Below are 128,613 nucleotides of genomic sequence, written 5' to 3'. Positions count from 1 at the left end.
TGCAGGGGGGGGCGGAAGCAGGTGGGAAATTCCAAAAAATAAAAGAAACATGACATACACATTGTAATTTGTTAGGATTACATTACTGTGTGAAACCATTTAACCTCAGTTTTGTCCCTAGTGCTTTGTCCAGTGCCCTGCCTGCACTTTTACTGTTCTTTCTGCCTGGAAACTTGAGAACGTCCATGGCGTCCAAAAAGCGTTCCTTTAGGTCAAAAGCAGTATTAGACCAGCATAGAAAACAGCTATAGTGAATTAGAATTACTTGAAGAATTGAGTGATAGTGATTCTTGGGGAAATTCCTCATCAGACACTGAAAACGACGACAGCGACGATCCTGAGACTGAGCTCAGCGATGTGCGAACTTGGTGCTCTATTGACAGCGGTACGGATAAGGCAGTATCCCCAAGATTCCCATTTACTGGAGCACCTAGTATTAAAGTAGACATTGAACACGACAACCCCTTGGCATACTTACAAATATTTCTGACCAATGAGGTTATTGAAAAAATATTTACTGAGATAAACCGGTACAAAGATCAACAATGAGCTACTCTGAATCGGAAGATTTCAAGAAGCAGAAAGTGGGAACCAGTGACCAAAGATGACATCTGTAAATTTCTGGGCCTAATAATACTTCAGGGAGTGGTGGGGAAACCCCTGCAGAAGTGGTATTGGACAAATAATACATTACTTGCCACTCCATTCTTTGGCACGGTCATGTCAAGAGTACAGATTTTCCCTGATCATGAAATATTTACACTTCGAAAACAAAGAATTTGATGAAACTACTCATCCTGCACAAAAGCTAAAGCAAATTTGGGAAGTATCTCAAATGATTCCAAAGGATTGCTCCAACGGAGCTATGTGCCAGAAAGAGATATCAACATAGATGACAGTCTAATGTCCTACAAGGGAAGGCTCAGCTGGTTACAATACATTGCATCAAAGAGGGCACGATTTCGCGTAAAATCCTACATGCTATGCGAATCGTCAGCTGGCTATATTTGGAATTCAGTCATATACACTGGAAAAGGAACAAAATTAAATCCAAAATACAGCAACTATGGAATGGCAACACATTCTTTCACTTATTCACCCATTGGGGGGCGTGGCCGTACCGGGCATGTGAGAGGAATCAACTCACGGAGCTCCCGCACTTGATCCTATACTTTGATCCTTTCCCCCGGCCGGATTACACTACATTGCGGACTATTCACCCTCCGGGGGTCCCCGTGATTTTAGTGGTGCCTCTTGCTCCCCGCGGCGTGCCTGGATACCAGAGATCCCAGAGGAGATCCCAGGGCGAGCTCCGCTTCCACGGCTGACAATCTCCTGCCATCCTCCTTGTGCATCCCATCAGCTGGCTCCATCCCACCTTCACTTATTCACCCATTGCCTAATCATGGCTATTGCATAACAACTGACAACTTTTATACGTCTCCTGAACTTTATGAGTTTCTTTTGCAAAACAAAACAGATGCCTATGGAACCGTTAGGGCTAACCGGCATGACATGCCGCCAATGTTTGGGAAAAGGAAGCTGAAGACTGGAGACATGGTTGCCTGGCAGAAAGGCAAAATGATGGCACTGCGATGGCATGACAAAAAAAATGTTTGCCTGAGTACAGTTCATAATACCTCCACTGTTATGGTACGCACGAAAGGTAGGAAAGAAATCATGAAGCCACAAGTAGTGATAGACTACAACACCACCATGGGAGGTGTCGACAGAGCTGACCAAGCAATGACATCCTACCCAGCTATGAGGAAACAGCAAAATAAGTACTATAAGAAGCTCTTCAGACATCTTCTTGAGCAATGCTTGTGGAATGCCTACAATTTGCGCAAAAAAAAGTGACAAGCCTGTGATTCATTCTGGCTTCATTTGGAAAGTTGCCGAACAAATCTTTCTGAATCACCAAACACCATGGCTGTGAATAGAGCTGGACATAGTGCTGTTGGCATTGTCAACCCAGAACGCCTGACTGGTCGTCGCTTCGTGGACTACATCCCACCAACCGAGAAAAAGTCAGCACCTACAAGGATGTGCGTGGTTTGTTGCTCAAAGCAAGATGACAGTGGAAGAAAAATCTGAACAGAAACCAGGTACCATTGTCCCGATTGTGACGTCGGACTTTGTGCAGTCCCATGTTTCAAAAGTTTTCATACCCGGGATGTTTACTAAACCAATATGCAGTGTCGAGTATTACAGTGATAAGTAATATTTCACCCTTGTTTGAACAGATTTCAGTGTTTTTGGTTTGATTCCATTATGAAATAAAATGTATTATTATTATTATATTATAATTTAGGATTTCGTGTTTCAAACTTTATCATACCAGGGATGTCTACTAAACTCTTGTTTGGACAGATTTAAGTGAGTTATTCCTAAGAATTACAGGCCTACAATAAAAAAAAAAAAAAAAAAAACAGATTTCCATGCAAAACAATGTACCAATTCAACATTCAAAAATACTGACATAATTCAGACCCCCAGGGTCGGTTAATGTATTTAACATAACTGGATGCTAATATTTATAGGCAAAGTTGATCCAGGAATCATCCGATTGCCTCTCGGGGGATCAGGAAGGAATTTTTTCCCCTGCTGTAGCAAATTGGATCATGCTTTATTGTTTTTTTTTTTTTGCCTTCCTCTGGATCAACTGTGGATATGGGATTGTGTATATAGGAATGTAAAACATTTTGTTTGTTTTGTTTTTCTCTTTTTATTGGTTGAACTAAATAGACTTTGTGTCTTTTTTTCAATCAGACTAACTATATAATCACTGTGACCCACGGTTTATTAGTGTGCCGCTCAGGCTCGATCACTGTGGGGAGTAGTGTGGGTAATGCCGCGTCTGCTGCAGGAGTGCCAGCAAGGGATAGAGCTCGTCCTGGCTCCTGTAGTCACTGGAAGGAAGAGAGGAAAGATCCCTGGTTCCGCACATCCATGGAGTCCTATGGTGGTAATAAAAAAGGATATAGATACTCTAGAGAGAGTTCAGAGAAGAGCTACTAAACTAGTACATGGATTGCAGGAAAAAACTTACCAGGAAAGGTTAAAGGACCTTAACATGTATAGCTTGGAAGAAAGAAAAGACAGAGGGGATATGATAGAAACTTTTAAATACATAAAGGGAATCAACTCGGTAAAGGAGGAGAGCATATTTAAAAGAAGAAAAACTACCACAAGAGGACACAGTTTTAAATTAGAGGGGCAAAGGTTTAAAAGTAATATGAGGAAGTATTACTTTACTGAGAGAGTAGTGGATGCATGGAATAACCTTCCTGCAGAAGTGGTAGCTGCAAATACAGTGAAGGAGTTTAAGCATGCATGGGATAGGCATAAGGCTATCCTTCATATAAGATAGGGCCAGGGACTATTCATAGGATTCAGATATATTGGGCAGACTAGATGGGCCAAATGGTTCTTATCTGCCGACACATTCTATGTTTCTATGTTTCTATGTTTCTTGACCCTCCCTCCTAGATTGTAAGCTCTAACGAGCAGGGCCCTCTAGTTGACAATGAAAGGAGAAGTTATCATTATGGGAGATTTCAATCTTCCAGATATAAACTGGAAAACCAAAATAGCAAGTTCTACCAGGAGTACAGATATTCTAAATTCCCTACTGGGGTTGTCTCTGCAACAAGTGGTTGAGGAGCCAACCCGGAGGGAGGCCATTTTGGATTTGGTATTCACAAATGGGGATTCGGTATATGATGTCATTGTAGGCGAAACCTTGGGATCTAGTGATCACCAGTCAGTGTGGTTTTATATAAGAACTGTGAAAGAGTCACACCACACAAAAACAAAAGTTTTAGATTTTAGAAAAACAGACTTTTCAAAAATGAAATTAGTTATAAATGAGTCCTTATCAGACTGGAATGGACTACATGGAGTCCAGGAGAAATGGGACTACTTAAAAGGTGCATTATTGAAGGCAACAGAAAATTGCATTAGACTTGTCAGTAAAAGCAAAAAAAGGAAGGAGACCACTGTGGTACTCAGCAGAAGTGGCCCAAATCATTAAAAATAAAAAGCTAGCATTTTGTAATTATAAAAAAACCCAGAGCAATGAAGATAAGGAAATCTACAAGATTAGGCAGAAAGAGGCCAAGCAAGTTATAAGAACTTCTACAGCGCAGGCAGAAGAAAAACTAGCTCAGTCTATGAAAAAGGGGGATAAGACATTCTTCAGATATATAAATGAAAAAAGGAAATTAAAACAAGGAATAACTAAATTAAAAACAAAGGACGGAAGGTATGTAGAAGAGAATAAAGGGCTAGCCGACTGCCTTAATGAATACTTCTGTTCAGTTTTTACAGAAGAAAAAGAAGGAGAAGGACCTCCACTTGAAAGGATGACTAATGAATCGTTTGATGCATGTGTCTTTACAGAGGAAGATGTTCTAAGAATGCTGTCTAAAGTGAAGACCAATAAGTCACAGGGTCCTGATGAGATACACCCAAAATTATTAAAAGAGCTTAGTGGTAAGCTGGCAAAACCATTAACAGATTTATTTAACCAATCATTAGTAACAGGAGTCGTCCCGGAAGATTGGAAATTGGCAAATGTCGTGCCCATTCACGAAAGGTAGTAGGGAGGAATCGAGCAACTATAGACCAGTGAGTCTGACATCAATAGTAGGCAAATTAATGGAAACCCTATTAAAGGATAGGATTGTGGAACATCTTAAATCCCATGGATTGCAAGATGAAAAACAACATGGGTTTACTTCAGGGAGATCATGTCAAACAAATCTTATAGATTTTTTTGACTGGGTGACTAAAATAATAGACAGTGGAGGTGCAGTAGACATTGCATATCTAGATTTTAGTAAGGCTTTTGACACTGTCCCACATAGAAGAGTTATCAATAAACTGCAGTCATTGAGCATGGACTCCCATATTGTTGAGTGGATTAGGCAGTGGCTGAGTGACAGACAACAGAGGGTTGTAGTCAATGGAGAACATTTAGAACAAGGTCATGTTACCAGTGGGGTACCTCAGGGATCTGTACTGGGACCAATTTTGTTTAATATCTTCATAAGTGATATTGCAAAAAGCCTCGATTGGTAAGGTTTGTCTTTTTGCTGATGACACAAAGATATGTAACAGGGTTGATGTTCCTGGAGGGAAACGCCAAATGGAAAAGGATTTAGGAAAACTAGAAGAATGGTCAGAACTCTGGCAACTGAAATTTAATGTGGATAAGTGCAAGATAATGCACCTGGGGCGTAAAAACCCAAGGGCAGAATATAGAATATTTGACACAGTCCTGACCTCAGTATCTGAGGAAAGGGAGTAATTATTTCAGAAGACTTAAAGGTGGTAAAACAATGTAAAAGAGCAGCACGAAATGCCAGCAGAATGCTTGGATGTATAGGAAGAGGTATAAGCACTAGAAAGAGAGAAGTGCTTATGCCGCTGTACAGAACACTGGTGAGACCTCACTTGGAGTATTGTGCGCAGTACTGGAGGCCATATCTCCAGAAGGATATAGATACTCTAGAGAGAGTTCAGAGAAGAGCTACTAAACTAGTACATGGATTGCAGGAAAAAACTTACCAGGAAAGGTTAAAGGACCTTAACATGTATAGCTTGGAAGAAAGAAGAGACAGAGGGGATATGATAGAAACTTTTAAATACATAAAGGGAATCAACTCGGTAAAGGAGGAGAGCATATTTAAAAGAAGAAAAACTACCACAAGAGGACACAGTTTTAAATTAGAGGGGCAAAGGTTTAAAAGTAATATGAGGAAGTATTACTTTACTGAGAGAGTAGTGGATGCATGGAATAATCTTCCTGCAGAAGTGGTAGCTGCACATACAGTGAAGGAGTTTAAGCATGCATGGGATAGGCATAAGGCTATCCTTCATATAAGATAGGGCCAGGGACTATTCATAGGATTCAGATATATTGGGCAGACTAGATGGGCCAAATGGTTCTTATCTGCCGACACATTCTATGTTTCTATGTTCCTCCTGTATTGAATTGTATTGTAACTGTATTGTCTTCCCTCACATTGTAAAGCGCTGCCCAAACTGTTGGCGCTATATAAATCCTGTATAATAATAATAAATAACCTCAGCCTGGTCTCCCATCAGGCCACACCCCCAATGCGTTTCGCTCACCCCCCCCCCCCCCTCCCCCAGAGCTTCTTTATGGGGATCCCATGGCTCTTCCTTCCAGTATGTAACGTATTTTGTTAAAATCTTTGTCATTTTCAAACGATCACTGCGTCCCTTCATTTTTGTATTTGTTAAATGCCATTTTCTTTATAGCTTGTGTTTTTTTTTTTTTAGCCTTTTAAACTTCTCACCCATGGAAATATATTTTGCAGTGTGTTTGCATAAATTCAATTTGAAACATTCCCATTTCTGTTCTGTGATCATCAATGACAATTTTCCTTCCCAGTGTAAATTTTGGAGAGCAGCCCTCAGCTTTGGAAACTGTGCTTCTCTATTAAGTGGTTTGTCTTTCCTTTATGTGTTTGTTGTTTACAGCCTACATTAAATGAAATCATGCTGTCAGGTAGGGCTGTGTAAATTTCAGAACTGGGCGAACAGACTTATATATGCAATTCCCATTTATTTCATTGGTGGATTTAGTTGCCCTTTCCACACTGAAGCGGCAAACATCTCTCTTCCTCAACTACACTTAGGTGGAGAACTACATCTGTGGATGTCCGGTGGAGCCCAACTGAAAAAAGGTTACCTATAAATAATGCAACCCTCCCATCAAGGGTGTAAAGGGGTTGTTCTGGGGCAGAGCTAGGTGTCACAAGGCTGTAGAGCAGTGGTTCTCAACTAGGGTTCCTCCAGAGGTTGCTAGAGCAATTTCTGCCTCTCAGATAAGTTCCCCTGACATCATTGATCTTCTTAGCCATCTGGTAATTCTTCCCAATGACCACAAGTGTAAGGAGCATTCATCTCATTGACCATCACACTAATGTATCATGATGAGTTGTAAATATAGTCATTTTTAAAATTAATATTCCAAATGTAAACCACAGTCCTTAGTAGTGGGAAATCCAATAAAGTGCTCAGGTGCAGAAAAGGTTATCCAAATGGTGCTCAGGTGATTATCAAACCCTCTAGGTTCCCTACTGACCACAATGATGAGTCTCAAAGGCTTGTAAAATCAGTTGGACTATTACACCCTGGCCCTTGTTGGGGATGATCCAAGATCGGAATGTCTTGTAGGGGATCGCTCCAAGAAAGACCTCTGTAAGCCCCAAATGCAAAACAAAAGGACCGCAGATAGTGTAGTATGTTTGGATGATTTAAATAGCCCCAAAGCAATAAAAACATACTTACAGAACAAAGATGTAAAAACCGCAGAGTATGTGACAAGTAATGGTGGATGCCGCTGTTAGCGTGCGCTCCACTGACTAACCAGGAAGTATGCCGGATGTGACGATGGGTTACAGCCGTACCGGAAGTGCGTCAACGCGTTTCGCCCACCTATTGGGCGTTTTCATTCGTGAGGACAGGTCATGTAGACCCCGTAAAAAATTTGGTGACATGCAGATCTCGGTTTAGAAATTTTAAATCCAAAAATGGGACAAATGCCTCCATTCGGTTTTGATACTGTAAAAAGGTTTGAGTAAAACCTTTTGAAAGTTTCCTCTGCAGGAACTAGACTTGCCACTCCTTTTGCCTGTCTGAGGTGAAGCTGTCAGAATGGAAAGTAGAAATTGAGGAGGAGAAGGGACAGAGATTCTATTTTGTAGCTCATGAAAACCATTGATTGGACCCAAAGATCTGGGCATCTCCAATGCAAACTGGTGCAAAGGTCAACAGATGCCTCCGCCCCACGCACTAGAATAAGGGTGCACCATCATTAAGAAGAGGGCTTCTGGGTAGACTTGGAGGGTTTTGGGGTCCAACACTTGTAACAAAAGGATTGACTTACCTTTGACTTACATGAGATGCCTGCGGAAGCAAATGATCCCTTTTGTGAGTAGGGGTACTAACTGTAGTAATGGTAGGCTTAGGTTGTTTTTTGTGGGGTAGAAGTACTTTCTACCCAATAACTTCCTTGATACGTTTATCAAGAGATTCACCAAACAGGTGTTCACCAATAAAAAGTATACGTAAAAGATGCCTTTCACAAGCAGGCTCAGCAGACCAAACCATTAAATTCTGTGCAAGTGCACAGAGAGCAGTGTCATCCTAAAGACCTGGCATATAACATTCTCCAGAGCATCAACACAAAGTAGCAGCAATTGTTCCATGAGAATAGCGAACAGACTCGTGTTCCTTATTCATTTGTCCAGTTAGCTACAGTCTGACAAATTAACATAGCCACAGGAGCAAATTATGCTTTCAATATGGTTTCAAAGTGCCCGTTGACTGAATCCCTAAAGGAAGAAACATCTTCAGCAGGAACAGTGAGATATGTGTTGAGAGCCAAGATGGCAGGATCCACTACAGGAACAAAACATTTTTTTCATAAATACCTTTTCTATAGGATATACATTGTAACTGAGCAAAGAGCTTTGGAGGAATAAATGCCTTGCCAGGATTTGACCAATCCTCACGCAAAGCACAGTAAACTTCACTTGTGATGTTAGGCATACCAGCAAAAGGGGTCTTCAAAATCGGGGGTGCCTAAAGAATGGTCTACAGCCCTGGACCTGTATAGCAATCATGCACCTTGTACATTTTTTGTACCACACACCAAGGTGAGCGCCGAAAATGAGACTAATTGCCGACAGAAAACATCCGCAGGCCCTGCTAATGCAGGGTTCAAGTACAGTTCTCAAGATGTACATTGAGGACAACTGATCTGGAAACTACTAGTGAGCCCTGAGGCTATAAACAGTTGAAGGGGAAGGAGGTGTTATCAGGTGATAGGGTATTATCAGGTGGAGGGGTTATAAGTGGGGTACACACTAATAGAAAATCTGCCGAAAATTCCCGTCCGAGCTAAAAACGTCCGATTTTCGGCTAGTGTGTACACAACTTTCAGCAGCCGATGCCGACATTTTCAACGAAAAAAAACGGAGGGACAAACACCAAAATTTTTATCGTCCGTCCCCAGACGACCAATTTTTGTTTAATGTGTATGCAGTATGTCCATGAAAAATCGGATACGAAAGACCGCGCATGATCTGAAGTTGCTGACAACCCGGAAGTCTAGGAACAAATGTCCCAAAAAAAAAAAAATCGGACGAGAAATTTCGTGAACATTTATGCACTGTCAACTAAAAACGGTTATGAATGCTGAGCAAGAGAGATAAAAATCGGAGTATTATTCGTCCGATTTCCATCAAGTGTTTACAGGCCTATAGGGTTTTAAAAGGTGGTAGGGTGCATCTGGCCTGTTGGTGAGGTGAAAAGTGATGGGGTAAGGGGGTGATATAAGATGAAGGGGTGGGGAGCTTTATCAGGTGGAGGTGTGATGGGAGTGTTATCAGGTGATGGGGCATTGTCAGTTATTGAGGTGCATCTGGCCTGTTGGTGAGGTGAAAAGTGATGGGGTAAGGGGGTGATATAAGATGAAGGGGTGGGGAGCTTTATCAGGTGGAGGTGTGATGGGAGTGTTATCAGGTGATGTGGCATTGACAGTTATTGAGGTGCATCTGGCCTGTTGGCAGAGGGATGAAATGTCAGGTGATGGGTTTTTAGGTAATGGGTGTTGTCAGGTGGAGGGCTGAGGGGGGGGGGGGGGTGTTGTCAAGTTATAGGGTGAAGGAGGTGTTATCAGGTGAATGGGATGTTTTTTTTATTATCATTATTATAATACATGGTTTATATAGGTGGAGGTACAACCCCTGGTAAAAAGTAGAATCACCACTCTTGGAAAAGGTTCACTAAATTGTTTAATTCTGTAGAAAAAAAAAACAACTTATCACAGACATGCCTTTTCATTTAACATTCCAGCCTTCTAGCTTTAGGAAACACATTAAAAAAAAAAAAAAAAAAAAAGAAGAAAACTGTAATCAATTGCAACTGTCTGCAAATCAAGCAGAGGGGAAAAAACATGAAATCACTCAATTCTGAGTTAAATATAGAATCATGAAAAAAAAATACACTACAGTACACCACTAGGACCTTGTTGCACCACTTCTGGCTTTTAGAACCGCTTGAATTCTCTGAGGCATAGATTTAACTATTGACAAACAGTATTCTTCATCAATCCGGCTCCAACTTTCTCTTATTGCAGTTGCCAGATCAGTTTTGCAGGTTGGAGCCTTGTCATAGTCATTTCCACCCTAGATTTTCAGTTGGATTGAGGTCCGGACTTTTTTTTTTTGCATGCCATGCCATTGACATTATATGTCTTTCTTGAAGGAACGTTGTCACAGATTTTGCCTCATGGCAAGATGCATTCTCATCCTGAAATATGATGTCATCGTCACCAAACATCCTTTCAATTGATGGAATAAGAAAAGTGTCCAAAATCTCAAAATAAACGTGCATTTTTTGAAGATTTAATGACGGTCACCTCCCCGTACCTTTACCTGACATGCAACCCCATATCATCAATGATTGTGAACGTTTTCTTCTGGGCAGTGGTCTTCATACATTTCATTGGAACGCCACCAAACAAAAACATTTCAGCATCAAAAGTTTAAGCATCATCATCCTGCCCAATGCAGATTGGTGATTCATTACTGAATATCACTTTCATCCAGTCATCCACAGTCCATGATTGCTTTTCTTTAGCCCACTGTAAACTTTATTTCTGTTTAGGTGTTAATAATTGGTTTTCATTTGGTTTTTCTGTACGTAAATCCCTTTCCTTTAACCACTTTACCACTAGAGCATTTTGCTGTCTTACGTCTGGGCCACTTTTTGCGATTTCAGCGCTGTGCGACTTTAACTGACAATTGCGCGGTCATGCAACGCTGTACCCAAACAAAATTTACGTCCTTTTTTTCCCACAAACAGAGCTTTCTTTTGGTGTTATTTGATCACCTGTGCGATTTTTACTTTTTGCGCTATAAACAAAAAAAGAGCGTTTATTTTGAAAAAATAACAATATTTTTTAAATTTTTTTATATGAAATTCCCCCCAAAAAAGATGTAAAAACCAATTTTTTTTAAATTTTTGGCCAATTTGTTTTCTGCTACCCATGTTTGGTAAAAAAAATCGCAATAAGTGTATTTTGATTGGTTTGCGCAAAAGTTATTGCGTTTACTAACTATGGGAAAGATTTCTGTAATTTTTGGTGTTTTTTTTTTTAACGCGTAATGGCGGCGATCTGCGATTTTTTTTTGCGGGACTGCGACATTGCGGCGGACAGATCGGACCCTTGACTGACATTTTTGACACTTTTGGGGGTACCAGTGACATTACTGCAGTAATCAGTGCTATAAATATGCACGGTTACTGTAAAAATGACACTGGCAGGGAAGGGGTTAATTTTATTGGAGAGGGAGGGGTTAATGTATGCCTGGTGCTTACTAACGTGTGGGGGGGGGGGAGGTGACTGAGTGAGTGAGGGACAGATCGGATGTCCAGCTATGCTGAACATCCGATCTGTCACTCCCTGTCACTTAGGAGATCCGCCCGCTCTGTTTACACAGGCGGGCGGATCTCCAAACTGGATTCCCCGACGATCGGGGCAGAGCAGCGGCTGCTCCTCCCCTGGCCCGACTCCCGCTGTGAATGAAAACAGCGGGAGCGCGCCTCCGGCGGCCTACAGGGGGAGGAGTCTGGCGACTTAGGTCTACGTCGTCAGACGATAACGAGCCACTTTGCCGCAGTAGTACTACGGTACTCAGTGGTAAAGTGGTTAAGCAATGTCTTACAGTTCCGTCACAGACATTGGCTCCAGCTTCTGACCATTTGTTCCTCATTTGTTTTGTTGTACGTTTTCAAGGCATATTGCTTTAAGTTTTCTATCTTGAAGCTTTGATGTCTTCCTTGGTCTACCAGTACGCTTTCCTTTTAACAACCTTCCTATTTGATTTGTACTTGGTCCAGATTTTAGACACAGCTGACAGGGAACAACCAATATCTTTTGCAACATTTCGTGATGATTTACCTTCTTGAAGAAGTTTTATAATCCTCTCCTTTGTTTCAACTGACATCTCTCGTGTTGGAGCCATGATTCATGTCAATCAGGTCGGTGCAACAGCTCACGAATGTGTGCAAGCGCTCTTTTCTTAACTGCAGACCAATTAGCAGATGTGATCTGATGCAGCTGTTTTGGAACTGCAAAGTACATGTTGATTACATAATATTTTCCCCAGAATTGAGCGATTCCATATTCTTTTTCTCTCTTTGATCTGCAAAAACAGTTGCAATTGACTACAGTTTACGTTTTCTTTTTAAAGCCAGAAGGTTGGAATTTCAGATTAAAACCGTTTTGAGGCATGTCTGGGATTCGGTTTTTTTCCAACGCAAACAATTGAATGAACATTTTCCGAGAGTGGTGATTCCATACTTTTTGCCGGTTTTTGTAGGTATTGTCAGGTAATTCGGAGTGTCATTATATGATGGGGTGAGGATGATGTTAGGTGTTGGGTTGTTATTACATGATGGGGTGAGGGGGTGTTATCAAGTGGAAGGGTTTGAGGCGATGGGGCATCATTTTCTGCAATAGAGCCTTGGTCTCTTGAAATGCGGATTACGAATGAGCTTCAGCAGAATTAGGGCGGATTGGCAGCAGCAGAAAGTCTCTCATTTACATAACCCGTAATTCCTCCTAATCAGCCATTATTAGAAATTATTTTCACTTTTAATTTATTTGCAGAACATCAGGGGCAAATTTGGCCATCTGGTCAGTTAATTGAACGGTTGTAATTTATGTAAATAAGGTGGTAGAGGAGGGGTTTGTGTCCGGTGATTATGGGATGAATTAGGTCAAAGTAGGCACCATTCATAGATAATCAGATATCAGCATTGGCTCCATACAGTCCAGCGTCATTATGGAGTGTCTAATGCCAAGCTGTTATTCCCTCTGTGCCCCCCAATAGTGTTGAATGCGCTAATTATAACAATCTGAATACCAAATCCCTGAATCATTCACATTGGCGGCTGTCCTGATAAGCAGCACCAATCCCACATCTGTTCCAACACAGTACAACATGAAAAACTGAACATTTTTATTAAAGAAAAAAAAAACAGTACAAAAAGTTCCCTCGGCTGCATTAAGGCTGCTGGAGGGAGGAATACTAATCATGTCTGCGATTACATCAGCGAAGCAATGACATCATTGCGTAAAACAGCAAACAAAAACAATGCGGAATCAGGGGGAATTTTCTGAGGATCTTTTAATCACCCAAAGTCTGTAACATCACTGGAAATCTGGAGCAGGAAATTCTTTGCATGCAGAACAATCCTCAGTGTATAAAAATTAAAGTAGAACTGACAATGGACAGTTTGAACCGAACATATGATAAAAACAGATCAGAAAGAGATACGGGCAGCAAATCCCTACACCCGTTGAGCTTGGCCACATCATACCTGTTGAGCCACCTAATGGTTTTTGTTTGTGATGGATGGCCTTACTGGGACTTGAATTGACCATGTTGGTCCTGTGTCTTTGGGTGCCAGTGACAAATAGTATCCAATTACTCATTTCTTCCCAATCCTACAGATTTTTATTTGAATCTGAGCTACCTTGCAATGGCAACACAGTGCACAGTCCCTTGAATGTCAGAATGCACACACTGCACCTGCTTCTTTAGCTACACTTACCAAAAGGAATTAGGGGCAAGTGAAGAATGTGCATTCAAGGCACTATGGACAGTGCTGCTATGGGACAATGGGATCTTGGATTTTGTTACTGGTTCCATGAAAATAACTTTGTGATTTGAAAAGATGGGCAATAGCAGACGACAGGAATGAAAATGGAGGAGAGTACCGTATTTTCCGGCGTATAAGACGACCCCCCTAATTTTCAAGTTAAAACATAGGTTTTGGGCTATACTCGCCGTATAAGACTACCCCTCTTCCGAAGCAAGGCAACACCATTGAAAAACATCAGATTTCTCATAGATCTCCAAGGTACCCCAAGTACTGTAATACATGAAATCTCTCATAATATCTCCAAGGTACCCTAAGTATAAGTATTACCGGTAGATGTAATCTCAAGGCGCTGGCTGTGCGGGAATCCTGTACCGGTATACCAAATGTACCGTAGCTTCGGCTACATACAGTATACTGCGCTGCGCCAATCACAGTGAGCGATGTATTCTATTATTGAATGCAAAGCCTGCTCAGATTGGCAGAGTCAGAGAGGTGGGCCGATGTTACTCTGCTCAGCACGGTACACTGTTTGTAGCCGATGCTACGGTACATACGGTATACCGGTACAGGATTCCCACACAGCCAGTGTCTTGAGATTACATCTACTGGTAATACTTATACTTAGGGTAGCTTGGAGATATTATACTCAGCGCATAAGACGACCCCCCATTTTTGGGGGATTTTTTTGAGGTTCAAAATTAGTCTTATACGCCAGAAAATACAGTATGTATCCTCCACCAGTGGCCTACCTCCAGCTGTGTGTACTTGTCTATCACGGTGTGTCCGTCTTTCTGCGTCATACTAAGACCTTAATGATGAAATCACCCATTACCTGAAACCAAGCTAAGCCAAGAATGAAAGGGATATGGAGCGGCACTATATTGATAATAGCAAAATAATATAATAATGAAATTGTGAAACAATGTTAAAATGACATAATATAAATCTCAAGCTTCAATGTATAAGATCATGCATCTAAGAATGATTCTATGATGAAAAAGTGTGCTAACAACCAAATCAACAAGGGTTAACACATTAAGCAATAAAGAGATATATACAGTATCTCACAAAAGTGAGTACACCCCTCACATTTTTGTAAATATTTTATTGTATCTTTTCATGTCACAACACTGAAGAAATGACACTTTGCTACAATGTAAAGTAGTGAGTGTACAGCTTGCAATATTCTGTCCCCTCAAAATAACAAAACACACAGCCATTAATATCTAAACCACAGGCAACAAAAGTGAGTACACCCCTAAGTCAAAATGTCCAAATTTGGCCTAATTAGCCATTTTCCCTCCCTGGTGTCATGCGACTTGTCAGTATTACAAGGTCTCAGGTGTGAATGGGGAGCAGGTGTGTTAAATTTGGTGTTATCGCTCTCATTCGCTCATACTGGTCACTGGTAGTTCAACATGACACCTCATGGCAAAGAACTCTGAGGATCTGAAAAAAATAATTTTTGCTCTACATAAAGATGGTCTAGACTATAAAAAAAAAGATTGCCAAGACCCTGAAGCTGAGCTGCAGCAGGATGGCCAAGACCATACAGCGGTTTAGCAGGACTGGTTTCACTCAGAACAGGCCTTGAGAAGTTGAGTGCATGTGCTCAGTGTCATATCCAGAGGTTGTCTTTGGGAAATAGATGTGAGTGTTGCCAGCATTGCTGCAGAGGTTGAAGGGGTGGGGGATCAGCCTGACAGTGCACAGCCCATAGGCCGCGTACTGCATGAAATTGTTCTGCATGGCTGTAATCTCCGAAGGAAGCCTCTTCTAAAGATCTAAAGAGCACAAGAAAGCCCGCAAACAGTTTGCTGAAGACAAGCAGACTAAGGACATGGATTACTGGAACCATGTCCTGTGGTCTGATGAGACCAAGATACATTTATTTGGTTCAAATGGTGTCAATCCTGTGTGGCAACAACCAGGTGAGGAGTACAAAGACAAGTGTGTCTTGCCTACAGTCAAGCATGGTGGTGGGAGTAGTCTGGGGCTGCATGAATGCTGCCAGCCCTGGGGAGCTACAGTACATTAAGAGAACCATGAATGCCAACATGTACTGTGACATACTGAAGCAGAGCATGATCTCCTCCCTTCGGAGACTGGGCCGCAGGGCAGTATGCCAACATAACGATCCCAACCACACATTCAAGACGACCACTGCCTTGCTAAAGAAGCTGAGGGTAAAGGTGATGGACTGGCCAAGCTTGTCTCCAGACCTAAGCCCCACTGAGCATCTGTTGAGCATCCTCAAACAAAAGGTGAAGGAGCGCAAGGTCTCTAACATCCACCAGCTCTGGGATGTCATCATGGAGGAGTGGAAGAGGACTACAGTGGCAACCTAGGAAGCTCTGGTGATCTCCAAGCCCAAAAAGGTTAAGGCAGTGCTGGAAAATAATGGCGGCCACACAAAATATTGACATTTCGGGCCCAATTTGGACATTTTCACTTAGGGGTGTACTCACTTTTGTTGCCAGCGGTTTGGATATTAATGGCTGTGTGTTGAGTTATTTTGAGGGGGACAGCAAATTTACACTGTTACACAAGCTGTACACTCACTACTTTACATTGTAGCAAAGTGTCAATTCTTCAGTGTTGTCACATGAAAAGATATAATAAAATACTTACAAAAATGTGAGGGGTGTACTCACTTTTGTGAGATACTGTATATATAAAAGTCCCAAAAGGTATATACATTCTGTGAAATGCTCAAAAAACACAAAAATGTGTCCAAGATAACACTGTGCAATGGTGAGGAGTGAAAAAACGAAAAGTCTGTTGATTCAAAAATAATGTGATCCAAACCGTGATAAAGTGTGACCTTTTCCCCACAATCGCTATCCAACAATGATTGCAATGGCTGCTCACCTTAGGAGGAATGGTATTGCATTCTTTTATGGGGGTCCACCGTTGGCTGAAGAGGATCACTCCATAATAGTCAAACGCAGCTCGTATAAAATAGAATGAGGATCCCCATAGTGTAGTAAGTAAAAGAAGGCTTTATTGTAAACAGCAGTCACCTACAGTTAAGTAGGAGACAACAGATGTAATCTAAGCCCAGCATTGCCACAGCACCCATCCTGGCTTGGCCTTAAAGTGGTTGTAAAGACTCAAATTTTTTTACCTTCATGCATTCTTTGCATGAAGGTAAAAAAACCTTCTGTGTACAGCAGCCCCCCCTAGAACGTACCTGAGCCCCATCTTGATCCAGGGATGTGTACAAAAACCTTGGCTCTCCCTCCTCATTGGCTGAGACAACAGCAGTAGTCATGGGCTCCTGCTACTGTCATTAACAGCCAGTGAGCCAATGAGGAGCCAATGAGTAAAGAGCAGGGGGGGGGGGGGGTAGACGAGCCAATCTCTGTGTGTATAATGCGAGACTGCTTGGGTGCCCCCATTCCAAGCTGCTTGCTATAGGGGCACTTGGCAGGAAGGGGGGGCAGGATCTCTGACGGGGTCCCCAAGAAGAGAAGGATCAGGGATACTCTGTGCAAAACCACTGCACAGAGCAGGTATGACATTTGTTACTTTAAAAAAAACAAAATAAAAACTGAACCTTAAGAGCCGGTTCACATTAGCGCAACATGACTCCTTACTACTTCGGGAGGGACTTCACATAATGGAAGTCTATGCAAGTCGCTCCGAGGTCGCCCCGAAATAGTACAGGACCCTTTTTCTAAGTCGGAGCGCTCCTATTAGAACGGGTCCTGTAGCGGTCAATGGACCGCGAGGGAGCGCGACTTGTCAGGCTGACAAGTCGCGCTAATGTGAACCGAGTCTTAATGTCACTTTAAAGCTAAGGTTTTTTTCTGCTTATACTTTGCCTTCCCTGCCCTCTCCCTCCCCCTCATCAACAGGTTAATGACATATACATGAAAGAAATAAACTGATATAAACTAAATATACATTATATACCTTGTTTGAGACCCAGTGACATCACTAGGTCCTCCCTGCTTCTCTATGCAATGCAAGTAGGAGGGGTTGGCAGGGTACTGCACAGTTTCATGAAAGCTGTGGTAATATGCTCACATGTGAAACTGAGCCCCCATGACCGAAAGAACTGAAATTCGATGAACGAGAGGTGGGCCAGGGACAGTAACAGAGAGAAAAAGGCTAGGTATTGCTGGATGTTCACTGCACAATGCAATAAGCTCACAGTGTGCAGTGAAATCGGAGTAAGCAGTTTCAGTCCAAGAGAGGAGCCTGTACAGACTGATGGGAAGGCCGGAGTTTAGCTTATGGTGGTTGGAATCAGCCAGCCTGTCCAATTGACCTGAGAGATATACGAGGTGTGTCTAAAAAGTTTGGTGAATGGTCCAATCTCTCAAGGACAACATGGGCCAGGTGCGTGGGCATGCACATGGCTATTTAGAGATTCACTGGAAAACGCCACCTAGTGTGGATCACAGGTGACCGTCAGGGTAAGCCCGCTGAGGGCAGTCGAACGTAGTCAGTGGTAGGGTCACAGTGCAATGGAGCAATGAATGACCATCAAGTTCTGCTACAAATTGGTGAAAATGGAAACACATGAAATGTTGGCGCAAGTGTAGAGGACGGGAGCCGTGAGCAGAAAATGGGTTTACGACTGGTTCAGACGCTTTCGCTATAGGGAGGAAACGACTGGGGGTGAGCCACGGTTGGGTCGGCTGTCAACAAGCAGAATCTCAGACATCTCAGAATCTCAGACATGATCGAGCGAGTAATATTAAAAAATAGTAAAAAAACGACTGGGGATGAGCCACGATTGGGTCGGCTGTCAACAAGCAGAATCTCAGACATGATCGAGCGAGTAATATTAAAAAAAATAGTAAAAAAAAAAAAAAGGTGCTGCGCTAGGAATATAATAATAAATTGGAAATAAATATAAATCAGTGCAATAGAATACAGTCCTTCCACCAGGGTCAATTGTTTAGGTAAGAGTGTGCCACCATCACCAGATGACCTCCAACCACACTGACTCTTACCGTCCTGTTGTCAATAATAGGGCGTTCATAACCTACTATAAGCTCATCCAGAATTCAAGGTCAGCACTCAATAAGGTCAGATGATGAATCCGGATCAGACTCCCAGGGAAAGGACACAGGAATCCCAGGTTCAGAAATCGAGTCAAGAGAGGGATTAACAGGTACCCAAAAAGTGGAAAGGCCCTCATAGCATGGTATATTTGTGATAAAAGGACAAATTTATTGAAATTTAATGCACATTATACTGCAGAGCAGCATCAGCAAATATATGCACTCCGGTTTCCAACCGATAAAATGGCCGCTGCGTCCCCGACGCAATGACATCACACCTTCCTGTCCCGCCCATGAGCGAGCGAGTGCAACAAATGCTGGCAAGAGATCGAGGACTGACTCTACGATGGCGGAGGAATTGGGCACTAGCAAAGACACAGTGCGCACCATCGTCCGCAAAGATTTAGATAAGCGGAAGATCTGTTCTCAATTTGTGCCGCACAAGCTGACAGAAGAACAGAAAGCAAAACAGATGGAAACCTTTGGAGATTTCATTACCATGTGTGACCAGGATCCATCCTTTGGAGGAGCATCGTCACAGGAGAGGAGACCTGGCGCTACCAGTTTGATCCAGAATCCAAGCAGCAATCAATGTAATGGCGTTCACAGTCTTCCCCCGTGACCCAAGAGTCCAAGGTCAAGAAATCATGAAAGGCGCACATTTTGTGGACACGGCGGTAATCCTAGAATGTGTGACAGCAGTTCTGATTCCTAGCAGACTAATTCCTAAGAGCCGGTTCACATAGGGGCGACCCGACTTGCTGGGGCGACCTGTGAAGTCGTGGTGCACATCGCGCACCGCGACCTCGGAGCGACATGCACGGACTTCATATCATTGAAGTCAATGCAGGTCGCTCCAGGTCGCCCCAAAGTAGTACAGGACCCTTTTTCTAAGTCGGAGCGACTTGTGTCGCTCCTATTAGAACGGGTCCTGTGCTAATCTATGGCAGGCGACCCATGGCGACTTGTCAGGCGACCCAGTCGCCTGACAAGTCGCCCCAGTGTGAACCGGCTCTAAAAAGGCCTTTGCTGACGTTTCCAGAAGCTTTATGAACGTTGCCAAAAGTGTGTGTTTGAAGGCTTGCGATTATTTTGAAGGCCAATAAAGGTAATTTGTTTGTATCTTCTATTTTCGATTACCATTCACCAAAAACTTTTTTGACACAACTCGGACATCCAGCTCTGTTCGGAAAGGTGCTGAACCGAACTCAATTTTTACAGGAAAAGTGGAGATTTGCACAGAACAAAATCCACCTACAGTATAACCGAATCTATCAACTGCGACTGTTGCAACCTCAGATCACCGATTCCTCATATCCCTAACCTGAAATGCCCAGTTTTGTGACAGGTTCACTTTAAACCATTTACAAATCATTTGGGGATTGGCTTCCTTCAGGCTGGAACTCTCTGCAATGGGCATAATTGATATACATCAGGAAACGGGCTTGTGTGATTTCCCCTTGTAAGGCGGATTTAATGAGGAGATTTGTGTAGATTGTGCTCGATCACAGTGCAGATTAAAGGGAACAGCTGGTGGTGAGTGTGGGCCCCTGGCAGAGCTGCGGGGGGCGAAACATCTTTATGTGCATCATCGGAGTCACATCTGAGCCGATTAACAGGAGCTGCAATTAACAAAGATGTAATACTGCATTGTGGGTAACATGGAGATATGGATGTACAATCCCCATCCAAAGATCAGTAATGCCTCCTTTTAGATGACATGTCTGGGATCACGATATAGTCCACCGGAGGGGTTTGCCATCATCATTATACCATGTATAACACTTGACTAGTAGTAGGAGGGATTCACTATCATGATCATGCAATGCATATTCTATTATTAATAGTAGGGCCTCCTATCTCTATTATATAGTGCATATGCTGTATAATATAGTGTGGGGTCCCCTATCATTATTATACAATGTACACTCAATTATTAAAAAGGAGCGCCCCCTATTACTAGAATACAATGTATTATATACAGTAAAACCTTGGTTTGAGAGTAACTTGGTTTGAGAGCGCTTTGCAAGACAAGCAAATTTTTAAAATAAATTTTGACTTGATTTACAAGCGATGTCTTGATATACAAGTAGCGTCATGTCACAACTGGGTATAGAAGAGAAGAGAGGAGCCTCTAAGTGTAGCAAAATGGTTACATTTAATGAAGGTTGAATATTTAGCAGCTCACAAGGTTGATGATTAAAACAGGCACATCCAAGTATGCAGGCATCCGGGGTAAAGCTGTCCACATAGACCATCCTCCGCACTGCCATCTTCATCACACCCTTCCACGCTGCGCTCCACGAGCGATTCAAAGTCTCGCTTTCAGATCACTCTACTGCAGGGTAGTCTTCCCAATCACAATTGCAGACTAACATCGGTGAGAGCCAGTGGTTCAGAAGATGGTCTATGTGGACAGCTTTACGCCGGATGCCTGCATATTTAGATGTGCCTCTTTAATCATCAACCATGTGAGTTGCTAAATGTTGAACCTTCATTAAATGTCCCCATACTGCTACACTTAGAGGCGCCTCTCTTCTCTTTTATACTCTGTAGCTCCTGCTGGATTTTGCTTCTAATCCCCTTGTGGAGGCGCCATTTGTGGATGGACATTTTATGATGACACAACCTATCACATTGCTATAATCTTTGTATATAGACTATAAACTGAAAGACTTATGAATAAATGGTTGTGGAACGAATCATCTGAGTTTCTATTATTTCTTATGGGAAAATGCGCTTTGATATAAGAGTGCTTTGGATTACAAGCATGTTTCCGGAACGAATTATGCTCGCAATCCAAGGTTTTACTGTAGTATGAATAAGTAGGGTTCCCCCATCACGATTAGACATTGTATGCTTCATTATTAATAGGAGGGGTATACCATCACCATTATACATAGTATATACTCTTATTAGGAGAGGTTTGTTATCATAAATATACAATGCGTCCTCCATTATTAATCATAGAAAAGGTCTGCAATCACCATAATACAATATATACTTTATTGCTAATAGGAAGGGCACCCCATCACTATCGTACATAGTGTTATTCATAGTTGGGGTCCCCCATCACTGTTATTTTATATAAAATCTATTATTAGCAGGGATCCCCTATCACTTATTTAAATATCTACTCTTTTACAAATAGGGGGGGGGGGGAGTCTGCTATAACCATTAATTAATGTACCTCTTATTAACAGGAGGGGTCCCTTATCACCATTATACAATGAAACTATTAATAATAGGAAGGGTCAATGTGAACCAGGCTGGGGAAGAGCATATCTCGGCTCAATTTATAAGCACATAGGAAGAAAAGATCCCAAGTGCTGCACATCCAGGAAAGCCCAACAGTATCTATAGTAAAAGCAGCCTCAGGCCAAGCTCAGTTCAGGCCACACTCCGACGCATTTCACCCTGCCCACAAGGCTTAGTCATGGAGGTCAAGGCTAAGCCCAGTGGGTGGGGTGAAATGCGTTGGGCATGGCCCGAGGCTGCTTTTACTACTGGCACTGTTGGGCTTTGGTGGATGTGGGGCATTTGGGATCTTCTCTTCTTACAGTAGGGGTCAACTGTCACCATCATACAATGTATACTTTGTTATCAATAAAAAAAGGAGCCATTATTGTTGAATATACACTGTGTACTCTACTGCCAATATATAACTAAATATGGTCAGCAAACCACTCACAATTCTAACAAATCATTAGCTTTTATTTGCTTAAACAAGTTTTGTAGCAGATTGACTGCATAGGCGCTGACTTCTAAATGAAGGACAGGTGATCACATACAGGAGCCCATATTGTAACTTCAGTACCGCCCATTGCTGAAGACAAAAGTCTCAAAAATTAGGAATGACTGCCAAACAGCCACACTGTATTAATGTGGGCAGCGCAAACTCGCAATCCGTCCCAGAAATCTACTTCTTGGCCTTCTCCAGAATATTCAGAAACTTCCCTCTGGTCATTTCACGGGCTGGAAGAGATAGAAGAAAATGTCAGTGATGGAAGTCGGCTGCTGGGAGGGTATTGGATACACTGCTACATACAAGAGGGCCTGGCTGTGGGTCTGCATTTACTTTTAAAAAGGGAGTCAATGAAGAAAGGGACAATCTTAAAATGTCCGGGACTTCAATCTTAGACTGTTATAACAATGTTGCCTCACCTTTTAGTGATCAGTGTATGTAGTTATTAACCTGTATTCTCTCCTCGGGCAGCCATATTGGCCCTGTGTCAGGCTATAAGACCACCATCTCCTACCTGAACAGGGCTGATTTTGAGGACAGTATCCAAGCTGACGGAGGGTAAAATTGTCAAAAGTATTTTTTTTTCTCATGTAATTCAGGAGTCACCTTTGTTATGAAAGGTTTTTTTGAGTGTCGGCACTGACCTCAGTCAGGAATTAGGACAGGGAGAGAATTGAAGCAAATAATACAACATCGAGTAATCTCTACCAAATTATTCACAGTTCAAAGATATCACATACATGTGTAAATTATCCAGGTGGCATAAAATATATATCAATGTATGACTGACAGAGGAGATGGAGGAGAGAAGAATACATTTGGGAAGGGTGGAGGAGATCTGAAGAGAAAAAGGGCAGAGTTGGGTGGAGAGCGACAGGGTAGGTAAGGAAAGAGCAGAGTAGACCCGTTTGACCCACTGTAGGGTCATATTTGGAGGCCTGCCTGCTTCAGACTGTATGGGCAATTCGGAGCTGTTGATGTCAAAGTAGATTGTTTTCTGTCAAGAGGTGAGCACTGAAACACCATGCAGTGTTTATATTTTGTACAATGCTAGATATATGCACTTTAGACCTATTTAGGTGAGTTTTATGGAAAGAAAAAATGTTCTTATTTGTTTATGTATATTTCTCCTACATGTTATAAAGGACACCAACTAATCATAATGGTTCCTGATGAAGCCATTTTTCACCTACATGGCGAAACGCGCCGAACCTTATGAAATACTGTGATTGTCCTTGTGTGGTTTCCTTGATGTACTGTCTCAAGATGTAATGTATACTACATGTCCATTTATTATGTTTTTATCCATTTATAATAAAGACTTTTGAATGTTTTACATCCCACGTGTGCTCCCTGACTGCCAGACCTTACCAATTAAAGTCCAATCCTTTTAAATCCACTGTAAACCTCCTGGTCCTATACACACCTATACAGTGTGATTTTTTTATTCTTTTTTATAGTGGAGTAGAGAAGAAAAGAAGGAGAGTAGAGGAGAGAAGAGGGCAGAGGAGAGAAGAGGGCAGAGGAGAGAAGAGGGCAGAGGAGAGAAGAGGGCAGAGGAGAGAAGAGGGCAGAGGAGAGAAGAGGGCAGAGGAGAGAAGAGGGCAGAGGAGAGAAGAGGGCAGAGGAGAGAAGAGGGCAGAGGAGAGAAGAGGGCAGGGGCAGAGGAGAGCAGAGCAGAAAAAGGGAAAATCAAAGGGGGAGAGGGTGGGGGCTATGTCGTTAAAAAGGAAATGAAAGGGCAAAGTAGAGTGGGTGGAGCGGGGGGGGGGGGGGTAAAGTAAAGCAGTGAGTAAAGCAGTGAGAAAAGCAGAGGGGAATGGAGTGGAGCAGGAGTAGAGTAGGGTGGAGTGGAGCTAAGCAGGAGAGGATAGAAAGGAATAGTAGGGTGGAGTGAAGCAGTAAAGGAGAGAACAGAGAAGGGCGGAGTAGAGCAAGAAAGTAGAGGGCAGAAAAGGATGGAGTGGATCAGAGCAGCAAAGGAGAGTGCAAGGTAGGGTAAAGTGGGGCAGATCAAGAATGGAGAAGGTAGAAAAGGTTGGAGCAGGAGAGGGCATAGCAGGGTGGAGTGGAGCAGAGTAGGACAGAAGGGGAAGAGTAAGGTGGAGTAGACCAGAGTAGGAAAGGAGAGAGTAGAGTATCTTTAAAGAGCACAGGAGAGGGCATAGCAGAGTGCAGTGGAGCTGAGTAGGACAGGAGAAGAGGAAGAGTAAAGTGGAGTAAACAGAGTAAGGTAAAGTAGAGTGGAGAGAGCTAAGTAGAGTTAAAGAGTGCAGGAGAGGAGAAGAGACGGCAAAGCAGGGTGGAATGGAGCAGAGCAAATTAGAGTGGAGTGGAGCAGGGCAGAAGGGCAGAGAGGAGAGAGCAGGGTAAGGTGAATTGCAGCAATAGGAGAGGAGAGAGCAGAAAAAAGTAGAGGACAAGCAGGCAGAATTGGGAGGAGTGTAGCAAAGCAAGAAGAGAGCAAATTGTTGTGGAACAGTAAAAAAAAAAAAAAAAAAAAAAAAGAGGGAAGAGAAGAGTGCAGATGAGCAGAGCGGAAGAGAAGGGGGGCAATGTAAGGTGAAGTGGGGTAAGATAGAATAAAGCAGAGAGGAGATAGAAGAGAGGGGGCAGCCACAAAGTGCATGTGTGAAAGCACACACTGATCCCCCCCCCACCCCCCGTTTGTGTTTTTGAGGTTGGGTTGATTTACTTCTCACCATATACAACCCTTTCCTCTCTGCACTGTTCTTCCCGCAGATTGTTTAGTAATGCCGAGCGTGCTTTTAATTTGCAAGACGTCAGACACAGTGGTAATTTATACCAACATCTGTTCATTTCTGAGTGGTAAAACAAATTCACACATGCTGCTCCCCAAATCCCATCAGACTAGGGAGGAGCGTGGTGTATGGTGAGAGATGAAATATGGCTATGCGTCCTACACCCTCATTCCCACCTCATCACATCTTACATTCAACAACCTAAACCAGCAACATCCACAAGAATGACAGGAAGTACACTCAGGACAGGGATCACACGCTACACTCAGGACAGGGATCACACACGCTACACTCAGGATAGATTCACATGCTACACTCAGGACAGGGATCACACACGCTACACTCAGGATAGATTCACATGCTACACTCAGGACAGGGATCACACGCTACACTCAGGACAGGGATCACACACGCTACACTCAGGACAGGGATCACACACGCTACACTCAGGACAGGGATCACACACGCTACACTCAGGACAGGGATCACACACGCTACACTCAGGACAGGGATCACACACGCTACACTCAGGACAGGGATCACACGCTACACTCAGGACAGGGATCACACACGCACAGATTACACTCAGGATTAGTGTCACATATAACAATATCACAAACAATATCACACACACAGAAATGTCACACATTACAATATCACACACACAGAAATTACGATTGGGATCGTATCACACACACACACTACACTGGGGATAGGGATACATTCTATACTTGGGATGGGGTCACAGAGATTACATTTAGGGTTAGCGTGTCACACACACGCAGTACACTCAGTCTCACACATGCACATACAGGTTTACACATAGGTTAATATAACGCACAAACAATACACTCGGCATAGTGTCTCACATATACACATACAGGATACTCTCAAGTTAGCGGTAACACACACACACGACTTGGTATAGTATCTCAGACACACACACGCTACAATTGGCATAGTGTCTCCTATATAGTGTTACATTTTGCACTTGGGTTAGTGTAACACACACACACACACTAAATAAGTTTAGCATAGTGGCACACAGTATACTTCGGATAGTGTCTCACATATACACATACAGGTTACTATCATCAGGTTAGTCTAACACACGCTATACTCGGCATAGTGTGACACACACACACACACACACACACTACCCTCTGCATAGTGTGACACACACACACACACACACTACACTGGGCATAGTGTCTCACACACACTACACTCGGCATAGTAACACACACACACTACACTTGGCATAGTGACAAAAAAACTACATTAGACGTAGTGAGACACACACTACACTCGGCATACAATACACTCAGCATAGTGTCACACACAAAATACACTCGGCATAGTGACACACAAAAACTACATTTGACGTAGTGAAACACACACACTCGGCATAGTGAGACACACACAAACTACACTCGGCATAATGTCACACACACACAATACACTCGGCATAGTGAGACACACACACACACACACACACACTACACTGGGCATAGTGTCACACACACAGAACACATGGAATAGTGTTAGGACAGAGGTAAGCTCCAGCACAGTAAATTATGGATATATAAAAGAAAAAAAAAAAGAAAAGGAAAAAGCTGGTTTGAATGTAATTCAGGATGGGGCGAGTGATGTGAATGCTAATAAGAAGGCGGCGCTGGTGGCCTCACCTTGAGATGTCCATCACTGGGTTAACATGATGCTAATTGCATTTAGATTGATTAATTCTACTTAGTCCTGTCTCTTCCAATAACAAAATAATCAGAGCAGCCAGCACGCTGGAGGATAATTACTGAATTAACAGCCAGGGGGGCTACGGCAAGGATGATATAGGAGGGGGGGGGGGGGGAGGAAGCCGCTCCATTGTACAAATGTGCACTGAGAAAACCGTGTTCTACACATGTGCGCTGAAACAGCCGCGTTGTACACACATGCTGAGTAAACCGTGTACCACAAGACCGCCATGTTCTATACGTGGGAGACAAGGCATCTGTGTGCTACATGTGTGAACTGAGATACCTGTGTGCTACATGTGTACACTGAGATACCTGTGTGCTACATGTGTACACTGAGATACCTGTGTGCTACATGTGTACACTGAGATACCTGTGTGCTACATGTGTACACTGAGATACCTGTGTGCTACATGTGTACACTGAGATACCCGTGTGCTACATGTGTACACTGAGATACCCGTGTGCTACATGTGTACACTGAGATACCTGTGTGCTACACAACATACAAGTCCCAGGTATGCACAGTGAGATGGCCGGACGCAGGACAGTATAGCAGAGCCTCCATTGAGATCAGTGGGATGATTCGATTTTCTCATCACTCCAATACAAAGAAAGCAAAGGTTGGGACTCTGAAGTGTCGATAGTTTAGGGACGGTCGTTCCCTTTGTATATGCTGTATACACACCTATAGGATTAGAGACTAAAAGAGCCATGTACCCCTACAGCAACCAATCAGCAACCTCCTTTCATTTGCCAAAATTAACTTTATACATTAAAAGGAAGAACCTGATTGCTATGGGCAACATACTACTTATTTCAGGGACTCAGAAATAAATCTTAAAGAAAATGCTGATGGGGCAGATTAACAGCGCAGAAATTTTACGCCTTCCGAAAAAAATAAAAAAAAGAAGGAAAGGGGGTGACCCGGTCTCCTTCCAAATCAGAATTCCCCCATACATGTCCCAGGAACCTTACATGACATGCTGTGCTGTCTGCAGGTCAGCCTGTACGGAGGAGCGAGGGGACAGAGGGGAGGCATGCGGAGGCTCCCTCCTCGCAGCCTAATCTCTATTTCATGGATTAAGCATCTATCTTCCATGAAGAGCCCTGGTGGGGGAGAAGGAGGAGGGGGGTAAATGGTCCCGCAGAGACCCCTCCCCTCCTCTCTGTCATCCATCGGGCATCATGTTTGTGCTCAAAATTCAATTACCTCCTTATTGATAGTTGAGCGAGATATTTAAGCTGCAGACATGAGGAAGTGATTTCCCAGGGGGACGAGACCCTCTCTATTTCACTGCTCCGCGTCCCCCGGGTGAATTCCTGAGGCGTCCATATTAATAGGTAATCAGTCACAATTCATTTATTAAACAGCCACAAGACGCCAATGAATTCTTCATTTACTTATGGAAATGTTTGTTTTACTAAAGCTGCTGAAGATCCACTTTTATCATCAAGTGGCCCTATTAATAGATTTCTAAAAACAGGACCCGTGCCACTGACCAAACCGCGAGAAAAACAGCGTGAAAAATACGCTTTACACGAGTGGGAATGATGCCCAAACTACAATATCACTATACTGTGTGTACCCATCAACAACAATACCACCATACTGTGTGTACCCATCAACCACAATATCACTATACTGTGTGTACCCATCAACTACAATATCACCATACTGTGTGTACCCATCAACTACAATATCACCATACTGTGTGTACCCATCAACCACAATATCACCATACTGTGTGTACCCGTCAACCACAATACCACCATACCGTGTGTACCCATCAACCACAATATCACCATACTGTGTGTACCCATCAACCACAATATCACCATAATGCGTGTACCCATCAACCACAATATCACCATAATGCGTGTACCCATCAACCACAATATCACCATGCTGTGTGTACCCATCAACCACAATATCACCATACTGCTACACCATCATCATACCAGATGTGTACCCACCAGCTTTCATGCTAACCTACACCATCACCATACTGCAGGTCTACCCACCAGCTGCCATATGGACCTCTACCACTATCATACTCTGTGTGCACCCATCAGCTGCCATACTGAACTATACCACTACCATTCTTCATGTGTACCCATCATCTACCATGCTGATATATACATCATCATACTATATGTGCATACCCATCCTCTACCATGCTGACCTATACCATCTCCATACTGTGTTTGCGACCCTCAGCTACCCATACTGACCGATACATATCCATCAGCTACTGTACTCACCTATACCATCATACTGTGCGTGTACCCATCATCCACCATGCTGACCCATACCATCATACTGCATGTGTACCCATCATCTACCAAGCTGACCCATACCATCATCATACTGTGTGTGCCCATCATCTACCATGCTGACCCATACCATCTTCATACGGTGTGTTTACACATCTACCATGCTGACCTACCTATACCTTCATCATACTGAGTGTGTACCCATACTATACTCCCCTATACCATCACCATACTGTGTGTGTACCCATCAGCTACTATGCTGACCTATGCCATCATACTGGGTTTGTACCCATACTATACTCCCCTATATCATTACCATACTGCGTGTGTACCCATCATCTACCATGCTGACCTATAACATCATTATACTGAGTGTATACCCATGAGCCACTTTGTGCACATTCAGTATGGAGATGAATCATTATGGCGGTGTATATCATGTAGGAGTCAGTACACACTAGCCAGACCAACACCGCCATATTGTTTCTATACCATCACAAACACTGATTTTGCTATATTATTATTATATCCTCCAGGAAGCAAACCATCCCAATAGTTATCAGCAGTGAATAGAGAGAGGTGACACCTGTTGTAGAGGAAGAGAAGCGGCTGGTGGACACATACTGACACAGGGATCTGTGCTGGTAAGAGACCTGCTGGTTGGTCATTATCAGCCATCGTTAAACAGCCAGATAACGAGGCAGCTGCAGACAATGTGCGGCACGCGTCATGACACATCAGTCTTCCCAGCTGACATTGGCTGTCCCCAAGGGGATATAGCACTTGTTCAATTCATTAGGTCAAGAAGAGCAGCTGAGCCAGCCACGTGCCAGAGGGTCCCATCCCCTCCCACCGCAGACCCCTTGCCCTCATTTCCTCCACCCCACATATGACAGCTGGAGGCCCCCCCACCCAGGAGAGCTTCAGCAAAGCATGCAGCAGGTGAAAACATGACAGGACCCCAAACATCCACTTGATGCAGAGAAGCAGCCTCATCAGCATATAAATGGCCTCCAAATTTCTCATCAGACATTAGAGGAGCGACATTCAGCCTCACAATGAAGGTCTGCCACTATAGATTCTCCAAGCATCCCTCCTACTAAATAAGACCACAGCGAGATCTTTCACTCTGGCCTGTAGTATACTGTATATAGATCTACTTCCCCAGGACCTTCCTGTATTATATGAGATATGACAGTGGGGTGATCTTTATTACGGTTAGCCCAAACCCCTAAAATGTGTATAACTAATAGGCAGCTTGATTAACTCTGATAAAAAAGGGCCAGAAATAAGATTTAACCGACCATGGAAAGTCAAAAACTGTAAAATGCCATTCAGACAAAGGGAAACATTCTGGAAATTGCTAAAGTATTGAAGCTTGACCATCAGACAATAGAACAGTTTGTTGTGAATATTCAGCGGGGTTGCAAAAAATATGAAACACTTGTTAATAAAATTTAAGAATTCTGTTTTATGTCTTTTTCTATATGGATTTCCTAGAAAATAAAATAATTTTTGTATAACAATTCTGCCAAAAACCTAATCATGCCGTCTTTTTCTGGGTTCCCTACCAGGGGTCTTGCCTCCTCCCCGCTGTCGAGAGCCCCCAATAGCGCATGCCTCTTGCTATGGGGGGACTGTAGCAGCCGTGCCCTGTGTCCATTCACAAAACAGAATGCGGCTCGACCCCACCCCTGCTCTCTACTCATTGGCTGTGACTGAAAGCAGCAGGAGCTAATGGTTCCCGTTTCTGTGTGAGCCAATGAGGAGAGGGAGGCCCAGGAGAGTCGCTGCTCTCATGTACATCACCGGATCGAAATTGGGCTCAGATAAGTATAAGGGGGGTCTCCAGGAGGGATAGGAAAGCTGCAACCAGGGTTTTTTTTTTTTTTTACCTTAAAGCAGCGGTTCCCAACCTTTTTGGCACCGGGACCAGCTGCATGGAAGAAAATTATGCCAAGGCGGTCGATGGCGATGCAGTTTTTCGCAGGCAATTTTTCAGGGCAATGGCTGGTGTTGGCGCTTCAATCATCACAGCACCATGGTTGATATGCGGTCAGGATGATTGAAGCGCATTATTTCTATTATTACATTGTAATGTAAAATTAAATAATCGTTCAACTCGCCATAATGCAGAATTCAGTAGAAGCTCTGAGCGTGTCACTTGCCACCGTCCCCTGCCACCAGACACAGCTTGTCACTGGCCACCAGATGCAGCCTGTCACTTGCCAAATCGCCTTCCACCAGGCGCAGCTTGTCCCTTGCCACGTTGCCTGCCACCAGACGCAGCTTGTCCCTTGCCCCCTGATGCAGTCTGTCACGGCAGTTTGCCATGTCGCCTGCCACGAGATGCAGCTTGTCACTTCCTACGCCGCCTGCCACCAGATACAGCTTGTTACATCACCCACCACCAGATGCAGCTTGTCACATCACCTGCCACCAGATGCAGCTTGTCACTTGCAACGTCCCCTGCCACCAGATAAAGCTTGTCACTTGCCACATCCCCTGCCACCAGATGCAGCTTGTCACTTGCAACGTCCCCTGCCACCAGATAAAGCTTGTCACTTGCCACATCACCTGCCACCAGATGAGGATTGTCAACAGTCACGTCACCTGCCTTCGGATGCAGCTTGTAATTTGCAATGTCACCTGCCACCAGAAGCAGCTGGTCACGTCACCTGCCACCAGATGCATGTTGTCATGTGCCACGTCGCTTGCCACCAGATGCCAAAGGTCACCAAGTCTCCTGCCACCAGATGTGGATTGTCTCTTGCCACATCGCTTGCCACCAGATGCAGATTGTCACTATCCTGCCACCAGCTTAAGCTTCCCACTGTTGCCTGCCACCAAAAAATACCAGACGCAGCTTGTCACTTTTTAAATATAAAAAGGCAATTTGATGGCAGGCAACAGTGACAGCAGAGAAAGAGGCTTCTCTCCCAAACTTTTCAGCACATGTGCATTGTCTGGGTACCAGAGTGAGGGCGGTCAAGGAGAGATGATGTCTTCTCTCAGCTGTCCAGTGAGGGCAGAACTGCGGTGATGAAAGGTGGGCGGTGAGATGTGTAGACGTCATCTCTCTGCCCGCCCACCCCGGCACGCTCTCTTGTCAGCCTGCCACACTCGCAGCCCGTCTCCAGGCGGTACCGGACACCACAGCCTTGTGGTTGGGGACCACCGCCTTAATGCATAGAATATGTTAAGATAAAAAAAAAAATAAAAAACCTAGAGCCTTTAGAACCACTAAGGTTTTGCTTTACCCTTGCTAAAATTACACAAAAAACAAAAATATTTCTCTATAAATCCAATGATACTCTTCAGACTACTGTGCTGCAGGGGAGGTGCGTTTTAAAAAGTCATGCATTCAGCATCTTTGGTGTTCTTTTCTAAACTGCACCAAAAAAGCAGCTCCCCCGTGTTTTTTTCACATGTCCATGTATCACAGGTGTGTGCTGGGAGTCTCACACCCATAAAACGCAGCAAAAACGCATACGCATTTAAAGGATTTTATCAATGGAGCAGTGGGAAGGCACCCTAAGTAATGATAAACTTATCGCCAAATAAACAGGTTTTCTGCAGAAAGGAAAAAAAAATTTGCTCTGGCCCATAAAGGGGTATACTAGTGCGAAAGCTTTAAGTAGTTAAGGATGAGCTAGTTCTACATTTGTGGGCTGGAGAAAGACCGTAAAAATACCAAACCTAATTCAATTTTGTAAAACTACTTTCCTCATGTATTGGTTCAGGAAGAAATTAGCAGCATTTAAGAAGGCCATGTGAATTCAGTTCAATGCTCCAGCGCTGCATCCAGGTACCTCACTGCTTGGTTAGCAAGCAAAGACCTAAAGGATAATTGAATGACCTTCCATTAAATTGAGGACTTGTGGGACGATCTCAAATGCAATATTCATAGCGAGGGAAGACAATACACCGCTTTCCACAGCATTAGGGAGGCTTTGGCTGCTGCTGGAGCAAAAGTTTATTGTGAACAGATCCAAAAAAACAGACAAAATGCTATTAAAGGCAGTTTTTTTTTTTCTTTAAATAAAAGAACGGTGTACTATATTGGTATCTAAATATTTTTAAAAGGCCAAAAATGTTTCATGGAGTAAAGTTTGTGTTACTTGTTACCCTAACTGTAAAACATGAGCATAAGGATCATTGAAGCGACCATTGATGACAGGTCTTTATTCTTTGTTTTAGTCCCGGTTCACACTGCCACGACTTGTCAGGCGACTTGGTCGCCTGACAAGTCACGCTCCATTCTGTGCAATGGAACCGTTTTAATCAGAGCGACTCAAGTCGCTCCGACTTAGAAAATGGTTCCTGCACTACTTGGGGGTGACTTCGGAGCGGCTTGCATTGACTTCGATGAAGTCGTGCTACACGGGGCAGCTTCAAAGTCGGGCGACTGAGTCGCCCCAGTGTGAACCGGCTGTATTGTAACATGTTGCAAACTTGTTCTTGTCCTTGCATGGGAAAAAAATACGCACAAGTTAGTTGCTTAATATTGTGCACACTTAGTGTTGCACCAAAATTAAAATTCTGGACCGAAAATTCAGGATGCACTTGGCGATTTACCAAAACAGACAGTTCATTTTAAATGTAACCCCTTCGCACCTAAGGGTACAAAATCTTAATGCCAAAGCACAATTTTGCAACATGTGTTGGTAAAACCGTACATTTCACAACCAATTTGTGCATCCAGGTGGATTATACCACATTTTTTTCCAGGACATATTGGTCTTTCATTTGGTGGTAAATGGTAATGGATATCTCCTGATTTTTTCTTTAAATATTAAAAAGGAAACTGGCACAAAATAGTAAAAAAAAATAAAAAATTATTATTTTTTTTAAATTTTGCTGCATATTTCTTTCTTGTACCTTAACCTTCCACCAAAGAACAGCCTAGATTAAATTATCTCGCTCTTGACGATTGTAGTGATACCAGATATATGTATGTTATTTGTTCGAATCCGTAGTACAGCCCAGAAATTGTGCGTATTTTGCTTTTTTTTTTTTTCCTACCGAAAACACACTGACATGAATATATATATATATATATATATATATATATATATACATATATACACACACACACACACACACACACACACACACACATACATATACTGACCCACCCAAACACTAACCCTGGCACTGACCTAGTTCAAGGTAATTTTTTTTTTTTTTAAAAACACTTTTTTATTCTCTCTCCTAAAGGAGGAGAGGGAGAGGAAGAGGCATGGCATTCTGCTGTTAAGCCAATATTTTATTTTTCCACTCAGGACCTTATATGCTTGGGAGCATGGAAAAATTCCTTTCAGAATTTCAGTTACTTTGCATAGAGAAAATTCTGGTAATTTCAGGAAGAAAAATCGCACATAGCTTAACTGCTACTTTCCTCACTGTGTCAAGGGTTTCCGGATACAGAATACTTATTTTTTCAATTCAATAGGAAACAGAAGTCCTTGGTGATAGACAAGAGAGGAGAATATGCTAAGCTGCCATTCCCTCCTACCCATCTAATTGATTGCAATTAAAAATGGATGGCTGGAGAGTCCCTTGTCTGGGGGAGTCAAGAGGGGGGGGGGTCTTACCCTCGAAGAAAGTGGTGTCCTGGAGCGAAGGGCAGCCCAACAATGAATTCTTCTTCAATAATGGGGCAACGTGGTACTTTTGAAAATGGGCAGCAATACGGCGGTGGCATATATCAAGAAGCGCCCACAGCCAAATGCTTCTATGGAGGGTGCCCAATAAGGTTGTAGGCTGAGGGCAATCTCCTCAAGCAATGTACATTACAGGCCTGAAACCAAGCTGATTATCTCTTTAGAGCCATTAGACAAGAAGTTGTCCTTGTCACTGAAAAGATTTCAGAAAAAAAAGGACGATGGGCCTTCCTTCCAGAGGTGCATCTTTTTACAACCCCAGTAAATGCCAAGCTAGCAACATTTTCCTTGAGCTTTCCATGCTTGCAAGCACTGGGAACAGATGCCCTAACGATGGACTGGTAATTTTAGTTGGTATATGAATTTCCTCCCATTTCTCAGTTATTCAAAATTCCTGAAACCTCCTTTGTATACAGTTCTGTTGGTGCCAATGTTGGGTTTCACGTCTAAAGTAACCACTTCCATCTGAAACGCAAAAATATGCTTCCTACATTTTTTTGCCTGCAAACATTCAGGAAACTTGGTTGGATGTTGGCTGAGCTCTTCAGCCTTATGTGGGGTACACACTAGTAGAAAATCTGCCGAAAATTCCCGTCCGAGGTAAAATCGTACAATTTTTGGCTAGTGCGTACACAACTTTCAGCAGCCGATGCCGACATTGAAAAGAAAAACGGAGGGACAAACACCAAAATTTTTATCGTCCATCCCCAGACGACCAATTTTCGTTTAATGTGCATGCAGTACGTCCGTGAAAAATCGGATACGAAAGACCGCGCATGATCTGAAGTTGCTGACGACCCGGAAGTCTAGGAACAAATGTCCCAAAAAAACGGACGAGAAATTTCGTGAACATTTATGCACTGTCAACTAAAAACAGTTATGAACGCTGAGCAAGAGAGCGAAAAATCAGAGGATATTTTGGCCGATTTCCATCAAGTATGTACGGGCCATTATATAGAGGCAACTAATATCTTCAGATCACCTGTTCATTGTTCCTTCAAGTGCAAGCAAAGTACAATAGTATCTAGCCAGGTTATCACAAAATGGATGGTAAAGACTAAATTGTTGGCTTACAAGGCAAATTAGATAGAGGATGTCAGAGGGGCTTACAGCACATTCCACTCAAGGTGATTCAGCCTCCTGGGCAGTAGCAGAACCTCCTTTACTTCTTACTGTTTCAAAGGCTACTTTATACATGGACATATCTCCTTCTAACCAGTCTGTCCAGACAGTATGGTCACGTGCTGACCTGGCACAATCCACAGGCAGCTTACAGTATAACTAAAGGCAAAACCTTTTTTCTTTCGTTTTGGATAGAGTGGAGAGGGATTAGAACACGTCAGTTTTCATTGCCATTGTTCTAAAATTTTGTCGGACCCATGAAAATTCCAGATCTCGTCACTTCCGGCTGGTGCGAGCCCCGGTGCGAATGCGCACAAGACATTTTCAAGGTCCGATGAAATTCTAAGACTTAGCGAACAGCTGATTGAGAGGAGGAGGGGCTGAGGTGGGACGCACACACCGCCGCGGGAAAATTGCTGTCATGGGCGACCAAAGGTGCTGGAGACCCCAAAATTGTATCGCAGGTAGCCAAGATGCTCCCCTACAGCTGATAAAAATGTGGGGTCTCGGGGATGAAAGGGCACAGAGCAGTGACCCCGAGAACCGGGCCTTGGGGTCACTGCTCCGCGCCCTTTCATCCCAGAGACCCCAAATTTTTATCAGCTGTAGGGGAGCGTCTTGGCTACCTACAATAATTTTTTGGGGTCTCCAGCACATATGGTTCACCCGTGAAAGCTGCCCAAAGTGACCGGGAAAACCAGAAACTCTACCCGGAGACACTCGGGTTTAACATTGGCGTCTATGGGGAAAGTAGGTCCACTTTGGCACATCGCTGCTCCGAGCCCAAAGGTTCCCGAGACACCAAATTTTTTCCAGATGTACCTGAGGGTCTTGGCTACCTACCATATTTTTTTCATGTCTGATGCGACTTATGGCTCGGCCGTGACAGCTCCCCAAAGGGACCATGACCTAACCGCGAGGTGACCAGTTTTAACATTGGAGTCTATGGCGGGGGGAGGCCCAGTTCTCGGGATCACTGCTCCGCGCCCTTTCATCCCCAAAACTTCAAATTTTTATCAGCCATAGGGAAGCGTCTTGGCCACCTATGATGAAATGTTGGGGTCTTCAGCACCTTTGGTTCGCCCGTGACAGCAATTTTCCCGCGGCGGTGTGTGCGTCCCACCTCAGCCCCTCCTCCTCTCAATCAGCTGTTCGCTAAGTCTTAGAATTTCATCGGACCTTGAAAATGTTTTGTGCGCATGCGCACCAGCCGGAAGTGACGAGGTCCGGAATTTTCATGGGTCAGACAAAATTTTAGAACACCGTCTGTGTTCCTGTTAAGGAGATCCAACCCTTCCTATTTACGATCATCGCTGAAAGTGAAAGTAAAAGTAAATCCCACAATTTGGGCTGTCCCCCGAAAAGGAATCAAGGGGAAATCTGCCAATGAGGACATTAGTTCTGGTGCAGGTGGGGGTTCCAAATGAATTCCCCTAATTTGCAGGGATTTCCTCTCAACTGCCTGTTTGTGCAGATTTCCCTTCCCTCCCTGTCCCAAAGCCAATGGGACACCGATGGTGAAAAAAAAAAAAAAAAATCTGACAGGGGTTATACCCTCCCTTACTCTATCCAAAATGAAAGAAGAAAAAAAAAGTTTTGCCTATAGTTCTTCTTTAACTCATCAATAAGACACATAATGAATCCAACAAAATCTCAGTTCATCTAATTGCAGCGCAGACGATGTTTTTCCAGTCTTTTAAAGTGCAATAAGACAATGACTACCCTGTGCCCTGCCTCCGAAAATAACGAACACTGACTGAGGGAACATAGAAGAAGTGAAAAGGTTCTAGATACGACCAAACCAATAAATACTAAATAGAAGGGGAGGATAGAGAAAGATATCAAGTTGAAGTGGCCCAAAACACCACTAGATGTCAGAAAGCTACAGAAAACCTATAACGTATGCAATACAACCAGGGCTTTTTTTCAGCTGGAACTTGTTGGAACTCTATTCCACCACCTTTGGCTCTGGCCCTCTGTTCACTGCTCAACACTATCACTTGTAAACACAGAAGTCCGGCTTCTGTGTTTACAAGTGACAGCTTGTCTCTCAACGTCTCCCACAGATCTGATCTCCTGAGTGCCTCCCACTGAGTGCAGGATGGGGACAAGGGAGATGGAGATGCCCGGGGTGCAGTGCAGATGCCGATAACCCCAGTGGATAACTACTGTAGCCGCAGGAGTGTTTTTACAAGCAGCGCAAGGGGACGTCCTGCTGCCTTCATCAGGGTTTCCCATCTCCCCTAATCGACCAGCCAGAGGTGAACAAAGACTGGAACCAATCTCGCCGCCTCTATGATATAGGAAACCGGAAGCGATGAGCATGGTTTACTTCAAGCTTCCCAGGAAGTAAACAGCGCCATTTTTAAAAATGAAAAGCATTTGATCACACTGATCTTGGTGTGATCAAATGCTTTTAAAGGGCAGAGGAGGGATTCTTTAGACCCATCCCAGATCTCTCCATTAAAAAATACCTGTCACATGTCTATTGCTTTCACAAGGCAACTTTACATTCCTTAGGACAGAAAAAAAAAAAAAAAAAAAAAAAAAGAAAGAAAGAAAGAAAAAGAAAGAAAAAGAAAGAAAGAAAAAGAAAGAAAAAGAAAGAAAGAAAAAGAAAGAAAAAGAAAGAAAGAAAAAGAAAGAAAGAAAGAAAAAGAAAGAAAGAAAGAAAAAGAAAGAAAGAAAGAAAAAGAAAGAAAGAAAGAAAGAAAGAAAGAAAGAAAAAGAAAGAAAGAAAAAGAAAAAGAAAGAAAGAAAAAGAAAGAAAGAAAGAAAAAGAAAGAAAGAAAGAAAAAGAAAGAAAGAAAGAAAGAAAAAGAAAGAAAGAAAAAGAAAGAAAGAAAGAAAGAAAAAGAAAGAAAGAAAAAGAAAGAAAGAAAAAGAAAGAAAGAAAGAAAGAAAGAAAGAAAGAAAGAAAGAAAGAAAAAGAAAGAAAGAAAAAGAAAGAAAGAAAGAAAGAAAAAGAAAGAAAGAAAAAGAAAGAAAGAAAGAAAGAAAAAGAAAGAAAGAAAAAGAAAGAAAGAAAAAGAAAGAAAGAAAAAGAAAGAAAGAAAAAGAAAGAAAGAAAAAGAAAGAAAGAAAGAAAAAGAAAGAAAGAAAGAAAGAAAAAGAAAGAAAGAAAAAGAAAGAAAGAAAAAAAGAAAGAAAGAAAAAGAAAGAAAGAAAGAAAGAAAGAAGTGCTTACATTTTTTTGAAGAATATAAAAATAAAATAAACTGATGCTCATGCGCAAAGAGAAATTCATGTGCGCAAACAGCGACCATCCCTCACATGTGAGGTATCACTGCAATCGTCTGATCATGGGCAGTAATTCTAGTACCAGATCTCCTGTGTAAATCTAAAGTGATAACCTGTAAAGGCTTTTAAAGCGTGCCTCATGGGTTGTAAAATTTACGTTATTTGTTGCCGCTGCACAGGCGTGCAAAATGTTTGGTATCCATTTACTTGGCATAACGTCATCTTTTATATTTTACAAAAAAAAATGCGTTATGTATTGTGTTTTCAAAAACATTTTTTTTTTTTTTTTTTTAAAAGAATGCATTTTTAAAAAAAAATAAAAAAAATTGCCGCACAAATACCGTGTGACATATAAAATTGCCACACCCACTAATTTATACTCTAGGGCAGTGATGGCAAACCTTGGCACCCCAGATGTTTTGGAACTACGTTTCCCATGATGCTCAACTACACTGCAGAGTATGAGCACCATGGGAAATGTAGTTCCAAAACATCTGGGGTGCCAAGGTTTGCCACCACTGCTCTAGGGGCTCTGCTTTAAAAATATAGGATATCATTTTTGAAATTTCCAAGACATTTTCTAGTAAAATAATTACATTACATGAAAGAAATATTAAACCTTTTTTTTTTTTTTTTTTTACTTAAAATGGCAAAAATGTTATACTTGCCTGCTCTGTGCAATGCTTTTGCACAGAGCTGCCCCGATCCTCTTCGGCAGGTTTCCCCATGCAAAGCCACTTTCCATGGAGGCACCCGTGTGGGCTTGTTCTTGACTCGGCCCCACCCCCATGTCACAGCATTTGATTGACAGCAGTGGGAGCCAATGGGAAGCTGCAGCACAGAATGTTTTTCACCTTATTGCAAAGAATGCATTAAAGGTAAAAAACCTTGAAGAGACCAGCATTCACTACATCTGGTCTCTCACAGTAGGCAGAAATGCAATTATTGTAGTAAATATAAACTGCTAACTACCTTTTGAGGCGTTTTCATTCTCCCCTGATCCTCTGGACAGTGCTGATTGGCCCTGTGCTGATCACATGCACTCTCCCAAGAAAAGAAGAAAAACTCTCTAGCAATACACACAGCATGTGCAGCTTGACTCCCAATGTTCTGTTCTATAACGAGATGGGTTGGAGTCAGTTGAAGAAGAGGATCAGAGAGCCAGGATCGCACAGCCTTTACACACAATGCAGAGGATTAAAGTGGTTATAAAGTAAGGTTTTCTTTTATCTTAATGCATTCAAGAAAAAACCTATGGGTTACAGCCCCCCTAATACTTACCTGAGCCCATCTCTAGCCAGCGATATCCACGAATGCCTTTGCCCTCCAGGGACTCTTCTTCCTGATTGGCTGAGACACAACAGCAGCACCAGTGGCTCCTGCTGCTGTCAATCAATGTCAGCCAATGAGGAGAGACAGGGGCGGGGCCAGGCCATAGCTTCGTATATGAATAGATGCAGGGAGCTGTGACTCAGCTCGGGTGCCCCCATAGCAAACTACTTGCTGTGGAGGCACTCACAAGAAGGGAGGGGCCAGGAGCACAGAAGAGGAGGATCCAGGCTGTCCTGTGCAAAAGAGAAAGAGAGGGAGGGGAGGAAGAGAAGAGAGGGAGGGGAGGAAGAGAAGAGAGGGAGGGGAGGAAGAGAAGAGAGGGAGGGGAGGAAGAGAAGAGAGGGAGGGGAGGAAGAGAAGAGAGGGAAGAGAAGAGAGGGAGAGAAGAGAGGGAGAGTGCATTTGCCCGCACCAGATGGCATGGTACAGTAAGTTTCCATGCATGCATTATTTTTAGTGTGATGCAATGAAAAATAAATGGGCTGAAATTGCACCACACAGAACTACATGTGAATTACACAGGAATGCAGAGTGTGTCTCCTGGTGTGAACCAGTCCTTCGTGTTTATTTGTATGATTAAAACCATATACATAAAAAAAAAAAAAAAAAAAACTATAAAAAAACGACAATTCGAATTTCCAGTACCTATGGGAAGTGAGCAGATAACCAGCTGCTTCATATATCTTGGCCATCTGCTTATTACCATCTATAATAAACAGGCCAAACCCAGCTAAACCCATGATAATCGCAATCCCCGATCTGCTACTACATTACCTTCAGTGTACCACTCTCCTTACACAGTTCTGTGTAAGTCACACATGGAGAAGAGAAGCAGAGCAAAAATGAATGGCACATGTACATGTGTCACACACAGCAGAAAAGAAAGTCACACATATGTCCCCCATATGATGCACATATAGAGGAAAGGAACATCGCAGAAGATAATGACCCACGTACGGCATGTACACAGGAGAGAATGACACACGTAAGGCATGTACACAGGAGAGAATGACACACGTATGGCATGTACACAGGAGGGAGGCGCATAGCAGAAGATAATGACACACGTACGGCATGTACACAGGAGAGAATGACACACGTATGGCATGTACACAGGAGGGAGGCGCATAGCAGAAGAGAATGACACACTTACGGCATGTACACAGGAGAGAGGGGCATAGCAGAAGAGAATGACACACGTACGGAATGTACACAGGAGAGAATGACACACGTAGGGAATGTACACATGTACGGCATGTACACAGGAGAGAGGCACATAGCAGAAGAGAATGAAACATGCATGTCACACCCGGCATGTACACACAGCACAGACAACGCGGCAGGAATAGTAATTGCGCACCGAACGAGTCTGCTGACAGGCGTACAATCGGTAACACGCTTTATAGACTTGATGTTTATTTGTGCTGTAAATCCTGTTCTCCACAGTCCCATCCAGTGCAGAATAATGAAAAGTTCAGGAAATTTACAATGTGTCGGAGAGCTGAGAGAGCAGACAAAATTAAAGAACTGCTGAGATATAAATCACAGGAGGACAGGTCCTCTTCTCTCGGCAGATGAAGAGTGGAGGTCACACACACTCATGAAAGGGAAATTGGCAATTATTCGGATAAGGGGGTTGGGGGGGGCGATTGGTAGGTCCTCTTCTTTTAGTCAATGAAGAACAGGAAAGCCGCACACACATGAAAAGTTAATTGGTTAATAACAGAAGAGGACAGGTCCTCTGCCATTATTGGGGTAAGAGATGACCGGTCCTCTGCCATTATTGGGGTAAGAGATGACCGGTCCTCTGCCATTATTGGGGTAAGAGATGACCGGTCCTCTGCCATTTTAGGGGTAAGAGATGACCGGTCCTCTGCCATTATTGGGGTAAGAGATGACCGGTCCTCTGCCATTATTGGGGTAAGAGATGACCAGTCCTCTGCCATTATTGGGGTAAGAGATGACCGGTCCTCTGCCATTATTGGGGTAAGAGATGACCGGTCCTCTGCCATTATTGGGGTAAGAGATGACCGGTCCTCTGCCATTATTGGGGTAAGAGATGACCGATCCTCTGCCATTATTGGGGTAAGAGATGACCGGTCCTCTGCCATTATTGGGGTAAGAGATGGCAGGTCCTCTGCCATTATTGGGGTAAGAGATGGCAGGTCCTCTGCCATTATTGGGGTAAGAGATGACCGGTCCTCTTCTTTAAATACTACTGTATGAAGCAGGAACGCTATAACTCATGAAATGTCAGCTGGGAGGTGTAGTCCAAAAGCCTCACAGACAGTTCAATGTGCAGGGAGTAGACCATCCATGACAAAAACATTTAAACATATACATGGTCATACAGAAATGTATGAGAATCACTGAGAGTTTACTTGCCAATCTCAAGCGTACCTACCTGGATGGCACATCTACCTATTGGTGTACTCAAATGTCACAAATAGCTACCTTCCCACCTGTGTACCAGCTGGCCCACCTACCTACGTACCAAACGATGCACCCAAAAACCTATCCATGTATCAGACAGCACACCCTCCTACCGTTCAGTGTATTAGATAGCATACTTACCCCATCTTCCTTTCCGTGTACCCAGAAATTACCTACTTTTCTGTGTATTAGATAGCACACTTACTCTATCTACATTTTTGTGTACCAGAGAGACACCTACCAATCCATCAGTATAACGAGACTGCACACCTTCTCCGTGTACCAGACATGTCTACCTATCCATGTGTAGCACCCTACAAGGTAGGTGCTAAGTAAAGTATAGTGGGCCTTGGCTGCCTAACAGCAGGGCCATGATTTTCAGCTTGGTTGTCATGTCTCCCAGGTGTGGCTGTTGAGACTGGGGAGTCTCCCCACTGTGCTCCATAAGAGGGTTCTCATTGGGCAGTGGAGGGTACCCAGCCAATGGCACACTCAGGCCTGTATTTACCCCAGTAAGGCAAATTCTGCCGCACAGCATTCTGGGAGTGGGTATAAGTTTGAGGGGAGCACATGACGCAGCGTCTTTGGTGGGAAGCAGAGTCCCAGGAGGGAGAGTGCAGCTGTCTCTCCTCCTGTCAGAGGAAATTGGGTGTCCCAGGCAGCTTGCCTAGTGAGAGGGGACAGAAGGCTGAGCTGAGCTGCGAGGATCCGGTGCGGAGGACCAGCGGAGAGAGAAGGGTCCAGTTTCAGCATTCCCAGTTCATGAGTACTGCAAACTGCCCCTGGGGGGTCTGCCTAGAGAGAGAGGGGACCACTCCGGTGAAGGTCGTACGGATCCGGGAGCTAGCTAGCCAGTGCAGGAGCAAGTGTAAAGGGGGTGCCAGTGTGGACGCTGAAGAAAAGTGTAAAGGGGGTGTACCCTGAAGTGTAGAGGGGGTGCCTAGTGAGAGGACCCTGAAGTGTAGAGGGGGTGCCTAGTGAGAGGACCCTGAAGTACAGAGGGAGCGCCAGCGGTTGGGCCCTGAAGTGTTAAAGTGTACAGCGTGCAGTGTTGAGAGTTGTAGAAGCAGTATACAGAGGCTACCTCAGTCAGCAAGGGCTGGAGGGAGCAGTGTTTGGGACTTTTGAGCTAACCAGAGTGTCAGAAGTCAAGTTCAAGTACAGTTCAGAGTTTTTCAAGCACCAGCAAATGTTGGTCGGTATCCAGCCGGGGTCAAGACAGCGCTGAAAGGCATTTTTCTTCAAAGTGTCCCATATGTACCTAGTTGAGCCAGAGGAGTATCCCACTCATTCCCTTCTCCCATCCAAAATATCAAATAAACAAAACAAACCAAAGATGCCGGACTGGTCTTTGACTCCAATCTCACACTTGGTTATTCAGCTAAAAAGGGACTGCTGGTGTTTCCGGTAACAATGGCAGACCCTAATCAGGCTCAATGCCTGGAAATCCTGCTACATTTGGGGGCTCGTCCGGGATTTTGCCATTGGTTACTGGGCCGGTTGCCCCTGGCAACAGCTTAAGAAAAAGTTGGAAAAGCAAATTTTTGTGCCCAGAACTGTTATTCAAGTATCAAGCCAAGTGTGAGGCCGGATCTGCGGGAGGCAGGGAGAGTGGGATGAAGATAGAAGTGCACATGGAAGGTTGCCCATGGCAATGCAAGTGTCCAAGTAAAGTCTGCAAAATGATGGGAAACTTCCACATGGACTATGATATGTACTCTGCTGTCAGATATTGGAGAGCAGAGGGAAAAAGAGTAAAAGGTGTATAAGTGCTGCAACTGCTTAACAGGAAGAGGTCCCGGTGGGGACAGAGAAGATGGCGTCGGGGGTCTCCGTGGGGACGGAGAAGAGGACGCCGATAGTCCCAGTGGGACCTCTCCGATGGAGACAGCGGGAACATCCAGCCAGCCTTCGGGTGTGGCTGTGAGGGAGACACCGGTAGGAGAGAAACATGGCATTTATGGGAGAGCAAGAGAGTGTGACCACTGTTGCTGCCGCTATAGGCGAAGACTCTGCTAGGCAGACACCGGAGCAGATCCGCCAGCCCAATCCATCCCTAGTATGGGACACAGGCATCCGGATGGTGCCTGAAGGCGGACTCGCGCTGTGCACGGGAGGTGGCCGGGAGTACCTAGGAGCTGTATGTCCTCAATGTGCTGCTGTTACGTTGAAAGTGCAGGCGTGGATCCAGTGTGGCTATCTGCTGCTCTGGGCAGAGAGGAACGAGGGCCAGCCCAAGAAGTTGTATGTCACTTAGGAGAGACACCAGTATTAACATAAAAACAAAACCAATTTATTGGTTAAAAAGAAAAGTATTTATGCCCCTGAAGATCAACACTTGTTGGAAACGCGTTGGGAGTGGTGGCTATTCCTGGTTGCGCCCCTGTGTTGCTTGCAGCAGCGACACATGCGAGTTACCATGTTTTATACTTTCTTTTTAACCAATAAATTGTCTTTGTTTTTAGGTTAATACTTGTGTCTCTTCTACTGTATACATGTGTGAATATTCATTTGGAGTGTCCGAATATAGGAGATGGAGCCATGATGGCGGGGACTGTGATACACTGGATATTCCCTTTTAGATGTAATATCTGGGGAGTTTGCACTGCATGTGGGGAAGGAGATATGCACATGGTGTTACTCTAGGAGTTCCATCACGGGTGTGACCTGGTTCCCTGCTCCTTACATTTGCTCATCGCAATATCCCACTATTGTGGACTTTCTTTTTTTCACATGTGACACCGGAATTACCTGTGAATATCTATTTCGACAGTCGTGTGTTTCTTTGGACCCTGTGCGGAACTTCTTTGGATTAGGGCATGAGTGCTGCCCAGCTGAGACTTTCACATACAATTGCAGCACTGATAAATGTTATTTTTATTATCTAGTACATGATCCTGCATCTCCGGATCTGGGGTGTGCATTCGATCCGCTGGCGACCCGCTCCCACTGTGGCACAGTAAGAGCAGATCTGCAGGTACCGCGGGCTTGATGTCTGCTGGCACCCGCCGATCATTAGGCAGAGAGCCAGAACAGCCATTTGCCTATGTAAACAAGGCAAATTGCTGATCTGTCAGTAGGGAAGGCATGGATCCTGTGTTTTTGCAAAGCAGGAACATGAATCAATGTCTTTCCCTAGTAAAAGCACCTCACACACAGTGCACAAGCACTAGCTAGGCACACACAGTTAACCCTTTGATCGCCCCCGATAACCCCTTCCGTGCCAGTGTCGTGTCATTAGTACAGTGACCGTGCATATTTTTTAGCACTGATCACTGTATTAGGGTCACCGGTCCCCAAAAAAGCAGGTGTCCAATTTGTCCGCCGCAATACCGCAGCCCCGCTATAAGTCGCTGATCGCCGCCATTGCCAGAAAAAAAAAAAAAAAAAACACAAATTTCAAAAAATATATCCCATAGTTTGGAGAAGCTATAACGTTTGTGCAAACCAATCAATATACGCTTATTGGGATTTTTTTACCAAAAATATGTAGCAGAATACAAATTGGCCTAAATTCATGAAGAAATTAGATTTTTTACATTTATTTATTTATTGGACGTTTTTTATGGCAGAAAGTAAAAGACATTTTTTTTTTTCAAAAATTGTCGGTCTTTTTTAGTTCAAAAGCGCGCGCAAAAAAAACAAACACAAAAAAAAACCAAAAAAAAAACAAAAAACACCGCAGATCAAATTACCACCAAAAGAAAGCTCCATTTGCGGGGGGGGGGGGGGGGGGGGTTGAAGGACATCAATTTTATTTGGGTACAGCGTTGGATGACCGCACAGTTGTCAGTTAAAGCAACGCAGTGCCGCATTGCAAACAGTTGACTGGTCATGAAGGAGAGTAAATTTTCCGGAATCCAAGTGGTTAAACAAGGCACTCTGGTGAGTTTACAATTTACCTAGTTTACACAGAGGGAGGATTTTGAGTCATCTGTGGACTTATTCCACTTCTTTAGGATAGAATGTTGGGATAATTTAGTTTTAGCTTTCATATATATATATATATATATATATATATATATACACACACACACACACACACACAGTTGTATTCAAAGTTATTCAACCCCCCAATGCTGTAAAGGGTTTAGGGAATTTAGTGTATATTTGTAATTGTATTCAGAATGAAATCCTACAAGGACTTCTTAAGGAACCACATGCAACTAAAATTACATCAATTGGTTTTGTAATACAGTAGTAAATGTTTCTTTTGTGAATTCTTCATTGACACAATTATTCAACCCCTTAAAGACTAACACTCTGAAGAACAGAGGTTCATTGAAGTGTTTTCAATCAGGTATTGAAAACACGTGTGGATGTCAGGGAGCAGCAATAAAGCCTAATAAGCACCAATTAGGCAGCTTTAAAATGACTGTGATACTCGGCTCCTTCTAGACATTTACTGGTGTGGTTACAAACATGGTGAAGTCAAGAGAATGGTCCAGGAAGACAAGAGAAGAGGTGATTACTCTTCACAGGAAGGGCAATGGCTATAAGAAGATTGCAAAGATGGTAAACATACCTAGAGACACCATAGGAAGCATCATTCGCGAATTCAAGGCAAAGGGCACTGTTGAAACGCTGTCTGGTCATGGCAGAAAGAAGATGCTGACTTTGACTGCTGTGCGCTACCTGAAGCGTAGAGTGGAGAAAAGTCCCCGTGTGACTGCTGAGGAACTGAGAAAAGATTTGTCAGATGTGGGTACTGAAGTTTCTGCTCAGACAATACGGCGCACACTGCGTAATGAAGGCCTCCATGCCAGAACTCCCAGGCGCACCCCCTTGCTGTCTCCAAAGAATAAGAAGAGTCGACTGCAGTATGCCAAAAGTCATGTGGACAAACCACAGAAGTTTTGGGATAGTGTTCTGTGGACTGATGAAACAAAATTAGAACTGTTTGGGCCCATGGATCAACGCTATGTTTGGAGGAGGAAGAACAAGGCCTATGAAGAAAAGAAACACCTTGCCTACTGTGAAGCATGGCGGGGGGTCAATCATGCTTTGGGGCTGTTTTGCTTCTGCAGGTACAGGGAAGCTTCAGAGTGTGCAAGGTACCATGAATTCTCTTCAGTACCAGGAGATATTGGATGACAATGTGATGCAGTCCGTCACAAACCTGAGGCTTGGGAGACGTTGGACCTTTCAACAGGACAATGATCCCAAGCATTCCTCCAAGTCCACTAGAGCATGGTTGCAGATTAAAGGCTGGAACATTTTGGAGTGGCCATCACAGTCACCAGACTTAAATCCGATTGAGAACCTCTGGTGGGACTTAAAGAAAGAAGTTGCAGTGCACAAGCCTAAGAATGTGACTGAACTGGAGGCTTTTGCCCATGACGAATGGGCGAAGATACCCGTAGATCGCTGCAAGACACTTGTGTCAAGCTATGCTTCACGTTTAAAAGCTGTTATAACTGTAAAAGGATGTTGTACTAAGTACTAAGATTGAATGTCACTTGGGGGTTGAATAAAACTGATAATGATGTGAGCACAGAAAAGACATTTGTGGTTATTTCACTATAAATGTTATGTTATATTTGTCTGACCTACACGTGCCTCTTTGATTTAATTGTAAGCAGGATGACTGAATGATCAAAATCAATGTCAAACTGGCCAAAACAATCAATTGTTGAATAATTTTGAATACAACTGTATATACAGGGTTCATACACATTTTCACCAATGAAATTCCATGACTTTTCCATGACTTCACGTAAATATTCATGACCTAATGTTTCATGAAATGTCTATGTATACGTGTTAAATAAGAAGAAAATCTATGTCACACCCAGCATGTGTCACACCCAGCACACCCAAAATGCAGCACAGTAATCTTTTAAGGCCCAAGCGCCAGTCATGAGGTGCAGGCGGACTGGTATGGATGGCACAGACAGTGAGATGCACAAAATGCAGCACAGTAATCTTTTAAGGCCCAAGCGACAGTCATGAGGTGCAGGCAGACTGGTATGGATGGCAAAGACAGTCAGATGCACAAAATGCAGCACAGCAATCTTTTAGGCCCAAGCAACAGTCATGAGGTGCAGGCAGACTGGTATGGATGGCACAGATCTGATGGTGCACAAATGCGGCACTTACTTTTGGGAGAAAGAACAGTGGTGCTCCTGCTTGCCCAAATAAAACTGTTCAGGTGGCAGTGAGTCATGAAGGTGCAGCTGGAAAAAATGCGGCGCTTACTATTCTTAGGCCGAACCTAACAGTCCCATGAGGCAGAAAAGAGTTCTCACAGAAACTAAGGCGACTCAGGATTGGATGTTTAATTATTTATTTACATTTATTTTTAACATTCCCGTAGGACTGGTACAGTAGGTGCTCGCAGTTTGCCCTACGGTCGGTCACTGGCCAGCAGAAACCGAGGAAATGATCGTGCACCAATGACAGGCAGCGGGGAGGGCCGGGCCGCGGTTTGCCTGTATGTGACTGGCCAGCAGCAGCAAACCAATCACAGGCAGCGGAAGCGTCACTGGAGAGCGGGCCGGCCGCATGAACGTGATGACGCGGGGGTGCAGTAACTGAAACGGTTACCGCCCCCTTCCGCGTCATCATCACGTTCATGCGGCCCGCCCTCCAGTGACGCTTCCGCCGCCTGTGATTGGTTTGCTGCTGCTGGCCAGTCACATCCAGGCAAACCGCGGCCCGGCCCTCCCTGCTGCCAGCGATTGGTGCTTGGTGTATGATCTACTCCTCGGCTGCTGCGGACCCGGAAATGTGCACAAGCATAAAATAAAATAATTATACATTAATTTGCAATAAAAAAGTTTTAAGCATCCGCTCCCCCCGCTGCTGCCCGCCGCTCCCCCCCGCTCCTCCCCAGATTTCCATGACTTTTCCAAAACATTTGTAAAATCGTACTTTTCCATGACCTTTCCAGGCCTGGAAAGTGTCATCTCAGAATTCCATAACTTTTCCAGGTTTTTAATGACCGTACGAACCCTGTATATATATATTTATATTAAGCTGCTGGTACCTCCTGGAGTCCCACGGACATCAAGGTGTAGAGTCCTCCAGAGTCTTGCAACTGTGCATAAACCTTCTATTTGGCCACCACTAACCAATGCTCACAAGCAGAAACAGCTGCATGGGGATGATTTTATTTATAAGCATAGTTCTTCCTTCTGTACCAGGGAAGAAAGTGGTCAGTCAGAAACTCCACATACTTTGCAGAGGTCATCTTTACACCTTCAGGGACCGACCAGCTCTCTTCCCGTGTGACCCTGGATAGTCCAGATGGATGGAGTAGTGGATGGTTGGTGGACGGCCACCCTGTTCCAACAAGGCTGCGATGTCAGCAAGGCGGTGGTGGAGTCATGTTTTGGGCCGGAATCATGGGAAGAGAGTATGTGGAGTTTCTGACTGACCACTTTCTTCCCTGATACAAGGAAGAACTTTGCTTTCCGTAATAAAATCTTCTTCATGCATGACAATGCACCATCTCATGCTGCAAAGAATACCTCTGCATCAATGGCTGCTATGGGGATAAAAGGAGAGAAAGTCATGGTGTGGCCTCCATCCTCCCCTGACCTCAATCCTATTGAGAACCTTTGGAGCATCCTCAAGCAAAAGATCTATGAGGGTGGGAGGCAGTTTACATCCAAACAGCAGCTCTGGGAGGCTATTCTGACATCTTGCAAACAAATTCAAGCAGAAACTGCCCAAAAACTCACAAGTTCAATGGATGCAAGACTTGTGAAGCTGCTATCAAATAAGGGGTCCTATGTTAAAATGTAACGTGACCTGTTAAAATGTTTAAAAAGTTAAAATGTTATAAGTTTGATTGAAATAGCTTTTGATTTCAGTAAATATGCTGCAAACACAACCAATGACAATTTTCAGTTCTTTACAACCTTCAAAATGTTTTAAAATTTACTGTGCGTAATAATTTGGAACAGTGCATTGTAAGTTTTTTTATGTTAAAAAAAAAATACTGGTTATCATTAGGAGGTTTGTTCAATAAAATGTGAATTGTACTCTTAATAGTTGATAACATGTGAATTATGCTGACTGTTATTTACATCAATTATTTAGGTAAATGAGAAAAATGTAATTTGCATAATAATTTGGAACAGGGTGTATATAGCAACAACAGTGGATATAAGGCATACGACATTACAAAATATAAAATTTCTATTTATAGATATTGCAATGACCGCTGACATAGCGCTGTATGCGGTGAGGACACAAGGGTCTATCACACTGACACGAATACACACATGTATGTTCATGTGGCAGCCAGAACAAGAGCTAAATCAAGTTGGCAGCACCCAATCTGCTTTTATCACAGCACACAATTTGTGGTTTTGCATTTCATATCCGCAATCTATCATTGGCTACTAGAGAATGCACTATATCTCTTCCGGGATGTGCGGGGCTAGTCGCAACTGGCTCTTTTACGATGCACGGGGCTTGTCACAAATGGCTCCCGGGCTAAGAGGGTGACACACTGGCTCTTCTCGGTTGTGCAGGTCACACATCCTGGCTCCTCATGGATGCATGGGGTGAATATTGGCTGTTCTGTTCTGGGCTGTGTGGAGCTCATTGTGGCTCTTCTGTAAGGCTGGTGTCAACTAATTCTTTGATATGCCAATGCCTTTTCATCTGGTTTAGGATTTGAGTTGTACACAAAATATTTTCTGCACCTTTACTGGAGTTATATCTGTGCAAATTTAAGAAATGCAACAATACTATTTAAATTTTTTTTTTTCTTTTAAGTATTTTTGCAAATATAGAGAGAGTGCTGTGATAAATAAGTTGTGCGCTTGCATTCAAGAGGCTTGTATTGAAGCAATGGGTGTCTGGTGCCCCCTGAGGTCAAAATAAGAACTGCCGCCTGTTGCATCTCAAGGATAAGGGAGAAAAAAATATCTTTAGTTGGGGAGAAAAAAAAAAAAAAAAAAAAAGAAGATACACACATATTGTGGTTTGAGTCACTGAGAAATGGTAAAGTGCTGGAACCCCTATAAGAGGACCATCAGGAATGGGGAAAAAAAAAGGGTCACGCTTTCTAATGGAAGCATTGACTGCACTAACCTAAAGTACAACTAAAGGCAAAAAGTTTTTTTAAGTGTTGGATAGAGTGGAGAGACATCCGTCAATTTTTATTGCGGTCTGTGCCCCCCGCTAGAGAGATTCTCCCTCTCTAATTGTCCGGTTTACCATTATTACTGAAAGTAACAGAAAATCCTAAATTTTGGGTTGTTCCCAGAAAACTAATAAAGAGGAACTCTTCCAATGGGGACCTGGGTGTCCCCAAGGGATTCCCCCTAATTTGCAGGGATTTTCTCCTTCACTTCCTGTTTGGCTATGGGACAGGAAGTAAAAGGAAATCTCCCCAATGTTACAGGGGTTATAACCTTCCCTTACTCTATCCAACATGAAAATAAAAAAGTTTTGCCTATAGTTCCACTTGAATTTAGGCAGTGAAGAGAAATTAACTGCTGGTCTACTGGAGCCGGCAGACATAAGAAGAAGGTCCTGGTTGAGGTGACTGCTCAAAACCACCTTAGGAAGGAGGGAGGCTGCAGGGCTCAAGACCACCTTATACCTGCAAAAGACCAGAAAGGGATCTTTACAGGACAAGGCTGCCAGCTCATACACACGGCTCTCAGAGGTGATGGCTACAATGAACGTAACCTTGGGCACGAGAGCAAAAAGAGGAAATATCCTCAATTAGTTCAAAAGCCAGTTTTTGAAGTGTCGCAGAACCAGATTCAAATTCCATGGAGCCACATGAGAAAGCCTGAACAAAGGTATTAACCACCTCAATACTGGGCACTTTCACCCCCTTCCTTCCCAGACCAATTTTCAGCTTTCGGTACTCTCGCACTTTGAATGACAATTACTCAGTCATGCTACACTGTACCCAAATGACATTTTTATCATTTTGTTTGCACAAATAGAGCTTTCTTTTGGTGGTATTTATTCACCGCTGGGTTTTTTATTTTTTGCGATATAAGCGAAAAATAAACATTTTGAATAAAAAAACAATATTTTCTACTTTCTGTTATAAAAGAAATCCAATAAAATCAAATTTTGTCATAAAATTAGACCAGAATGTATTCTGCTACATGTCTTTGGTAAAAAAAAATCCCAATAAGTGTATGATAATAGGTTTGTGTGAAAGGTATAGAGCCTACAAGCTAGGCTATATATCATTAAGGCCCCATGCACACGGGGCGTTAGAAAAAATGTACGTCAAGGTTAGTTCTGACGCCGGAAAAAGCAGCTGTTAAACGTGCTTTCAGTAGATTTTTCCATTGGCGTTATTGCACGTTTTGCCACGTTGCTTTTAGCAGCGTTTTTTTCTGCCTCCATTCAAAATCAATGGTTCCCTATGGGAGCCTATTGATTTGAATGGAGGTCGCACCGCAACACCGCAAGTCGGATCCGACTTGCGGGCGCTGTGAGAATCTTGAGGGGGAACTCCACGCCAAAATGGGAAAAAAACGGCTTGGGGGACCCCCAAGGTTCCAAACCAGGCCCTTCGAGTCTGGTATGGAATTTGAGGGTAGCCCCATGCCGAAAAAAACGGCGTGGGGATCCCCCCAAAATCCATACCAGACCCTTATCCGAGCATGCAGCCCAGCAGGCCAGGAAAGGGGAGGGGACGAGCGAGCTGCCCCACCCCCCCTGGACCACACCAGACCACATGCCCTCAACATGGGGGGTGTTGGTGCTTTGGGGCAGGGGGGCTCTGCACCCCTCACCTCAAAGCACCTTGCCCCCATGTTGATGAGGACAAGGGCCTCATCCCCACAACCCTGGCCGGTGGTTGTGGGGGTCTGCGGGCAGGGGGCTCATCGGAATCTGGAAGCCCCCTTTAACAAGGGGGCCCCCCAGATCCCGGACCCCCTCCCTATGTGAATGGGTATGGGGTACACTGTACCCCTACTCATTCACCACATAAAAGGCAGTGTATGGAAATAACGACAGGAGACGTTTTGGAAAGTTTATTAAAAATCTTCATGCGGCTCTTCTTGTCTTCTCCTCTCCGGGGTCTTCTGCTCTTTTGCTGTCCGCTCTTCTTGTCTTCTCCTCTCCGGGGTCTTCTGCTCTTTTGCTGTCCCCTTCTTTTCTTCTCCTCTCCGGTCTTCTGCTCTTTTGCTGTCGGCTGTCGGCTCTTCTTCCTCCGGTCCTCCTCCGACGACGTCTCCGCTGATTATGCCGATCTCCGGTCTCTGCAGCTTATTATATAGCCATATAGCCATTGCGGGCGTGGCCCCGATGACGTCATCAGGAGGCCCCGCCCCCTCATGTCACAGATGACGTCTTCTGTGACATGAGGGGGCGGGGCCTCCCGATGACGTCATCAGGGCCACGCCCCTAATGGCTATATAATAAGCTGCAGAGACCGGCATAATCAGCGGAGACATCGTCGGAGGAGGACCGGAGGAAGAAGAGCCGACAGCCGACAGCAAAAGAGCAGAAGACCGGAGAGGAGAAGAAAAGAAGGACAGCAGAAGAGGGGACAGCAAAAGAGCAGAGGACCCCGGAGAGAAGAACACAAGAAGAGCGGACAGCAGAAGACCCCGGAGAGGAGAAGACAAGAAGAGCGGACAGCAAAAGAGCAGAAGACCCCGGAGAGGAGAAGACAAGAAGAGCCGCATGAAGATTTTTAATAAACTTTCCAAAACGTCTCCGGTCGTTATTTCCATACACTGCCTTTTATGTGGTGAATGAGTAGTGGTACAGTGTACCCCATACCCATTCACATAGGGAGGGGTCTGGGATCTGGGGGGCCCCCTTGTTAAAGGGGGCTTCCAGATTCCGATGAGCCCCCTGCCCGCAGACCCTCACAACCACCGGCCAGGGTTGTGGGGAATGAGGCCCTTGTCCTCATCAACATGGGGGCAAGGTGCTTTGAGGTGGGGGGTGCAGAGCCCCCCCTGCCCCAAAGCACCAACACCCCCCCATGTTGAGGGCATGTGGCCTGGTGTGGTCCAGGGGGGGTGGGGCCGCTCGCTCGTCCCCTCCCCTTTCCTGGCCTGCCGGGCTGCATGCTCGGATAAGGGTTTGGTATGGATTTTGGGGGGGACCCCACGCTGTTTTTTCAGCGTGGGGCTACCCTCAAATTCCATACCAGACCCGAAGGGCCTGGTTTGGAACCTGGGGGGGGACCCCACGCCGTTTTTTTCCCATTTTGGCGTGGAGTTCCCCCTCAAGATTCTCACAGCACACCGCAAGTCGGATCCGACTTGCGGTGTTGCGGTGCGACCTCCATTCAAATCAATAGGCTCCCATAGGGAACCATTGATTTTGAATGGAAGAAAAAAAAACGTATAACGTGGCTTAACGCACGTTAAGCCACGTTATAGCAACGTTATTCAGCCTTTAGCAGCGTCAGGCGTTTTTAACGCTCTAACGCTGGTCCTCAGAACGCGCAGGTCATGGGTTCTTGTTGCAGCTTAAAAACGCCTAGGCCACTTACAGCTCAAAAACGTCTGAGTGTGCATGAGGCCATAGAATAACATGGAGGGGCGTTTTTAGGCTGCAAAAAGAAAACGCCTGACGCTGCTTACAGCGGCGTTAAAAACGTCCCATGTGCATGGGGTCTAAAAATCAATCCTGATGTACTGACTACCTATCTAAATTCTTGAGGCCCTAAAATGTCAGGACAGTACAAATACCCCCCAAATGACCCCTTTTTGGAAAGATGACAGTCCAAGGTATTTAGTAAGAGGCATAGTGAGTTTTTTGAAGCTGCAATTTTTTTTTTTCGCCCACAATAGTTTGGGTAATGAAAACATTTTTTTTCCCTACAAAATTGTCATATTATCAAGTTATTTCTTTCAAATGGCATAAATAAACTTTTTTTTTTTTTTTTTTTAGATTAAACAATTACACCCCAAAATATATTCTGCTACTTCTCCTGAGTATGGCGATACCACATGTGTGGGACTTTTTCACAGCCTGGCCACATACAGAGGCCCAAAATGCAGGGAGCACCGTCAGGTGTTCTAGGAGCATAAATTACACATTTCATTTCCCGAGTACCTATCACATTTTTGACGGCCCTGGAGCACCAGAACAATGGAATTACCCAAAAAATGACCCCATTTTGGAAAGAAAACACCCCAACGTATATTCTACAGGGCATACTGAGTCTTTTAAACATGTCATTATTTGCCACAAGTTTATGGAAAACGTTGAAAGAAAATGAAAAAAACTGTTTTTTTTTTTTTTTTTTTTTTTTTTTTTTTACACAAAGTTGTCAATTTATAAGATATTTATAACATCTAGCATGTACATAGAAAAAAATGACACCCCAAATGCATTCTGCTACTCCTCCTGAGTATGGCGATACCACATGTGTGAGACTTTTACATAGCCCGGCCAAATACAGAGGTCCAACATGCAGGGAGCACCGTCAGACGTTCTAGGAGCATAAATTACACATTTCATTTCCTGAGTACCTATCACATTTTTGAAGGCCCTGGATCATTTTTTAGCCACGTAGACAGATGTGTGCAAACGATTCCTGGGACAGATGTGTGACAGATGTTGATCACTGGGATGACAGATGTGGCAGATGTGCACCAGATTACAGACAGATGTGCGCCAGATGTGGCAGATAATGTGACAGATGATCACTGAAAAATGTGTCAGATGATCATATACAGATGTGCCAGATGTTGATCACTGGGATGAAAGATATGGCAGATGTGCGCCGGATGATCACGACAGAAGTGGCAGATTGATCACTGGGATGAAAGATGTGGTAGATGTGCGCCGGATGATCACGGACAGAAGTGGCAGATGTGCGCCAGATGTGGCAGATGATCACGGCCAGATGTGCACCAGATGTGGCAGATGTAGGCCAGATGATCACGGACAAATGTTCCAGATGTGCACCATATGATCACAGACAGATGTGGCAGATGTGCGCCAGATGTGGTAAATGATGTGTACCAGATCAAGGACTGATGTGCGACAGAGAATCACGGACAGATTTGTCAGATGATGTGCGCCAGGTGTGCACCAGTTGATCAGACAGATGTGGAAGATGTTTACTGGGATAGAATATTTTATTGGGACAGGTGTGGGACAGGTGTTTTTACTGCAGGACACTGGAGACAGCAATCCGAGACACTTCTCCTCTGACAGAGGCTGTCAGTGAGGAGGAGAGCAGATCTAAGCTGGCAGCCAGGGATCAGTTTGTATACAGCACTTTTTCTGCTTTTTTACTCACTGCTTACCCAGATAAGTGAGTAAAAAGCAGTAAAAATGCTGTATACTCACTGATCCCTGGCTGGCAGCTGAGATCTGCTCTCCTTCTCCTCACTGACAGCCTCTGTCAGAGGAGAAGCAAAGCCGATCACCGTTAGAACGGCTTTGTTGACATCACATGACGGCTGTGATTGGACACAGCCGTCATGTGATTGGACACAGCTGTCATGTGATTGGACACAGCCGTCATGTGATTGGACACAGCCGTCATGTGATTGGACACAGCCGTCATGTGATTAGGAGGGCCAATCAGAGAGCCCTCCTGCCGAGCGGAGATGCTCTGTGTCCTAGGGACACAGACACATCGGGATCGCGCCGCTGTGCGTGCATGCAGCGGCGCGATCGCCCTCCTTCTGAAGGACGTTCCGGAACGTCCACTCAGAAGGAGGAAGCTCCCACCCGGCCGTATATGTACAGTGGCCGGGTGGGAGGTGGTTAAAAGTGGTTGTACAGGCTGAAGGTTTTTTACCTTCTATGCTTCTCCCCCCACAGCCCCCCCTATACTCACCTGAGCCCCCTGTCGATTTAGCGATGTGCATGAGAGCCTCGGCTGTCCCAGGACTCCCTCTCCTCATTGGTTGACACCGTAGTGGGAGCTATTGGCTCCCACTGCTGTCAATCACAGCCAGGAGAGAGCGGGGGGCAGGCCCTAGCCATGGCTCTATGTGTCTTATGGACACATAGAGCAGGGCTCGGGGGCAAGCAGGCAGCAGTGCCCCCATAGAAAATAGCTAGCTTTTGGGGGGCACTAGTCAAGGGGGAGCAGTCGGGAGCTGTAGGACTCAAGACCACCAGGAGCGCCGGCGGGGGGACCCGAGAAGAGAAGGATTCCACCTGCTCTGTGCAACATTTTTTTACACAGAGCACGCAAGTATGACATGTTTATTTATTTTTGTTAAAGCTGAACCCTTAATACCACGTTAATAAACAGGAAGCTAGCAATCTTTGGAATAAGATGGCAAGTGATAAGATTTGTACTCGGGGCCAAGGGCTGATCCAAGCCTGATTGCAGAAAGGTTAGAATTCTTCAAACAGTATTTTCTGGACTGAGCATTTTCTTCTCACTAACCAGGTTGAAGGGAAACTCCATTTTTGTGGGGGAAATAAATAAAAATATAGCATATACAACTGAGAAACAACTCATAATGTAGTTGAATGTTTCTAAAAATGACTTTTCCTTTTCAATCTGCAGCGCTGTAATTCTCTGTAAAATGCAATATGGCCACCTGGAGGCGTTCTGTACACAGATGGAGAACAGAACGCCCCCAGACATGTAATTTCCTGCTTGTGTGATTGGCTCACAGATTTCAACACTGCACTATGAAACAAGTCAGATTTGGGGCAACCCCTGCAACAGAAATGTGATTTTGAGGAGATACTTCCAAAGGGAAAAATTGCATCTATAGTGATGTAGAGCTTGCCACTTTCCTCAGAGCCCTGCAAGTGCAGCAGCTAATTAAAAATTATGAAATCCCCCCCATTCACATTCACTCTGCACATGTACACAGATAAACATCTATTTCTTCAGATTAAAAAGGTAGGAATCTGCAATAAAGTTTGGTAAAATCCCTGCAATGTACATTGATCACCCAGATGGGAAAGTTTTTCTCTCAACAAAAGTGGAGTTACTTGTCAAATATGCCTCCCATGCACCATGGCGCAGTTTGCAGGAGGTAGGCTTCCTAGTTTTTGACAGTGTGGGTCATATCAGACCACTCAAGACCTGGGCCTCAACAGCAATACCATTAAAGCCAGTGATTATGAAGCAGGGTATAAAACTGGTTCATGGGTTAGTAGATATAATTGATATGGGAGAGCCCCATGGTAATTAAATCATCACTTCCTGCTTTGGCTATGGGATTGGAAGTGAATCTCCCAAACTGGACAAAGCTGGCATAAAAAAAAAAAAAAAGACACCAACACAACAGGGGTTATAACCCTTGCTCTATCCAAAATGAAAAAAAGGAAGTATTGCCTTTAGTTATACTTTAAAAATGTGTGAAAGATTTAAAGTGTTACTAAACCCACAACAGTAAAATCAGTCTCTATCTGCGGTAAAGCATGCTAGTTATACTCACTGTAGAACCTAAGGGGTTAATCCTGTCTTCTCTGTTCCTCCATATCTTCCACTGTCTCCAATCCACCTCATTATAGAATAGAGGATAGGGGACAAGCTGCACATGCTCAGTTTGGTGTGTATTGCTAGAGAGTTTTTTTTCCCCTTAGGAGGGTGCATGTGAGCAGCACAGGGCCAATCTACACTGTCCAGATAGAGGGTCAGGGGATCCTGCAGCCTGATAGAACAGTCAAAGCAGTACAAGCTTTAACCAGACACTGATAGAAGTCACAAGACTGCTATATACATACTGCTGATGAGAAAAGGTATTTAGTAGTTTATATTTACTAAAATAATTGCATTTCCATGTTCTGTGTACTGTGGGAGACCAGATATAGTGACTGCAGGCTCCTGGGGAGAGCAGATATAGTGACTGCAGGCTCCTGAGGAGACCAAATATAGTGACTGTAGGCTCCTGGGGAGACCAGATATAGTGACTGCAGGCTGAGTTTAGTAACACTTTAATCCTAACTCTGTCTTTCATTCCCCCCGGTTTACAATTGAAACACCATTGAACTTTTGACAGGTACTTACACTCTTCTAGTCCCAGCTGATAGGCCAAATTCTGAAGCCCACGAACCTTCTCCATGAGATTAGTGATGGTTAGACTACCCAATTCTGGAGAAAAAAAAAAAAAACTAAGTTATTACCATATAACTCCTTTTCCAGGAATCCTCCAAGACTGTTAACCACTTGCCGACCACCGTACGACTATTTACTGCGGCGGTCAGCCCCTCACAGGCAGAGTGACGTAGGTCTACGTTGCTAGCCTGTGAGGGTCTAGGGAGCGAACGCACGCCGCCGGAGGCGCGCTCCCGCTCCCGAATGGTCACGGACCCGTGAGCGGGCGGCGCACTCTCGCTCCCTAGAGCCTCACAGGCTAGTGACTTAGCACTTAGTCACTTTGCCTGTGAGGAGCTGACCGCCGCAGTAAATAGTCATGCGACAGTCGGCAAGTGGTAAATTCCTGGCCAGATTCATCCACACTCTCCAAATCTGAATCAATGGGACTTAAAATTTCTGGGAATTTACCTCTTAGCATTTCAATGTCATCATTTTCCAACTCAGCCATCCACTTGGGAGGAGAACTTGCAATTGGCTGGAAAGAAAGAAACACTAGTTAAAAGACAAGGAGGAACATAAAATATGTATGTAAATGTGAAATATAATATTGCCTATCTTACAACTGGCCATTTAAAGTAAACAGTGGGTAGGGACACCTTTTCTTCTGAAAGGAGGTTTATAAAAACAACCTTGCTTTTCCTGAGCAGGCACATCACGCACTTACAGTGTGACTGTGCTGTCGTCAGATATTAAGTACATCTCTACAATACATTGCATATTTTACCATGTGTTGTATTTCTACAAAAAAAAAAAAAATATATATATATATATATCTATACGCACTACTTCTGGTAGTGGCGCCATCTTGAAAACGTCACTTAAGACACGACCTATCGGAAGGCAGCATGCTGGCGTGATCCCCAGCTCCCTGGAGTCCCTCACACAGGCCTGAACAGGATGGGTGGTGGGCAGCCTAACACAGGATCATGGTAAACAAATGGCGTTAAGCGCCAAAAGTACCTGCGCTTGTTGGATAAAGTGCAAAACGTGCTATATAAATAATTTATATGTGCTAGTGAGTATGTGAACTATTTTGTATTAAAGTATAAAAATCAATAAATGTGTATAAATGTGCACAGTATGATGGTGTGAACCAATAATCGAGGGAGCTGCAACTCAATCGTAAAAACGTGTAATAGGTATATGATACACACAAGGTGTACTAAGCTGCGCTCACCTTTAAACGTGCAAATATGTGGTAAGTGATACCATAAAAATTATCATATAAAGTGCATAGTGGCAAATCATCAGCTATTTGAATAATTAAAATAAAGTATAATATATATATATATATATATATATATATATATATATATATATATAAATAATACTAAAAATTCCAAATTAAAGTGCATCAAAAAGTTCAAGGGTCATGACCCTTGAAAACGACGGCCATACGAGCAGACGAAACCGGTCGGGAATATTGGGATACGATCACCCTGCTATCATTGCCATTTTTGAGACCGTCTGGAGAGGACCAGTGAACGCGGAAGCAGTACCGTCCTGTGTCCAATCTTGGATCTCAAGTCCTATATGCCTGTTTTTTATGAACCTGATGTAAGTGTGTCCACCTTATTTTACATTAAACTGTTAAAAACGTACTTCACTATCCTGGTCATTCCTTTTGTTTGCATATCGCTGAGGAGCATAAGGAGGAGGAGTGTGGAGTTCTGTGGTTTACAGGAGGTTGTGAAGTGGACCATTCTAGAGGGCTTGGTCTTACATACTTGGATTCTGGTCGCGTTGATTGATCCTGCTTGCACTGACCCCCTGTAATTAAGGGGTCTGTGCTTTCTGGTAAGCACACTCACACAGTGGTGCCTATATGGTGAAGGGATTAAGGATTTACCATGTGAAGAGTTTATTCCTTGGAGATATATCTTTATTCATATATCCGCTTATTGGGACTTATCACCTTGAACTTTTTGATGCACTTTAATTTGGAATTTTTAGTATTATTTATATATATATTTTTTAATTATTCAAATAGCTGATGATTTGCCACTATGCACTTTATATGATAATTTTTATGGTATCATTTACCACATATTTGCACGTTTAAAGGTGAGCGCAGCTTAGTACACCTTGTGTGTATCATATACCTAACACAGGATCACCTGGCTGGCGAGTGACCTCTGGGCTCTTCACCCTCCCCACACTTGGCCTGAAGCAGGGTTGAGTGGAGAAGAAAAAAAAAAAAAATGACCAAGCACCCCCTTCCCCCGCCACTGCTACTATATCCCCTGGTGCAGAAATGGCAAGGAGAATATAAGCAGAAGCGTGGAGAAACCCTGTGGAAACCACTGAGCTCTGCCCTGTGCATCCTCCATCCCTCCCCTAAGGGTGCCTGAAACTGCCTGCCTCACCAGCTAGATACAGGCAGAGGGAGGAGGTGTCCACGGACACCTGCCTTGGTCAAGGTAAAAAAAAAAAAAACAACAAACTGGGTATGAATGTCATCTTCAATGATCATGCTTGCAGGACAGAAAACACAAGAATGGAGGGGCAGCCAGTGGGTGGCCTTTTTAAAACTCCATGTGCTTGTGTTTCCTGCAGGAGGAGCCCATCTCTCATGTGACCGTCCTGGAGGATGACTTGGGAAAAATACCTGCTGATCTGCCAGAAATCCAGCGAGCTTCTAAATTCCACTAGTGCTTCTGCTGCATTGAAATCTTAACCGCTTGCCGACCGCCGCAAGTACATATACTGCAGCGGTCAGCCCCGTGCAGGCAAAGTGATGTATGGGTACGTCACTCGCCTGCGAGCCAATAGGGGGCGAGCGCGTGCCGCCAGTGGCACGCTCCCGCCCCCGCTCGCTTACTCTGATCCCCGTGCGTGTGACCGGCGGACCCGATGTCCACCGGTCACTCGCAATCGTCAGTTACAGAGGGAGAAAGGCAGGCGGCTAATGTAAACAAAGCCGCCTGTCACTCTCCCTTGTGTAACAGCAGAGATCATACGGTCCTGCTATGTAGGATCGTATATCTCTGCTGTTACATGAAAAGCCACATCCCTGCACAGTTAAAAGCACGCCCCTAGGGACACACTTAACCCCTCCTTCTCCAATAAGTTAACCCCTTCCCTGCCAGTGTAATTTTTACAGTACCAGTGCATATGTATAGCACTGATTACTGTAGTAATGTCACTGGTACCCCCAAAAGTGTCAAAAATGTCAGTTAAGGGTCCGATCTGTTCGCCGCAATCCCGGGAAAAAAAAAAAAAAAAAAAAAAATCGCAGATCGCCGCCATTACTCGTTAAAAAAAAAAAAAAAACAACAAAAGTGACAAAAATCTTTCCCTAAGTTAGTAAACGCAAAAACTTTTGCACAAACCAATCAAAATACGCTTTTTCCGATTTTTTTTTTTTTTACCAAACATATGTAGCAGAAAACAAATTGGCCTAAAATGTTAAAAAAAATTTTGATTTTTACATTTTTTTGGGGAATTTCATATAAAAAAAAAAAATGTGAAAAATATTGTTATTTTTGCAAAATTGTCGCTGTTTTTTTGTTTATAGCGCATGATAAAAAAAAAAAAAAAAAAAAACCACGCACAGGTGATCAAATACCACCAAAAGAAAGCTCCGTTTGTGGGAAAAAAAAGGACATCAATTTCATTTGGGTACAGCGTCGCACGACCCGGCAATTATCCGTTAAAGTCACGCAGTGCCGAATCGCAAAATACCCCCTGGTCAGGAAGGGGGTAAAATCTCCCGGGGCTTAAGTGGTTAAGAAGTGTTGTCAGCCCTGCCCAGTTCTCTTTTGCCAGATTACTGAACCCCTCTCTTCCTTATGTTATGGGGGGGAGAGAGGGTGACCAATTCTGTAGACGAGCGTTTAAAAATAAGCAGAACTTATATTTATAAGCAGAAGTCTATATTCTAGGTTTAAATTTAGCATTGATAGCTAAAACAGAAGTTATATCTCAATGGATTTCTAGCAGGATCAAAAAAGGTATCTTTCGTGCTTAAAGGGATTATAAAAGTTTAATTTTTTTTTTTTCCTATAAAAATAACAAACATGTTATACTTCCCTCCTCTGTGCAGTTGGTTTTGCACAGAGCAGCCTGGATCCTCCTTTTCTCGATTCCCTCTTCGGTGCTCCTGGCCCCTCCCTCCTGTTGAGTTCCCCCACAGCAAGCAGCTTGCTATGGGGGCACCCAAGCCGTGTCACAGCTCCCTGTGTCCATTCAGACATGGAGCCCCAACCCGCACCGCTTCCTCTCTCTTCTGATTGGCAAGCTGACTTTGATTGACAGCAGCGGCAGCCAATTAGGAGGGAGAAGTAGGAAAAAAAAAAAAAGTAGAAAAAAGGGGATGTGCTGCAAAGATGTACTGAATAAGTTTTGTTTTACTTTGTTGAGCCACACACTTTATAAATTCCAACAGTGATTTTATCACCCACCAGTTTTAAATGGCCAGTCTGCACAAACCTGGCTCTTTAAACCTCCAGAGGACATAGGTTTTGAGACTACACTGAAAAACGGTAAGGCTCCTTTCACACGGTCCGCCTCCGTCTGCGGACTCCATGCTGCTCAGCGGGGGTTTGATACACTGATCCCCGCTGAGCAAGAAGGTGACAGCTCCATCTCTGCTCTGTGTGCGGAGAGGGAGGTGTCAGAGCCCCGCCGCTCTCTATGGGGAATCGGATGAGAACGGACCGCTTGTCCGCTCTCATCCGATCCCCTGGACGGATGGAAAATAGGGTTTCCATCCGTCCGGATTTCACGAACAGGATCGGATGCGGATGGCAGCGGACATGTCTCTGCTGACATCCGCTGCCCCATAGGGATGCATGGAGGATCCGATCAGATCCACCTAAAAAACTGACAGGCGGATCTGATCGGATCGTTCCTGTGAAAGGACCCTAACAGAGTTAACACCAGATCTCTTGACCCTTGATGACGACAGCCTTACGTGCTGACGAAACGCGTCGGGAAGTTGATCGCAACCACGCTACTACGTCACTTCCGGGATCGGGTGGTACGCAACTGGAACGCAGAAGCGGCGTCCACTGTGCAGTCCACGATCCGTGACTTCTGATATGCGCTTTATGATTACGAGAATGTAAGTGTACTTGCTTTTATTGAAATAAACCTGTGTTGATGTACTTCACCATGTGAGCCCCTTGTTGAGGAGTACAGAGTCTATGCTGTGAGGTTCATGTCCGCTGGATATCATATGTGAGCCCCATCTGTCCTGCTTTGTATGCACTGAGGAGCACGGAGTGTTTGGCTGCAAGATCTTGTTTGGTGGATATCATAATGGGCCACAGTCACTTACCTGTTTCTGAATACCAGCCCTGTACATAATCTGATCTGCCTTCATTGACCCCCTATAATTAAGGGGTCTATGAAATCTGGTAAGCATTTGTGCACACCGGGTGGTCCTGTGTCTTGGTGGAGGGACTGAAGAGCTTGAGTGCATCTGGAAAGATTCCCCTTAAGAGACTCCTTTATCCATTTACTTGGATTGTTTTTTGGGACTTTCTTTTGTTCGCCAATTGAATTATTCATTGCACTCCACCTTTTCAGGATTAATTTTATGACCACTGTATTTATTTATTTAGTTTAGGGATGCACCGAAATGAAAATTTTGGGCCGAAACCGAAAATGCAGGATGCCCTTGGCCGAAAAACCGAAACCCAAAATGACTTTTTCCTCCAAATAAATTTAAATTAGATAGAAGAGGGGCATACACCAAAAACAGGCAGCGACGTACACCTGTCGCTGCCACCCTGTCACAGTATATGTATTGTGACAGGTTGGCAAGTGGTTAATTTAATTACCAATGGTATTTGTATTATGCAGCATGAGGGGGTTAATGTATTGTCACTGCTGATCACTGATGCATTAGTGACCAACCAGTGGCAGTTAATTAACCCCTTTGTGCTGCATTAGTGCAACCAGTATCAGTGTTAATTAACACTGGTTGCACTAATGCAGCACAATACATTAACCCCCTCATGCTGCATATTACTAATACCAATGGTAAGCTCGCTTCAGCTACCCCCCCCCCCCCCAGCCTCAGTGTCCCTCTTCTACTCACTCAGCTCCTCCGGTGTCCATTATTCAAAAGTCCCGCCTCTGGCCGGCCGCCCGCCTCCCGGTGATGTCACTATTACCATGATCTGTGCATGAATGAAGTGGCACACCGGGCGGGAGGGCGGGCGAGCGGCCGCTAATAGCTGTAACTATGTGAGCCTTCACTTCACTTCCCTGTCAGCGGCACGATGTACATGAATGAACTGACACTCCGGGCGGGAGGGCGGGGGGAGCGGCCGCTAATAACTATAACTGTGAGCCTTCACTTCCCTGTCAGAGGAGATACCCGCATGACAGGGAAGTAAAGCACTCACATAGTTACAGCTATTAGCGGCCGCTCCGCCACCCTCCCGCCTGGTCTGTTAGTTCATTAATGCACAGATCGCAGTAGTAGGGACATCATTGAGAGGCGGGACTTTTCAAACCTGCGCTGCGCCCTCCTCCTTTCTCACGGCGGCCATTAATTTTGGCATTTTTAACCCATTTTCGGCCGAAATGGGATAGGCTAATTTTCGGTGGCCGAAATTGCGGTGCATTCCTAATTTAGTTTTTCACTGATTAGTATTCATTTTAGTATATTTATTATATATATTCATCTGGTTTACTGATTGCACAACCTAGTTTGAAGTATATATTCATTGCACTTAACAGGTTGAGCGCAGCTGTGTTATACTTCACTGTATAATATATTTTGCATTCATCACGTTTATGCTGCGGCTCCCATATAGGTTTTCATTAACCTTCTTCCTTTTTCTGTTTGCATTTGAGTTTTATTGGGGGTTTGATTATCACTTATCCTTTGCGCGGGTACTATTGGCGCCTAACGTCAATCATTTTACTAACACCAGATCTCAGCTGTCAATATTTACCTCCCTGTGTGACAATTCTTATATTTATTTTGCTTAACCATCTGTAGACTGTGCTCATTGAAATGCTTTATTCTCTCCCTATGTCTTACCTTTAATCCCCCTCCAACTCAAGAAAGCAATTTTTGGGCACAAGTTCACCAATGTGGTAGTTGGAAGCTGAACATATCACACAGCAAAATAAAAGACACCACTGATTAAAACAGTTGTACTTACACTCTTAAAAGAGGCAGCAAATTCTGCAACTCCTGGGACTGTAAGACAAAGAAATCTCCAATCAGATCCTGTAAACATTATCACTTTAATGTTAGACCAACAATGTAGTGAATAAGATGGATTTGGGATACATAATACAAACAAACAGTCATTATAGACTGAACAACAAAATACTTTGGATGGGCAATTGGAGAGAGGATGATCACAATTATCACACCATATAATTAATTAAAATTGCTCTCTTTATTGGACATATATATATATATATATATAAATATAAAAAGACAAAAAACAAAAAACAAAAATATACTATAACTATATAGAAAGACTGGATAAAAGAAAAACACATATGTAGAAATATATTCCCATGGGGAATGCTGATACCGTGTATCTCATTAGATGTTACGGTCTCTAGATAGCATGGTCTAGGGTCCCCAGCAAGCCGACGTGTTTCGCAACAGGGTTTCCTCAGGGCCAGAGAGACCAAGGCAGACCGATTATTTCCAGCTGCGATCGAGACCTTGGCAGACATGCGTTGAGGGGCAGATCAGTGCAGATATATGCAAGAGGTTACATGCAATAGAATAACTGCAAATATGTCGATTTTGGGGGAGAATTCACAGTCAGTATCCTCTCAAAATTATCACGGGAACCCCAAAATTACAGGCACCAGACATGTTCCTCGTTTAATATTACATCAACGTAAATGGGGTCTCTGTTAGAACCACTGTATACATGGAGGCAGATGCTTCACAGTACACTTTATATATCCATATGTATTGGCCATATCATAGACCTTGCCATCAAAGTGAGGGACTCCTTACATCCATCGATCCTGCTTGACCCTCAATACAGAGCCTCGTCTCCTACTTGGGGGAGTGGAGTGTCCGGTAGCTGCCTTTGTGTTTGGGAACGAAATGTCCTAAATGACTGTAACCCTTTTCAGATCCGGGGTGTCATTACAGTAGTGATCCGCACTGTGTCCATCTGCATCCCTCGAGGTAAATTTGCGGGCTGAGCCACCACTGGAGCGCTCTTTTGATTGAATGAGGATTCAAAAATATTAGTCTCTAGAGATGATGGGTTGCCATCCCATCGGGCCAGAATGTGATTTTGGAGAGGTCTCGTATGGAGCTGTGCCCAGGTGATGGCCGGGATTGAGGACGTCATTAGTTCCAACACTGCCATGCCCCATCCTATAGTCATGAATTTGGCCCCTATCAGGGATACTATTGCTTCCTTATTTTTTTTTTTACTTTTTCCTCTGTCAAGAAAATCTTGGCTATTTTGGCATCTAGTAAGTATAGGACTCTCTGGCTTGGGGTTAATTGCGATTTTTCTTTGTTCACAATCCATTCTGAGATTTGTAAGAGATGCTCTTGTGCAGATTGGCTTCCAGTCTGTCTGCTGATTTGGTGAAGAACAGTAGATCGTCTATGTATGACACCATGCATATGCCTTGCGGTTTTAGGTATTTTAGGGCTTCTGCCATTATTTTTGAGAAGATCCTGGGTGCAGAAGAGATACCAAAAGTTAGAGCTGTGTACTGCAAATGTAGAGTGGTAGCCAGACCCTGGACTTTAGGTATCTGATGACTCTTTAATCGGCACATGCATATATGCATCCTGCAGATCTACTGTGACCATATATACTCCTGCTGGAAGAATATTCCTGACCGAGTAGATGGACTCCATCCTGAATCTCTTGTATCTTATCTTTCTGCCAAGTGATTTGAGGTTCAGTATGAGCTTTAGCAAAATGTGCAAATAAACTCCTGTCTTTTCTTCTTACGGCGGTACATGACGAATCACTTTTTGTTTTATTAGATTTTCTAATGCAGATAGGAAGGCCTCTGCTTGATCTGTGCCCTTCAGAGTGTCGTCACCAGATACTTGGTAACCTACTGCCATCGTACGCAGAACAAATCAGGTTTTTTGTGATTTTCTTCCATTGATGAGCAAAGGATGCCAATCTGCCCCCACCTGGAGACCGTCATTGCTTTCGGTTTCTTGGAATGGAAGGCTTGAGGATAAAATCTCCCTTGCCTTTGTTCTGTTGTGTCCAGCACTTCTTTGGTCCCGTTTCTTTATTAAATCTCCTGGCCTGACAAAAGGGTGCTTCCTCCGCTTCCTTTTTGGTTTAAGGAAACCCATTATTTTTAGCTGCAGTTCTTTGCAGAACAGTTTCCAAGTAGGGTCCAAACAATAAATCGCCTGTGAAAGGGATGCCGCATCATTTTTGAAAGCAATGTCCCCTCCCAAACAACTTCAACCACAGGGCTCTTCTGGCCGAATTAATTAGGTCAGTGGTCCTGACCGATACCCTCACAGATTCAGCCAAAGCATCTGCAAGAAATGCTACTGCTCTGGTTAGTGTGGGTACGATTTACTAATTCTTCTCTTGGGTATCTCCTAGCAGCTCTTGCAGCTGCGTCAGCCAGACTAACAAGGTCCTGGCCATGCAGGTGGAAGCTATAGCTGGATTTAGAGTCGCTGCTCCTGCTTTCTAGCTCTTTTAAGAAGTGCTTCTATCTTTTTATCCATGGGATCACTGAGGGTCCCAGAGCCGTCAAAGGCTAAACGGACTTGTTTACGACTCTGGCGAGGGAAGCATCTACTTTAGGGCGTTTTGCCCAGGATTTCGTATTCCTCCTCGTCAAAAGGATATCTGCGCTTAACCGCAGCTGGAGTGAAGACCTTCTTTTCCCATTCTTTCTTGACTAAGTTTTTTTTGGAGTCTCATATACCGGAAATGTTCTTGGATTTATCGGTTGTAAGCCTTTGTACATCCTATCGTGTAAGGATAGCTCTTTTTGCTCTTTAAAGCAGAACTTCACTGCATTTGAGCACCAAAAATCAAAAACACTACTTCATTCATTTTTAATATTCAAAGCAAACTCCCCGTGTCTCCATACTTTATTTTTGGGAGAAATCACTTTGAAAAACACCCCCTAGCATTTCTGGCTGTGGCCATCTTGAGTAAGGGCAGATGATTCATGTAACATTTCCTGTCCTTAGCTCAAGTATGCATGCAGGAGAGTGTGCTGAGCTGTGAAAACCCCTCCTCCCCGACTGAAGAGACTCCTTGGATGTATGACATAATTTGCTTAGGCATGAAACCAGGAGGTAACTGAAGAAATGTAAGAAAAAGTTTAACACAAGTAAAAAGGGTATACTTTCCTATCTATTTACTAATGCTAGCAGCATGATGATTAAAAATAAATTAATATTGATTGGGAGAGTGAAGTTCCACTTTAATACCCATCGTATCTGCTATGGCTCTCAGTAAATGGTCAGTGTCTTCTGGAGGGAAAAAGCGTGCCTTCTGATGCTGGGTCTTCATCATCTGAGTCCGAGCATAGGCCGTTTTCTGATTCTGATCTATCTGAATTTGGTTCCTGCTCCGCTGGGTCCACCTCTTCCCCAATGCACAAGGGGGGTGGATGGCTTGCTGGTGATTGGGGTGCTGGTCTGTCTGGAACCTCCAGCTTTTCTATGGCCAGTTGTAGTGGCCCAATCATGCTCTCAATTTCCTTCTTGAAGGAGTTGAGCATGTCTTTAATCACCCGTTTAATTCCTTGGCCACCATTTTGTTGATGTATTTCCAGCATTGTTTTTTCCATTCTGTGACCGTAAGAGGCACCCTTTTTTTTTCTGGGGTCTTTGTCTGCAAATAAGGACAAAGGACCCAGTGAGACAGGCGGTAGCAATACACAAACATAAATAACCGTTTGTAGTGAGGTAAAGACAGAAGGAACTCCAGAGTGCCCTGGCTTACCTTGGAGCTGTCCTGACAGGCAGAATCTGCAGGGCAGGGTGGAGGAAGCATCCAACATGGTCAGCCTCAGAAAAAAACACCTGCATAGGGGCCATTTAACTGCTTCCTGCACAGCTCCAGCCCCCTCCCCATGCAGGTTGGTGGACATACCTGCACTGTCATCTGCTCCCCTGGTATCCTTATAGTCTGCTACTTCCTTGGGGAAGAGAGAGCATCCATCTTTCTCTTCATTTTTCTTTTCTTTTTGAAATCCGCACCGCCGCCCGGAAGGGACGTCAGCGCAAGATGGCTGCGGACTGAACATGCGTCACTGGAAGTACCACGAGGCTCCGGAAATTGCGCGCCTGCTGCCATCTTGCTCCTGCAGCAGCAGGGGACACCTCTTTGCTCTGTCAGCTGGGAGGTATGGCCCCTGGACAGCTGGTACTGGTGCCGGAGGATGCAGTAACAGGATAGCTGGCTCAATCCAGGTGCAGACTTTTGGGGGGAGATGCCATAACATCCTTTCCAGCTGGGGGGGGGGGGGGTGGTTGCATACACCTCAGTAGGGGTGAAACCTCAGGCGGAGGCCAGCTTGCCCCAATATGCTGCCCCTGACCTGCACTACCCAAAGCCCGCTGAGCTGGATGGGGGGCTAGCCAGGGAGTCCCCTGTAGTTAGCACAGAGTGGGAAAATAAACAGTTGCAGCTCCTGAGGATCTGGAGGAAACAATCAAACTGATGCAGAAGGTATGACTGACGTTTTTAGAATGGTGGACTATTGTATTTCCAGTTTCAGGTGGGAGGAGCCTCTCTCTCAGATGCTGCCCTGGAAGACGATGAGAAAAAAAAAAAAAAATTGGGCGATTCTCATTTTTTACAGAACCCTGTAGCTCTACATCATATGGACCGAAACATAATGTCCCCAAGGTTTTCTATTGGATTTAGGTCAGGCGAGCATGGGGGCCATTCAATATTATCAATTCCTTCATCCTCCAGGAACTGGCTGCATACTCTCGTCACATGAGGCCGGGCATTGTCATGTACCAGGAGGAGCCCAGGACCCACTGCACCAGCGTAGGGTCTGACAATGGGTCCAAGAATTTCATTCCAATACCGAACAGCAGTCAGGTGCCATTGTCTAGCCTGTAGAGGTCTGTGCGTAAGCCTCTCTAGACCATCACTGACACACCACCAAACCAGTCAAGCTGAGCAACGTTACAGGCAGCATAACATTCTCCACAGCTTCTACAGACTCGCATGGTTCACATGTGCTCAGGGTGAACCTGCTCTCATCTGTGAAAAGCACAGGGCGCCAGTGGCAGACCTGCCAATTCTAGTATTCAATGGCAAATTCCAATCGCGCTTCATGGTGCCGGGTGGTGAGCACATGGCCCACTAGAGGACATTGGGCCCTCAGGCCATCTTCGTGAAGTCTGTTTCTGATTGTTTGGTCAGAGACATTCACACCAGTGGCTTGCTGGAGGTCATTTTGTAGGGTTCTCGCAGTGCTCATCCTGTTCCTCCATGCACAAAGGAGCAGATACCGGTCCTGCTGATGGGTTAAGGACCTTCTACGGCCCTGTCCAGCTCTCCTAGAATCTCCTCAATGCTCTTAAAACTGTTCTGGGAGACAGCAAAACTTCTGGAAATGGCATTTATTGATGTGCCATCCTGGAGGAATTGGAATGCCTGTGCAACCTCTATAGGGTCCAGGTATCGCCTTATGCTACCAATAGAAATATATTTTCACCTCCACCTCCTGGCTCTCTGGTTTGTGGCATACTTTCCATGGCACTCTATTTTGGTTTCCTGGGTGACCCCTAGGTTTTCTTATTTACTTCACGCTTTTTCCCTATTTCCACTATGACTCTCTCTGGCATTGTTCACTCTAATGGTATATTTTTCCTATACCACTGCTTCCTTATTACCTTTCATGACTTCTAAGGCACACTATTTTTATGCCAACATTAGTGATTGCTTATACAATTATTTCTATATTCACTTATATAGATACCTCTGGAGACTGCTATCTGTGATACCGTCCCCCACTCATTACCTTGGTTACATCACGCTTTCTTTGAGTGTCCTTTTGATGTGCCCTGTGTTGGCTGCTGAGTGGGCTCCCACAGCTTCCGGCATGGATGTTTTGCCTTCTGGACCAATGCTTCAGGATGTCCCCATATTATTGAACATTGACTATACTATTGAATCCTTTGTATGATGCACTTGCTCTTGATAAAGTGGAATTGTCCACAAAACGCGTCGAGCTTACTATCGATGAATCCTTTACCATACCATCTATTTGGACTTTATAACTGCTTACCTATAGTTACCTCTGATTTTATGCACATTTTTATCATTGCAATATGTGTTTGCATTATTATACCCTGCACTTATCATGGATTTGAGCATTATATGTATGTACTATGCAATGTTATACAAGTTTACATTTACTATTAAACTTGTTTCTTTGTTTTATCAGTGACTTTACCATTCTTATTACCAACCGCTTATCCACACACTTCATATAAAGTCCCACCCCCCCCCCTTTTTTTTTTTTTATTTGTTCCCCTGTTAGTTACCCCCTTTCTGGCAATGGGCTGTATGCCATAATTTATAATAATTTACTGTTAATTTATTATGTTTTTACTATATTAACCTTTTAACAAGCCCACTGCCTGATGTACCCTTTTCTACTCATTTTATTATTTTCTTCCCCTTATATTTCTATGACCAGGGATGGAGGCATCTAGCCCCACGGGCAGAGCCTCATATAAAGTCCTACTTTCTGAACTTTTTGTTCAAATGTTTTTTATGCTACCAATAGTGACACTGACCCTAGCCAAATATAAAGCTAGTGAAAGTCAGTCAGAAAAAAAGAGTAGGGGAAAAAAAAAAAAAGTCAGTGGCCTCCACCTGTAAAACCATTCCTGTTTTGGGGGTTGTCTCATTGTTGCCCATCTAGTGTACCTGTTAATTTCATTACCACCAAAGCAGCCGAAACTGATTAACAACCCCCTCTGCTACTTAACTGACCATATCAATATCCCAGGAGTTTAATTGACTTGATGCTATACTCTGATTAAAAAGTGTTCCTTTATTGTTTTTGAGAAATTCTAATTTCCCCAACTCCCTCTACTTCCCCCTCCCCTCTATCTCTGCTTCCCCCTCCCAGACAGAGGGTCAGGGGTCCTGCATCCTGATAGGACTGCCAGTGCAGTATGAAAACTCCTCCTACAAGCTTTAACCAGGCCCTGATAGAAGTCACCAGACTGCTATATACTGCTGATGAGAAAAGGTATTTGGCGGTTCATATTTACTAAGATAATTGCATTTCCATGTTCGGTGTACTGTGGGAGACCAGATATAGTGACTGCAGCCTCCTGGGTTTACTAACACTAACTGAGATCTCCTAAGGTCTCTGAATAGAGTGCAAAGGTAAAGCACTTTTCTGCTGCCAATCTCCCTGGGCATCTCTTTCCCCCAATCATATTGCTATCCCTACAGCAATGCAGAATGAAAGGTAAGGGCACCATATGGTAAGTATGGGGGTCTGCAAAGATGCACTAGAACACCATGTACCCCCCCCCCCCCCCACTCATAGTCTGTCCTCAGTGCAGCACAAAGGGCCACTTACGTTGCTCAGGCCACAAGTCTGGTGATGCCCGGTCCAGTTTCTCGAAGCTCAGTAAAGACGTCTCCAGATCTGTTCCTGAGGATGAAGAAAAGACAATTTGGAGACAAAATTGAGATGTATGTAAAGGGTTAACAATAATGTGATGACGAAGATGACAAATCTCTGGAGAAACACAGACCTGCTGTACCAAATATTAATGACACAAATCAGTCTGAACATTTCTGAAATATAGGAGATCTCCAACACTTCAACATTCCAACAGCAACTCCAAACAGAACAACGTGTCCCCAGTTATCTGTACTTCATGCATGTTGATCCTTATTCTGAGATATTGATGGGATCCCTGTACTGCAGACAAGAGATCTCCCTCCCTCTAATAATAATACAATTAGAGACACTGGAGACGGCACTCCCTCAATAATATTACAAAGAACATACGTCACTCCCCCAACATTAAATACAGAGAAGAGACGATGCTCCAATAATAACAAAATAGAAAAGAGAGGACTTTGCCCCTAAATACTGATAAGATTACAGTGAAGAGACGACCCCCCCCCCCCCCCCACTAATAGTAATAAAATTACAGAGGAAGACACTCCAATAATAATAAAAAAAAAAAAAATAATGATAATGGTACACAGAGGAGATAAAACTCCCCCAATAAATAAATAACTATACTACTAATACACAGAGGAGATAAAAACACTCCCCTATTAAAAAAAATACTAATACACAGAGGAGAGGACACTCCCCTAATAATAATAAAAGGAGAGGACAATCCCCCAATAAATATTGATGAGGGGGGGGGGGGGTTCTCAGATGCCTTGTATAATAGTAAAGTGTGCCAACATCCCTTCTGAACGGTTTGGAGATTTTGTTGGTTCCTCAAGCCAACAGAGAAAAGATGGGATATGTATCTTTCAGTAAGGATAAGTTACTGAAAGATACATATCTCATTACAATCTAATATACTTATAGATATGGTGATATCCGTGAAAAAGGCAAGAGCCGAAACGCGTAGGACTGGGATGTCTCATCATGTAGAATCCAGAAATCGCATGGATAACAGAGCATCCTTTAAAGTCACCAATCTCACACATGTCACTTCTACTTTTTATCACTACTCACTCTTGGGCCACTTGCCCAAATGAAGCACCTTTTATGATCGATGTTAGCACAAACAAATAAATATATTTTCTATAAATATTGATGATACACAAATAAGAAGACACCCCCCAATAAATATTAAATATTAGTGTCATCTTATTTGTGTATCATTATTAATATTTATTGGGGGAGTGTCATCTCCTCTGTGTATTATTATTATTATTATTATTATTTATTAGGGGGGAGTGTCATCTCCTCTGTGTATTAGTATTGTTATTATTTATTTATTGGGGGAGTGTCATCTCTTCTGTGTATTTCCTCTGTGTATTATTTATTGGGGGGGGGGGGGAGTGTCATAATACACAGAGGAGATGACACCCCCCCCCCCCAATAAATAATACACAGAGGAAATACACAGAGGAGATGACACCCCCCCCCCAATGAATAATAATATTATTTATTGGGGAAAATAATAATATTTATTTTGGGAGTGTAATCTCCTCTGTGTATTATTATAATTAATATTATTATTAATATTAATACACAGAGGAGATGACACTCCCCCAATAAATATTATTATTTTCCCCAATAAATAATATTATTATTCATTGGGGGGGGGGGGGGTGTCATCTCCTCTGTGTATTTCCTCTGTGTATTATTTATTGGGGGGGGGGTTTCATCTCCTCTGTGTATTATTATTAATAATATTTATTTTGGGAGTGTAATCTCCTCTGTGTATTATTATAATTAATATTATTATTATTATTATTATTATTATTAATAATACACAGAGGAGATGACACTCCCCAATAAATATTATTATTTTCCCCAATAAATAATATTATTATTCATTGGGGGGGGGGGTGTCATCTCCTCTGTGTATTATAATAATTATTATTAATACACAGTGACACATCCCCAATAAATAAATAAATAATACACAGAGGAGTTGACACTCCCCCAATAAATAATATTATTTTCCCCAATAAATAATATTATTATTCATTGGGGGGGGGGGGTGTCATCTCCTCTGTGTATTATAATTATTATTAATTACACAGAGGAGATGACACTCCCCCAATAAATAATAATTACACAGAGGACATGACAATCCCCCGAAAAATAATACTACTACACAGAGGAGATGACACCTCCCCCCCAATTAATAATTACACAGCGGAGATGACACTCCCCTAATAAATACTAATACACAGAGGAGGTGGCACTCCCCCAATTAATGATACACAGAGGAGATGACACTCCCCCAATAAATATTATCAATAATAATAAATTATTATTATTATTATTGGGGGAGTGTCATCTCCTCTGTGTATAATTATTATTTATTGTGGGAGTGTCCTCTGTGTATTATTATTATTATTATTATTAATCATAATATTTATTGGGGGAGTGTCGCCTCTTTTGTGTAATTATTATTTATTAGGGGGGGGGGGGGAGGGGGTCATTTCTGTGTAGTATTATTATTATTTTTCGGGGGAGTGTCATCTCCCCTGTATAATAATACTACTACTACTACACAGAGGAGATGACCCCCTCCCCCCTAATAAATAATAATTACACAAAAGGAGGCAACACTCCCCCCAATAAATATGATTAATAATAATAATAATAATAATAATAATAATAATAATAATACACAGAGGACACTCCCACAATAAATATTATGATTAATAATAATAATAATAATAATACACAGAGGACACTCCAACAATAAATAATAATAATAATACTACACAGCGGAGATGACACTCCCCTAATAAATACTAATACAAAGAGGAGGTGGCACTCCCCCAATTAATGATACACAGGAGTTGACACTCCCCCAATAAATATTATCAATAATAATAATAATAATAATAATAATATTTAATTATTATTATTTGGGGAGCGTCATCTCCTCTGTGTATTATTATTTATTGTGGGAGTGTCCTCTGTGTATTATTATTATTATTAATCATAATATTTATTGGGGGAGTGTCGCCTCCTTTGTGTAATTATTATTTATTAGGGGGGGGGAGGGGGTCATCTCTGTGTAGTATTATTATTATTATTATTATTATTATTATTACTATTTTTCGGGGGAGTGTCATCTCCTCTGTATAATAATACTACTACTACTACACAGAGGAGATGATCCCCTCTCCCCTAATAATAATTACAGAAAGGAGGCAACACTCCCCCAATAAATATTATGATTAATAATAATACACAGAGGACACTCCCACAATAAATAATAAGAAGAAGAATACAGAGGAGATGACCCTCCCCCAATGATAATAAGTAATAATAGAAGAAGATGACACCCACTCAGAATAATGATATTACAGAGAGGAGACTCCACCCCCAGTAATAATAATAATACACAGAGGAGACTCCACCCCCAGTAATAATAATAATACACAGAGGAGACTCCACCCCCAGTAATAATAATAATACACAGAGGAGACTCCACCCCCAGTAATAATAATAATACACAGAGGAGACTCCACCCCCAGTAATAATAATAATACACAGAGGAGACTCCACCCCCAGTAATAATAATAATACACAGAGGAGACTCCACCCCCCAGTAATAATAATAATAGAGGAAGAGGAGAAAACAATAGAAATATTAGGGTGAGAAGATGGCACTGCCACCCTCTACTAATGTACCACAGGACAGGCCGTCCACCTCCAATGAGAAGGTAAACCCGGACAGGCCAGTTCTGGTCTCCTCGGGCCTCATACAAGACACCGGCCTGACTTCACTCACCCTCAGCCGTCGCCGCCATTATTTGAAGCAGCATGTCACGTGACGTCAGTCAGCTGGCCGCGCTAGCCGCCATATTGCTACACCCGGAAAGGAGTTAGTGGGCGGACTCCACATGTTGGTAACTAAGGCACTCAACCAGGACAGGTTTCATGTGACTCGGAAGTGAACTTTGATCTAAATGGGGAGTCTCCTCCTTTTGTGGGCGGTGATAAAGAGTCAGTCCTTGACAGCCAGGTCATTTTCCTGACCAATTATAAGACTTAGAAAGAAGGCCGTGTCTGTTGCACCCAATAAGAAGCCGGAGGAGGGGCCTGGAGATTGTCAGAAGAGCGTTAACGAAATGCTGAGGTTGGGGAGAATCGTGCGGGTGAGATTCGGAACTGTGGACCGGAACCAGAACTAGTGGGAGCCGAGCCAAAGGGAAAGGGTGCAGCAATATAAAAGGGGTGGGAGATATATATTGGGGAGGGGGGAGCAGAGCCAGGGGTGATCAGAGATAGATATACTGGGGAGGGGGGAGCAGAGCTAGGGATGATTGGAGATAGATATACTGGGGAGGGGGGAGCAGAGCCAGGGGTGATCGGAGATAGATATACTGGGGAGGGGGGATCAGAGCCAGGGGCGATCGGAGATAGATATACTGGGGAGGGGGGATCAGAGCCAGGGGCGATCAGAGATAGATATACTGGGGAGGGGGGGAGCAGAGCCAGGGGCGATCAGAGATAGATATACTGGGGAGGGGGGAGCGGAGCCAGGGGCGATCAGAGATAGATATACTGGGGAGGGGGGAGCGGAGCCAGTGGTGATCAGAGATAGATATACTGGGGAGGGGGGATCCGAGCCAGGGGTGATCAAAGATAGATATACTGGGGAGGGGGGAGCAGAGCCAGGGGCGATCAGAGATAGATATACTGGGGAGGGGGGAGCAGAGCCAGGGGCGATCAGAGATAGATATACTGGGGAGGGGGGAGCGGAGCCAGGGGCGATTGGAGATAGATATACTGGGGAGGGGGGAGCAGAGCTAGGGATGATTGGAGATAGATATACTGGGGAGGGGGGAGCGGAGCCAGGGGCGATCAGAGATAGATATACTGGGGAGGGGGGAGCGGAGCCAGGGATGATTGGAGATAGATATACTGGGGAGGGGGGAGCGGAGCCAGTGGTGATCAGAGATAGATATACTGGGGAGGGGGGATCCGAGCCAGGGGTGATCAAAGATAGATATACTGGGGAGGGGGGAGCAGAGGCAGGGGCGATCAGAGATAGATATACTGGGGAGGGGGGAGCGGAGCCAGGGATGATTGGAGATAGATATACTGGGGAGGGGGGAGCGGAGCCAGGGGTGATCAAAGATAGATATACTGGGGAGGGGGGAGCGGAGCCAGTGGTGATCAGAGATAGATATACTGGGGAGGGGGGAGCGGAGCCAGTGGTGATCAGAGATAGATATACTGGGGAGGGGGGAGCAGAGCTAGGGATGATTGGAGATAGATATACTGGGGAGGGGGGATCAGAGCCAGGGGCGATCGGAGATAGATATACTGGGGAGGGGGGATCAGAGCCAGGGGCGATCAGAGATAGATATACTGGGGAGGGGGGGAGCAGAGCCAGGGGCGATCAGAGATAGATATACTGGGGAGGGGGGAGCGGAGCCAGGGGCGATCAGAGATAGATATACTGGGGAGGGGGGAGCGGAGCCAGGGATGATTGGAGATAGATATACTGGGGAGGGGGGAGCGGAGCCAGGGATGATTGGAGATAGATATACTGGGGAGGGGGGAGCGGAGCCAGTGGTGATCAGAGATAGATATACTGGGGAGGGGGGATCCGAGCCAGGGGTGATCAAAGATAGATATACTGGGGAGGGGGGAGCAGAGGCAGGGGCGATCAGAGATAGATATACTGGGGAGGGGGGAGCAGAGCCAGGGGCGATCAGAGATAGATATACTGGGGAGGGGGGAGCAGAGCCAGGGGCGATCAGAGATAGATATACTGGGGAGGGGGGAGCGGAGCCAGGGGCGATTGGAGATAGATATACTGGGGAGGGGGGAGCAGAGCTAGGGATGATTGGAGATAGATATACTGGGGAGGGGGGAGCGGAGCCAGGGGCGATCAGAGATAGATATACTGGGGAGGGGGGAGCGGAGCCAGGGATGATTGGAGATAGATATACTGGGGAGAGGGGAGCGGAGCCAGTGGTGATCAGAGATAGATATACTGGGGAGGGGGGATCAGAGCCAGGGGCGATCAGAGATAGATATACTGGGGAGGGGGGGAGCAGAGCCAGGGGCGATCAGAGATAGATATACTGGGGAGGGGGGAGCGGAGCCAGGGGCGATCAGAGATAGATATACTGGGGAGGGGGGAGCGGAGCCAGGGATGATTGGAGATAGATATACTGGGGAGGGGGGAGCGGAGCCAGTGGTGATCAGAGATAGATATACTGGGGAGGGGGGATCCGAGCCAGGGGTGATCAAAGATAGATATACTGGGGAGGGGGGAGCAGAGGCAGGGGCGATCAGAGATAGATATACTGGGGAGGGGGGAGCAGAGCCAGGGGCGATCAGAGATAGATATACTGGGGAGGGGGGAGCAGAGCCAGGGGCGATCAGAGATAGATATACTGGGGAGGGGGGAGCAGAGCCAGGGGCGATCAGAGATAGATATACTGGGGAGGGGGGAGCGGAGCCAGGGGCGATTGGAGATAGATATACTGGGGAGGGGGGAGCAGAGCTAGGGATGATTGGAGATAGATATACTGCGGAGGGGGGAGCGGAGCCAGGGGCGATCAGAGATAGATATACTGGGGAGGGGGGAGCGGAGCCAGGGATGATTGGAGATAGATATACTGGGGAGGGGGGAGCGGAGCCAGTGGTGATCAGAGATAGATATACTGGGGAGGGGGGATCCGAGCCAGGGGTGATCAAAGATAGATATACTGGGGAGGGGGGAGCAGAGGCAGGGGCGATCAGAGATAGATATACTGGGGAGGGGGGAGCGGAGCCAGGGATGATTGGAGATAGATATACTGGGGAGGGGGGAGCGGAGCCAGGGGTGATCAAAGATAGATATACTGGGGAGGGGGGAGCGGAGCCAGTGGTGATCAGAGATAGATATACTGGGGAGGGGGGAGCGGAGCCAGTGGTGATCAGAGATAGATATACTGGGGAGGGGGGAGCAGAGCTAGGGATGATTGGAGATAGATATACTGGGGAGGGGGGAGCAGAGCCAGGGGTGATCGGAGATAGATATACTGGGGAGGGGGGATCAGAGCCAGGGGCGATCGGAGATAGATATACTGGGGAGGGGGGATCAGAGCCAGGGGCGATCAGAGATAGATATACTGGGGAGGGGGGGAGCAGAGCCAGGGGCGATCAGAGATAGATATACTGGGGAGGGGGGAGCGGAGCCAGGGGCGATCAGAGATAGATATACTGGGGAGGGGGGAGCGGAGCCAGGGATGATTGGAGATAGATATACTGGGGAGGGGGGAGCGGAGCCAGGGATGATTGGAGATAGATATACTGGGGAGGGGGGAGCGGAGCCAGTGGTGATCAGAGATAGATATACTGGGGAGGGGGGATCCGAGCCAGGGGTGATCAAAGATAGATATACTGGGGAGGGGGGAGCAGAGGCAGGGGCGATCAGAGATAGATATACTGGGGAGGGGGGAGCAGAGCCAGGGGCGATCAGAGATAGATATACTGGGGAGGGGGGAGCAGAGCCAGGGGCGATCAGAGATAGATATACTGGGGAGGGGGGAGCGGAGCCAGGGGCGATTGGAGATAGATATACTGGGGAGGGGGGAGCAGAGCTAGGGATGATTGGAGATAGATATACTGGGGAGGGGGGAGCGGAGCCAGGGGCGATCAGAGATAGATATACTGGGGAGGGGGGAGCGGAGCCAGGGATGATTGGAGATAGATATACTGGGGAGAGGGGAGCGGAGCCAGTGGTGATCAGAGATAGATATACTGGGGAGGGGGGATCCGAGCCAGGGGTGATCAAAGATAGATATACTGGGGAGGGGGGAGCAGAGGCAGGGGCGATCAGAGATAGATATACTGGGGAGGGGGGAGCAGAGCCAGGGGCGATCAGAGATAGATATACTGGGGAGGGGGGAGCGGAGCCAGGGATGATTGGAGATAGATATACTGGGGAGGGGGGAGCGGAGCCAGGGGTGATCAAAGATAGATATACTGGGGAGGGGGGAGCGGAGCCAGTGGTGATCAGAGATAGATATACTGGGGAGGGGGGAGCGGAGCCAGTGGTGATCAGAGATAGATATACTGGGGAGGGGGGAGCAGAGCCAGGGGCGATCGAAGATAGATATACTGGGGAGGGGGGAGCGGAGCCAGGGGCGATTGGAGATATATATTGGGGAGGGGGGAGCGGAGCCAGGGGTGATTGGAGATATATATTGGGGAGGGGGGAGCGGAGCCAGGGGCGATTGGAGATAGATATACTGGGGAGGGGGGAGCGGAGCCAGGGGTGATTGGAGATATATATTGTGGAGGGGGGAGTGGGACCAGGGGCGATCGGAGATAGATATATGGGGGAGTGGGACCAGCGTCGATCAGAGATAGATATATGGGGGAGGGGGACCAGGGGCAATCGTAGATAGATATATGGGGGAGTGGGACCAGGGGCGATCGGAGATATACGGGGGAGCGGGGGCAATCGGAGATGGATATACTGGGTGGGCAGAGCTAGGAGCGATAGGAGATCGATATACTAAGGGGGGTGCGGAGCCAGGGGTGATCGAAGATCAATATATATATATATATGGGGGGGGGGCAGAGCTAGGGGCGATCGTAGATTAATATACTGGGGGGTGTGCGGAGCATGGGGCGATCTGAGAAATATACTGGGGGGGGGGGGAGCGGAGAGCCAGAGGAGATCAGAGATAGATATACTGTAAGGGGAGGGAGGCGGAGCAGAGCCTAGCCAGGGGAGATAGGAGATCGATACACTGGGGGGAAGTGTAGCCAGGGGTAATCAGAGATAGATACTGGAGGTGAGGAGGGGGGGGAGCGGAGGCAGGGGCGACTGTATACCGGGGCCATCGGAAATAGATACTGGGGGGGGCGGAGCCAGGGGTGATCGGAGATAGATATAGGGGGGGGAGCGGAGCCAGGGGCGATTGGAGATTGATATACTGGGAGGTAGGGAGCAGATGGCGATCGGCGATTGATATACTGGGGGGGGTGGAGCCAGGGGCGATAGGAGATAGATGTACTGGGGGGGGGGAGCAGAGCCAGGTGCGATCGGAGATTGATATACTGGCGGGGGGGGGGGTGGTTGAGCTGGGCCAGGGGCGATCAGAGATATACTGGGGGGAGAGGGGAGCCAGGGTCAACTTAAGATAGATAGATATCCTGGGGGGGGGTTGAGGGAACCAGGGGCGATCAAGGATAGAAATACTGGGGGGGAGGGAAGCTGGACCAGGGGCGATCAAGGATAGAAATACTGGGGGGGGGGGGAGGGGAGCTGGACCAGGGGCGATCGGCAATGAATATACTAAACCCTGCGCTCTGTACGGAAACGCACTCCTGAACCCTTCCACACTCTTCCACAGTTTGTGTAAAACCATTTGTAATGGAAGCTTTTTATTCTTTAATGGTTGTGCTGGGTTTGTGTCCGAGCACAAAGCATCTGGCCACACCCACTTTGCCACGCTACTCGTGCCGCGGGTCGCTTCCTCCCTCAAGTGTCCCTCATTCTAAAGTTCAAAAGTTAGAGGTATGGGGTTACCGAGAGGATGAAAGTTGTCTATGTGAGAGCTGGGAAGACTGGATCTGTAGACTGGGGAACCAGGAGCTGTAGAGTTGTGAACTTGAGAACCAAGTTATAGGCAGAGATGGGGGAATCAGAAAAACATTTATGGTGTTATACTGATAAATAAATCTTTCCTGAGGTATAGTTCAAATTGCAGATTTTTGTTTTTCAGGCTTCGGCTCAGATCCATCGTGCCAACTATTCCTCTGCTGCTGTGGTAGGTTACAGGCCACTCTATGGTCATATCACACTTTTGTATGAAAAAAAAAAACAAAAACTTTTTATTGAATTTTTAACTTGCAAACATTTTTTGACATTTTAACATACAACAAATATTTGTTATTAAAAAAACAAAGGGCAGAAGCACTATCTATAGCAGGGGTGTCCAAACTATGGCCCTCCAGCTGTTCAGGAACTACAATTCCCATGAGGCATTGTAAATCTCTGACATTCACAGACATAACTAGGCTTGATGGGAATTGTAGTTCCTGAACAGCTGGAGGGCCATAGTTTGGACATAGCTGATCTATAGGCAGTACATTTCTCTCACACATTTTGTCTTGCATATATACGGGGTTAAAATAAAGTGTGTCAAACTGCGCTAACCAAAAGTTTTAGAAAACAAAAAAGCTGCTAGCAAATCAACTGACGTGTTGTGAATAAAGTGAAAATAATATAAAATTGCAGCGCTAAACCAAAATATATAATCGCGTGACCATGTGTGAATAAATAAACGTATATATATATATATATATATATATATATATATAAACAAAACGTGGTTAATATTGATCAAATATGTTACCACATATAATAACTGAAAAAAGTTCATAAAGAAAGTCCCAAGTGGAGGTATGAACTAAATGTGTATCAAAATTTAAAGGTGATAGTGAACTGTGCCAAGGAACCCCACACCAAGGATCAAAACAATGGCTTTTTTTTTTTTTTTATTTATTTATTTTTTTTATGTGGAAGAAGGTGCTCTGGTCAGATGACACCTCACCTAATTTGATTTTTTTGGCCTGAAAGCAAAACACTGTGTGGAGGTAAACAAACAATACACATCACCCTGAACACATCATCCCTACTGTGAAACATGGTGGTGGCAGCATCATTATGTGGGGATGATTTTCTTCAGCAGGGACAGGGAAGTTGGTCAGAGTTGATAGGAAGGTGGATGGAGCCAAATACAGGGAATCTTAGAAGAAAACCTGTTAGTCTGCAAAAGATTTTATTACTGGGGCGGAGGTTCACCTTCCAGAAGGGCAACGACCCTCAAGCCAGAGCTACAATGGAATGGTTTAGATCAAAGCATATTCATGTGTTAGAATGGCCCAGTCAAAGTCCAGACCTAAATCCAATCGAGACTCTGTGGCAAGACTTTTTGCTAATGCTAATGATTAAGCACACAGTCAGTGTGTGAAACTCGTCTACCTTGTCACGATTGTCATATTTGAATGTCCAGTCAATAAATCTGGATTTTGACTCAATCTGGAGTGCTGCCAATTCCTTTTCCTTTATCGGGGAAGGGGTTAACACCAGGGGCGATCAAAGGGTTAAATGTGTCCCTACGGGTGCTTTCTAACTGTGTGGGGGATGGACTTGCTGGATGAACACAGAGAACTGTGTTCCTAAATAGGAGGAACACAGGATCCCTGTGTTCATTACTGACAGAACAGCGGTCTGCCGTGTTTACGTCGGCAGACCGGTGTTCTGTCTCCACGGGGAATGATCGTGGGTGCCCGGCGGACATTGTGGCCGCCGGACCCGCTGATTGTCTCCCCCTGTGGCCAATCAGCACGTGCATGTGCCTCTGGCGGAGCACGTCCGCCCCCTTCCCCTCCACTAGCTATCCCGCAAAACAACGTATGTGTCATGGGGTAATCCTGATTATGTGATCTCATTGGTCCTTGGTGGTTTTGGAGGCGGGGGGGGGGGTAGAGTATGAACCCTTATTTTCACTGGTCTTATTTCATGGGGGAATGATATGACTCTGTGAACTAATCCATCACTGGTGATGGGGAATTATAGGGTTTGGTGATCTCGTCACTCTCTGTTAATCTGGAAATAAGGCCTGGAGACGCCATCAGTCTCTGGTAATGGGGAATGAAATGGTTTGGTAAGCTCATCAGTCTCTTATGATGGGGAATGATATATGGCTCAGTGAGCTCATCCATCTTGAGTAGTAGAGAATGCTATGGCTTGGTGACCTGATCCATCTCTAGTGGTGGGGAATTGTATGGCTTGGTGTGCTGATCTATCACTAGTGGTGGGGAATGATAAGGCTTGTTTAGCTCCTCCATCTCTAGTGGTGGGGAATAAGGCTTGTTTAGCTCATCCATCTCTAGTAGTGGGGAATAAGGCTCGTTTAGCTCCTCCATCTCTAGTGGTGGGGAATGATATGGCTCGTTCAGCTCCTCCATCTCTAGTGGTGGGGAATGATAAGGCTCGTTTAGCTCATCCATCTCTAGTGGTGGGGAATGATAAGGCTTGGTTAGCTCCTCCATCTCTAGCGGTGGGGAATTATATGGCTCGTTCAGCTCCTCCATTTCTAGTGGTGGTGGGGAATGATAAGGCTCGTTTAGCTCCTCCATCTCTAGTGGTGGGGAATGATAGGCTCATTTAGCTCCTCCATCTCTAGTGGTGGGGAATGATAGGCTCATTTAGCTCATCCATCTCTAGTGGTGGGGAATGATAAGGCTCACTTAGCTCCTCCATCTCTAGTGGTGGGGAATGATGGGCTCATTTAGCTCCTCCATCTCTAGTGGTGGGGAATGATAGGCTCATTTAGCTCATCCATCTCTAGTGGTGGGGAATGATAAGGCTCGTTTAGCTCCTCCATCTCTAGTGGTGGGGAATGATAAGGCTCGTTTAGCTCATCCATCTCTAGTGGTGGGGAATGATAGGCTCGTTTAGCTCATCCATCTCTAGTGGTGGGGAATGATAGGCTCATTTAGCTCCTCCATCTCTAGTGGTGGGGAATGATAAGGCTCGTTTAGCTCCTCCATCTCTAGTGGTGGGGAATGATAAGGCTCGTTTAGCTCCTCCATCTCTAGTGGTGGGGAATGATATATGGCTTGGTGAGCTTATCCATCTCTGATGGTGGTGGGGAATGATATGGCTTGGTGAGCTCATCGGTCTCTAGTGATGGGAAATTATATGTATTGGTGAGCTATTTTGTCACTGGTGATGGGGAATAAAATGGTTTGGTGATATGAGCCGGAGAACTTGGTATCTGCTGGTGGTTAGGATATGTCCCAGCTTACATCTGTATTGTAGTTTGATGAATAATGATGTAGTATTTTGATCAAATCAATTTACCTTCAGCTATATTTGTCCAGCAATCTGATTTGCCAAATATTGTATTTGTTTCAGCCTCGTACAAAACTCTTCATAAATGGACAGTTCGTGGATTCGGAGACCTCAGACTGGATTGATATTCACAACCCGGTAAGCTCTGTCTGGTTCTTTCATGGTAACCTAGTTGGAGGAATCCAGGGGATGTAGACCTATGTGATGGTGGTGGGTTCTTGGGGTCAGAACTGGCATAAATATTGACATCCCCATTTATGTGTCTATCGAAGTCCAACACACCATTCATGTCAGCACCTCTGGACTGCTGTAGGGGAGTTAGAAACGAATGTTGCTGACACTTTATCATGGGTGGTTGCCTCTACCATTTTTCTCTCCTTCTTGTTTCTGGTGGGTGATGGCTGGTTACTTCTCCCTTCTCTCTCTCTCTCCCTTGGTTGGCTGCCCCTCCTTTACCACTTCCCTGTGTCTTGGGCCTGTGATATCCGGCCACTTTCCCCTCACCTCTTTAGTAGGCAATGTCTGGTTTCTGCTCCCTTCCCTGTCCCGTTTGTCTGTGTTGGGTGCTAGCTGGTTGCCTCTCCCTTACTTTCTCCCTTATCTCTGTTGGGTGATGTCTTCCTGCCTCTGCTTTCCTTCCTGCCTATGCTTTCCTTTCTCCCCTGTACTGGTGGGTGATGTCTGGCTGCCTCGCCATTCCTTTCTCCCTCATCTGCAATGGGTATTGGTTGTCTCCTTCTCCCTTGTCTGTGGTGGGCGCTAGCTGGTTGCCTCTCCCTTCCTTCCTCGCTTATCTCTGTTGGGTGATGTCTTCCTGCCTCTGCTTTCCTTTCTCCCCTGTACTGGTGGGTGATGTCTGGCTGCCTCTCCATTCCTTGCTCCCTCATCTGCAGTGGGTATTGGTTGTCTCCTTCTCCCTTGTCTGTGGTGGGTGATGGCTGCCTGCCTTTCCATTTCTTCTCCTTGATTGTGGTGACTGGCCACCTTTTTCTTCCCTCTGCTCCATGTGTGCGGCCAGTGGTGTCTGGCCTGCTTTTTCCTTTCTTCTCCCCTATGTCTCGGGCCAGTGCTGTCCAGACTGATTCCCCCCCCCCCCCCTTCTCTTACGCTATCGATATTATGCACTGCCTATACTTTTGTATTATGAGGATATTGGGCTGGGCCTCCCAACCACATACGCTGTCATTTTGACATTTGGGGAAAAAAAAAAAAAAACTTTGGGTTACTTTGAGGAATTGGTTTTCAATGAATAAGAGCCGGTTTACACTATTACGACTTGGTCACCCTGGCAAGTCGCGCACCGTCGGGTCCATTGTGTAGTACAGGAAAGGTTCTATTAGGAGCGACACAATTCGCTCCGAATTAGAAAAAGGGTCCTGTACTACTGCGGGGCGACCTGGATGCAACTTGCATAGACATTCATTTTTTGAAGTCCGTGCAAGTTGCGCCGAAGTCACGGTGCACGCGACTTCACAGGTCGCCTCCTAAGTCGGAGCGACCTAATGTGAACGGGGGCTTACTGTCATTAAAACAGATGACTGTGGATGCAAAAATGTATCAAGTAAAATCTGATTGTCCTCAATGAAGTTTGTGATTTGCAATAAAATTAAATTTATTCTGTTATTGGCAGACTGCTTCTACTGCCTTTTGTGTTATTCATATTCCACTCATTGTTTCTTTTATGTGCGGTCACTTTCAGGCCACCAATGAGGTGATTGGACGGGTTCCCCAGGCCACTCAGAAGGAGATGGAAGACGCAGTAAAATCCTGTGACCAAGCATTTCCTGCTTGGTCAGAAACCTCCATCCTCAACCGACAACAGATCTTCCTGCGCTACCAGCAGCTCATCAAGGATAATCTGGTAGGAGCACCAGCCAAGGCTGCACCATGCTGGGGTGTCTCTGCAGCCCATGAATGACTCTTTGTAAATTTTCCTTTCAGAAAGAGCTGGCTCGTCTGATCACGTTGGAGCAGGGGAAAACCCTAGCTGATGCGGAGGGAGACGTATTTCGTGGACTACGTAAGACCCTGTAGAGATGAGCTATACATGCCACAGGTCAGAATGGGATTTTCTATAATTACATTGTGAACTTTGTCCTTCCACAGAGGTGGTGGAGCACGCCTGTAGTGTGACCTCACTGATGCTTGGCGAGACACTCTCTTCCCTCACAAAAGACTTGGACATTTACACCTTCCGCGCCCCCCTGGGTGTCTGTGCTGGCATTGCACCCTTTAATTTCCCTGCCATGATCCCTCTGTGGATGTTTCCAATGGGAATGGTATGTGGGAATACTTACCTTATGAAACCTTCTGAGCGCGTTCCTGGTGCCACAATGCTGCTTGCACGTTTGCTACAAGACGCCGGAGCTCCAGATGGGACACTGAACATTATTCATGGGCAGCATGCAGGTAAGATGATGGCTTGTGTAACATGAGATGATTTGTATAACAGGAGCTGGGGTTCCTACCAAACCTGCTTTATATGATTTTGAATTTTTTCCGAGTGATGAAGCAGAATGAAAACTGGACAGAAAAGCTGTTCTCCCTGTGAGAGAAGACGAGTGAACCTGCCTGTATAATTTTTAAGGGTTATATTTTCTCTAACTTTACAGCTGTGAATTTTATCTGCGAACACCCATCAATTAAGGCAATCAGCTTTGTGGGCTCCAACCAGGCTGGTGAATACATTTATGAGAGCGGCTCAAAACATGGAAAGCGAGTCCAGTCCAACATGGTATAATATGTTTAATTGGTGTGGCGAGAGGGCCTGCCTACCGCTACAAACTTTTTGATGTCTTAATGATTTGTTTTACAGGGAGCCAAGAATCACGGGGTCATCATGCCAGATGCTAATAAAGAGAACACCTTGAATCAGTTAGTGGGAGCGGCTTTTGGTGCAGCTGGACAGCGGTGTATGGCGTTATCAACTGCTGTTCTGGTTGGGGAGGCCAAGAAATGGCTTCCAGAACTGGTGGAAAGGGCAAAGAAGTTGAGAGTGAATGCTGGTAAGAGGACAGTAATGGCTGGTTGTATGGTCTAATGCCCCATACACATGTGCAGATTATCTGAAGACTTTTGTCTGCAGACTTACCAAAACCATATAATGTGAGGTCAAACCTAAACACTTTCAATTTGTATGCAATCCGGCAGGCCCTTGCACTACATAGAAAAGGTAAATCTGAAGACAAAAGTCTTCAGATAATCTGCACGTGTGTATGGGGCATTACTGATTTTATGCGCCAGGTGAACTGGGCAGCCTAGTGGGGCCGAGGCCGCAGCCATGGCTGCTGGATTCTCTACTCTCAGCCGCAAGGACGTAGATAAGAGGGGGGCCTAACCACCAGGTGAAGTAGGCAGCCAAGTGGGGTCTAGGGTGCAGCAGCCATGGCTGCTGGTTTCCCTATTCTCTGCCTCAGGGATGTAGATTGGGGGGGGGGGTCTAACACAACCCCCCCCCCCCCCCCAGCATGCCCAGTTAGTCCCTGCTGTCGTATGGAGCCACGCTGTTCTGCTTCAGCTATCGCATCTGTCAGAGAATATAGGTTGAAGGGCAGTGTGGTCCCCAGGCCCCCCCCCCCCCTCCTCTGTTCTTGCCCTCCTCCTCCCCTAAAAGTTGGGGCCTCGGGGACAACAAGCGCATGATTGGTTGCTAGGATATTGACAGACCTAGCAACCAATCATATGCTTGCCCCAACATTCAGAGGAGGAAGGCAAGGATCAGACCCACCTGCCTAGGGAGGGACATCAATGCAGGCAGAAAACAGGGACACAGGGTGGGCTTTTCACAGATGTTCCAGGCTGACTAGCGGCATTGAGGGACTCAGGTGACCTAAATATCCTGCTGCTGGTGCCTGTAAAAAATGTCTTCCCACCCCCTATACTACCTCGCCTCAACCTACCCCTCACCCCCCTCATCATTGTGGGGGGTGCAAGTAACTGGTCTTGCTTAGGGTGCAAAATAGTCTAACACCGGCCCTGGCCAGTCCCTGACCTCACTGAAGTGGACCACCCACACTTGGATGTTCTTGTGTCGGTTTAGATTTCACATGAACCATTGACTCTATAGCCATGTTAGCTAGCTTAGTAGATCTGTGTCAAACAAACCGCAGTAATGGCAGGTTTAAGGAATACATTCTTGTGTTGCTCCACATAACCACTAGTACTACATTACAACTGTAGCCTGTGCTTTCCCTCTAATATATTGCATGCTTCTTCTTGATGCAGGGGACCAGCCTGGGGCCGATTTGGGGCCGCTGATTAGTAAAGCGGCAAAGCAGAGAGTGTGCAGCCTGATAGAAAGTGGTGTAAAGGAAGGTGCCACTTTGCTGCTGGATGGCAGAGAAGTCAAAGTAAAGGGCTATGAGGATGGCAACTTTGTAGGACCGACTATCCTGGCCAATGTAACGGTACGTGTATGAGTGATGGATTCAGGGCATTGGTGGAAAGTAATATATCATGATACAGCAGTGCTGCCTAAACTGTATATAGATGTTCTGGAGGTTTGCAGAAAGACGGTGAAATCAGAGGAAGGGGTCTGCATGGTAGGGATTAGATAATTCATGGATTCTAGGCTACCAGTTATATGTATAAGATGCAGTGTATTACCAAGGGCAGGACACATGGTGGAGGTAATGCTTAGATGTTCATTAATTGTTAATGAGGAAAAAAAAAAGCTGATTTTGGGTTCCCTCCCTGCTTTTTACAGCCAGACATGACCTGCTACAAGGAAGAGATCTTTGGCCCGGTTCTGGTTGTTTTAGAAGCAGACACCTTGGATGACGCAATTAATGTTGTAAATAAAAATCCCTATGGAAATGGCACAGCCATCTTTACTACAAATGGAGCCACAGCACGGAAGTACACTCACCTTGTAGATGTGGGCCAGGTAAGCACAAGCCATGGGGATGAGTGGGGCACCATTTTTGAACCTTAAAGCGATATTAAAGCTTTGTCTTTTTTTTTTTTTTTTCTAAAATCACGAACCTGTTATACTTGCCTGCTCTGTGCAGTGGTTTTGCACAGAGCAGCCCAGATCCTCCTCTTCTCGGGTCCCATGCTGTCCCTCCTGGGTGCCCCCACAGCAAGCAGCTTGCTGCCAAAAGCCAGTCAGGAGTGCGAGTCCCCAGAGAGCTGCTGCTCTCATGGACATCGTTGGATCGAGATGGGGTAAGTCTCTTAGGGGGTCTGTTGCATACAGGTTTCTTCTTTTTTTTTTTGTTTTTTTTTTTTTTTGTTTTACCTTCATGCATAGAATGCATGAAAGTAAAAAAAAAAACCTTGTGCCTTTTTTAAAACCATTTTTAACCAGTTGCTGACCACCCAAACCAACGTAACTGTACGTCGGTCGCTCATGGGGCTAGGGGACACAGCCCGTCCTCCCCACAATGTGCTGATTCGGTTCAGAACAGATCAGTGATCAGGTCCAGGCCAATGCTATTTTTGTCCCTCCTGTCTTGGCCAACCTGGTCTCTGCATCGGGGACTGTTTCCGTCGCTACCACACACTAGTGGAGTATTAGCATAGGGTACAGCACGGCACATTCTAGGGCACACTTTCACACAAGGTCTTGAAAGATGTTAGGTGGCTATCACATTTTGAGAGACCCTAGCCTGGAACGTTTACATTTTTTTTTTTTTTTTTTTTTTTTTTTAAGTTACAAAAAAAGTGTGGGGGGGGGGGAATAAATAAAATCCAAAAATAGTTGTCGTTTTATTGAGTTAATTTTCTGTTCTTACTTTTACTCTTCTTTTTTTTCTGTACTTTATAATACACTGTAATTTTTTTATTTTTTTTACTGTTTTTTTCTTTGCAGATACCACCATTCTACTGTCTTACTGCACTGTATACTATTCTATTGTAATGTTTTATTGTTGACCATTGTTTGCTTTGCAGGTACCCCCATCAGCTGCAGCACTGATTTGTTTATTCTGACAGCAATGGCATTTGCTCTCAGCATTTACGTAAATCAATGATTGCAGCGCTGTAGGAGGTGATTTCACCACTGCAGTTAAAAAAAATAAATAAAGCATATATGGCGAAGTATGGGGTGGATCTCCCCTATGCTTCAAGCACCCCTGTCCCTCCGCAAAAAGGCGAACGCAAGCATCTGTCTGGTGTCATATGTAAGCTCCAATTGCAGCATGCATGTAAGGTATTGCCGCGAACGTCAGATCGAGGGCAGTAATTCTTGCTGTAGAGCTCCTCTGTAAATCTAATGTGGAAACTAGAGATAGACCGATTTATCTGCAAGGCCTTATCTGACGTCATTCTGCCTTCTTAGGCCGCCTCCCTCGCCTTGGACAGCCTCGTCTGGAGTCGGGACTAGTCTCGTGGGAGTGTATCACAGCCAGCCACCCACATCCACAGGTCCTGTACCAGCAAGCCAGCCAGCCACAGGCACTGTACAAGCCAGCTGCCCACCCACCACAGGGTGCCAGACAGCCAGCCACCCACCACAGGGTGCCAGACAGCCAGCCATTAAGCAAAAAATAACAGTACCAGATTTGTGTCAAATTTTCTTTTTTCAAAACTTTAAATGTACAAAATATCGGCTGATACGTTGTGACCAATATATCGGTATTGGCCCTGAAAAAAACATATCGGTCAATCCCTCGTGGAAACCCTATAAAAGCTTTTAAAAATGTACGTAGTTCATTGCTACTTCACCGGCGTGCGCAATTTTAAAGCATGTCATGTTTGGTATCTATGTACTCATAAGATCATCTTTTATATTTTACAAAACAATTGGGCAATTTTTTTTTTTTTTTTTTTTATTCTCAAAAAATTGCATTTGGAAAATCTCCGTGTGACAAGAAAAAAATGCATCACCCACTTTTTAGGGAAGATCCACTTCTTTAAAAAAAAATTATAATGTTTGGGGTTTCAAAGTAATTTTCTAGTTTTTAAAAAAAAAAAAAAAAAATGTAAACGAAGTGTCAGAAAAGGCTTGATCTTTCGAGTGGTTGATGTGTGGCATAAGCCTCCTAATATTGCGCATAAAATGCCAGGACAGTTAAAATACCCCCCAAATTTCCCCTTTTTGGGAAGTAGACACCCCAAGCTATTTGCTGAGGCATGTTGAGTCCATGGAATATTTTATATTTTGCCACAAGTTTTGGAAAAATTAAACCTTTTTTTTTTAATTTTTTTTACACAAAGTTGTCACTAAATGATATATTGCTCAAACATACCATGGGTATATGTGTAATGACACCCAAAAATACATTCCGCTGCTTCTGAGTATGAAGATGTCACATGTGTGAGACTTTCTGGCATTCTAGCCACGTACAGGACCCTGAAATCCAATCACTGCCTTCATGGAATTTGCGAAGAGGCATGGTGAGTATTTTGCAGCTCTCATTTGTTTTGGAAAATGAAGAAAGAAAAGGGAATTTTTTTTTTCTTTTTTCAAAACTTCAAAACTTTGTGACTTTGTGACAAAAAGCGAGATCTGCAAAATACTCAACATGCCTCTCGGCAAATAGCTTGGGGTGTCTACTTTCTGAAAAAGGGTTATTTGGGGGGGTTGGTTGTGCTATCTTGGCATTTCATGGCCTCCAAAACTGTGATAGGTAGTGAAATCGACAATTTACGCCCTTAGAAAACCTGAAGGCAGGGATTGTTTTTTGGGGTCCTGTACGCGGCTAGACTGGCAGAAAGGGCTATCCCCATACTCAGGCGAAGCAGCAGAATGTATTTTGGGGTGCCATTTCACATATACCCATTTGTGAAAATTTTTTTTTTTTTTTTATCATTTTGACATTTTTTCAAACACCTGTGACAAAAAAAAAAAATTAAATATTCAATGGGCTCAACATGCCTCTCAGGAAATTCCTTGGGGTATCTCCTTTCCTAAAAGGAGTAATTTGGGGAGGTTTTGTACTGCCCTGCCATTTTTGGCAGTTCAAGAAATAAGTCAGAAAGTAAATTTCAGTATATAAACCACAGTTTGTAGACGCTATAACTTTTGCGCAAACCAATATACATAGTTAGTCAGGTTGAAAAAGGAAAAATCTGGCTCAACCAATAAAAAAACATGCTTATTGAGATATTTTTTTTTTTAATCAGAGACATGTAGCTAAATACCTTTTGACTTAAATGTCTGACAAAAATTTGAGTCTATTGCATATTTTTATAAGAAAAAGTAGAAAATGTATTTTTTTTCCCTCAATTTTTGGTCTTTTTTCGTTTTATATCGCAAAAAATAAAAACCGCAGAGATGATCAAATACCACTAAAAGAAAGCTCTATTGGTGGGGGGAAAAAAAGACATACATTTATTTTGGGTACAGCATTGCATGACTGCGCAATTACCAGTTAAAAATTCACGCAGTGCCAAATTGCAAAAAAATTATCTGGTCATTAAGGGGGTAAAACCTTCCGGTCCAGAAGTGGTTAAAGCGGTTGTAAAGCTGGAAAAAAAAATCCCTGCAAGACAAAGGCATAATGAGCTAGTATGCATCGCATATTAGCTCATTATGTATTAGCTTTGAACGAAGCCCCGACACGGATCCCCGGACACCGCTGTGGGAGCTGACATGATCCCTTGGTGTCTCTTCCGGGTTCGGCAGCTTTGGCGCTGTGATTGGCCGGAGGCGCGATGACGTCACTCCCGTGCATGCGCGCGGGAATTCTTTTCCGGCAAGCTCCCGGCATGGAAAGCTGAAGGTCCGCCGGACCTTCAGAGCGCATGCGCCGCTCTCGTGAGCGGCTGCATGCAGTGCAAATATCTCCTAAACCGTGCCGGTTTAGGAGATATTAATTGTACCTACAGGTAAGCCTTATTATAGGCTAACCTGTAGTTAAAAGTGTCAAAAAGCGGTATACTACTGCTTTAATGTTACTGGGACATGTGCGCTCTTCGGAGGGTCTGAATTTATAGGGTCCTTAGCCCTATAAATCTGACAGGTTGGTAATAATAGACAGTATGTGGTGTCATAGTCACTCACTGCTAATAAATAAAATGTAACTCTCATAGGTGGGCGTCAATGTTCCTATCCCTGTGCCTCTGCCAATGTTCTCATTCACCGGATCCCGAGCTTCATTCAGGGGCGACACCAATTTCTATGGGAAGCAGGTAAGCTCAGAGGGCCTGGCACATGATGGGGGTGCTTTAATTGTTATAGGTGCAGATTGTCACGTTTCGTTTTTCTTTTAGGGGATTTATTTCTATACCCAACTTAAAACTGTCACCTCACAGTGGAAAGAAGAAGATGCTACAGTAACCAGCCCGGCTGTGGTGATGCCCACAATGGGTCGTTCATAAAGTTGCTAAATTGTGATTTGTCTGTACTCTGGAGTGACAGGGGGCTCTGCAGAGGCCTCTAAGGATGGCCATACTACAAATGGATCTCATGGGGCCCCAGCATATCCACTCCATAGGACTGTGAACACTTGTGATGGACAATAGCTGACTAAAAGAATGTCATTTTTTTATTTCCTACACTACTGTATTAATATACACCCAATAAAAGCTAACTCTTCAATTCTTGATATGTCCAGAATCCTGCCAGTACAAGAATATAGACTATTTGGTTTTTAGGGTATTAAGCGGGACCTTCTTCAGTTTACACAAAATCATTGGCAAACATTCACAATTCAGGTTACTGTATATCTACTTAAAGTACAGGCAATCCCCGAGTTACGAACGGACATTCAACGCTGACTGCTTGTGCTCCACACTGGTCCCGGATACCACCGAGCAGCCATCTTGCAGCACCGCACACATCCCACACTGCATGGCATGGCCACAAGAGCCCCAGATAACACAACTGCATGCCCAGGACATCTCTGCACAGGCTGTAGTTACACTTAAAAATGGACTGATTCGACTTTCAAACAAACTCAACTTAAGAACAAACCTACAGTCCCTATCGCAGTGATGGCGAACCTTGGCACCCCAGATGTTTTAGAACTACATTTCCCATGATGCTCAACGACAGAGCAGAGCCTCATGGGAAATGTAGTTCCAAAACATCTGGGGTGCCAAGGTACGCCATTACTGCCCTTTGTGACCCGGGGACCGCCTGTATAAGTTCACATTTGGAATATGTTACATGCTCCAGCAGCTGCAGCCTGTCGGCTTCCCCCAGTTCCCCCCCTCCCTGTGACAGTGGGTGGGGGATCCTCTCTCTGCACCCACTGTCACAATTAGGAAACGGAGTGGCTCAGCCCACACGCTGCATCATTCATTTAGGGCTCTTTCACACGGGCGTTCCTTTTTTTTTTGCCCGATCAGGTCCCTTTTTTTTTTTTTGTAACGGACACGGATGACACTTGTGTCATCCGGTCCGTATGTCCGTTTTTCATCCCATCCGTTTGCGGATGAAAAACTGACATAATGCATGTCTATGTAAATACGGATGTCTGCGGATGACACCACTGACATCCGTTTTTGCTTCAGTTCCGTTTTTTTAAAGGAAGAAAAAATAGGGTTCTCCTCCGTTCAAAAAAACTGAACTGAACTGACAAAAAACGGCTGTCAGAGGATGATCATCCGATGACATCTGTATTTACATAGAGATACATTATGTCCGTTTTTCATCCGCAAACGGATGGGATGAAAAACGGACATACGGAACGCCCGTGTGAAAGAGCCCTTACAGGGGGTTATTTACTAAAGCTAGAGAGTGCAAAATCTGGTGCAACTCTGCAAAGACACCAATCAACTTCCAGGTTTTATTGCTAAAGCTTAATTGAACAAGCTGAAGATAGAAGCTGATTTGCTACCATGTACAGCTGCACCAGGATTGTGAGTGCTCCAGTTCTAGTAAATCTACCCCAGAGTTTCCTGTGAATGAATGCCAACCAGTACCGTCAGCCATTGCGGCTAATGTAGTTCTCAATGAGCGCTCTTGTAAGACCTGTACACACGATAAGAAAATCAGGAGTCCGATGAACGATCTGCCAATTTTTGGATCGTTAGTATAGTGCTTTCGACAGCCAGTTTACGAATTTTCAGGTGATAAAAAAACAATGTGCAAGCTACAAAATTTTTATCGTACATGAACACATTGTCTGATTTTCATTTTAATTAGTACAGTTTTTGTCCGAAACAAATCGTAAGAGCAAGACTACGCATGCTTAGAAACGAAAGAATGCATGCAAAACAATTCAACTCATTACTTTCGTACGACAGAATACAACTTCAGAAGTGATGTAATCGCTTCACTTTCGATATGAGACTAGCATACAACAAAAAATGGACGAAAATTCATCCAATAATCTGATCCTGTGTACGAGGCTTTAGGCCCCTTTCACACATAGGATCCGTTCAGTTCATCAGTTCAGTCACGTCAAAATGTATCAGTTTTTCATCCATTTTTCATCAGTTGTTTTCCGTTTTTCATCTGTTTTTCGTCAGTTATCCGTTTTTCTCCAGTTGTCACCTGTTTTTCATCCATTGTCATCCGTTTTACATCCGTTTTTCGTCCGATCTGTTTTTTTGACGGATGAAAAATAGGACATTCATGCGTTCAAAAAAACGGACATTGACGGAAGCGGATGAAAACGGATGTTAACTGATGATCATCCGTTGTCATCCGTTTTTACATAGAGATCCGTCAACGGATGGATGAAAAACGGACAAACGGACAGCATGTGTGAAAGGGGCCTTAGTCTTATTGATCTTCCTGCTCTCCAGTAACTACCTTGCCTACCTGTATGAGGTACGAGCAGACAACTATGTTAACAGTCTGCAGGAGCCTGAGATTGCACCAGCGATTTGCAGATCTCGGGTGTAATGCTCTGCAGGCTCCGTTAGAAAAAAAAAACTTATTTTTTTCTGGCAACAGCATATCCAAAAAGGAAAAAAAAAAACATACAGCGAACATGGCACTTTTTATAGATTATTTATTGCATCATGATTCATTTCACACTTCAGGCAACACTGATACTCCAAATGGATGGGAGAGGATACAAACATGATGCTAATCCTCAGGCCACACTGTGACATTTTGTGAGATGGATATCTGGTAAAAGCCCACTTGATGTAGATTGTTCTGGAACTTGCTGTGTTATGAAGATTGTATTTTCTGATATCTCTGCAGTTTCCCTGGAAATAAAAACATAGGTCATTACCTGTAAAGTCCCCCCTAAAGACTCTGGTGTATGGCTGGATGCCGTGTGTTTTCTTAAGGTGGACAACCAGTTAGAATCTGGCAACCACAATGTGGTCCCTGTATCTTTCTACTCAAGTAGGGAAGTTTACTTTTCTGTTGGTGAATATCCTGCAAATGATAATCCCAAATATAAAAAAAAAACACCAAGAAGCTTTACTAGATGGCGAGGTACAAAACATTCCAAGCTGTGTATATAGCATATATATTAAAAAGCTTCTAATGCCACTCCTGCTTTTTACTATTATCTGGGAATAGCTGCCATCACATCTTACCCGGTCTGAGGCTCTCTCGTTCCAGAAAACATCACAGCTTTTACACTGGCCCCCTTTTTCCTGGCATAAAAGAGAAAAAATAAATAAAAATCTGCATAATTTTTAAGAAAGCAGGTAATAGCCTGTGTCAACCCCAATCACTTACCGGGGAACCGAGGCATTCATTTTTGCAAACAAAAGTCTCAGGACCTTCTCCTTCTGCTCCCAGGTTAGATCTGCAATGTCCACTTTCCCGCTCTCTATGTGAGACCTAACGTGCAGACAGCAAAAGTGTGGGCATGTTGGTAACATCAGTAGGATGACCTCTAACTTATGCACAATAGGAAAGGCCTATATTAAAATCCTAGTGGTGGTAGAGAGCAGCTATGGAATAATAATAGGGGATGGGGTGTGTAATGATCATAGCAGGAGGAGGCAGGTGTTGTGGGAACATATTGGGGAATAGGTATAATGGGACCCCAGTAGTGGGATCATAACAGGGCACAGGTATATAAGGATCATAGCAGTGGGGACCATAATGGGGCTGGGTATATTGGGATCATAGGAGAGGGGTGTAGTGGGACTATATTGGAGGATGGGTATATTAGGATCTTAGCAGTAGGAGAGGGGTGTAGTGGGGACTAATGGAGGATGGGTATATTGGGATCATAGCAATAGGAGAGGGGTGTAGTGGGACCATAATGAAGGATGGGTATACTGGGATCATAGCAGTTGGACCATAATGGATGACAATTTGTTGGGATCATAGTGGTAAGAAGGAGGGTGGGTGTGTTATGCCCTTCATTGTAGGAGAGGTGTGTAGTCAGACCATTATGGAGAATGGATATATAAGAATCATAGTTGTAGTGGTACCATAATAAAGGACACGTATGTATAATGGTGGTATGAGAGGGGTGTAGTGGAATCATACCAGGGAATGGGTATATTAGGATCATAGCAGTATGAGAGGGGTGTAGTTGGACCATAATGGAGTATGAGTGTATTGGGATTGTAGCTGTAGAAGAGGGGTGTAGTGGGACTATAATGAGGGATTGGGTGTAATGGGACCATAGCAGTTAACGAAGAGTGTAGTTGGACCATAATGGGTAATGAATTGTTGGGATCATAGTGGTAAGATGGAGGGTGGGTGTGTTATGCTCTTGGTTGTAGGGGAGGTGTGTAGTCCGACAATTATAGAGGGATGGGTATGTTAGGACCATTGTTGTAGTGGTACCATAATAAGAGACACGTATGTATAATGATCATGGTGGTAGGAGAGGGGTGTAGTGGGAGCATAACAGGGAACAGGTATATAAGGATCATAGCAGTAGGAGAGGGGTGTAGTTGGACTATAATGGAGTATGAGTGTATTGGGATCATAGCAGTAGAAGAGGGGTGTAGTGGGACTATAATGAAGGATTAAGTGTAATGGGACCATAGCAGTAGCCAAAGGGTGTAGTTGGACCAAAATGGGTGACTGATTTGTTGGGATCATAGTGGTAAGATGGAGGGTGGGTGTGTTAGATCATAGCAGTAGGAGAGGGGTGTAGTTGGACTATATTGGAGTATGAGTGTATTGGGATCTTGGCAGTAGAAGAGGGGTGTAGTTGGACCCTAATGGGCAACCGGTTTATTGGGATCATAGTGGTAAGAAGGAGGGTGGGTGTGTTAGGTCCTTTGTTGTAGGTGAGGTGTGTAATGAGACCATTATAGAGGGATGGGTATGTTAGGACCATAGTTTTAGGAGGAGTGCAGTGGTATAATAATAAGGGACATTATGTATAATGATCATGGTGGTAGGAGAGGGGTGTAATGGGACCAAAACAGAGGACAGGTACATTAGGATCATAGAGGTAGGAAAGGGGTGCAGTGGGATCAAAATGGATGGACAGGGATATGTGGAAACGGGGAAGAGATGTAATAAGGCTATATTGAGGCAAGAACAAGTGGAAGTAGGGGTGTGGTGGGGTCATATTCTGGCACATGAGTGTCATAAGGTGAGCTTGATGGACAGCTGGGATGTGCAGTCATTATATTTTATATATCTTGTTACCATTTCTCAGCCTCTTTGAGATCTTGGCTGACATCATTGGTACTGTGTTCCTTGTTATGGAAGGTTCTGATCTTAGGATATTGCTCCGCTCCTGCAGCTGCCTGCGTCATACGGCTGTTGTAGGCTGCCTGTGCCATCTTCTGATAATAGTTTCTGTTGGATTTGACCTCCTGTTTCACCTGCTCCAGAGCTTCCAGAAAAAAGTGTTCTACCTCTGTCCTCTCCTGTAGGATATTATGGGCAAGCTTTTTAACTCGGTTCATTTCTCGATCCTTGATCTCCAAGAGCCTTTGGAGCTTCTGGAGCTCCGCACCTCCTGCCTGGTTTGCTCCTTGTATCTGAAGATGCTTCTTTTGCATGCCGTCCTCTATGTCCATCCTCATCTGCTCTACAGCACACTCCAGGGTCTGCACAGTCCTCTGTAACTCCTGGATCTGTGTGTTTTTATGAGAAACTTGTAGAACTTTTTCTTGAACCAACTGTTCACTGGTTTTCTGGGCCAAGATGAAAGAAATGGGGACACAGTGTCATATACTGCCTCATATTAGGTGGGCTATTGTAGAACTATTTGTCTGCTGAAAATTCACAAACAGAAATATTGCAAATGTGGATATCCATTTAGATGAAATGGGCGTTTTAACTATTACAAAGCTTATTTTTCCTATTAACTGTTTTTTAAAACTACCTTAGTTATGCTCTCATTAATAAGCAACCTAATGAAGCTAGCAGCATGTAAGGATTTTCTACAACAGTCTGGATAAATTCATGTTTTCAAGAAAAATTTATATAATAAAATATTGAGCAAATTCATCTTATTCCTGCAGCATTGCAAAAGGAGAGGGGAGAGTGACAGACCACAAAGATACTGGAAGGGGAGGGGGGACAGGCTACAGAGACACAGGAAAGGGTAAAGTGACAGGCTACAGAGACACAGGAAAGGGTAAAGTGACGGGCTACAGAGACACAGGAAAGGGTAAAGTGACGGACTGCAGAGACACAGGAAAGGGTAAAGTGACAGGCCGCAGAGACACAGGAAAGGGTAAAGTGACGGGCTGCAGAGACACAGGAAAGGGTAAAGTGACGGGCTGCAGAGACACAGGAAAGGGTAAAGTGACAGGCTACAGAGACACAGGAAAGGGTAAAGTGACGGACTGCAGAGACACAGGAAAGGGTAAAGTGACGGGCTGCAGAGACACAGGAAAGGGTAAACTGACAGACTGCAGAGACACAGGAAAGGGTAAAGTGACGGGCTGCAGAGACACAGGAAAGGGTAAAGTGACAGGCTGCAGAGACACAGGAAAGGGTAAAGTGACAGGCTACAGAGACACAGGAAAGGGTAAAGTGACAGGCTACAGAGACACAGGAAAGGGTAAAGTGACGGGCTGCAGAGACACAGGAAAGGGTAAAGTGACGGGCTGCAGAGACACAGGAAAGGGTAAAGTGACAGGCTGCAGAGACACAGGAAAGGGTAAAGTGACGGGCTGCAGAGACACAGGAAAGGGTAAAGTGACGGGCCGCAGAAACACAGGAAAGGGTAAAGTGACAGGCTGCAGAAACACAGGAAAGGGTAAAGTGACAGGCCGCAGAAACACAGGAAAGGGTAAAGTGACAGGCTGCAGAAACACAGGAAAGGGTAAAGTGACAGGCTGCAGAGACACAGGAAAGGGTAAAGTGACAGACTGCAGAGACACAGGAAAGGGTAAAGTGACAGACTGCAGAGACACAGGAAAGGGTAAAGTGACGGGCTGCAGAGACACAGGAAAGGGTAAAGTGACAGGCTGCAGAGACACAGGAAAGGGTAAAGTGACAGGCTACAGAGACACAGGAAAGGGTAAAGTGACAGGCTACAGAGACACAGGAAAGGGTAAAGTGACGGGCTGCAGAGACACAGGAAAGGGTAAAGTGACGGGCTGCAGAGACACAGGAAAGGGTAAAGTGACGGGCCGCAGAAACACAGGAAAGGGTAAAGTGACAGGCCGCAGAAACACAGGAAAGGGTAAAGTGACAGGCCGCAGAGACACAGGAAAGGGTAAAGTGACGGGCTGCAGAGACACAGGAAAGGGTAAAGTGACAGGCTGCAGAGACACAGGAAAGGGTAAAGTGACGGGCTGCAGAGACACAGGAAAGGGTAAAGTGACGGGCTGCAGAGACACAGGAAAGGGTAAAGTGACGGGCTGCAGAGACACAGGAAAGGGTAAAGTGACGGGCTGCAGAGACACAGGAAAGGGTAAAGTGACGGGCTGCAGAGACACAGGAAAGGGTAAAGTGACAGACTGCAGAGACACAGGAAAGGGTAAAGTGACGGCCTGCAGAGACACAGGAAAGGGTAAAGTGATGGCCTGCAGAGACACAGGAAAGGGTAAAGTGATGGCCTGCAGAGACACAGGAAAGGGTAAAGTGATGGCCTGCAGAGACACAGGAAAGGGTAAAGTGATGGCCTGCAGAGACACAGGAAAGGGTAAAGTGATGGCCTGCAGAGACACAGGAAAGGGTAAAGTGATGGCCTGCAGAGACACAGGAAAGGGTAAAGTGACGGGCTGCAGAGACACAGGAAAGGGTAAAGTGACGGGCTGCAGAGACACAGGAAAGGGTAAAGTGACGGGCTGCAGAGACACAGGAAAGGGTAAAGTGACGGGCTGCAGAGACACAGGAAAGGGTAAAGTGACAGGCTGCAGAGACACAGGAAAGGGTAAAGTGACAGGCTGCAGCTGCAGAGACACAGGAAAGGGTAAAGTGACAGGCTGCAGCTGCAGAGACACAGGAAAGGGTAAAGTGACAGGCTGCAGCTGCAGAGACACAGGAAAGGGTAAAGTGACAGGCTGCAGCTGCAGAGACACAGTATAGGGTAAAGTGACGGGCTGCAGCGACACAGAAGAGGGAACGTAACGCTGTCAAGACGCAGGAGAGGGGAGGGTGACGGGCTGCAAAGACGCAGGAGAGATGAAGCAGGAAAGGCTGCAAAGATCCTGGATAGGCAAGGGTGACAGTTTGCAGAGATCCAAGAGAGAGGAAGGGTGGCACGCTGCAAAGACAAACGAAGCCCTCGTTGTCCCCGCTGGTGGCCGCATCCATCGTCTGCCGTCTTCCTTCCTGGACTGTGGACTCCAGCTATGCTACTGGCTGGGAGCCGTGTGACTACGGTCACGGCACAGGGCTCTGTAGAAAGGGCACGGGCGGCCATTTCTTCAGAGCGCATTCGCCGATGACGTCATCGGCTGCAGGAAATGTAAATATCTCCTAAACAGTGCAAGTTTAGGAGATATTTACAGTACCTATAGGTAAGCCCTATTAAAGGCTTACCTATAGGTAAAAGTGATCACAGTGGGTTTACAACCACTTTAAGTGTGCTCCTAGGGAGTGCTTTCTAACTGGGGGGGGGGGGGAATGCTGTGACTGAAGGAAAACAGAGATTCAGGTTTCTGCTTAGCAGAAACACAAGATCTCAATTTTCCTCCCTCACAGAACATCGGTCTGCCTTGTTTACATAGGCAGACCAGCATTCTGCCTCTCCTCTGAAAGATCGGCGGGTCCCGATGGCCATCACTGATTGGCTCCTGCTGTGTCCAATCACAGTGGGTGCAGGGCTCCGGCGGCAGAGCCAAAGATCTGAATCGCGTATAGGTACGTGTTTTTGTGCTTAAAGCGGAGTTCCGGCATCAAATACCTTTTTAAACTAAAAATACCCCTCTAATACTAATCCACCGCCCTTTACAGAATGGCTATTCTCATACTTACAAGGTGTACAGTATTGGATTTTAGTCAAAATCTTACTTTTAAAAACGCTGTCTGGGCGCGGCCATCTTGGATGTGGGCATCTGAAGCCACAGTGTAATCTGCTGTGTCCTTCTTCCTGATTCCAGGGAGTGTTCTGGGAGTTCTTCCTGATTACAGCCTCCTGGGAGTGATGACAAACAGCTCCCAGGATGCAATGCAAAGGCGGAAGTGATGTCGGTAGCCATGGCCACAGAGGGGGGAGAAGGAGGAATACAATCAAAAATGCCCTGAAAATAAGGTAAGGGACCCCCGAAAAAAATTGAAAATGCCGAATTGTTGATCAGCATAGCGAGCACTCCAGGAATCACTAAAGTTTCAAAATAGGCCAAAACTCCACTTTAACCACTTGCCGACCGCCGCACGACTATTTACGTCGGCGGTCAGCCCCTCACAGGCAGAGCGACGTAGGGCTACGTCGCTAGCCTGGGAGGGTCGAGGGAGCGAGCGCGATTTTTTTACCAAACATATGGTATAAAAAAAAAATTGGGCCAAAATGTTAAAAAATTTTGATTTTTACTTTTTTTTGGGGGGGAATTTCATATAAAAAATGTGAAAAATATTGTTATTTTTGCAAAATTGACGCTGTTTTTTTGTTTATAGCGCAAAAAGTAAAAATCGCACAGGTGATCAAATACCACCAAAAGAAAGCTCTGTTTGTGGGAAAAAAAGGACGTCAAATTCGTTTAGGTATAGCGTCGCGTTGTACAGTGCCGAATCGCAAAATAGGCCCTGGTCAGGAAGGGGGTAAAATCTTCCGGGGCTTAAGTGGTTAAGGGCCACCCTGCCGCAGTATATGTACGTGGGGCGGTCCTTAAGCGGTTTATTAAACATGATGAAGTTGGAAGCGGATTGGCTATCATGTACAGCTGCATCAGACTTTGCACTCTCCAGTTTTAGTAAATCAACCCCAAAGAAGCTATGTAGATTTATATAAAAAAGCTTCATATATATATATACTACTATGAAGGAGGCAGAGGCCTTTTGTATTCGGAATGTGAAAGAACCTTGTCCTGCAGAAGAAGCTCCTTCTCCTCCTTTAGTTGTGTGAGGGCTTTCTTTACATTTCGTGCCTCATCCATATGATAAGAAATGGCTTCTTTCAGACGTACATTCTCCCTGAAGACAGATCTTCCTGCATCATCCAGCTGCCTGTGAGAGAAGAACAAGGCATTGAGTTCAGGGTTCTGTAGCAAGTAACATTTTGTATGAAATGATTCATACTGGAGGACCAAATTCAGGATCAGACTGCAGATTTCTGTCAAACAATGACCGTACCCCAAGGACCAACATTGTACACTGAGACCTAACATCATATATGCTAAGACTCAACTCCAACCACATTGAACACCTACACTCGCCCCGGCAAGATCAGCCAGGTACCCACTCCCCCCCCCCCAAAAAAAGGTGCCAAAATGTGGCAGCGGAGGGGGGGAATGAGGCAAATAAGCGGAACTTCCCCTTTTGAGTGGAGCCCTACTTTAAAGTAAAACTTAAGGCAAAACTTTTTTTTTTAGTGGATAAAGTAGAGCGGGGTGAGATTCACTCTCTCTAAATGTCCTATTTACCATTATCATTAAGAGTGAAAGTTAAAGAAAATCCCAAATTTTGGGTTGTCCCCAGAAAAGTAACAGCAGAGAAATCTTTCAATGGGGACACTAATTATGGTGACCTGGGGGTCCCCGAGAAATTCCCTTCATTTGCAAGGATTTCCTCTCACTTTCTGTTTGGTGATGGGACAGGGAGTGAAGGGAAATCCCCGCAATGGGACACAGTGGGCAAAAAAATAAATCTTACAGATGTTAGAACTCTCCCTTGCTCTATCCAAAATGAAAAAAAAAAGGTTTGCTTACAGTTCTACTTTCAGATCTAAAGGAGATTATGCAATCAGATTGTAATGTGTGTGTGAACACCTTTGACTATAACAAAAAAACTAAACTCACTGTACCAGGGCTGCTGTTAGAAATCGCGGGGCCCCGTACAGACTACCTGGCAGGGCCCCGCCAAGAAAATATTAAAGATATATTTAGCTAAAATTACAAAAAATCACTATTATCAGACACAAATATAACATAACTCGCATAATTCCTGCTAAATCTACAAAAAAAAAAAAACTATGTTAAATAAAAAAGAAGATGAGATGAGAAAAATATACAGGCTGGGCAGTTGGAGCTCAGTGATCAGAGAGACAGAGGAAGAGAAACAAAGTTACAAATAAACTCCTGAGCAGAGATAACATTAGAGCCAGTGCTGGGAGGGGATTAGTGAGGGACAACTGTCTCTTTCTCAACAGATAAAAGCTGATAGCAGGGAGAGGGACAGATCAGATTCAGGTGCTGGAGGAAGATTTCTGTATTTGTTGTCCATCACTAATCCCCCTCTCTGTGTGGGCCCCCCTGTGTGCTTGGGCCCCCTACAAGAGGGCTGGTGGCCCCCCCCCCTATCAGCAGCCCTGCACTGTACACTGAAAACCAAAACTGAACACAGAGGACTAACACTGACTTTATACCAAGACCCAATACCAACTGTACGTCCAAAACCAACACTGACTGTAAACTGAGAACCAAAAATGTAAGTCAACTGACACAGAGACTGGATACTGAAAGCCAATGCCAGCTTCACATCCAGACACAACACTGAAAACAAACTCTATGCTGAGAACTGACAGTGACTATATTAAGACCCGGTACCAAACGTACATCAAGACCACACTAACTGTTCACAGAGAACCAAACATGTATGTTGAGAACTGACACATGGACTGTACACTAAGACCCAATGCCAACTGAAGACCCAAAACCCACACTTACCGAAAAACAAAAATGTTAGTTGAGAATTGACACAGACTAAATACCAAGGCCCAATACCAACTGTACATCCAAAACCTACTTTATATATTGACAACTAACTCAATGACTGTATACTGAAACCCAATGCCAAATGTACATCCAGACAACACTGAGTGTACACTAAAAACCGAAACTGTATGCTGGGAAATGACAGTGACCGTACCCTAAGACCCAATATCAACTGCACACCCACATGCAATACTGAGTGTAACAAAAATCTAAACTGTACGCTAAGGTCCAAGAGTAACCAAGACTTAACACTGACTGCCCACCCAGATCTAACAGCAACTGTACAGTGAAACCCAACACTGCACACAGAGGCCCAACGATGTACACCGAGACCAAACATTGTCCGTGCAACAAAAATGAACACTGAGACCCATCAGTGAACTGTGCAGACCTAAAACTATATACTGAGACCCGATCTGACTGTACCTACAGTGAGGGACAAAAGTATTTGATCCTCTGCTGATTTTGTACGTTTGCCCACTGACAAAGAAATGATCAGTCTATAATTTTAATGGTCGGTTTATTTTAATGAGTGAAATAAGTATTTGATCCCTTCACAAAACATGACTTGGTAATTGGTGTTAAAACTCTTGTTGGCAATCACAGAGGTCAGACGTTTCTTGTAGTTGGCCACCAGGTTTGCACTCATCTCAGGAGGGATTTTGTCCCACTCCTCTTTTCACTCATTTTAATGAGTGAAATAAGTATTTTATCCCCTATCAATCAGCAAGATTTCTGGCTCCCAGGTGTCCTCTCTACAGGTAATAAGCAGAGATTAGGAGCATCCTCTTAAGGGCTCTTTCACACAGGCGGACCATTCAGATCCGCCTGTCCGTTTTTTTGGCGGATCTGAATGGTCCCTCCATGCATCCCTAAGGGGCATCGGATGTCAGTGGAGACATGTCCGCTGACATCCGATCCGATCCGATCCGTCAAATCTGGACAGATGGAAACCCTATTTTTCACCCGTCCAGCGGATCGGATGGGATCGGATGAGAACGGACCGACGGTCCGTTCCCATCCGATTTCCCCCATAGAGATGCATGGGGAACTGACAGCTGTGTCTCCCCACACAGCGCAGAGACACAGCTGTCATCCTCCTGCTCCTGATCGATCCCCCGCTGAGAAAAATGGACTCTGTCTGACAGAGTGTGTGAAAAGGGCCTAAAGGGAGTGCTCCTAATCTCAGCTTGTTACCTGTATAAAAGACACCTGTCCACAGAAGCAATCAATCAGATTCCAATCTCTCCACCATGGCCAAGACCAAAGAGCTGTCCAAGGATGTCAGGACAAGATTGTAGACCTACAAAAGGCTGGAATGGGCTACAAGACCATCGCCAAGCAGCTTGGTGAGAGGGTGACAACAGTTGGTGTGATTATTTGCAAATGGAGAAACACAAAACAACTGTCAATCTCCCTTGGTCTGGGCGTCCATGCAAGATCTCACCTTGTGGAGTTTCAATGATCATGAGAATGGTGAGGAATCAGCCCAGAACTACACGGGAGATTCTTGTCAATGATCTCAAGGCAGCTAGGATCATAGTCACCAAGAAAACAATTGGTAACTCATTATATCATGAATTACTGAAATCCTGCAGTGCCCCCAAGGTCCCCCTGCTCAAGAAAGCACATGTACAATCTCTGCAGCAATGCTGGCAGCACTCATACATCTATTTCCCAAAGACAACCTCTGGATATGACGCTGAGCATGTGCACTCAACTCCTTTGATCGACCATGGCAAGGTCTGTTCTGAGTGGAACCTGTCCTGTTAAACCACTGTATGGTCTTGGCCACCGTGCTGCAGCTCAGTTTCAGGGTCTTGGCACTCTTCTTATAGCCTAGGCCATCTTCATGTAGAGCAACAATAATTTTTCAGATCCTCAGAGAGTTTTTTGCCATGAGGTGCCATGTTGAACTTCCGGTGACCAATATGAGAGAGTGAGAGCGATAACACCAAATTTACCACACCTGCTCATTCACACCTGAGACCTTGTAACACTAACGAGTCACATGACACCGGGGAGGGAAAATGGCTAATTGGGCCCAATTTTGACATTTTCACTTAGGGGTGTACTCACTTTTGTTGCCAGCGGTTTAGACATTAATGGCTGTGTGTTGAGTTATTTTGAGGGGACAGCAAATGTACACTGTTATACAAGCTGTACACTTACTACATTAAAATGAGTGAAAAGAGGAGTGGGACAAAATCCCTCCTGAGATGAGTGCAAACCTGGTGGCCAACTACAAGAAACGTCTGACCTCTGTGATTGCCAACAAGAGTTTTAACACCAATTACCAAGTCATGTTTTGTGAAGGGATCAAATACTTATTTCACTCATTAAAATAAACCGACCATTAAAATTATAGACTGATCATTTCTTTGTCAGTGGGAAAACGTACAAAATGAGCAGGGTATCAAATACTTTTTTTCCCTCACTGTACGTAGACAAACCTCATGTACACACAGACATAACTGTATACCAAGGATCAACACTGACTGTAGATTCAGGTTGAAAAACATGAGCAGACATGAAGTGTACACTGACAGCGACAACCAGCAGGCAGGAGTCATGAAGGGACAGACATGGCAGTTAAAGAAGAACTCTGGGGAAAAGGAGCTTTAGACCAGTCAGTGCCAGGCAGGGAGAGCAGATCTGTAGAGAACAGATTGTAGACAATCAGGATTTTATTCTTACATGATGGCCTCATTATGAGCTTTTTCTGCCAGCATCACAATTTTCTTCTCTGCCTCTTTCTCCAGACGTTGCTGAGAAAAACATTCAACCGTTAGGTCAGTAAATGTCAGATATTGCGGCACTGGTTCATTTGTCTCCTCCAGAGGTCTTGTAGGAGACAGACATCCTGGTAGGAGAAGGGACATCCAGATTTACCCTAACTTGACCAGGCCAAAATCTTTGCATAGAAATGTATGAATATAGTACATGGTACACTTTGATTCATTTTGTGCTCAGAAAATCTTTTCTTTTTCTAAACTGGATGTGGCCATCATCAATACTATGAATAACAGAAAACCGACAAACGTTATCTAGCAGAAGATAGTAAAGGATCCCTTCCAAAAATACGCAACTCCATGGCTGTGAAGACCATCGTATCCTTGTAATATCTGCTCTGGATGCAGTCAAAACTAGAAAACTCTGGACACCTTCTGCCCTAGACTGGGTAAACACCAAACTGATTTGGCTGGTGCTAGGAAGAAACCTTGTCATGCCGTATAATGAAGGTTGGGATCTCGTAATCTGAAACAATCAGAACTTTGTATTATCTCCCACGCTTGGAAAATCCATATCTACTCTTTATGTGTTCTGGGTGATCATCTCACCTCTGGAGTCATCTACTTTTATCTGCACATATACAACAAAGGATCACATGAAAAATTCAACCAGAGACTTCCAGTCAGACGGGTCTGCTGATATTTACATAGTTAGACATTGCTATATGATGCGCTGTACTGTGCGAGAAATTTTTTTGAAGTACACTGCACTATATTGCCAAAACATCCCCAAGAAACCTAGAATACAAAGTGTGTATGTATATATATATATTACACATACACTATATTGCCAAAACAACCAGAAGAAACCTAGAAGAATACAAAATGTGTGTATATATATATATATATATATATATATATATATATATATATATATACACATACTGTATATATATATGGAAATGGGAACGTATCTCGACCAACCATAATTTATGGAGGAAGAGAAAATTGGGTTGGGGATTTTTAAAGTGCCAGAAAAACCAAAAGGAAACTTGTTTATATAAAAATACAAATGTTGTTGTTGCATTTAAAATACCACAAAAAGAAAAAAGAAGAAAGACATATATTGCACATATATTGTTAAAAATTTGTACGCTGCATGTATACTCAATTCAGAAGCAAAATACTGATATCACGGAGTAGCAAACACACACACAGTATCTCACAAAAGTGAGAACGCCCCTCACATTTTTGTAAATATTTTATTCTATCTTTTCATGTGACAACACTGAAGAAATGACACTTTGCTACAATGTAAAGTAGTGAGTGTACAGCTTGTATAACAGTGTAAATTTGCTGTCCCCTCAAAATAACTCAACACACAGCCATTAATGTCTAAACCACTGGCAACAAAAGTGAGTACACCCCTAAGTGAAAATGTCCAAAGTGATAATATTTTGTGTGGCCACCATTATTTTCCAGCACTGCCTTAACCCTCTTGGGCATGGAGTTCACCAGAGCTTCACAGGTTGTCACCGGAGTCCTCTTCCACTCCTCCATGATGACATCACAGAGCTGGTGGATGTTAGAGACCTTGCGCTCCTTCACCTTCCTTTGAGGATGCCCCACAGATGCTGAATAGGGTTTAGGTCTGGAGACATGCTTGGCCAGTCCATCACCTTTATCCTCAGCTTCTTTAGTAAGGCAGTGGTCGTCTTGGAGGGGTGTTTGGGGTCGTTATCATGTTGGAATACTGCCCTGCGGCCCAGTCTCTGAAGGGAGGGGATCATGCTCTGCTTCAGTATGTCACAGTACATGTTGGCATTCATGGTTCCCTCAATGAACTGTAGCTCCCCAGTGCTGGCAGCACTCATGCAGCCCCAGACCTCAACACTCCCACCACCATGCTTGACTGTAGGGCAAGACACACTTGTCTTTGTATTCCTCACCTGGTTGCCGCTACTCACGCCTAACACCATCTGAACCAAATAAGTTTATCTTGGTCTCATCAGACCACAGGACATGGTTCCAGTAATCCATGTCCTTAGTCTGCTTGTCTTCAGCAAACTGTTTGCGGGCTTTTTTGTGCATCATCTTTAGAAGAGGCTTCTTTCTGGGACGACAGCCATGCAGACCAATTTGATGCAGTGTGCGGCGTATGGTCTGAGCACTGACAGGCTGACCCCCCCACCCCTTCAACCTCTGCAGCAATGCTGGCAGCACTCATACGTCTATTTCCCAAAGACAACCTCTGGATATGATGCTGAGCACATGCACTCAACTCCTTTGATCGATCATGGCAAGGCCTGTTCTGAGTGGAACCTGTCCTGTTAAACCACTGTATGGTCTTGGCCACCGTGCTGCAGCTCAGTTTCAGGGTCTTGGCAATCTTCTTATAGCCTAGACCATCTTTATGTAGAGCAACAATTCTTTTGTTCAGATCCTCAGAGAGTTTTTTGCCATGAGGTGCCATGCTGAACTTCCAGTGACCGGTATGAGAGAGTGAGAGCGATAAAACCAGATTTAACACTCCTGCTCCCTATTCACACCTAAGACCCTGTAACACTAACGAGTCACATGACACCGGGGAGGGAAAATGGCTAATTGGGCCCAATTTGGATATTTTCACTTAGGGGTGTATTCACTTTTGTTGCCAGCGGTTTAGACATTAATGGCTGTGTGTTGAGTTATTTTGAGGGGACAGCAAATGTACACTGTTATACAAGCTGTACACTCACTACTTTACATTGTAGCAAAGTGTCATTTCTTCAGTGTTGTCACATGAAAAGATAGAATAAAATATTTACAAAAATGTGAGGAATGTACTCACTTTTGGGAGATAGTGCGTGTGTGTGTGTATATATATATATATATATATATATATATATACACACACACACACTTTGTATTCTTCTAGGTATCCTCTGGTTGTTTTGGCAATATAGTGTATGTGTAATATATACATATGTGTGTGTGTATGTATGTATATATATATATATATTACATACGCACACTTTGTATTCTAGGTTTTTTTTTTTTTTTTAGAAATCATACTTACCTAGGTGGATGTATCATCGGTCTGATGCTGCATCTGTTCCCCACCACTTCTGAGACTGAGAACTGAGCAATCAAACACCGCTGATTGCAGATTCATTTATACCTACTGTATATATATTCGTTGTTCTGCCTCACTGACGATGAGATACATCATTACCCCAAATGACCAGTCAGGCCACCATTGCACTCTTCTCACCTTGTCCTGGAAGAAGCGCCTCTCCATAGCCGCCAGCGATTCTTTATGCTCCTGGTTGGCTCGGCGCAGGCTCTCTTTAATCTGTATAGAGAGGATGTAGGTAAGTCCATATCAGCAGAAAACATGGCAGGAAGATGTCTTATACGGAATGTGATATCACCTCATCCAGCTCTTTCTCCAGTTCTGCTTTACGTCTGCGAAATTCCTTCATCATCCTGAACTCTGCCTGAATTATATGCATTTCCTGAGTTTTTTGGGAGCATTTCTCTTCCAAGCCGGCAATCTGCTTCTTGTATGCCTCTATCTGTGAAAAGACTTCACAGTGTCAGGGTGGTAAGGAGGAGGGAGAAAGGGTATCGGCTCTCAATATGCCACCTACAGTGGAGCTCTGTTATAGATACTGATAATGACAGATAATTGGAGATTCACTTAGAAGAAAAGCCAGGGTTCTTTACTGTCAGAGCGGTAAGGATGTGAAATTCTTTTCCACAAGCAGTGCTATCAGCAGGGAGCATCGATAGTTTCAAAAAACTATTAGATAGGCACCTTAAAGTGGTTTTAAACCCACTTTTTTAACTTTTACCTATAGGTAAGCCTTTAATAAGGCTTACCTATAGGTACTGTAAATATTTCCAAAACTTGCACCGTTTAGGAGATATTTACATTGCATGCAGCCAATGACGTCATCAGCGCATGCGCTCTGAAGAAATGACTGCCCGTGCCGTTTCTTCAGAGCCCTGTGCCGTGACCGGCGGCTCCAGCGCACATGCGCAAGAGTGACGTCACGCAGTTTTCTGGCCAATACCATAGTCGGAGTCTGCAGACCAGGAAGGAAGATGGCTGAAAATGGATGTGGCCTCCAGCTGGGACAACAAGAGCTGCGTAAAGAGTGTCACATAATGTGCTAGTATGCAATGCATATTACCTTATTATGCATTTACCATTGAGGGGGAAAAAAAAAAAAAGCTACACACTGGGTTCCCTCTTTAACCTCTTCCCGAACCGCCCGCCGCAGTTTTACTGTGGCAGGCTGGCTCTCCTGCGCGAACCGATGTAGCTCTACATCGGTCACGCGCCTGCAGCTAGGAGTCCACCCCCACTTGGCAGCGGGGACTCCGATGCATGGGGCCGGCGGCTCTGATTGCTGCCGGGCACCCACAATCGCTCCCTGCTGAGAGAGAAGAACGGTCAGCTGTTGTAAACACAGCTGACTGTTCTTCTCCCTGGAATGATCACAGAGCGCCTGTGATCCTTCTATATAGGATCACAGGTCTCTGTGATCATTTCAAAAGCCCCTCCCCCATACAGTTAGAAACACTCCCCTAGGCTTACATTTAACCCCTTGATCACCCACTGTGTTAACCCCCTCCCTGCCAGTGTCATTATTACAGTAACAGTGCCTATTTATAGCACTGATTACTGTAGTAATGTCACTGGTCCCCCCAAAAGTGTAAAAATTGTCAGTTAGGGGTCCGATCTGTCCGCCACAATGTCGCAGTCCCGCTAAACATCGCAGATTGCCGCCATTACTAGTAAAAAAACAAAAAATAAATAAATAAATAAATCTTTCCCGTAGTTAGTAGACGCGATCAATTTTGCGCAAATCAATCAAAATACGCTTATTGCGATTATTACCAAAAATATGTAGCAGAAAACAAATTGGCCTAATTTTGATTTTTAATTTTTTTTTTTTTGGGGGGGGGAATGTTATATAGCAGAATGTGAAAAATATAGTTTTTTTTTTTTTTCAGAATTGTCGCCCTTTTTTGTTTATAGCGCAAAAAATAAAAATCGCACAGGTGATCAAATACCACCAAAAGAAAGCTCTGTTTGTGGGAAAAAAAAGGACATCAATTTTATTTGGGTACAGCATCGCACGACCGCGCAATTGTCCGTTAAAATAACGCAGTGCCGAATCGCAAATATGGCCTGGTCATTAAGGGGGGGCAAATCCTTCCGGTCCAGAAGTGGTTAAAGACTACAACATAGAGGGGTATACAATGTACAACATACAGGGGTATACAATGTACAACATACAGGGGTATACAATGTACAACATACAGGGGTATACAATGTACGGTTAACAGCAAACACACACACATCATAGGTTGAACTGGATGGACTGGTGTCTTTTTTCAACCTCACTAACTATGTAACTATGTAGCCGACTGCATGCTCATCTATATATCCTATTTTCAATCCACAGCTAGTCAATAAATGCTGCTCCTTATGGGAGACAGAAGGTGAAAACTTGCAGTTAGGAATAGAACTGCAGAGGAAGGACAGTCACTCAGAGCTGGGACGAGGCCACCTAGAGGCCAGGGTGAACATAATGAATAAGCAGTATAGGTCAACAAACCCCCCCCCCCCCCCCCCCCAGAGGAAATGGAACACTAATCCAAATGCTCACCACCTAAGCATAAATTCCCCCTCCTCTCAGTTCAAATTCGCCCTCTGCTGAAATCCCCCTCCCAGCACAAATCTTCATCCCCCCATCCCCACCAGCTCAAATCCTCTCCCAATATGCTCCCAGAACAAATTCCTCCCCCTCCTCGCTTCCAAAAAAAAAAAAAAAAAAACCCTCCAAGCTGAAATCCTCCCCCCCCCCCAATCCTTCACTTTCAGCACAAGTCCCCTCCCCCAATCCCCCATTCTAGCACAAATCCCCCTAGCAAATATACTCCCCTAAAAAAAATATTTCCCCTCTACTGTTTCAATTTTATAGCACAAACCCCCCAAATTCCCCCTCCTAAAACAAATCCCCCCCAAATCACCACTCTTAGCACACCTCCCTAAAATTGCCCTCTTTAAACAATTCATACCCCCCCCCGTCGTTCACCCAAATTCCCCTTCTCAACACAAATCCCCTCCCCCCCAATATCATTGTGGTGCCCCCCCCCCCAACCTCACATGATACCACAGTGCCCAGGGCAGCCACCCCTCCTGCCCACCCCTTGTCCCGGCCCTGCAGTCACTCACCAGATGTTGTCTCTCTTCATCCGCCTGTTTCCTCTCGGCTGACAGTTGTCGCTGTAATTCTTCAATCTTTTGGAGGAAAACAGAGAATGGAAACCCTCGCCTTGTAAAACAACCCAATAAAATAGAAATGAAAGGCAAAACATTTGTGTATAAACATAAAAAAATAAATAAATAAACCCCCCCCCTTTTTTTTAATAAGTGATCACATACCCTCTGTTCTCAGCTACAGTGCCTTGAAAAAGTATTCATACCCCTTGAAATTTTCCACATTTTGTCATGTTGCAACCAAAAACGTAAATGTATTTTATTGGGATTTTATGTGATAGACCGACACAAAGTGGCACATAATTGTGAAGTGGAAGGAAAATGATAAATGGTTGTCAACATTTTTTACAAATAAATCTGTGAAAATTGTGGTGTGCATTTGTATTCACCCCCCTGAGTCAATACTTTGTAGAACCTTTCACTGAAATTACAGCTGCAAGTCTTTTTGGGGATGTGTCTACCAGCTTTGCACATATAGAGAGGGACATTTTGCCCATTCTTCTCTGCAAAATAGCTCAAGCTCCGTCAGATTGAATGGAGAGCGTCTGTGAAAAGCAATTTTCAAGTCTTGCCACAGACTCTCAATTGGATTTAGGTCTGGACTTTGACTGGGCCATTCTAACACATGAATATGCTTTGATATAAACTATTCCATTGTAGCTCTGGCTGTATGTTGGGGGTCGTTGTCCTGCTGGAAGGTGAATGTCTTCTGCATACTCTAACAGGTTTTCTTTAAAGATTGCTCTGTATTTTTTTCCATCCATCTTACCATCAACTCTGACCAGCTTCCCTGTCCCTGCTGAAGAAAAGCATCCCCACAACATAATGCTGCCACCACCATGTTTCACGGTGGGGATGGTGTGTTCAGGGTGATGTGCAGTGTTAGTTTTCTGCCACACATAGCATTTTACTTTTAGGCCAAAAAGTTAAATTTTGGTCTCATCTGAACAGAGCTCCTTCATCCATGTTTGCTGTGTCCCCCACATGGCGTCTCGCAGACTGCAAACTGGACTTCTTATGGCTTTCTATCAACAATGGCTTTCTTCTTGCCCCTCTTCCATAAAGGGCAGATTTGTGGAGTGCCGCCTAATAGTTGTCCTGTGGACAGATTCTCCACCTGAGCTGTGAATCTCTGCAGCTCCTCCAGAGTTCCCATGGGCCTCTTGGCTGCTTCTCTGATGAATGCTCCCCTTGCCCGGCCTGTCAGTTTAGGTGGACAGTTTAGGTTTGCAGATGATGAATTGAACAATGCTCCATGAGATGTTCAAAGCTTGGGATATTTTTATAACCTAACCCTGCTTTAAACTTCTCCATAACTTTATCCCTGACCTGTCTGGTATGTTCCTTGGCCTTCATGATGCTGTGTGTTCGCTAAGGTTCTCTAACAAACCTCTGAGGACTTCACAGAACAGCTGTATTTATACTGAGATTCCATTACACACAGGAGGACTCTATTTACTAATTAGGTGACTTCTGAAGGCAATTGTCTCCACTAGATTTTATCTAGGGGTATCAGAGTAAAGGAGGGTGAATACAAATGCACGCCACACTTTTAGATTTTATTTAATAAAAAAAAAATGTAAAACCATTTATCATTTTCCTTCCACTTCACAATTATGTGACACTTTGTGTCGGTCTATCACAGAAAATCCCAGTAAAATACATTTACGTTTTTGGTTATAACATAACTGGGCAGTCCCATCACCTTTCATCCAGCTGAGCATTCCCATATTTTTTTTTTAACAGAGCAGTCCCATCACATGTCCTCTACCGGTGCAAAGTCCCATCACATCTCCTCTACCGCTGCAAAGTCCCATCACATCTCCTCTACCGCTGCAAGGTTCCATCACATCTCCTCTACCGCTGCAAAGTCCAATTACATGTCCTCTACGGCTCCAAAGTCCCATCACATGTCCTCTACCGGTGCAAACTCCTATCACATCTCTACAGCTGCAAAGTCCCATCACATCTCTACAGCTGCAAAGTCCCATCACATCTCCTCTACCGCTGCAAAGTCCCATCACATCTCCTCTACTGCTGCAAGGTTCCATCACATCTCCTCTACCGCTGCAAACTCCTATCACATCTCTACAGCTGCAAAGTCCCATCACATCTCCTCTACCGCTCCAAAGTCCCATCACATCTCCTCTACCGCTGCAAGGTTCCATCACATCTCCTCTACCGCTGCAAGGTTCCATCACATCTCCTCTACCGCTGCAAGGTTCCATCACATCTCCTCTACCGCTGCAAGGTTCCATCACATCTCTACCGCTGCAAAGTCCCATTACATGTCCTCTACCGCTGCAAGGTCCCATTACATGTCCTCTACCGCTCCAAAGTCCCATCACATGTCCTCTACCGCTCCAAAGTCCCATCACATGTCCTCTACCACTCCAAAATCCCATCACATGTCCTCTACCGCTGCAAAGTCCCATCACATCCCCTGTACCGCTTTAAAGTCCCATCACATCCCCTGTACCGCTCCAAAGTCCCATCACATCCCCTGTACCGCTTCAAAGTCCCATCACATCTCCTCTACCGCTCCAAAGTCCCATCACATGTCCTCTACCGCTCCAAAGTCCCATCACATCCCCTGTACCGCTCCAAAGTCCCATCACATCCCCTGTACCGCTCCAAAGTCCCATCACATCCCCTGTACCGCTTCAAAGTCCCATCACATCTCCTCTACCGCTCCAAAGTCCCATCACATCTCCTCTACCGCTGCAAAGTCCCATCACATGTCCTCTACCGCTGCAAAGTCCCATCACATGTCCTCTAACGCTGCAAGGTTCCATCACATCCCCTGTACCGCTCCAAAGTCCCATCACATGTCCTCTACCGCTGCAAAGTCCCATCACATCTCCTCTACCGCTCCAAAGTCCCATAACATGTCCTCTACCGCTGCAAAGTCCTATCACATCTCTACCGCTGCAAAGTCCCATCACATCTCCTCTACCGCTGCAAAGTCCCATCACATCTCCTCTACCGCTGTAAGGTTCCATCACATCCCCTGTACCGCTCCAAAGTCCTATCACATGTCCTCTACCGCTCCAAAGTCCCATCACATGTCCTCTACCGCTGCAAAGTCCCATCACATGTCCTCTACCGCTGCAAAGTCCCATCACATGTCCTCTACCGCTGCAAAGTCCCATCACATGTCCTCTACCGCTGCAAAGTCCCATCACATGTCCTCTACCGATGCAAAGGAGGTTTATGGCAGAGGGAGAAGAAGAGGGGGACCAGCAGAGATGAGGTCAGAAAAATATAGTAGAGGGAGAAGCAGTGGAGGAAACAGAGAGGGGTACCAGCAGGTGAGGTGTTGTGGATATACTGTAAATTATAAAGCAGAGCAGGACACAGAAGTATGTGGTAGGAGGAGGAGCAGGGGAGAAGACGGAGAAGAGCACCAAGAGGTAAGTTTTCACAGGTGTATGGTAGAGAGAGGGCAGGGGAGGAGACACAGGGGACAAGCAGGTAAAGCGTCAGAGGTATATGGCAAAGGAGGAACCAGCAGGTATGATGTCAGAGGTATATGGCAGAGGAGGAACCAGCAGGTATGATGTCAGAGGTATATGGCAGAGGAGGAACCAGCAGGTATGATGTCAGAGGTATATGGCAGAGGAGGAGATGAACCAGCAGGTATGATGTCAGAGGTATATGGCAGAGGAGGAGATGAACCAGCAGGTATGATGTCAGAGGTATATGGCAGAGGAGGAACCAGCAGGTATGATGTCAGAGGTATATGGCAGAGGAGGAACCAGCAGGTATGATGTCAGAGGTATATGGCAGAGGAGGGGATGAACCAGCAGGTATGATGTCAGAGGTATATGGCAGAGGAGGAGATGAACCAGCAGGTATGATGTCAGAGGTATATGGCAGAGGAGGAGATGAACCAGCAGGTATGATGTCAGAGGTATATGGCAGAGGAGGAACCAGCAGGTATGATGTCAGAGGTATATGGCAGAGGAGGAACCAGCAGGTATGATGTCAGAGGTATATGGCAGAGGAGGGGATGAACCAGCAGGTAAGATGTCAGAGGTATATGGCAGAGGAGGAGATGAACCAGCAGGTATGATGTCAGAGGTATATGGCAGAGGAGGAACCAGCAGGTATGATGTCAGAGGTATATGGCAGAGGAGGAACCAGCAGGTATGATGTCAGAGGTATATGGCAGAGGAGGGGATGAACCAGCAGGTATGATGTCAGAGGTATATGGCAGAGGAGGAGATGAACCAGCAGGTATGATGTCAGAGGTATATGGCAGAGGAGGAGATGAACCAGCAGGTATGATGTCAGAGGTATATGGCAGAGGAGGGGGATGAACCAGCAGGTATGATGTCAGAGGTATATGGCAGAGGAGGAACCAGCAGGTATGATGTCAGAGGTATATGGCAGAGGAGGAACCAGCAGGTATGATGTCAGAGGTATATGGCAGAGGAGGAACCAGCAGGTAAGATGTCAGAGGTATATGGCAGAGGAGGGGGATGAACCAGCAGGTATGATGTCAGAGGTATATGGCAGAGGAGGGGATGAACCAGCAGGTATGATGTCAGAGGTTTATGGCAGAGGAGGAACCAGCAGGTATGATGTCAGAGGTATATGGCAGAGGAGGGGATAAACCAGCAGGTATGATGTCAGAGGTATATGGCAGAGGAGGAACCAGCAGGTATGATGTCAGAGGTATATGGCAGAGGAGGAACCAGCAGGTAAGATGTCAGAGGTATATGGCAGAGGAGGGGGATGAACCAGCAGGTATGATGTCAGAGGTATATGGCAGAGGAGGAACCAGCAGGTATGATGTCAGAGGTATATGGCAGAGGAGGGGATGAACCAGCAGGTAAGATGTCAGAGGTATATGGCAGAGGAGGGGATGAACCAGCAGGTATGATGTCAGAGGTATATGGCAGAGGAGGAACCAGCAGGTATGATGTCAGAGGTATATGGCAGAGGAGGAACCAGCAGGTATGATGTCAGAGGTATATGGCAGAGGAGGAACCAGCAGGTAAGATGTCAGAGGTATATGGCAGAGGAGGAACCAGCAGGTAAGATGTCAGAGGTATATGGCAGAGGAGGAACCAGCAGGTATGATGTCAGAGGTATATGGCAGAGGAGGGGATGAACCAGCAGGTATGATGTCAGAGGTATATGGCAGAGGAGGGGATGAACCAGCAGGTATGATGTCAGAGGTATATGGCAGAGGAGGGGATGAACCAGCAGGTATGATGTCAGAGGTATATGGCAGAGGAGGAGATGAACCAGCAGGTATGATGTCAGAGGTTTATGGCAGAGGAGGAACCAGCAGGTATGATGTCAGAGGTATATGGCAGAGGAGGGGGATGAACCAGCAGGTATGATGTCAGAAGTATATGGCAGAGGAGGAGATGAACCAGCAGGTATGATGTCAGAGGTATATGGCAGAGGAGGAACCAGCAGGTATGATGTCAGAGGTATATGGCAGAGGAGGAGATGAACCAGCAGGTATGATGTCAGAGGTATATGGCAGAGGAGGAACCAGCAGGTATGATGTCAGAGGTAAATAGTTGAGGGGGTACCATTTCATCCTTCTTCAGGTCCTGTTTCTTCAGGAAGCCGATGACTTCCAGCATGTCCTTCTCCATCTGGTACTGGTTCTTACTCAACTCTTCATTATTGTGTGCCAAGGTTCGGGCGGCGTCACGGTACTGTGTTCGAGACAGTTCCGCCATCCTAAGTCTGGCCTCCCAGACGGCGGCATTGGCCTTCGCCTTTTCTGCTTCTGACTCTTTATCTGCTCTGGGCTCATGTTTGCCCACCTTCTTCTTCCTGTAGGTAGAATTAAATTACAATGAGGTCCATATGGTAAAGGAGGCTCCAGTGATGGGAAGGACCATGCTTTCCTTCCAGTGAGGTTACAAATTCACCAGTGATGTCCTATACACCAGGGGCTCCCATCAGTGATGTCCTATACACCAGGGGCTCCCATCAGTGATGTCCTATACACCGGGGGCTCCCATCAGTGATGTCCTATACACCAGGGGCTCCCATCAGTGATGTCCTATACACCGGGGGCTCCCATCAGTGATGTCCTATACACCAGGGGCTCCCATCAGTGATGTCCTATACACCGGGGGCTCCCGTCAGTGATGTCCTATACACCAGGAGCTCCCATCAGTGATGTCCTATACACCAGGGGCTCCCATCAGTGATGTCCTATACACCAGGGGCTCCCATCAGTGATGTCCTATACACCGGGGGCTCCCGTCAGTGATGTCCTATACACCAGGGGCTCCCATCAGTGATGTCCTATACACCGGGGGCTCCCATCAGTGATGTCCTATACACCAGGGGCTCCCATCAGTGATGTCCTATACACCAGGGGCTCCCATCAGTGATGTCCTATACACCGGGGGCTCCCGTCAGTGATGTCCTATACACCAGGAGCTCCCATCAGTGATGTCCTATACACCAGGGGCTCCCATCAGTGATGTCCTATACACCAGGGGCTCCCATCAGTGATGTCCTATACACCGGGGGCTCCCGCCAGTGATGTCCTATACACCAGGGGCTCCCATCAGTGATGTCCTATACACCGGGGGCTCCCATCAGTGATGTCCTATACACCAGGGGCTCCCATCAGTGATGTCCTATACATCGGGGGCTCCCGCCAGTGATGTCCTATATACCAGGGGCTCCCATCAGTGATGTCCTATACACCGGGGGCTCCCATCAGTGATGTCCTATACACCAGGGGCTCCCATCAGTGATGTCCTATACACCGGGGGCTCCCATCAGTGATGTCCTATACACCAGGGGCTCCCATCAGTGATGTCCTATACACCGGGGGCTCCCATCAGTGATGTCCTATACACCAGGGGCTCCCATCAGTGATGTCCTATACACCGGGGGCTCCCATCAGTGATGTCCTATACACCAGGGGCTCCCATCAGTGATGTCCTATACACCGGGGGCTCCCGCCAGTGATGTCCTATACACCAGGGGCTCCCATCAGTGATGTCCTATACACCGGGGGCTCCCGCCAGTGATGTCCTATACACAGGGGGCTCCCGCCAGTGATGTCCTATACACAGGGGGCTCCCGCCAGTGATGTCCTATACACCAGGGGCTCCCATCAGTGATGTCCTATACACCGGGGGCTCCCATCAGTGATGTCCTATACACCGGGGGCTCCCGTCAGTGATGTCCTATACACCAGGGGCTCCCATCAGTGATGTCCTATACACCAGGGGCTCCCATCAGTGATGTCCTATACACCAGGGGCTCCCCTCAGTGATGTCCTATACACTGGGGGCTCCCATCAGTGATGTCCTATACACTGGGGGCTCCCGTCAGTGATGTCCTATACACCGGGGGCTCCCATCAGTGATGTCCTATATATCAGGGGCTCCCGCCAGTGATGTCCTATACACCAGGGGCTCTCACCAGTGACGTGACAAATGTTTGGGGTTTTGGCCAGTGAAATCACACACAATGGGAACTTCCGTTCCACCAGTGATGCCACGATATGGAGGCTTCTATCAGTAACTTCACATACGATAGAGGAATCCTCTAATGGCATCATACAATAGGGATTCCCGTCAGTGAGGTGACACACATCTGGGGCTCCCGCCGTTGATGTCACATACAATGGGGTCTCCTTTCAATGTCACACACAATGTGAGCTCCCACCAGTGACATCACATGCAATAGGGGCTCCCACCAGTGACATCACATGCAATAGGGGCTCCCACCAGTGACATTACATGCAAAAGGGGCTCCCACCAGTGACATTACATGCAATAGGGGCTCCCACCACCACCAGTGACATTTTGTGCAATAGGGGATCCCACCAGTGACATTACGTGCAATAGGGGCTCCCACCAGTGACATTACATGCAATAGGGGATCCCACCAGTGACATTACATTCAATAGGGGATCCCACCAGTGACATTACGCTCAATAGGGGATCCCACCAGTGACATTACGTGCAATAGGGGCTCCCACCAGTGACATTACATGCAATAGGGGCTCCCACCAGTGACATTTTGTGCAATAGGGGATCCCACCAGTGACATTACGCTCAATAGGGACTCCCACCAGTGACATTATGCTCAATAGGGGCTCCCACCAGTGACATTATGCTCAATAGGGGCTCCCACCAGTGACATTACGCTCAATAGGGACTCCCACCAGTGACATTACGCTCAATAGGGGCTCCCACCAGTGACATTACGCTCAATAGGGGATCCCACCAGTGACATTACGTGCAATAGGGGCTCCCACCAGTGACATTACATGCAATAGGGGCTCCCACCAGTGACATTTCGTGCAATAGGGGCTCCCACCAGTGACATTTCGTGCAATAGGGGATCCCACCAGTGACATTACGCGCAATGGGGGCTCACACCAGTGACATCACGCGCAATGGGGGCTTCCACCAGTGACATCACGCGCAATGGGGGCTCCCACCAGTGACATCACGCGCAATAGGGGCACCCACCAGTGACACCAGTGACGCAATGGGGGCTCCCGCCAGTGACGACACGAGCAATGGGGGCTCCCCAGTGATGTCATGCACAATGGGGGCTCCCACCAGTGACATCCCATGCAATAGGGGCTCCCACCAGTGACGTCACACCCAATGGGGGCTCCCACCAGCAGAGATGTATAGTAACTAAGTAGAACTACTTCACTACTGTACTTAAGTACCGAAAGGCGGTATCTGTACTTTCCTGGAGTAGAATTTTTTTCTCCTACTTCCACTTTTACTTCACTACATTTTTTCAATGATTTCAATACTTCTACTCCAGTACTTTTTTTTGTGCTGCATAGTTACTCGTTACAATTATAGAAATTACCACTGCCAGAACAGTAGATGGCAGGTTTCATGAAGCTCAAAACATGTGTATTATCAGCGCATACGAAAATAAATGCTACTGTATGTATAAATAAAAGCTGCATTTGAAATAATAAAAAACAATATGATGTTCAAACTTTTGACTTCTTTCTTTAACCACTTCAATACCGGGCACTTTCACCCCCTTCCTGCCGAGGCCAATTTTCCCCTTTTAGCGCTGTTGCATTTTGAATGACAATTGCGCGGTCATGCTACACTGTACCTACACCAAATTTATGTCATTTTACCCCCCACAAATAGAGCTTTCTTTTGGTGGTATTTGATCACCTCTGTTTTTTTGTTTAGTTATACAATTTTGTAAATAAATACGTTTTGTCCTGCACTGATGAGCACTGATGAGGAGGCACTGATGGAGTGGCACTGATGGGGTGGCACTGATAGGCGGCACTGATAGGCAACATTGGTGGGCACTGATATTCGGCATTGATGGGCACTGATAGGTGGCACTGACGGGCACTGATAGGTGGCACTGACGGGCACTAATGGGCACTGATAGTCGGCACTGGTGGGCACTTATGGGCGTCACTGACGGGCACTAATGGGCGACACTGGTGGGCAATAATGGGCACTGGTGGGCAACACTGAAAGATGGCAATGATGGGCACTGGTGGGCAGCACTGATAGGGAGGGCACTGGCAGGCAGCACTGATGGGGAGGGCAATGGGGGGCTCCCTGAACCCTGATTGCCATCCCTGGTGGGCATCCCTGGGGTCATAGGTGGGCATCCCTGGGGTCATGGGTGGGCATCCCTGGTGGTTCTAGTGGCACCCCCCCCCCCCGAGGGTCTGCACTGGTACTCAATGATCTGATTACCAGTGCCGACCCCCCGTCCCCCGTCAGGGGAGCCGCCTATCGGCGCTCCTTTACTCGTGCCTGTCAGGCACGAACTAAGGAAAGCCGATCAACGGCTGTTCCTGTTTACTATGTGACCAGCCGTGATTGGACACGGCTGATCACATGGTAAAGAGCCTACGTCAGAGGCTCTTTACCGAGATCCGAGATGCAAGCTGACACCTCGCATCACCGATCGCCGCTCTGCGCGCCCCCGGGGGGGGGGGGGGGGCGCGCAGAGCTGTATTATCCTGCCGCCGTCATATGACGTCCGGTCAGGATAATACAACCACATTCCCACCGTCAATCTACAATAGGGCGGGCGGGAAGTGGTTAATAACAACATAACACAGTACTTGTACTTTTACTTTCAGTACTTGAGTAGCAAAATTAAAAAAAAAAACTACTTGCAATACTTAAGTATAAAAAATGTTGAATACTTTAGTACTTCTACTCAAGTCACTTTTTGATCGAGCACTTCCACTTCTACTCAAGTATGGGTTTCCAGTACTTTATACAACTCTGCCCACCAGTGACATCACAGTGATAGTGGATCCTTCCAGTGGTGTCACGCAAGGGAGAATTCCGCCAATGACGTTACACGATGGGGGTTCCCACCAGTGACGTCACATGCAATGGGGGCTGCCCCCCAAGTGAGGGTGGATCCTTCATGTGGGGTCACACGCAATAGGAGCTCCCACGAGTGATGTCAAAGTGATGGTGGTTGCCCCCCCCCCCCAAGTGAGGTTCTACATGATAGTGGATCCATCCAGCACAATAGAGGTTCCTGCAAGTGATGTTACATGGGATGGGGGGCTGCCCCCCAAAGTAAGGGTGGATCCTTCCAGTGATGTCACACACAAGGGGGGGATATTGCCAGTGATGTCACACATGATGGGGGTTCTGATTAGTGACCTCATATGAGGAGCTCTCAATGTACAGAGAACCTGGCTGCCCACACACTGCACTCTCTCTAGTCCCGGTCCGCCTCCAGGTCCGCTGCACTCACCTCTTGCCCTTGCTCCGTTTCGCTCCCTTTCCCACCATCTCTGCTCTGTTACTGCGTCTCCATGGCGACGGCTCCGAACCTTCTCCCCTCCCCTGCGCGTCACATGACCGGAAGTGTTACAGAAAGCCGGTGTTCCGTGAAAAAAACATTTGAAATGAGGTGAGCAGTGCGGGGGGGACACTGACCCCTGTATGGTGGAGGAGGGGGGGACACTGACCCCTGTATAATGGAGGAGGGGGCGACACTGACCCCTGTATAATGGAGGGGGGGGGACACTGACCCC

The 128,613-nt window shown here is 45.0% G+C and overlaps 3 protein-coding genes across 3 annotated transcripts; 1 reads left to right on the top strand and 2 right to left on the bottom strand.

Annotated features, from left to right (window-relative positions):
• Nucleotides 1-22,619: 22,619 nt before the first annotated feature.
• LIN52 (lin-52 DREAM MuvB core complex component) lies at nt 22,620-78,540 on the bottom strand. Its single transcript, XM_082275099.1, has 6 exons — nt 78,447-78,540; nt 74,567-74,641; nt 67,171-67,208; nt 60,455-60,521; nt 59,957-60,040; nt 22,620-22,709 (listed from the first exon to the last, which is right to left on the bottom strand). The coding sequence occupies exons 1-6, from the start codon at nt 78,478-78,480 to the stop codon at nt 22,654-22,656; spliced, it is 354 nt and encodes a 117-aa protein (XP_082131225.1). The 5' UTR covers nt 78,481-78,540; the 3' UTR covers nt 22,620-22,653.
• A 135-nt stretch (nt 78,541-78,675) lies between these two features.
• Nucleotides 78,676-96,819, top strand: ALDH6A1 (aldehyde dehydrogenase 6 family member A1). Its single transcript, XM_082275632.1, has 12 exons — nt 78,676-78,813; nt 84,397-84,441; nt 87,600-87,674; nt 89,236-89,397; nt 89,478-89,556; nt 89,643-89,945; nt 90,149-90,270; nt 90,352-90,541; nt 91,761-91,942; nt 92,242-92,421; nt 96,513-96,611; nt 96,693-96,819. The coding sequence occupies exons 1-12, from the start codon at nt 78,787-78,789 to the stop codon at nt 96,798-96,800; spliced, it is 1,572 nt and encodes a 523-aa protein (XP_082131758.1). The 5' UTR covers nt 78,676-78,786; the 3' UTR covers nt 96,801-96,819.
• Nucleotides 96,820-99,377: 2,558 nt separating this feature from the next.
• BBOF1 (basal body orientation factor 1) lies at nt 99,378-128,401 on the bottom strand. The gene is made up of 11 exons (XM_082242674.1): nt 128,331-128,401; nt 123,149-123,398; nt 117,552-117,617; nt 114,733-114,876; nt 114,573-114,653; nt 111,285-111,355; nt 106,737-106,881; nt 101,959-102,452; nt 100,072-100,176; nt 99,927-99,986; nt 99,378-99,587 (listed from the first exon to the last, which is right to left on the bottom strand). Exons 1-11 carry the CDS (start codon nt 128,366-128,368, stop codon nt 99,470-99,472), a joined length of 1,572 nt encoding a protein of 523 aa, XP_082098800.1. The 5' UTR covers nt 128,369-128,401; the 3' UTR covers nt 99,378-99,469.
• Nucleotides 128,402-128,613: the final 212 nt, after the last annotated feature.

Source organism: Pelophylax lessonae, assembly GCF_965119305.1.
Source record: "Pelophylax lessonae genome assembly, chromosome: 13".
Taxonomy (NCBI): domain Eukaryota; kingdom Metazoa; phylum Chordata; class Amphibia; order Anura; family Ranidae; genus Pelophylax; species Pelophylax lessonae.
This window is presented reverse-complemented; position numbering and strand designations above follow the sequence as displayed.

Excerpts from the sequence above, each read along its gene's own strand:
- LIN52 (XM_082275099.1), bottom strand. The coding sequence starts at position 78,480 with ATGCTGCTTCAAATAATGGCGGCGACGGCTGAGG. Across the intron at positions 74,642-78,446 it reads AATGGCGGCGACGGCTGAGG|GAACAGATCTGGAGACGTCT; the intron begins GTGAGTGAAGTC and ends CTTCATCCTCAG. Across the intron at positions 60,041-60,454 it reads TGACATTGAAATGCTAAGAG|AATTGGGTAGTCTAACCATC; the intron begins GTAAATTCCCAG and ends TTTTTTCTCCAG.
- ALDH6A1 (XM_082275632.1), top strand. The coding sequence starts at position 78,787 with ATGCTGAGGTTGGGGAGAATCGTGCGG. Across the intron at positions 92,422-96,512 it reads ACCTTGTAGATGTGGGCCAG|GTGGGCGTCAATGTTCCTAT; the intron begins GTAAGCACAAGC and ends TAACTCTCATAG. Across the intron at positions 96,612-96,692 it reads CCAATTTCTATGGGAAGCAG|GGGATTTATTTCTATACCCA; the intron begins GTAAGCTCAGAG and ends TTTTTCTTTTAG.
- BBOF1 (XM_082242674.1), bottom strand. The coding sequence starts at position 128,368 with ATGGTGGGAAAGGGAGCGAAACGGAGCAAGGGCAAGAG. Across the intron at positions 111,356-114,572 it reads GGCGCTTCTTCCAGGACAAG|CAACGTCTGGAGAAAGAGGC; the intron begins GTGAGAAGAGTG and ends TGTTTTTCTCAG. Across the intron at positions 100,177-101,958 it reads CTCAAAGAGGCTGAGAAATG|GTCTCACATAGAGAGCGGGA; the intron begins GTAACAAGATAT and ends TCTGCACGTTAG.